The sequence below is a fragment of the Arvicanthis niloticus genome, chromosome 11 (assembly GCF_011762505.2).
Source record: "Arvicanthis niloticus isolate mArvNil1 chromosome 11, mArvNil1.pat.X, whole genome shotgun sequence".
NCBI classification, from domain to species: domain Eukaryota; kingdom Metazoa; phylum Chordata; class Mammalia; order Rodentia; family Muridae; genus Arvicanthis; species Arvicanthis niloticus.
Genome location: NC_047668.1, coordinates 28,093,794 through 28,237,972, shown reverse-complemented (window position 1 = coordinate 28,237,972; position 144,179 = coordinate 28,093,794). Strand labels below are relative to the sequence as shown.

The 144,179-nt window shown below is 37.7% G+C and overlaps 1 protein-coding gene and 2 pseudogenes across 5 annotated transcripts; 2 read left to right on the top strand and 1 right to left on the bottom strand.

The window, feature by feature from the left end:
- Positions 1–10,618: 10,618 nt before the first annotated feature.
- On the bottom strand, positions 10,619–11,194 carry LOC117717361 (phosphatidylethanolamine-binding protein 1 pseudogene; annotated as a pseudogene).
- A 36,480-nt stretch (positions 11,195–47,674) lies between these two features.
- Positions 47,675–134,792, top strand: Etv1 (ETS variant transcription factor 1). Of its 5 annotated transcripts, none has more exons than XM_076941957.1 (13): positions 47,675–47,809; positions 49,204–49,335; positions 50,132–50,219; positions 51,565–51,612; positions 61,467–61,520; positions 95,424–95,553; positions 98,153–98,341; positions 102,150–102,397; positions 118,847–118,915; positions 120,746–120,814; positions 123,680–123,849; positions 128,083–128,184; positions 132,147–134,792. In XM_076941957.1, the coding sequence occupies exons 2-13, from the start codon at positions 49,291–49,293 to the stop codon at positions 132,366–132,368; spliced, it is 1,434 nt and encodes a 477-aa protein (XP_076798072.1). In that variant the 5' UTR covers positions 47,675–47,809; positions 49,204–49,290; the 3' UTR covers positions 132,369–134,792. The 5 variants fall into 5 exon arrangements, with proteins under 5 accessions (XP_076798072.1, XP_034370406.1, XP_076798073.1 ...); XM_034514515.2 differs by lacking the exon at positions 47,675–47,809 and adding an exon at positions 48,337–48,782; XM_076941958.1 differs by lacking the exon at positions 47,675–47,809 and adding an exon at positions 49,058–49,076.
- Positions 134,793–141,634: 6,842 nt separating this feature from the next.
- LOC117717360 (large ribosomal subunit protein uL10 pseudogene) lies at positions 141,635–142,805 on the top strand (annotated as a pseudogene).
- Positions 142,806–144,179: the final 1,374 nt, after the last annotated feature.

The window sequence follows — 144,179 nt, the reverse complement described above, 5'->3', positions numbered from 1 at the left end:
TAGAAAAAATGGTTTGCCAGCTGAGCAAACCATGGGGAGAGAGCCATTCACAACAAGCCAATAAGCCAGATTTCTACACAGTCTTTGTTTCTGTTCCTGCTTCTGGGAGCCTTACGTTTCTACCCTCACCTTTCCCAATCAGGGATTGTGACCTGGGACTCATGAAATCAAATAAACCCTTTATTTTCTCTGGTTAATTACAGTTATTATTTTATAAGAGCATCTGAAAGCAAAGTAGAACAATACTCCTGTGAAAAAGCAATTCTTACATAGTGAAGTTTAATAGAAGTTTTAGATTCTGGCCATGGAGAGACTGAAGTTTACAACAACAACCTCAAATGTCCTGAAAATGAGAATGCACTTAGTGCATGAGGAAGTATCAAGATCATGTCTCTTGAGCTACATAAAAGAACATGAAATAGAACATGAGGTCAAGAATCGATGCTTTTGCTAAGATGTTAAGTTTTATAAACGTGTGTCCAACACTCTTCGAGTCTGTTAAGCTTGAATTTATTGATCCTATTCCATAGATACATAGTTGTGTGCTACAGAACACTCAAGAACATATTTTTATGAAAAAAATAAATATATTTGTCTCCTGTATACAGATCTCAGTCCATGGTTGACTAATTGCATTATTCTGGAGTCTTCTGGAGTCTGCACATCAAGGCTGAAATGGCAAAGCAAAGATTTTATAGTTTGGTTTAGGAAAGTCTCAGACATTACAAACTTGGTTGCCAGCCTATAGCAATACTGGGAGGTGGTGATTCCTTTAAGAGGCCATGACTTATGGAAGGGGTTCTGTTATTAGAGTGTGAGAGATATTGGGACCAGGTTCTTTCTTTTCATTTACTCCCTGACATTCATGATGTAAGTCTCTTCCTCTACCAACTCACCCACCCTGGGCCCAGAAGTCACGGAGCCAGATGATCATGGTCACAAACCTCTGAAGCCATCATCCAAAATAAGCCTCTCCTCTTTATAAATTTATTTATTTCAGACATTTATGACATGGATACATTGTTTCAAACATAAGAGCTGTTCCTGACAGGTCAGTAAGTGTAAAAGAGAGACAAAGGAGGAAACTCGGATCCCAATTCCCCCCTTAAACATGTATGCCTAGTATCCAGAAGGTATCTCCCTAGGATCCTCTTCTTAATGTTTCAGCCACTTCCTAATAATGAGATAGACTAGACATCAAGCCTTTAATACAATATAGGGTAATGTCTAATAAAAGTAGAGGATAAACTGGAACTATATATGGCTTGGAGGCTAAAAGCCCTGCCTGATCTTGCATAGGACCAGAAATCAGTTCTCAGCACCCACATGGCAGCTCACAAATGTATGTGACTCAGTTTCAGGGAATCTGAATCTTTACCGAGACACCATGTATATTGCACATAAGATGGTAACTCACTCTGTTACTTCAAAAGCCCCAGCTCCAAATACAGCTTCATTGTGATTTATTGAAAATAAGCTCTTCTACACAGGAACCCTGAAGGGACCAAGATTAGTTCCCTATAATGGGAAAAGCCAAGCACCACCAACTGCTTGCCTGAGGAGATCCACTGTTCCTCCTATTTCCCTTCAGAAAAAGGCAGGCATCCCAGGGATATCAACTGAACACAGCATAACAAGATGCAATAAGATTAGACACATAGTCTCATATCAAGGCTTGATAAGGCAATGCAGTAGGAAGAAAGAATCTCAAGAGTAGGCAAAATAATCAAGTACAGCTCCTACTTCCATTGTTAGGAGTCCCACAAGAACACCAAGCTACATACACAACCATAGCATATATGCAAAGGGCCTAGCACAGACCCATAGAGGCTACCTGATTTTTGGTTCAGTCTCTGTGAGCCCATGTGAGCTCAGGTTAGTTGATTCTATAGGTTTTCTTGTAGTGTCTTCAGCCTTTCTGGCTCCTACAATTTTTCCTCCCCTTCTACTGGAGGATTCCCCAAGCTGCACCTAATCCTAATGTTTGGCTGTGTCTCTATTTCCATATGAAGCCTCTATGATGCTTGGGCTAGGCTCCAGTACATGAGTATATCAGAATATCATTAGGAGTTATTTCATTGACTTGTTTTTCCTGTCAGTCATGTTTGGTTGTACTCTAGGTCTCTGGGCCACCCAGCTTCTGGTTCCTCTCTGTACAAATGGTTTCAGGCATAGACTTCCTATCATGGCATAAATCACAAGTTGGACCAGTCATTGATGAAGCCAGTGAAATGCCACTTGGTATCAAGTCTAACAACCTGTGTTAGAGCCCTGTTACCTACAGCATGGAAAAGCAAAATGAAGTTCTCCAATATTTTCACAGAAAATGGGGCAGAAAGAATGACAGGTCAAGATAAGTAAGAAAATATGTCTGCAGGGCACGACATGGCTGTTGTACTCATGAATTCATGGTAGCTCTTGTTACCCATAAAAGGCTGCATTTCATAATGGATGTGCAAGAGGAACCTGTGACCCCTATGGGTTTATTGGAAGTTAAAGAATGTTGGGGGTTGGTGGTCATTTTCTTCAGTGGTGTAGCCACCAGTATGTTTCCCATAATCCAGAAAATAATCATCAACCCACTCTTAGAAAAACAACTCTTCTTAAACTGAGTGAGTCTTCTTGCTTATCTGTCTGTTTCTCTTTGTGCCTCTCTCTGTGTTTCTGTGTTTCTGTGTTTCTGTGTTTCTCTCTCTCTCTCTCTCTCTCTCTCTCTCTCTCTCTCTCTCTCTCTCTCTCTCTGGCTTTCTCTGTCTGTCTGTCTCTTTCTCTCTCTCTCTCTTTCTCTCTCTCTCTCTCTCACACACACAAACACACACATACACAGACAGACAGACAGACAGAGACAGACAAACAGAATCAGACACAGAGAGATTGACAGTTATACAAAAACAAAGATCAAATATAAATCCTATCACACATTGAATCATAGACTTTGAAGAGCTTACAGAAGCTGTTGAGTGCTTACAAATATTCTTAATGGTCTCAATTTATTGGTAAAGATACAGATGACTATGGAGGAAAATTGATGAAACTTTTTTTCTACAGAAAACACCAAAAGCTTCAAGACTATATTTTCTTCATATTGTAGAGAAAAATATTTTACAAAAAAGTTCATTTTAGTTTACCCATTTTCCCTGGAAAGTTGTGTAGTTTGGAAAACATGGAAATTAAGTTACCTTTCAGTTAGAAAAATTAAAATTAATTCAGGTCAGTGGCATTTATAAAACTGTCTCATACCCTCAGAACCAAATTTTTAATACAACACATTTCAATTGAATACTTTTAATAGCATATTTATGCTTTCTATACATATATAGTATTTATCAGTACATTTAAAATCTCATCTCAAAATATAACTATATACTGTGAGGGAAAAAAACAGATTACAGTGCTCGGAGAGTGGATAAAAGTTTATAGGTGGCTACATCTGGCTGATTCTTTATAGAACACAAAGGTGGAAGAGGGACACGTTCACTTACTTGCTGGTGGTGATGTATGCTCAGATCAATAATATAACGCAAGAATATTAAGCAATTTTACTTCATAATAGGTTGTGGAAAGTGACCACACTTTGCATTTCCTGACTTTGTGGTGCTTTGGGGCTTTCAGTGGTTCCATCAACATAAAGAAAATGAGAGTCTGGTGATCTTTACTTTTGCATCACTGTAAAAATACTTGGAAAATCTGACGACCAGGAGGAAGCAGACAGATCTATAGAGCAGTTCAACTTTCAACCCAATCTCCATCTCCACATATACTTTCGTGCTATTTCAAAGTTCTAAACAGTTCAAGCCAAACTATTAGCACTCAAATGCATTCTCTCTCTAAAAATTAAACATGTGATACTGTCTCTGTGCAGAGGGAACATTCTTTGGAACTCAGTTTGTTAAGCTAAGTTCACTAAAGCTCCTTGTTTTACTGATAATCATCTGCTATCATTAAGCTTGCCTTATTTATTCATTTATTTATTAAGTGAAATTTAGTTCAGAATTAAGACTCTTATGGTTGATATAGTCAGAATACAACAGATTGTTTAGTATGTTAAGAATCTAACATTCTGACAAACCAAAAGAGCTGCCAAGACATGATATCATGATAGAATATATACTGTATTCAAGACTATCCTGGTCTGAGTACCAAATACCAGACCAGTCATGGATACACATAAGGCCTTGTCTCAAAAAATATAAATAAATATATATTATATATTTAGCATGTAAAGTTGGCCAATTAAGATATTAGTAAACAAATGAAACATATAGCATTTAATGTTAGGACTGTTAATATGCTGACTTATTACAAGACAAAGTAAGAAAACTAAGACTTATCTCCATCTTACTGACAATATCACTGACAAAAGGAACCCTGGGATCCACTAGAAGAAGAATCTAAGTGAGTGGAGTGTGTGTGTACAGGGCTTGGAACAAAGGGACAGAAACTAGGACCACATCAAACCTCTTCTGATGATTTTGTTGAAGAATTCTGAGTCTGAGAACATATTTGAGTCCTAGCTTTCAAAGCCTAATCAAATAAATAATTATTTTTTTATTTTCTGGTTATTTTATTTGTTTGTTTGATTAGCTGGTTAGTTAATTTGATGGCTAGCCTAGAGACTCTCTAGCAATGATTGCTAGAAATCTACCAAGATTTTGATGTAAGAGCAGATAATAAGCCCAGTGAAAATCACAGGTTGTCCTTCATCTAAATTAGCTTGGGGCAAATGTCTCAAGGGATACATAACCAAGGTAACATATAGCTCTTTATTTCCTAGTGCTGCATGTTATGGTGGTGTTATAAATGTTCAGATATGCATTCCACAAGCAAACATTGTAATCTATTGAAATTTAATATGGTCCTTGCTGAACTCTATACAAGACTTTTGTTCAATACAGAACATAAGCAATGAAAGAAGACTATTTACATCTGTTTTAACTTTATTTCATGATTTCATTTTAGAAGGTTTAAAAGATAGTTAAATGAGTGATGTACAAAGCCCTGCATTATTTTAATTAACATGTTGACAATTTTACAAAAATGTTTGATTTTAATTACCAAAAAGAACGAATTCATATTAAAAAAATAAATAGTTAGCCGGGCAGTGGTGGTGCACGCCTTTAATCCCAGCACTTGGGAGGCAGAGGCAGGTGGATTTCTGAGTTCGAGGCCAGCCTGGTCTACAGAGTGAGTCCAGGACAGCCAGGACTACACAGAGAAACCCTGTCCTAGAAAAAAATTAAATAGTTGCATTTAAAAAGAAAGAAATAAGGAAGGAAAGGAGGAAGGAAGGAAGGAAGGAAGGAAGGAAGGAAGGAAGGAAGGAAGGAAGGAAGGAAAAAAATGAGAGGCTTTGGCTGCTTATGAAGGTGGAGTTAGCCATAAAAACATTGCTGGCTACTCTACAGCAACAGAAAGATTTATCTAAGCTATAATATTAAAAAAAATCCATTTGGGCTGTCAACAACTATGTCAACTATCAACTCGATATGATTTAAAGATTCAAAGCCATAAAAGAGAAATATTTATCAGATTCCCGTAGAATCTACAAAGTTTCAAAGAAGTGCAGAGAGTGACAAGCTGGGACTAGGGTTAATGAAGATGGGGAGCTGCTGGGCTAAGAGAGTTGAGGGCTCAGCCAGTGTTCACAGTGTTCATGTCTGCCTGCTTTCCAGCCCAGTCCCAGTGTGACTCTACTTCCCCAGTTCTCAGGCATACATTTCTCCTCAGGTGCTGCCAGCTCACCTTTGCAATTACAGGTTTACTGGTCCCATTTCAAGTGTATTTTGCATTACAATTCCATTCTCTCACACACCCATCCATCCACACACACACGCATACACACACATACACACACACACACACACACATACACACACACACACACACACACACACACACACACACCAGGGCCGTTTTACATCCAATGAATGGGCATTGATCATTTCTCACACTTTTTTAAGGATGAAAAGTGACAATAACTTCATTTTGTCCTTGGGAAGCTCATAACATAGCAACCATCAGGTAAAATCATTGAGGGGAAACTAGACTATGACTAAACTCTCATGATGCCCTAGTTTTCAATTTTATTTTACTCCTAAACTCTAAATACTTAATCTTCATAGTCTTCCTTTTATAGGTCAAAATAATTAGTATCATAAACACATAGCAACATAATATGTCCTGGTTTTCAACCTACTATTATATCCCCTAAATAAGTAGCTATAGTATAATATTTGTGAATAGATTTTCTAAGGAATGACATTCTTTAACTTTTGAAAGAACCTAATGGTTCACTTTTTGTCTTTGAAACTGCATTCCAATGTCTTTTTAAGAGACACACTTATATTATGGTGACTTCAAGAACAAATCAGACCAACAGAATTTATTAATAACACTAAGAAAAGAAATATTTGGGCAGATAATTTATTAAAACAACCAATAAACTGTTGTTACCCCAGAATAAACTGAGACCTCAAGAAACTCAGTAGCAAAATAAATATCTCAGTGAAATTAGGTCAGTGACCTTAAAAACATGTGGGAAATAAAGTCATACAAATGGGTAGATAGCATTCATCTGAAAAAGTCTCAACATCAGTAATCATCAGGAAAATGCAAATCAAATCTACAATGTGCTCCTATCTCATTGGTGCCTCATAGGTGTTTCATTAGCTAAATTCAAAAAGAGAACAGGTTATAAATGTTGGCCTATCTGTGGCAAAGGAAACCTTTGCATATTGTTGCTTAGAACACAAAACAGTATGGGGGTTCTTCTAAAATGCATATAATAACCATATGATTGAGCTATGTGGTAGATACAGCCGAAGAACGTAACATCAGTGTGTTAGGAGACACCTACAAGCCAATGTTTGTTTCACCACTATTCACACTAGACAAGACACAAAAATCTCCACAGGGACAAAGGTGAAAGTAGAAAATGTGGTATGTACGTGTAGTAAAATGCTGTTCATTCTTAAGGAAGAAAGAAATGCTGCCTTTTCTATAGCATGCATGAAGCGAGAGAACACACTGCAAAGTGAAGGCAACCAGGCACTGAACTTCAAATGCCACAAGACTCCATTCACGTGTAGAACTTAAGAAAGTTAAACTCTGAAACAAAGAATACAGTGGCTAACAAGAAGTAAAGAGATGAGTGGGGAACAGTGGAGAGACTAACCAAAGGGCCACACGTATCAGTTAGACCAAAGAATGAGTGTTTAAAACCCATGGGGCAGCATGGTGACTATGCTTAGTAAGATGTATTTTTCTTAAAATACTAAGACAGGAGTTGGGGTGTGATTCAGTGACAGTAAAACACTTGCCTGGTTGAGAGTGTAGCTCAGAATAAAAAACAAACTTACATGTATGAGTCCAAGGATCAGTCATCAGTGACAGAGGAGGTGGAGAAAGAAGACAGACAGAATACTAATCATATGACTTCCCCCCCATCCTCGGAGAGTTAAAAAAGCAAGGAAGATTCAATATTGCATTTAATTTTCTGGATGTGAATAAGATTCAGGGTGTAAGCAACTAAGGATAAAAATCAAGGCCTAGCAAAGCTAGAAGGGAAACTCAGTAACAACTCTGGAAAAAGATGTGATTTTCCAAAACCTCCTAAGGCAAAAAAAAAAAAAAAAAAAGGAAAAGTTAGTTTTTTTTTCATCCAAATGTTGTCATCATAAAATTCTAGAGTACTAGAGTAACATGGAAATAGGAATATGGATTCTTTACAAACCCTAGACAGAATAGGTAAATACTACTAGGAATGTGGGAATTCCAGATTCATCATATTCCTTGGTGTTTGAATCTGAACTGTCCCCCACAGGCCGGTGATCTACGTGCTTATTTCTTCAGATGATAGTGTTTTGGGAGGCCATGACATTTGTAGAAGGTGCAGCCTAGGCAACTGAGATAGTTCACTCGGCTAAGCTGATAGAAGCAGATGCAGAGACCCACACCCAACCATTAGATGGAGAAAGGAGAACTCTGTGAAAGAAGGGTAAAATGGACTTTAGGAGCCAGACACTGTGCCCCACAGAATCAACTAAGCAGGACTTATAACAGCTCACAGAGCCTGAAACCGCAGTCACAGAGCCTGTGTGGATCTACATTAGGTGCTCTGTGTACATGTTGTGGTTGTTTAGCTTGGGTTGTTTGTGAGATTTCTAACAGAAAAAGTGAGGGTGTCTCTGATTTTGCCTGCTCTTAGGACATTTTTCCTCCTAATGGGTTGGTTGCCTCCTCCAGCCTGCATATGAGAGTTTGTGGCTAGTCTTTTTGTTTGTTTGTTTGTTTGTTTGTTTTTGTTTTAATTATTTTATTTATTTACATTCCAAATGTTGCCCTTTCTCGTTCCCCCTCCTAGAGTTCCTCACCCCATCTCCCCTTCTCTTTGCTTCTGAGAGGGTGCTCTCCCCTGCCCCTGCTTTGGACTGAGGTTGGGGACTCCTATGGCAGAGTTAGGAGGACTGAAGGAGCTGAAAGGGGATAGCAACCCCATAGGAAGAACAACTGTGTCAACAAACCTGGATCCCTGAAAGTGTCTAGAGACTAAGCCACCAAACCAAAAGCATACAGAGCTGGCCAGTGGCCCCAGGCACATATGTATCAGAGGACTGTCTTGTCTAGCCTCAGTGGAAGAGGATACACCTAATCTGGTAGACACTTGATGCCGCGCCATTTTTATTTAACTAATAGTTTTCAATTAAGGAACAAGATTTGCACAACAAAAGCTAAGAAATGTGAGAATTGGCTCAGAAGCCTAGACCTTCTGGAACAGAATTTAGCAGTACAATATATAGCAACAGACCAGACCTCAGCAGTCTAGACCATTCGGGAGGCCAGGTATTAAAGACAGGATTTATTTTCAGGCTGCTTGACCGTAGAATGATAGCCTTAGATACTATATTGTATTAAGAAGGGCATAAACAACAGTGAAATACCTGTTTTGCATTAGTGTTGTGTGAGCACCAGTACAGTCTGCTGCCTAGTCCATGTAAGCTTGGTATCACTAGGAGGCTTGCTTTTTGCAGAAGAAAAATGGAGAAGCAGTGGATCTGGAGGACAAGGGATGCAGGGGACTGGGAGGATTGGTGGGAGGAAAAATTGAAGTCAGGTAAATACAATTAAATTTCAAAATTCTGGTTCCCTTTGAAAAGTCAAGTCATTGTATTTAAGGTATGAGGTAAGAAAAAGAATATAGGGATTAACTGATATAGTTTCAATACATTGTTTTGACTGTAGATAGTTGGTCTGTACTAATACTACATAAAATAATAGAACAATGCAAATAACAATTTCTGATAAGTGAGAGTTGTTCTTGGCAAACGTTATGCAGTATTTAAAGCCTGGATTGCTCACATAACAGAAAAAGACTTACATACTGATATCTGAAAGTTGTACAAGTTAGGAAGTGTTCAAGTGTAATTATTTTACTTAACTTTGAATATTATATTCAATTTTCTGAGTGTAAATAAGATATTGGGATTCTGACAGTTAGTAACTAAAGATAATTACCAAGATTCAGGGAAACTAGACATGAAATTGAGTAATCATCCTGAAAGAGATGTTTGTGATTTTCCAAAACCTAGCATTTTTCCATCCACATATTGTCATCATAAAATTCTAAAGTAACTTGGAGATAAGAGTGTGAATTCCTTAGAAAGCCTAGCGAGAATGGAGAGATACTTCCAGGATTATCTGAGAGTAGACATCTCTACTAGCAAAAATTCCTCAAGAAAATCAAGCTAACTTTGAAATGCTAAGAATCTCCAGATAGAAAACAAACAAATAAACAAAAAAACAAAACAAAACAAAAAACCAGACAGACAGAACTGTCCATGGAGATTGTTGCATCATGGCTTAGTGGAGTCTGAGAAATGCCTGAGAGTCAACAAATCCATGTTCCCAAGAACCAACAATGGCTTCCTTGTTACCCCAACTGTCTCAATTCATGCTATATCCTATTCTATACTTTATTGCAGAAGAAATTCTTTATTTTTGTTCTAACCAAGTATCGTTTATTTTCATTTGACAATTAAACACACCCAACAACCGCAGTTACTTTTGCTCACTGAGAAACAATGGGCTTAGCAGGGTCTCTCTCCATGGCCACCCATCCACCCAGTAGCCCTGTTCTTTAGAGGTATAGGGCATTAACATCTGTGCAAGCACCTGACTGAGCCGGACTGTCAGGTCTTAGCTGAGCTGGAAGTCTTGAGATGTTTCAGTTGGAACACTGGAGGACAGGACCCTAAAATCACACCTCAAAAGATGCCACTGCACCTGGTTCTGGACCGAATCTCCTTGTTAAACAACTTACAGACAACACTAGCCCTGGCCCTCTCTCCTGTGGACTTGGTCCTGGCAAATGACTTCTTTTTCAAAGATGGTCTGTTTAAACCAACAATATAATGACTCCATCAGAATACCAGGCATTTCTTAAGATGGAGCCTCAATTCAATCAAACACAAACTGGGATGTGACAAGCTAGAATCCTAAGAATGGGCAGCAAGACACGCTAAACCTCTATCCTAGCACAGCTTGGGAATTCCTCTGAGGATTTAGGAAGAAGGGGAGAAATAGCATGCTTTAAACAATTTGATAATACTGTGGGAGATCCTCAGAACTGCTGGTTCCTACTTCCCAGACACATGCTCATAAGTTTGGGCCAGTCATCTCACTGTGTCTGCTAATACGTGCCTGTCTAGGACTCCTGGGTGACAACTTTTGGCTGAAGGCTAGCACCTTGAACTTGCTGCTGTGATCTCTAGACCTGTTGCTGAGGATGGGGTGGGTCATCACAGTTTAGTGGCTTGTCCTGCTCATACACTAGCCAGATGTAGTGGTGAAGGCCTGTACCACTGGGAGGCCCAGAGCCCACATAATCTGAGAGGAACGTGCCACTGTTATAATTGCCCTTCATGTTTACCACCAAAATATGGTACTACTCTCTGAATTTGGGGTCCTTCCTGCTAGGAACATCTGGGAGTGTAAGGAACAGGCTGTAGAGTTTCTCTGGATCAAGATCATCCAATGAAGTGTTCCTGGGCCTATTCTTAACCTGGAAGGGCAACAGTGCTTTGTCCAGCTTGTTCATTTTCATGCCATCATAGACGATCCACAGCACATGCTGGACCCATTACTCACCCTTTTACAGGCTCAGTGGCCAGGCCCATTGACAGATGTGGGTGGGCATCGTGATGACAGGAACAGGGACATGCACATATAGAGTCCTAGGTGCCAGAATAAAAAATTCTAGTGGGGACCTATTTGATCCCAAGTTCTCCTATTTGTACTGACTGAATTTATCTCTTTTGTTGAACCTGATTACCTGTGGTCTGTATGACTCCAATTGAAAATGCCATTAAAAATTAATCTTTAGTTTTCAGTTGGAATTTTTATTCTCTTTGTAGACTTCTATCTGCTAAACTTAGCATACAAAGTTCTTGTTTTTCTGACATCAGGGAAATATTCAGAGAAATGTACATGTCTCTTTATAAAGAACTTTTATCATCAGACTTGAGTTAGCCCCAGGTAAAAGCTAAGTAAAGAGGGGAAGAGGAGAAAGAGTCCCCTGAGAATGGTCTACCTTGGTTATTTGGCCTAGATTTTGTTTTTATCCTGCCACTAATGTGTTGTTGGATTAGGTAATGCAGCCTTCGCCTGATTGCTTAGTCATATTTCTCTCTGAAGTGCCTGAATATACAGTCAGTTAAAAATGCAGGAGGCTGGAAGTAACCGTAGATTTTAAACCCGCAGCTGTAGTAATTTATCCTCTCAGGAAAGATCTACTAGTTAGGATGCTATTATAGATGGAAAACTCAAAGGGGAGGGTGATGGATCCTGAATAACTCTGACCAAGTAATAACTTCACAAATAAGAATTGTAGGTGAAAACCATTTATGAATCAGAGAAGAGTGAGGTAAAATGGGTTTGCCGAATGTTGAACCACATTTTCCGTGTAGAAGAAAGTGCTGAGGAGATCCATGCTAAATCAGTGATGCTGGGTTTCTTTCCCTTGCTCTGGTGTTCCTCTGTTAGACTCTGCCTCTTGCTCCTTTTGTTGGGTCTCAGATCTCTGTCAGCTTCTCATCTTCCTGACTTTTATTCTGTTCTCATTATAATCTGACAGTTGAGGTGAGTCATTTACTCCCAGGCCATCCCAAACATGGTACTGGATCCTCGCCCCTGGCTTACACTCTCTAACAATTGTAAAGACACATGGAGATTCCAGATTGGAAGGCATAATATAACCCCTGCAGCCCAAACTCCTTCCGTATTTATATCCTTTCAAAATCCCCACAGCAAATGTGTTCCAACACATACCTAATGCCTCCTAGGACTGGAAATCTCACAAATTATTTTAAAGACTTCCTCCTTATGTTGGGTATAATTCAACTCTTTTAAACTCTTTAAAGTCTTCTTCATATATTTCATTTGTCTTAGAGGGTCCTGAAATTAGAAATGTAATGTCATTGCACGCTGTTATCAGTCCAAATGTTCAAAAAGAGTATCTATCATAGCTCCTTTGTCACAGTTTACAGATTAATCAAGCCTATTCTTTCCAATCAAACATTCTTCATGTGATACAGTTTGAGGGTACAGAAACAGTAGTCTGTAGTCACATTCTTTCATTCTTTGTGTATATGTATTTATGGCGTGTTCCAAGAACAGCGGGGATACAGTTCAATGATGTATGACAGTTTTGAATCTGGGTTGATGTTGTGACTTGTTTTGTCTAGGGGGTCCACTTCAGAGGTGATTTTTATAGGTGCTTTAAACATAAGCTTGGAATGATATTATCACTCTCTTAAAGCAGAAGAAACCTAAACTAGCCTCACCGTGGGGAACAAAACTCAGGTGACAGTCACCACTAGTCTTCAGACACTGAAAGGTGGCATCCAGCCCCAGACTGGCTAGCTGACTGCAGATGTTTGCATGAATCCAAATAAGACTAGGAAAACATCTCAGTTGACCAAAACCCAAACTGAGGGTCTCCAAAGATGATTATTGGGGAGAGCAAAGAGGGTAAAAGCACAGAGGGATGAATGTGTCCAGAATATATTATATACATGTACAAAATTACCAAATAATAAATTATAAAAATGGTTATGGTTCTGCATAAAAAAAAAGACCAACTTTCTACTATGGACATATGAGGTAGCAGCTACCCAGCATTAACTTACGAAATCACTTTCTCCCTGCCTTACAGGTTTGCTCTGAATTCTATCCTTAGCTCCTATCAACTTTCCAGCTTGTTAGTGGGTAGGATTGGTGAGCTAAGCATTGTCAATTATTGTAAGGCAGCAGTAACCTGTAAATATAAGCTGACTAGAACCTTGCACACTTTAAATGAAGGTTTCACTAGTTTTATAGCCAATATTCTAATAGGAGGGTGAGGCACAGAAAGACTTGATTACCTTGTTATTAGCTCATTCGTTGGGTTTCTGTTTAGTTGTTCTCCCCTATGTTGGAGGCATTTTTGCTTCCACCCCCCCCCGTGGGGTAGGGGCTGGCTTTTAGCCCACTGGGTTTAATCGGAGCCACTTGTGTGGGCATAGGGTGTGTGAAGCTACCGAAGACATATTTTTCATGGCTTTTCCTGTCATTTATTCAGATGTAGTTACAAGGTCCTACTGTTTATGGAGAGTCCGTTAAGATGTTGTTAGTGCTGAGGCAGTGCCAGTCTAATTGGAGGAAGAATGATAATATCCTTTATATGTGTATACACATATCCTTTATATGTGTACTTTAGGTGATTATCGTCCTTGCCCTTAAATATCTTTCGTCTTAACTTCTCTTTTTAACTGGTGCCTTTATGTTCTGAGTCTCTCCAGTTTTGTAGCCTGCAGTATGTGCTGGCCCTTTTCTATAGAGCTTCATGCTCAGCTTCCTGCAGTGATCTGAATTCTACTGGTGCCGCTGCCTGCCTTCCACAGATACAGAGAATCCTCTTATGTAGGTTTCTCTCTTTCTGATCTTGACTGCCTTGTGGCTCTACACCTATTTTATCGAGAATTTCAAGGGAAAAGGTTAAGCACGTTTGTACTGGCTGGTTTTGTGTGTCAACTTGACATTAGCTAGAGTCATCAGAAAGAAAGGAGCCTCCATAAGAAGTTTTCTCAATTAGTGATCAATGGGGGAACTCCCAGGCCATGGTGGGTGCCGACATCCCTGAGCTGATGATTCTCAGTTCTAGCAGAAATCAGACTGAGCAAGCCATTTGAAGCAAGCCACAAAGTAGCACCCTCTGGGGCCTCTGCATCAGCTCCTGTCTCTAGGTTCCTGCCCTGCTTAAGTTCCTGTCCTGACTTCCTTTAATGATGAACAGAGATGTGAAAGTAGAAGCAGAAGAAACCCTTTCCTCCCCAGCTTGCTTTTTGGTCATGTTCTTTTTTTGTATCAATAGAAAGCCTAAGACAACATCAAAGGTTTTTAAAGACTTCTGTATATTTAAAAAACAAAACAAAACAAAACAAAACATTTGATGTGCTATTTCAACCCCATGTTGCATAAATCTTTAGCTTTATCTCCTAAGAAAAATGTTGCCAATGATAATAGTGAAAATTTTTAAAAAATAAAAAGAAAAAAATAGAGGGAGAAAGAAAGAAGGAAAGAAAGAAAGAAGGAAAGAAGGAAAGAAGGAAAATATAAGACAAGATAAAGATAAGTTGCCAATTTGGAAAGTGTATAGACATCTTAAAACTGTGACTTCAGACACTGATGGTGATTTTATTTTAAAACTAGAGAACTGCTAAGCTAAAGTATCATCACATGCATCAAGATTCTAATTTCTCATTCTGTTGTCACTGTGCTTTAGGTCAAGGTCAGAGGCCCCACAAACCTACTCTCTGTTTTTATAAAGGAATTTACAGCCGCTTCCATGTTTTTTGCATGCTGTTACTGTAGCTGCTTTGATACTATAAACATATACCAACAACCACACCAGAAGTGAACAGTTTCAAAACTATTCATTATCTGATACTTTACAGAAAAAATTTTGTTGGTTCTGATTATGGTGACATTTTAGGAAATTAAATAAAATTTAACCTTGTTATTATACAGAAAACAACTTTAAAAAAAGTAGAGAATCAGAGGTAAAGAGAAAAGAGTGAGACATTCTAGTATCCTGAGCTAAGAAGGTTTATAGAATTATGTTATTCAAGTATAAAAGGTAAATGAGAACACCGTCTCTAGGATGATTTAAAATACATTAAACAACTCTTTTGCAACAAGACACTTTGTGCCATTTTTTAATTGCATTAAAAAAGCAAGGGATCTGGGAATTTGATATAATCTCTTCAAAACAACCTCGGTAGGCATAGCAGTGTATACGGAAAAGCAGACACTTGGGGCTGTTTCCATTCTTTATGGTTTACAAACACTGTACCCTCAGACTTATCCTAGACCTTCTAGATTGCATTTCCCTTATGCACAGAGACAGTGAATTAAAGTGCACAGTGTTGCACTGACTATGATTCTATAAGGTTGCAAAGCAGCAGGTACCAGCATCTTCCCTTATGTGTGAGGTGATCCGGTGTTCTACTCATTTTAATATGTAAAAAAAAAAAGCATCAAACTTAAACTGAGAAATACTGAAACTGTGGATGTGTGATGTGCTTATTCTTTATTTGGATTGCCTTAGAAAAATCATTTATGCAATTCCATGCTCCAGTTTCCTTTCTCCTAAAGCAGCAATAATAGTGTTTGTGTCTTTAGTGTATCAAGATATACTATTCTTTTGGCAATGCTATTTGGAATGATTTGACCCAAAAGAGATGTGTAAATACTAAATTCTTATTTCAAAATTAATTTTAGGTTATTACAGCAATTCTAAATTACTTAACCTTGCCCTTCAGAATTCTGTATAGAGAATGCAAATTAAATGCTAAGTTCTATACAATCCTTACTCATGTGTGAAAAAATTAGATATTCTGCATCGTAGACAACTCTTCTGAAATAATGTCACCATGTAATATCACTGTTAGCTTTCCCGGCTGAGAAATGCTGTTTCCATGAATAGTGATAAGAAAAGAATTTGAATGGAATTTTACATTCTCATGCCTTGTTACATAAAATTGTCAGCCAGGACTATAAATTTTATCCCTTTTATACCAAATATAAACTATCAATTTCAAATGTGTAGTACACATTTAAATGCATTTCTTTCCATTTAATTTTTAAATGTCATGTAAACACTGTTGAGTAAAAAGGACGCACAATATGATTAGCTAGCATTAGATACATTAAATAAAACCATGACCTCTACCTATTAATATATTAAAATCCGTGCTATTTGTGTAATGCATAGCAATTGGGACTGTTTGCCTTAATAATCCAACTTACAGTAACATTTTTAATAAGAAAAATTTAAAGGTCTGGACCTTTAAAAATGGGATAAAATTGCTTCTTTTTAAATATTCACCCTTAACATTTGATACTTATGCTGTTAATTAAAGTACTCAAAAATTATGTTGATATTTCATTAGAAAATGTGATTACCTATAATATGAGCCATGCCTGTTTTGTGAGAGATTGTAAATTAATTTTAAAAAGTACTTTAAATAAACATACTACTAAATCAATTTTTTTTAGGATGCATTTATCTGTACATAATGTCATGATCGGGAAAGTGTAGGGCTTTGCTTGAAGATCCTGTCATTGTTTGCTGAGTTGAAATTGATTATCTAATATTTATGAAGCATCTATGAAGTTCGCTGGAACCCATAAAGCCTGATCTTTGTCTAAAGAAGTGTGTGCTAACATAAGCAACCTTTAAAAGGGCTTGCTAATGAAACATCAGAGAGAACAAATATCTTATCAAAATAGAATTCTGACAACATTTTTTTCTTTTTAGACCTCAGCCTCTGTTGATATTCTATCAAAATAAACTATTGTTTACTGTTTTATTGTGACCATTTTGTCATATCTTTGATTTTGATTTTGCAATAATGGAGTATTTTACCTGCATCCTTTTAAATTAACTTGGGAATATCATTTGTAAAGTATGTGTGTATTTGTTTCTTTCTTTAATTATTTTTCTGAGACATAATCTCATGTTCCCCAAGCTAACTTCCAATTCACTGTATAGCTATGAATAGTGTTGAAATCCTAAATCTCATCCAAAATTCAGGGATTACAACCATGCATTACCACATGACAGCCATTTGTAAAGTATCACCAGGCTGTTTGCAATCCTGGCTCCAAATTTCTGCAAAGCTTAAGTTGGGTAACTTGTGCAGTCATTCTGTTTTCCTCCTTTAAAACAAAGGTTTAGCTATGTGTTTTATACATTCTATCTGAATCTGCCCTTCAATATCTATGCATTATTTCTTCTTTAATCAGTCTAGCACCGCAGCCTCCAGGACATTTTATCTTAAGCAATGAACATGTTCTTGGACAACTGGGATAGCTGTTGACCTGTTAAGACAATTATAACTTGACCAACACATTCGATACCTCAAATTAAGTAATCCTAATCATTCCTCGAGTCTTTGCCCTTGTGCACAACAGTGAAAACTCATAGTAATGTTGTTAAATAACAACTGACTCACAGTAACCCATCTTCACATACATTACTGACTTCAGGACAATGCATTGCTGTGCAGCTCGCAGGAAGCCACTACCATGTACTTACTTCAGAGAATTTGTTAGGATTTAGCTGTGACTTTCAAGTAATTTTACATGGTTAGCCCCAATATCAACAAAAGACATGACTTATCCATGGAAACACAAAAAAGCCAATGTAATGGAAGCCCAGTGATCAAGTCAAAAGTGACAAGGGATAAAGTTATATATGTAATGTGAAAAGAGAGGGATTTTGTGATAAGTACTTTTATTATGGCTCTAGAAGTTGCCCATCCCCTGGTCTTAATGTTTTAATTGAACACACGCTCTCGAGTGGTGTTGATGGTCTGGACTCAGGGAAATGCTCCAAGTAAAGGTCACTTCTCAAATAGTTGTTGGAAGTCTCTAGTTGCATCCCGGTTATTCAATGGAGGACCCAATTCATCTCATGGGTATCTGTGTAGATCCACTTACAATGTGGCAGACGGCATCTGCCATGAAGGTTCCACAAAAAAGAGACTTGCAACAACCACATTTGATGTATTGGAAAGGATCACCCACAACTTGATCCTTCCTATCAGACTGTGCCAGTTGACACCTTGCACAAAAACCTAAGTCAGAGAAGTGAGTTACTGTATACTAACCTAATCTAGAACAAAAGCTGCTACTCGAAGGTTTCTTGTCTGAAATTATGAGATTATCAGGTACCTTTCTAAGAAACATGTCGATGTATGTGTTCCCACACGTGACATCATACAGTCCTTTGGATTTTGTATTGTCCTGTGATGTTTTTCATTCGTTATGCTTGGTGAAATATAAAATCATTGGATGGTTTGGGGAACGAAAGTTAAGAGCATTTTAAACTGCTCAAGAGGCATGGTAGTACAGACTTGTTGCACAAGCGCTCAACATGCTGAGGTAAGAGAATCATGAGTTCAGATTTAACCTGAACCTCATAGACCCTGTATCAAAAAGAGGGAATTTCTGTTGTTCTCCTTCTTTCTCACTGGGCACAATTGCAGAGAAAGAAAAACAAAAAAGTATCGAGAAACATTAAGAAGCCATTGTCCTAGTTCAAGTGAGAAATGATTCAGGACTAAACTAGGCCAGAAGCTGTGGACAAGAGAAGCTGTCAGAATCTAATGCATTTGCAGAAAAAGCCAAGAACAGTTGGTAATGGAATATAGTTAGGCGTGAGAAAGAAGGATGAACTCCAAAGTGTTTACAAAATATCAAAAGCGACTGCAGTTTCAGAGAAGGTGAAAGCTATGCTAAAAGTGGGTTGGAGGTGAAAGATGTAAGGTAGCATGGTGTGAGCATTGTTCCATTTAATATCTACAGTGGCCTTTGTAAAGTTCCAAGTGGTTAATTCAGTGAATAAGTCATGTGCTCAGAAAAGAGGTCCCAGTTGTAAATATGACTTTAGAAATATTCAGAATATAGGCAGCACTTAGACTCTTGAGTCTGTGAGACCATTGAGGTCTGCCAATATAGGCAATACAATGCACCCAACCAACAGTCACCCTACAGCTTAGCATTTATAGCTATGCTTTAGTTGGGCACTGAGAACAAGCAGCTATAAATAAAGAAGAAGATAACGAAAGTACATATCCTAAAAATCAAGATTAAAAAATATTCAGTACACTATGTTGTTACCTGTGCTCAGCCCAATGCTGCTGACACATAATACAGAAGTAGGGCTGAAAATGGAGCATTTATTCATCAACATGGAAATTGCCTTTGGTCTAGAGAGAAGCATCCTGGTGGAGCAACAGAATTAAAGGAAGAATGGATAGAGAGGAAACATTTAAAGTAGATCTGACAAATATCCAATTGAGTTTTCCTGTAAAGAAGAGAAGGGGAAATAGCTTAAGAAATGCATGAGGTCAAGAAAGGCTTCTTACACTGGTAGTAAATAAATAAATAAATAAATACCAGGAGATTTGCATGCTGATAATTTATTTAGAGAATATAAATAGATGCCAGAAAATGAAGCAAAAGTTGGAAACAGAACATCATTTCAAGGAACCTACATATACAAACTTTGAGGAAGAAACTAATCTGTCATAATTATTTTTTAAGTTAAAGAAAAGAGCTTTAAAAAAAATTCTACCTGTAGTGCTAAGTAAAATTTTTTCAATGAGAAGTATAACTTAATAGGGAAAAAAGTAAACTAAGCCAGGCAGTGATAATACACAACTTTAAACCCAGTACTCAGGAGGCACAGGCAAATGGATCTCTGAGTTTGAGACCAACGTGCTCTACAGAGCTAGTTCCAGGACATCCAGGGCTACACAGAGAAATCCTATCTGAAAAGAATCATAAAGGAGAGAGGAAGGAAGGAAGGAAGGAAGGAAGGAAGGAAGGAAGGAAGGAAGGAAGGAAGGAAGGAAGGAAGGAAGGTAGGTCTTTATTTTTAACCCTCCACTGCCTCCCTCTCACCTTCTATTCTTCCTCCATCCTTCTCTCCTTCCCTCTATCATTTATTTTAAAACCTATTAATGAAATACTTTTATTTAATGGTTGGTTAATAAACAACATTGATCCTCATGATTCAGTTTGTACAAACAATGTTATTTTTTTATTTTTATACTCTTTTTCTTATTTCTGAGACACCACATAGTATTCTTTTCTCCTCTGTAGCAATGGAGATCTAGTTGGGGTAGTGGTGATCATAATAGCTGCTAGAAAGCTGTACATACTGACCTCTACATGTTCAGAAAGGGGTTTGGTAGACTTGGTATAGTTCCAAAGAATGTGCAAGTTTAACACAATGTCTAAGTGATTCTCATTACCAGCCATAGATGAGTTTGGTAGAAAATCTTGATGGAGTTTGACTCAGTGATGTAGGTCTTTAAGTGTTTGAGGCCATACTTATGCAGACTAAATGTAATGCTAGGATCTAGTTGGACTTCACTTTGTATCTTGAGCCTAAATAAATAGGAACTATCTTTACCAATGGGAGCTTAAAATACTTTGTGACACTATAAATGGAGGTTTACTAGTGTTAAGTAGCTAATTCTGGAATATTCAGAGCAACTCGAACTATTTGTAGATTATCCACATTATTTTAATCTTTTTCAATTAGTAACAATCAACCTACCATGAAGCCAAGATACAAAGAAAGTAAGCATAAAAAAAATTGCCCATGATTAATTTAGAATATTTTTTGCTTTACATTTTCATAATTACATAATACTAACAGCTGAAAACAGTTATCTTTGAAGAAATGAGACAGTCATTGGTGTTAACCAGCTGGAGTTATATGGGTTTAAAAGGTAGGGGCCTGCATTAGGTAGACATAAATGTCAGTGAATAATCTAAATATAAGGTTTATAAGACATAAATGCTAAGTGAATTTGCACATCAGAAGCAGGTATGAAGCAACAAAAACAACAACAGAAAAATGTCTTAATGTCCTTGAGAGATGTCATGCTAGAAACAGAATATTCAAGCACCTGTCTTCAAAAGACTTTATAGTTTCTGAAAACATTCCAGAAAGACTAATTGCAGCTGCTGTATGCTTTGCTAAGTACTGTACTGGAGCCACAGATGATAATTTGGGAAAATCTAGGGAGGAAACTGTCATAAGGTATAAATTGAGAAAGCCTCTTTATGATAATAGGAACTTGGTTCTATAAAATGTCCCTCACGAGATCAAGTACTTAAAACTTGGTGTCCATTAATGGTGCAAGTACTGAGATCTTTAGGAATAGAGCCTCACTGAAAGAAAGACATTACTAAGGGCCAACTTAGAAGGTTAATAGTCTCTCTTCACCTCTGCCTATCTATCTATCTATCTATCTATCTATCTATCTATCTATCTATCATCTCTATCTCTATTCCCCCCTTGTCTCTTCTCCTCTGTCTCTTCTCCAGTGTTTATCTATCCATCTATTTATCTTTCTATCATCTATCTGTCTGTCTATTTGTCTGTATCTATGTATCTATCATGTATCCATTTATGTATCTATGTACATATCATCCTTTATCATCTACTTTCTATTTGTTCATCTATCATTTATCTATCATCTATCTATCATCTATGTATTTATCTATCTATCTATAAATACATCTATCTATGTATTTATCTATCTATCTATAAATACATCTATCTATGTATTTATCACCTATCATCTACCCATCTATCTTCTACCTATCTATCATCTGTCTCTCTATGTATCTATATATCTATTATCTATGTATGTATATACATATATCACCTATCTATAACCTATCATCTATCAGTCTACTATCTATCTGTCATCTATCATCTATTGTCTATCATCTATCTATCTATCTATCTATCTATCTATCTATCTATCCATCTTTATCTCTCTCTCAGTTTCCTGCACCAGTAAACTGCCACCTTATTTCCCTACCATGCTAGACTCTTTCTTTGAGAATGTAAGCCAAAATAAAGTTTTTCTTTAAAATTATGAAAATTATTGAAGCTTCTTGGGGAAGTTGGTACTTGGGTTCTGTACAAAAAGAAGTATTCAAAAAGAGGGCAGAGTTGAGATGGAATTTAAATGGAAGGATATGGTTATCAAAAATACTTGGATACATGAGTGGCAAATGAAAAACTAAAAGATGCCTCTAAAGTTTGAATTAATAGAAGACCAAAGATGGGATCTGGTCAAAGACGAATTTATTATTTATTCAAACTTTGAATTTGTATTTATTCTCTCTCTCTTCTCTTCTCCTCTCTCTCTTCTCTCTCTCTCTCTTCTCTCTATCTCTCTCTCTCTCTCTCTCTCTCTCTCTCTCTCTCTCTCTGTGTGTGTGTAATTCGTGTAATATGTATGATGTGTGTGAGAGTGGATATACACACATGCTTTGCCACACATGTAAATACTGAAGATCACATTGGGGAGTTAATTTTCTCCTTCCTGTGTACTAAAGTGGAATTGTTCATGTCTCGGCCACAATGTATTCTCAAGGCTGTAGGCCTGACAGATTCCTGTGGATTCTCCAGTCTCTGCCTCCCGTTTTAATACAGGAGCATGAAAAATCAGATGCTCGCCACAACATTTAGCTGATTCACATGGGTTCCAGGGATCAAACTTGCATGGTCAGTCACGCAAACATTTGTTTGCAGATGAGTTTTGTTGCTGTTGTTTTGTTTCTAGTTTTGTTTTTCTGTTGTTGATTTATTATTGTTGTTTTATAAGAAACCAAAGAATTTGAAGTTTTGTGTTAGGGCCCCCTGAGGTCAGTATGAAGAGGATTTTGCAAAAACTAAGCTTAGATGTCTTCTTGTTTTACAATAATAGTATTAACAGGACTAAGCAGGCTCTAAGTTGGAGTTGTTTAAGGAGTTAGCTCCTTAAAGCTACAAAAGGGTGCATGCTGCAAAGAGTATACAGGTGGGAGGAAAAAGCAAATTAGTGGCCACAGCAGTGTTCTGCTTGTTGTTTAGCACAGTGTTGGGTCGTAGGTGATTCTGAGTAAAGTTTAAACAAAAAATCATCTACTATAGTCTGGGGAGAAACCAATAATTTGACAAACCATCATTTAGTCTGAAATTAAAAGAATGTTTCTCTAAGTAACTTCTCTAGCAGAAGAGAAGTGTTATTCCATGAAAGAAGACTGTTCATAGGAAAGCAAATCATGGCTTTTCAGTTGAAAGAAAAAGCAGACTGCCACCATGTTTTTCTCAGCCATCATCTTTAAGAACAAGCCCTATCATAATGGATACCTGTAGCTGGATATTCCTCCCCGGACCTTAAATTTTACAATAAAACTCGGTAATTTGGGAGGAGCTAATGTGGATGGAGCGAGGAGAAGGAAGAGGAAGAGCTAGCAGAGGAAGAGGACTGGAGGAGAAGATGGCGGAGGATGTCTGCGTGTCTCTATCAGTCTAAGGTAGTTGTAATATCTAGGTTAGGTATTGAGTAACACCTCTAAATGTGTGGGCATCTTGTTAATTGAGCATTACCAAATATATAAAGCCTTTGGATAATCTTTGAGCATTAGAGTCTCATTTCTACCGGTTACCCCGTGGATGGAGGATATTGTCTGGGGTTCAGCCAAGCTTTGTGGAGACTGCATGGTAAATTTGTAGAGCCATCTCCCACACTGGCAACTTGTGAGTGCCAGGGCCGGTGCTTCTGGCTGATTAGAGCTGAGCAGCAGAGAGAGCAACGCCTCTGCTCTTGGCCTCAGGTCTTGCCTAGTCGGGAACAGGGCGACCCCATAAGAACCTACTATATTTTTAAGGAAAAGGAAAGAAAGAAACTGTAACTAATGGCAGACATTAACTCCTAATCCCACACATGAAAATGCTTTATTTTATCTGAAGTTTTGTGGAGAAAATATCTATTAATATCTTCTCTGTCCCTTGAAACTCTAGCTCAAACTGTCCTTCAAATTGCTGGGCCAAGAATGACCTTGAGTGACCTTCTGTCTTTACTTAGGGACTCGTGGTGTAACAGCCATTATTCTTGGTTGATATGATGCAGGCTAGACCAGCACTCTACCAACTGAGCTCTGTCACCAACCTGATCGTTAAGCCAATGTCTCTGTATGCACAGAATTAGTATATATAGTAAGCTCACTGAACTTTGAATATAACCCATAACTTATGATTTCTCATTCGTTTTTATCAAGTGTAAGTTACCTCTGCTTCCAGTGTCATAGGAGATGGAGGATGGAGGTGTCTTGTCTATTGAGACAATACAGCAGTTTGGGTCAAGAGACAGTTGGAAAGAAGAAAGCTAAATCTGACTATGATTATGTTTTATTACAGACCATTCCTTTAGACAATTAGTGCTTAGGCTTCAAGATCATGAATTTATTTTGAGATGTCAATTTTCAGACAGAGTGGGAAAAAAAAGTGTTCAAGGCAATGATAATGTCCCACTTTAAAGTTCTTATGTTTTTGCTTAAATGGTTATAATAACACATGCTGTGGAAGTTTTCTATATTTATTTTGGAATTACTGCTATGTGCATATGTATTATTCTTGGTAGGATGGGCATCTTCATATCTAGGGCATCCCACTATGATGGCTGATTATGTTCCAGCTGGTCTTTCTCTACTTAGGAATGAAATTTTTTACTGGAGTAAATTTAATCAGGCAATCTTGTTAAATGTGGCACTGGTCCCAATCAGTTGAAACTTTTGAAAAGAGGAAGACAAGAGGAAAAGACAAAAGCTACAGCTTTTAATATCCTGGTTTTCTCCACGATATTCGGATGATTCTGAAGTCAGATCATCTTGGTTCATACCCTGACTGTGCCCTATACAAACACTGTAATGTTTAATCTCTCCACTTCTGGTTCTCTAGAAAATTGATACCAATCACTCATCTTAGGGTATTAGAGGAAGCAGATAATGAATGCATTCTTGTACAGTATCAAGTAAATGGGAAGTAGAGAGTCAATGTTTCCTTTTATTGTTACTGTTCTGATCCCCAATCAGGGTTAAACTCTGATCTATAACCACCAGCTTCCTTATTTCATAACATATGTACTAAACTATAGCTTCGTGGATGTTTTTGTAACAATTAGTCTTATAAATTCCCTAAAGTTGAATCCCAGAAAGCAGGAGTTTTCATAAGAACTCCAAGTGATTGTTATGCACATTAAAGTTTCATGGCCCAAATACACACATTGTACTCTCAAAATACTGTGTTATAATCTCACAGAACTAGGAAGCTTCATTTGTATTTCTTCATCATGTTCCATTATTGAAAATCTGCTTCCTAGGAAGAAATGGATCACATTGCTAGGGTTTGCTCCATCTGAGCTCAGGGTCTTGCAGAAAAGTTTTCATCCTGAAAGCTCCTAATTCTGAATGTCACTCCCTCCTTAAAGTGACCATTACCAGTGGGTCCTCTCTAAAGCATTCTTTAAGAACACTTCAGAATATTGCAGTCTTCTGGCATTAAAAAAAAAAAATCTGTGTCCCCTTTCAGCTTTCTCTCTATCCAGTCTCTGGATACAGAATATTCCACAGAAGTGGAAAATTTCCCTCCCACTTTAAATAAGTAGTTTTGTCCCACTTCCATGCCCTCCTGGCAGTCACCAAATGCTCAACAACAGAGAAACATTTAAGTGGTATGAGAGCTGTGTGGACTGAATTTTAAGATAATAATCTCCAAATGTGCACATCAGGAAATACTCTTGGGAGAAGGTAGCACTTGATACATATCTTAGTGGTCATGATTTCAATAGAAACACATTAAAGAACATCCCCAGCTCCTGAGTTTTGGGGACAGTCTCCATTTGTAGCCCAGACCAGCCTTTAATTGAGATCCTCCTGGATCAGCGTTCTCAAAACTGGCATATGAATCACCACACCGAGAGAGATTTAATTTGTGTGTGTGTTGTTGATCTGAGGACCAAACTAATCAGGTAGCAACTCCGCATGACTTGATTTTTATTTCTTGATGTGAAACAAACTGAAAACAAACAACAATAAATTAAATTCATATTGATATTTTGCCTGAATTTTGAGAATGTAAAGAGATAATTTGGTCAAGCCCATCATTTCTGTGTTTAGAATGAAATCCTAAGTCACATGGTAAGGTGTACTGAAGCACAAGAAGAGTCAGATAAAGATATCACAAGGGTTTCTGTAACTCCTCAATATTCCGCAGTCAATTATACTTGGTATATAAAACAAATATATCTCAAAATATTTATTTCTGAAGATGAAATACACACACACACACACACACACACACACACACACACACACACACAGGTGCACATTCCTTATAGTTTACATACAACCTGTAGAAAAATAAGCAAAATCAATCACATAGATATTTTTCTGCTGACCTACTAAGAAATAAAAACATACATTCAGTTCTAACTTCATACTTACAAAGCTGTCAGTGTTCCTACTTATACAGATCATATCTTATTTCTCAGTTCCATTAGTTCCTTCAGTCTATTAGTGTGAGAAATTCTAAGGATGTTATTCCTATAGTAATTCAATTGAATCAAACAGATATTTAAATATATCAATGTATTTTAGTTTTATTTTCTACTTGCACTAAACAGAAGAATAAAATGTGCATATTTAGTAGCTGGTGATGTGATTAGTTAAACTACCGTTTATCACTTGGATGCTTAATACTTACCTTGGTCGACTCTCATGTATGATATTTTTTTCACCATGATACCCAAGAAGACAGGTTTCTTAAACCAAACGTTAAATAAAGCATCATATGGTGTACATGTTTGTAGCAATATTTTGAAGCATGTCTAATACATTTAACGTGATCTCTATGTTAAAGTCATATCCATTTTACAAAATACCAGAATTTAATATTTTTACTAAAGTATGCCTCCCTAAAATGCTGCCTATGTTCTAAGCAAAACTATGTGGTGGTTTGAAAAGAAATGGTCCCCATAGCCTCATGTCTTTGAATGCTTGGTCCATAGAGAGTGACATATTAGGAGGAGTGGCCTTGCTGGAGTGGGTGTGGCCTTGTTGAAGAAAGTGTGTCACTGGGGAGGCTGGCTTTGAGGTCTCATATGCTTAAGCTAGGCCTACTGTGGTACACAAACACTTCTGCTGCCTGCAGATCCAGATGCAGAACTCCCAGGTCTTCTCCAGCATCATGTCTGCCTGCATGCTGCCATGCTTTCTGCCATGATGATAATGGACTAAATCTCTGAAACCTTGAGCCAGCATCAAACAAATGTTTTCCTTTACAAGAATTGGCAAGTCATGGTGTCTCTTCATAGCAATAAAACCCTAACTAAGATGTACATATTTTGCCAGAGCTTATGAGTAATATTGAAATAGCCAAATTCTTATGTTTCTTCCAAATTCCTTTTATAAAACATAAAATAATGTTCAAACCATTGAGTTACTGAAAACACTTAAACACTGTTTTCATTTTAACTGTTTTATTTTTTTAATCATGATTAATCATTATTATGTAACTGTTGCACTTAAGATCTTGAAGCTGAGACCTCTAGTTTAAGAATGATTTACAGTTTATTACTAGTGGGAACTGGCAAAGATGGTGGGTGGAGCATAGTGGAAACTCCCTTTAATCTCAGCACTCAGGAAGCTACAGGCAGGTGGATCTCTGTGAGCTGAAGTCAACCTGGCCTTCGTAGAAAACTTCAAGCCAGCCTGGGCTTACATAGTGAGAGCCTGTCTTTAAAATAAAATAAAATTTAATTTAATTTAAACTTAAAAGGTATTAATACAAGGGTTCAATTATAGTGGAGAACAGGAGTGAAAAGTTGAACAAATATGGGGAGGGGAAAATAACACTAAAGACCTTTTGAAAAAGTTATATGAATTCCTACCTTCTCCTATAGGAGCTTCCTAAAATATAATGTGTGCACATATATAGAAATATTATAAGACTATATGAACAACACAAGTTGGGATTTATGAGATTAAAACAGAGAAGGCATCAAGTTTGGTAGTTAGAGAAGAGAGGATATATATATATATATATATATATATATATATATATATATTTGCAGTATGTATGACATGAAAGAAAAAATAAGGAACAGGGCCAGCCTAAGAGGGGAGATTGGAAACAAAGTATAAGGCAGATGAATATGAGCAAAAGAAGATGTATGTATGAAATTGCCGTGATAAGACTCACTATTTTGTATGCTAAGTAACAATACTAATTAAAAATAGACTGTATTAGGGTAACAACATTTAAAGTTTAAATACTAAGCTCTCTCTAAATCTCACTTCATATGTTTGATTGCTATTAAAAACCTTAACCCAGTTTTATAATAAATGTCGTGACAAACAGGCTTAACACTTCTTTTCTCTTACCACAGTTTAACAACAGCTGGTTCTGCCTTTTCTCCAGACGTTGTGAAGGTGATTCGTAAAATTGCCAAGTAATAAATACTGGCTGGTGGGCAAGATTCTGGCCTGCTCTGCACCTGATGGGAAAGATGCTACTGTGCTCCGCACCTGAACCATGCTTCTCCCATTTGTTTGCTTACTTAGAGGTCATTTGTATGGTTTGAGACAGTCTCTCTTGATCCAAAACTGGCCTCAAATTCATGACAATCCTCTGCCTTTTAGACTCCTAAATACTGTTGCAGTTGTAGATATGAAGCAGAAACCCACCTCTCACTAATGCTGTATCATATCTAATGCTAGGTTTTTGCTTAAAATTTTCTCCAGCCTAATTTTAATAATGGTTCTTAAATGCTTTTACCTCCCGTCTAGCCCACTACCTGTCAGAGGTAGTAGAAAAGCAAAAAAAATTAGGATACGGGGGAAGGGGACCTGTTTAGAAATTGTTCGTTTTTGGAAATCCTATCTGCATTGTCAGGAAACCATCAGTGGTAGTTTGATCCATTCACAAACACTTCACTAATACACCAGCATTCAAGTTCTGTAGTGTAGGAATAGCATACACGAATCAGTAGCAGTGGTATGGTCCAACAGAAACACCCAGGCCACTCCTGAATCCACATGATTTCAGCAGGAGTGACCAGAGCCTACTGGAATGCTAGGAGATGTTCTCTGTGGTGCCTGAAGACATGAGACCAACAAAGTGTTGCAAAGCTAGCTATGCAAGCAAGCCTCCATAACTGTCCATTGAGTCCTATTTATACTCCCTCCAAAAATCACATGTCCTCCATGGGTCTTGCCTCACCATGTGTCTTTCTTCAGTACTCTGTCTTAGCAAAAACTCCACATGAGACTGTATCAGCTGACATCACTCTGCCAGTTGCCCGGAATCCATGGACGCAGCAAGAAACAGCCAGATCACCACTAGAAGTCTTTTGGTGAGTTTCTGTCTATAGAGTCACAACAAATAGAGCTCAGCTATACAATGTAAGGAGAACCAATACATGTTTGTCCATTAGTGAAGACTCCTTCATCAAGTGTCCTTTCATGAGCTTGTTTTAACAAATCATCCTTTCACTGTGTTTGCTTCAGGGAAACGTTGCTTCATGTGTTTGCCTGAGTAGAACACCATTCGACACAACTGACTTTCCAAAGAAACCATAAGTTTCCACATTGGCTATGTTACTAGCATGTTATTATGATAGTTTTGTGTGTGTGTGCATGAGAGAGAAAGAGAGAGGAGAGAGGAGAGAGGAGAGAGGAGAGAGGAGAGAGGGGAGAGGGGAGAGGGGAGAGGGGAGAGGGGAGAGGGGAGAGGGGAGAGGGGAGAGGGGAGAGGGGAGAGGGGAGAGGGGAGAGGGGAGAGGGGAGAGGGGAGAGGGGAGAGGGGAGAGAGAGAGAGAGAGAGAGAGAGAGAGAGAGAGAGAGAGAGAGAGAGAGAGAGAAAGAAAGTAGCTCAGGGTGACTTCAAACTTTGAAACATATACAAGGATAAACTTGAACTTATGACCCTCCTACTTTCTATTCTGAGTTAATTCTACCCATGATAACATCTGTGCCCCAATAGTTGATGAAATATAAGGGTGTGGAAGAACTTGAGGGAGTTAATTGGATGTACTGAACTTCTGGGTGGGGTGACTAATCTTGAAGATCTTGGCAGAGTTGTTTGAGTGGCTTTGTCTACCGTGAAGAGGAAGTGGGCTTAGCCATTGCGTAGCAAAGCTTTCTCCAGTTTCCTACAAGTTCCATTGTTCCTAGAGGCCCTTGGTCATCAGGACCTGGGTTTGAGTCTGACCACTCCCTTACTTGCACAGAAAGAAAAACAATATAAATATATAAAGTAGATCCATGTACAGCTTGGGCCAAAACTAGGAGAACCAGCCACTCAATCTGTCTCTGACTAATCAAAAGTGAGAAAACAATGAAGGAGAGTTAGCTGGGAATCTCAATGGATTAGGCTAGCAGAGAAGTCACAGAAGTCTTGAATTGGGCCCGTTGGGTTCTTACTGTCCTCACCAAGTGTGTACGTCAGGATGTCTGGGAAAAGTGCCTCCCCTCTCAAAATAGTTCCTAAAACAGAAAGGACAATTAAAAAAAAAAAAAAAAAAAAACAACAGCAACAAAACACAGTCTAGGTATCATGGCTCACAACTAGAATCTCAACATTTGAGAGACTGAGGCAAAAGAATTATCTAAAGTTTAAGACTTGTCTATACTACAGTGTGAGCTCTTGTCTCAAAAAGGCAATGGATAAATCCTAATTCTGAGGGAACTCAAGTTATACCATGAAACTTTTGAGAGTTTGTCTGCCCCTAGAAAGGAGATGGTTGTTGGCCAAATGACTGAGGCCAAGTGTCTCTTACTAGCCAATCAAGATAGAGTTCAGAGTCAGATCCATGTTGTTAATGACACGGCAATAAAATTATATTTCTACAAACTAAAAAAAAAATTAATGGTCTAAATTAATGAACAATATAAATGTCCATTGAGCATATAGTACAAATATAAATCTAAATAAATAAAATTAAAAATTCTTCTGTGTTACAAACAACAAAAAAACCATAGATTAAGCTTCATATAATCTATCAAATAAATGCATATATTCCAATAGAATGGGAAGAGGGCAGTGTGTTGTGAGAATAGATTGTATGTGGTTATTATGTAGGGACTGTAGTGTATTTGAAAATTAAACATTTTGTTCTAGTTACGTTTTTCCACCATGACCAAAATCACTTCAAGGAGAAACTTATTTAGGAATCAAATTATGGCTGCTTGCAGAAGCCTATGGTGAAAAGAGGCTGAAGCCATTCTTCATTTCTTGGAGAACAGAAATCTGAAAGAGGGGGTATAGGAAGAGACCAGGGTATAGTGTGGCCCCAGGAACACACACCCAGGGAGCTAACTCCTAACTACGGCCCACCTGTGTCTTTCACTCCTCCCCAATAATACTGTCCAATATAGGTCCACCAAGTAGTGATCTACCTGTTAGTTCAGAGCCCTCATGATGTCACTCTCTGAAAACTAGATGAAAACCAGACATTCTCAGAGATGTGGTTTAATAATCCCCTGGGCTTTCCCTTTCTGTCCTTTCCGTTTCCCAGCTATCCAATCATTGTAGCTTTGTGTGTTTGCCTTTAGAACTCTTATACCTTTAAAGGTTTATTTATTATGTGCATATGCCTGTGTCTATATGTGCCATGTGAGTGATGATCCCTCTATATTGTATCCCCTGGAATGGGAATTGCAGGTAGCTGTAAGCCACTCAACTTGGGTGCTAAGAACTGAACTTGGGTCTTCTGGAAGTAGCTTTGTTTTTCAGTATCTCAGTATAAAGTGTGCATGTATGCGTTGTATGTGTAAGCTCTTACATGTGTGTGGGGATAGAGCTGCAAATGTATGTATATCCATGTAGAGACCCATGGTTGATAGTGGGTGTTGCCATTGATTGCTGGTCAGTTTCCAGTATTGAAGCAAGAACTATTGCTAACCCTGGAACTTGTGTTTCCTGCTGGCCTGGATGACTGTCTTCTCCTAAGATTCCTGTCGCCTTCACCTGACCACTAGCAATAGGTAGTCCTTCCACTGTAAACTCATAATATCTGCATGTATTTTTCCACATGACTCTTTATCAAATGGGAAATTTTAATCATTGTTTATTGTATAAAATGAAGACACTCACCTGAACTACAAGTATTTGAGTTGGCCACATGTTCCCAGGATAGGAGAGAAAACAAATATGTCATTAAGTTGGTTTTATAGTTAAGGTAATTGAAGGATAGACATTGACTTCTGTTAGGTTGTGAAGTGGGCAATATTAAATTCAGAACCCAGAGAACCATATATCATTTCATTTCAAACCAATAGATATTATAAATACATTCAGATGGATTAACTTTTGCAGTACAACTTTCTGGCCACAGTACTTAGTAAAGGTCAAGAGTATTTCTAGGCAGGAGTGGTGGCACTAATCTCAGTACAAGGGAGAGAGAAGCAGGCAGATCTCTCATAATAAGCCAACCAGGACAATAAGGGCTATATAAACAAGCCCTGCCTCAAACAGACAGAAAAACAAACAAACAAGCAAACAAATAGACTATTTGGCCAACAATATAAGATTCCTTCCATAAAAACAATATTATGAATACCTAGTGGGTATAGTTTAGTGACATAGCCCTTGCCTAGTCATGGAAAAATATCTGAGTTTGGTCCCTAGCATTATTGAAGAAGATAAAGTTCATGTCAAGGTGGATGGAGGGCCGGAGAGACAGTATACTGCTCTTACAGAGAACCTGGGCTTGGTTCTCAGCACCTACGTCAGACAGCATATAACCACCTGTAATCCCAGCTCCAGGGTTTTCTGAAGCCTTTGGCCTATGTGAATACCTGCAGTCACATGCACATACCTCCACACAAATACACTCATTTCCCAAGAAGAAATATGTAGCATGTTACATGGAAACATCTAAGAAATGTTTATCTCTAACCAACAAAGAAATTGTATCTTTTGTTTCCTCTTGAACATAAGCCAGGTTGTCAAACTCTAATAAATTTTTATGTTTGCAAATGTGCCATGAATATATTTCTTCTCTTTATACTTGAAAGATATATGTGTGTGTGCATAAAAAAGTCTCAATTTTTCCTTTATAGACCCAGAAACTGAAGACTCACACTGACAACACTTATACATATATATGAATATTATGTATATAATATATATAACATGTATAATATATGTATATAATATGTGTATATGTATATTATTTAAATAAAAAGATATTTCATAAGAGTGTATTAAGCCATCTCCTGGTAATATTAGCAAATATTCCTTAAATCCTATAAACTGTATTTATTCTGCAAAACAGGAAATGTACATTATTCTTCCTTGTGATTCTCCCATGCCATATTTTTTAACTGGAGCCAGCTATCATGAGAGTGTGCCTACAAAACAGGGGCATACAGAATCCACCAAAAGTGTGGGAGTATAGACTCAAATAGGAGAGACATGTGATGCATTTAAGCAGTTTTGTCCATAGGTTCCAATCAGTAAGACCAAGTGCTTTCCCTAAGTCTACATGCAGCTCATAGAGAAACACAACCACAGTGTTTCTATGCCTTCTGATGTATTTATTTTCAGTAATGGAGGTGTTTTCTATTCGCGCAGACACTAGGTAAGTCGGCAGCTTGAAACACTATTGAATAAATTATAAAGGAGGGAGTAGTGGAGCCCACAGAGCTGTATGGGGTGACGGGGTGAGAGACACGGACCGAAAGAAGTACAACTTCTCTCTGAGAAAGCACAGGAGAGTGGAGCACCTGTGTAGAAGGAACACACCCCAGTTCCCTAGGAGAGAGTATCCTGACAGTATGGTTCTTTGTACCTGCTGGACTCCAGCCCTCCAGTCTCTGGCTGAGACTCTGGTAGATTTTAGACATCTAGGAATGCTGGAAGGGAAACTGGTGAGGAGGACGAGAAGCCTTGTTCCCACTGCTTGAGAAGCTGCAGGGAGAGATTTGCTCTCCTGGAAGAAGCGAACTCTGCTACCTACCAGCTTCTGCTCTGTGTGTGTGCTGCTGCCTCTGGTTCCTCTTGCTTTTGGTTCCAAGTCTGGCTTGGGACAAAAGCTTATTCTGTGCTGTTCATTTTAGATTAAATCACAGTTTGCTGTTATTGTTATGTAGAAATAGTTTCTGTGGCCTTCAGTTGCATGTTTGCCTCAAGATGGAGAGATACTAAGGATTGGCTTGCCTTAAATGTCATTTCAGCCATCTTTGACTTTTGTCACTCACGTGAAACTTCTTTAAAGCCAACAGTGTATATCCAGAAAACATAACTCAAAGTTAAGCCTAACATCTTTCTCACATCCTCATTTTTATACTTTTATTCCCATTTTTTGTAATGATGAAATTAATAATAATATGCATTCTTTGAATGTAACCAAGATTTCACTGGCTTTTGGTGAGCTGAACTTGGGGTGCTAGTTGGCTGCATATCAGTTAGGAAAGCCACCCCAAGCCAATGACTTCCTTGTTTGTTGTCTGACACCCAATAATAAGAAAGAAGGCTGCAGGGATGGCTCAAATTTAAGAACACTTGCTGTTCTTGCAGAGAACCTGCATAGGACAGCTCACCAACCTGTGACTTTAGTTCCAGGAGATCCAATACCCTCTGTAGCTTCTGTGGAAACTGGATACGCAGAGTGAGTATACAGACAAGCTGAATTGCAATTATACACAATGATCTATGCCCTTTGCTTGTTCCCTCTGACCAGTTAGAAAAGTAACCAAAATTAATTTTCCAATCATATGGGGGTCACATGCTATCAGACTAGCTGACAGTCTACCATGGTCTCACCCTTGTTGCCTTAGGAGATTTCTTTCTTGTTTCATGTTTAGGATTATAATTTACAGAAATAGAGGAGAAAACAAGGAATTTTTCTAATGATAAAAAGTTTTTGGGGAGCATAGTGATACATGCCCATAAACCCATCACTCAGGAGGCAAAAAAAAAATCAGAGGATATGTGAGTTTTAGGTATCCTGGTCTGTATTTTGAGTACTAGGGCATCCCAGTCTATACTGTGAATGTTAGACCATCCTGGCTATACTGTGAGCTCTGGGTCATGCTGGTCTACGTCGTGAGTGCTGGGCCATCCTGCTTTACACTGTAAGTTGTGGGTCATCCTGGTTTGCATAGTGAGTTCTAGGTCATCTAAGGTCTTCAGGAAAAAAAAAAATCTTGTCTCATGAAAGCTTCATTTGTATTTTAAAATTGCCTTTGTTTTCAAGTTTCCTAGTTCCTTATACACTTTGGAAGCTAGAACAGGTGACCTTTCAGACTTTGAGCCATGGTACTGAGAATGCAGCCTTGTTCTTAAGCCCTGTATCAGTCTCCTCCCTACAGAAGAAGTCCAAACTTTCTTAAACCAATTGTGTAAATAATTACCCTGATAAATTATCTGCCCATTGTTTGGCAACTTCCTCATCTGCCAATAATGATACTCCATCATCCATTCCTAAAGTATGATATATTTTTTAATTAGGCTTTACTATTATTTTAATTGCGCAATTACTGGGGATTATACCTAATCTACTTCTCTAATGCTAGACTGGCTTCTTCCCCAACTGTGCTCCCCAAATACTTGCTGTTTGCATCTGGATTATTTCTGCTCCAGCAGTCTGGCATCTTAGGGAGGCACTTCATGTTGGCTCATGCTGCTGGTCCATCATGACTAATGGAGACCTCTTCTTCTTGCTGCCTTCTGCTCAAGCTCCTTCTCTCTCTCTCTATTTTCCTTCTCCCTCTTGGTCCCTACCTACAACGCCCAGATTGGTAACTCCAACTCCACTTGTCTCTGTCCTCTCCAGTAATTAGTTGTAGGCATTTTGATTTAACCAGTGGTTTTAAATTGGGGAGTAAGGATTGCACAGCAAAGGCTGGTATCCATGGGAATTTGCTCCTCTTGTGGCAACCAGGTCTGTGGGTACAGAATTTAGCCTATAAATACAAGCAGCACCAAACCTACCCCCAACATTAGATGAGCAGAGAGATGTATCTATAAGCTTTAGTGCTGGCTGTCTTCAACCTCACCTTTACACTTATGCCCACCTCCTAGAGCTGCTGCTTTCTGTTGGCACTCCGTCAGCTACTTCTGAGATCAGAGTCACAGAACATTAGTTCTGATAATGCCAGAGGTCTTTTAGTTTTGTTTTAAATTCACGTGTATCCAATGCATCATTTCTTAAACCTTTGCCTTTCACCCCCCTTTTTAATAGATAACTTTCTAATCATTTCTTAACTCCAGTTCTAAGGATATCCTATGACTGACCTTCAACAGGACATGCACTCTCAGATCCAAACGCATGCATGTAATATAAAATAGTAAAGGAAGAATTTTTTTTAAAGAAAGAAAATGTGCTGGTCAGGTGTGGTTGTGCATTGCTTTAGTCTTAGCACCAGGGAGGCAAAAGCAGGCAGATCTTCAAGTTTGAGGCCAGCCTGGTCTACAAAACTTCCAGGACAGCCAGGGCTCCACAGAAAAACCCTTTCTTGACACCTCCCCTAACAACATCATCAACGATAAAAAAGAAAACAATTTTACATGAATATAATCACTGATGTTAAAAGAAATGTAGGTGCATAGGGAAAGGATATTAAACCGAATGTGATATAAACTACAGAAGCTGGTCATGCTGATATGTATTAGAGTGTGTGCTGTGTGTGTTTATATGTATGCATATGTATGCATATGTTTGTTTATATGTATGCATATGTATGCATACGATTTGGGTAGCTTCTGAAGTTACATGGTTCAAAGATTTGTTGATTCTTTTAAATGGAAAATGGGATGTGATGGTGGTGCCTGGGCCTCACTGGATGTGATTGCAAGGCTAATAAGGCTAAACTGTAGGTCATAAGTGTTGCATAAGAGAGTTAAGTACCATTTTACTGTGAACAAAGTTTATCGTTTTGTTTGTGAGATTCCCAGAAAACTTCAGGCTTACGTCTGAGAAAGGATAAGTCTGTTCTCAAAGATCATATATACTTAGGTATCAAAATTTGTTTTGTTTCTATTTTAACATTCTTATTTGAAATACCACTATGAAAATGGAGTGTTGCTTCTGTTTATGCAACTTCTAGAAAGTTTTAATTGTGCTTCTGTTGACATCAAACTTTCTATGTAGTTAAAGATGACTTTGAATTTCTGATGCTCCTGTTACCAGTCTTCCTTGTGCTGGGACTAAAATCATATATCACCTAGGGTGGTTTATGTAGTACTAGGGACCAACTCCAAGCCTTCACGAATGCCAGGCTGGCACTTTGCCAATAAAGCTACATCCCCAGTGTTGTGCGAAAATTCTCGACTCTCAGTGGACAAGAAACAGAAATTTGAGTCCAGAATGAGCCAGTTCCTTTCCTATGTTCCCCAAATTTTCTTTCTTTTCTTTTTTTCTTTTCTTTTCTTTTTTTTTTTTGTTTTTTTTTTTTTGTTTGTTTTGTTTTGTTTTTTTTCGAGACAGGGTTTCTCTGTGTAGTCCTGGCTGTCCTGGAACCCAAATTTTCTCTATTTTGTGTCAGTGCAACTCTTGCCTAGCCTACTCAAGGTATTAGATGCAATCCTTAGAACCTCAGAAACAACTACAAACATAAATAAAAGAGAGTAAGAACATAAAACAATACAACTAATGAAATGAAGGGGATTTGGCATAGAATAGCAATGATTAACGAACAGTTGAGAGGTAACCTAAACACATTAACTTTCCACTATATGTTATAACATTAATTAAATATTCATTTATTTTAAGTCTTTTACCTCTATTATTATTTTTCTACTCAAACACAGAATGTATAATCACTAGCTGACACTGAATTACTATAAATTCTATAAAACTCTCAATATGCTTAAAAGTCAATTATTTCTCAGTCCTATTCCTGCCCATAGCCTTATTTGTAACATGATCTATCATACAATTTTCTTCATGGTACATACACTCAGGCATATACATTAACCGGTTCATCAAATATCTTTTATTATTTCTAATTACTATACTTATCCTAACCACAGCCAATAATTTATTCCAACTATTCACTGGATGAGAAGGAGTAGGAATTACATTCTTTCTTCTTATCTTAAGGAAATACATAAATGAAACGGACCAGCATAGTCTGTCATAGATAGCAAGAAACATCTTGTGCATGTCTATATTGAGGATGCAAGAGGAGAGCTGTGGGACTTAGGCCTCAGACACTGCTGCTTACCTTATCATATATATAGGCTAGGGGGAGGGGGTGTCTCTTTCTGACCTGAAGGCCACTAGGCAGTTTAAGGTAGATTGTCCATGAGTTCCAAGAACCTTCCTGTCTCTCTCCAGCACTGCAATTACAAGTGTGCACTACCACATTTAGTATTGTTTAGCATGGGTTCTGGTCATTAAAGTTGGGTTCTTCTGTCTGCATAGCAAGTACTTAACTAACTGAGCCATCTCCCAAGCCCTGCATGTTGTTAATGAATGCTAAATAGTGAACTCAGTATGAGGAAGTATTTTTAAACCATAGCACATAAAATCTCTACTGCACACATTTTCATCCTGCAATGCCAAATGCATATGTGATACTATATCTTGAAGTTCTACACTTCCTTCACCTGGACAACTTTAAAAATTGTCTGCCATGGTACTGCATGCCTCCAATCCCAGGACACAGGAGATAAAGACAAAAGGGTTGGAGTTCAAGGCCAGCCTAGGCTACATAGCAAATATGAGAATAGTTTGAGCTTTATGAGCTCTTGTCTCCAAATATCAAAATGAATTTATTAACAACTGTAACAATCATTTAACATCTCTATTTGGATGTTGCTCTAGAATGATGGGATTATGATCTGAACCTGAGAAAATCTCTGACCTGGAAGCTTCTTTCTAATAGCAAGGAAAAAAAAAAATTAACCTAGAATGTATTGTATTTCACACACTGAAAAGAAAAAGGTTCTTTTGTCAGTTTGTGTTACAGGGAAAATCAGAGTCCCTTCTTAGGGTTCTTAGTCATGTTAATTTAAAAAAAAAAAAAATAGAGTCAGAAAAAACCTCCAGGTCAATTTTATTAGTGTTTGAAAGAAAAACTCTAAAGCAGGCAAGCTATAAATCTTGAGAGTTGCCTGAAGGAAGGAGACAGAGATGAGGGAAATGGAGGGAGAAAACCATGCTATTAAGAGGTAACTAAGCGATGAAGAGGCAGCTAGAGGCTGGAGACAAGGGTTTCAGAGAAAGTGACACTAACAATCTGTAAATGACCACTTGTGCTTTCAGCATCCTTAAACAACCCAATATTCTTAACAACTTAACTCGGTTTAAGAGAAGTAGGATTTAGAGAAACAGAAGGAACACATTCTAACTTGCCTTGAACGTGCTAAGGTGTAGAGATTGACTAGGCTAATATGTGAGAGAACATCTGAGTTACGAACATGTAATGGGCAAAATTTGACCAATTTAGGTATGAAACATTCAATTCACTTTTTATTTACTACTATGAAATGGGTGATATCCATTCCCCTAGGTGGAAAAGAACAACAGTGAGTTGAAACCCATGGACTACTTTTAGAAGCAGAAAAAAAAATTAGTAATAATAAATGTGGCACCACTGACAAACGATTGGTCACTTTGCCTCTTTTTTTTTCCTTGCTTTACTTCCGTTTGTTACTCTTTTTTATTATTTTCAATTAATTATTTTATTTATTTGCATCCCAAAGGTTGTTCCCCTCCTATTCTCCCCTTCCCAGAGTTCTTTATCACATCCCTCTCCATCCCCCATCTGCTTCCCCTCTGAGAGGGTGCTCTCCACCCCTGCAGCATTTTCCTTCCCTGGAACATCAAGTCTCTACAGGATTAAGCTTATCCTCTCCCACTGAGACCACACAAGGCAGTCCTCTGCTACATATGTGCCAGGGGCCTGGGACCATCCTTGAATGCTCTTCTGTTGGTGGCTTAGTCTCTGGGAACTCCAGTGGTTCAGGTTAGTTGATACTGTTGTTCTTCCTATGGGGTTTCCATCCCCTTCATCTCCTTCAATTCTTCCCTTAACTCTTCTATAGCGGTCCCCACCTTAGTCCAATAGTTGGCCATAAAGATTTGCATCTGTCTCAGTCAGCTGCTGGTAGATCCTCTTTGGAGGACACCCATGCTAAGTTCCTATCTGCAAGCATAACATAGCATTGGTAATAGTATCAAGGTTTGATGCTTCCCCCAACCCATGGGATGGATTCCCAGTTGGGCCAGTCACTGGACCACCTTTCCTTAAGTCTCTGCTCCATTTTTGTCCCTGCAGTTCTTTTAGACAGGAACAATTCTGGGTCAAAAAATTTGACTGTGGGTAAGTGACCCCATCCTTCCACTGGGGGCCCTATCTGTCTACTAGAGGTGGTCACTTCAGATTCCATCTCCCCACTGTTGGGCATTTCAGCTAAGGTCACCCCCATTGAGTCCTCGGAACCTTCCATTGTCACTTTTCTTATGAGAACAATAAAGACTCATGCTGTAGTGGTGATCTTTTCCTAGTAAGCTTACAAACAACTTGGGCTTCGGGGAAAAGATGTGGGGTTTCATCATAAGTGACCCTATTGCCTTTTAGGTCTGTTGTCTGTTCGTCAACTGGGAAACATAACTGAGACCCTGGAAGCTCCCCTGAGAGGCCCTTTTCTGTTTTTATGTCTCTTTTCTTACTTTAGGATCTGATTTAGTGACATAGACCACAGTAAGTAATGTAGACCCCACAAGGTGCTTCTGGATTCTTGAGTCAAAGTAATGTGGTAATAATAACTGTAGATTGCTTTAAGTGTGTACAGTTCACACTAGCTTAGAACTCAAGAGTAGATAATACATGCTTTTCAAGTGCAGACAATTTAAGAATTAATAACAGAGTACTTTTGACCGGACTTTTGGTTCAAATGGACAGGCTATTACTAACTGAAGATCAATGTGTTAAAGACACAGTATTTATTGCATTCATAATGCTGATAAAATACAAGGTGAGTGAATAATACTTCTTCTGACATATAAGAAATATCCCATATTATATAAGGAAAGAACCATATAACAAGAGCTATGTATAGCTGTTTGATAAATGTTATGGCCTTTACCTCCAATTTAACTGATAACACTATTAGTTTAACAGTCACACAGGGTATGGTGGTGTATGACTCTAATCTCAGCACTCAAGAGGTGGAGGCGGAAGGATCACAAGTTCAAAGCCAGCTTCGACTACATAAAGTGTTCAGTATCAGCTTGGGCTAAATCATGAAAGACCTTTTCACAAAATAAAATGAATAAAAGAAAGAGGGTAAAAGAGAAAGACAGAGACAGGATTGGAGGAGGGAGAGGGGAACGGGGAGGCAAGGAAGGGGAGGGAGAGGAAAGATATGACTAGATGTCAATAAGAATGGCTTGACTCTGCATGCATGCTCAGAAAATAATACCTATGTTTTAACTTGAAATGCAAATACCTGAAGCAATGGGATTCTTGCTTGAAGCCCTTTCTGATAATATTGCCTCCCTTTATTAGTGCAAAAGGTGTCACAAGTGTCACATGTAAATTTTGTCTAAGAAAGATAAGAATCCATTCATAAGCAACCATTGTCTGGGTAAACGATGTTGCTTCCAATTATATATGGTACACCAATGAACACTGATATTTGATATCATCATAGCAAGGAGAACAAAACCCTGAGTTTTATTTAGAGTATGTCACACAGATACAAGGAAGATTTGTAGCTTTCTTTGATGTGCTCACATGAAATGCCTGTAGTCAAACGGCTATTTTTAAGCTTGAGAAGAAACTCAGGACAAAAGGAACATTTTAAATATAAAAGGGAATTCAGGAAGATCACATAGAAGTAAAATCACTATTACAAAGTTCAAAGCCACATTGTTCTTCAAATATCAAGACGCTGACTTAAATATCATTGGTGACCCTTATTCAAGGGAGACTTTCTAGGTTTTAAGGAAGTGATGGACACATGGCCACTCTTTGGCCCCTTTTAGAAACTGCTTGGTTTTGGAACACTATTATGCTTTACTTTCTTGCAACCAAGTCTCCTGTTGTGTCAGACTTTTGAACTCAGAAAGGAGATCTTAACTGCAAGATAATGGGTAGGCTGTGACAGGCATCAAGTCAGCTGACTACCAAAGACAGGGAGAGGACTCTGAAGTGTCAGTCGTCTGTCTGAGCAGCAGACAATCCCTTGTCAGCTTTAGAGACCAAGGCTTGGCCCCTGTATGGATGGGAGCCAGAACTTTGCTTTAATTATGAGAGGAAGTCAGGGTGCTTCTTGTGTCAAGGATAGTCCTGCAAACTCTCTGTGAGGTTGTATGGAGATCTTAATGAAGACTGGCCCTAAGGGATCTGTATTATACAGTTTAGAAAACCCTCTAAATGTACAATGGATGACTATGTGTGTGGCTGTCCTGTTCTGCTAAGCAAATCAGTTTGTTGGTTTATTTCCTCCACCTGAAATTTCAGAAAATAGTATTTATAAACAGTGTGAAAATGTGGAAACTGACACTCAGAAGCAATCTGACCTATGTTGGGATGCTGGGCTACACTTCCTTCCAATCAGTGCTTTCTGAATTCTGTGCTTTTAGTACTCTGGTGTGTGTGTGTGTGTGTGTGTGTGTGTGTGTGTGTGTGTGTGTGATTCTTCCCCCCTCCCCCCCGCCCCAACTGATGTGCTCAGCAAAGTCACTTATTAGAAATATAATAATCATAGGACTGCTTTTCTGGGGTTTCAAGAACATCTATCAGAAGCCTTCTATTTAATAAATAAGAAATTTAAAAAGACACTCGTTCAACTGGGATTCCTAGTCATCTTCAGACACTTCGTTGTTACAGACATCAATATCACAGATCTAGAAGTCACAGAGAATGTATGTTTCTGGGCCAAAGAAAGAAGATCAACTGGTACATTTGAAAAATAGTTTGACTTTTATGTCACTTTTAAATCAGCATAGAAAATTATTAGAGCAAAATTTTATTTCCCAGCTTTATTGAAGCAAGATTTAAAAATACAAAAAAGATGCATTTAAAGTGCATAATGAATTTTACTTTCAATGTTACAGTTGAAACCTGAAATTTCATATAGATCACCCATATTCCCAGCCACTACCTTCTTCCTCCTTTTCCTCCTCCTCCTCCTTCTTCCTCTTCACTTTTCATTTTGTTATTATTATTTTTTCTGTGTAGTCCTGATTATCATGGAATGTCTTCTCATTCCCGTTTTGAGCTCCTGCCCTGACTTCCTTTATGGTGAACTGTGATCTGTGGTAGGAATACGGAAGGCAAATAAATCCTTTCTCCCTCAGGTTGCTTTTACAAAGTTTGCTTGCTTGAACTTATTTACCTTTATCAGTGTTTTGTCTGCAAGCTAGTACTCCATGTTTAGTGACCCCAAAGCATTGGATTTCCAAATGGAGTCACAGACAGTTGTGAGCTGCCAAGTGGGTTAGAGGAGGAACCAGTTTATTAGCCCTCAGCAAAAGCAACAATGAGCTATCCCTCCAGCCCCTACCCCTACCTCCCAAAGCACACCAAGTTGCTTTAGGGCCTGATCTTTATCCCAACAATAGAGAACAAACTAGTAGAGAGTGGTATCAAAACTGTTCATAATTTAGAGAAGCCATTCAGAAATATCGCACCAATTTATCAAGTCACTCACTTGACAGTATTCACAAAACTGTATTATGTCTGTCACTAAGAACATTAAAACTCTCAAGAGTTTATCAGTGGGTAGATGGTGACCAACGCTAACACAGAAACAGAGCTTAGAGAAATACCCCTTAGAAAGCCAACAGTGTGGATCTCTCTAGTGTTCCCGTGGTGTTCAGAACTAGATCTAGAAAAAAAAATCTGAGAAAATGTGTACTGTACATAGATACATCTGTCTTTACTCACACTCTCTTCGTTGTCAAAAACAAAATGTATAGTACCATAGACTGCGTTTCTTGGTTTGTTTTCTTGGCTACTTCTTTTAGAAGTCAGTCACAAAGATGGGACCAAATACAGACATGTACAGACAGAGAGAAATTCATGGGTGGCACATCAGAGTCAGTATGGAAGTCCTGGAGACAATGGAAACAAGAGAAATAGAAATTGAAAAAAATGCACAAGAGCAAAACTGAGAGCCCATGTCCATTCACAAGGAAAGTAAGCCCCTTTCAACAACACTTCATGCTGGCAATTTCCTTCATCAAGTAGGTCTTTTTTGTTGGAAGACAATTGAATTTGCCATACTGGATTTCCGGCCCAGAGTTACTAGACTCTTAGATTTTTGCAGGCATACAGGTATGGGTTATTGAGCATAATTTGAATTTTAAATGCTTTCTGCGAATACCCCGTGAAAGTCGATGTGTAGGCCAAACAAATGTACCTGACTAGGACTCTGAGAACTTCCCCTTACTCTCTTTGAAGAAATTAGCCCAGGGTTCAGATCCCTGCAACATAGCTCAAGTCCACAGGGCCCAAGACTGTGGACACATCTAGGAACCTAAATTTTGAATGACTTTATTATGTAACCTCACTTGAGAACTAGGAAAATCACATACTGGGGGAGAGAGAAGGTGCATAATCGCATTTGAATTTCAAAGCATTATACTTCATTAGATCTACCGCTTTATGGATGGGATTATATTACATCCAGAGTTTTTCTTCTAACATGTACTACTGTGGCTTTTGTGGAATTTTTCAAGTCAGGATTATTGGCTCCAACTTTACGGTTTAATAGATAGTTCATAGTTTAAGGACCAGGGGATAATGAGCACTTACCTTTAAAACTTTCCACAAAGTACCAGTTTAAGCTGCAGTATATGTGACTTCCTTCACTCTATCGTCCGATTTCTAGACATTAGAAATTATTTTCTGACTTCTTGGTTGGCAGACTTTCAGTAGGTGACAGTAGCAGTGGATGCAGAAGGAGGATGTCTTCTCCTGTATCATTCTCTGATAGTCTTAATCCTTACCCCACATTCCCATGTCCCTGTCAGGACATCCTCCTGAGGTTATCAGTTATCTTTCGGTATGCTGAGGAGGAGACACAATGTTTTTCCTTCTGTTATTTTCACATTGCCTATTGTCCAATATAATGGTTTATCTTACCCTGATCTATTTCATGTAGTCCCATGTAAAAACTAGGTCATCAATAATTCACTTATACAGTCTTTTGGTAAAATGAATTACAAAAACTGCTAGTTTTCTTAATAAATAATAATAATAATAATAATAATAATAATAAAAAAATTTTGAAAAAGTTTCTTTAGACTTTATTCATATTTGTAATTTTATTTTACTTTTTTCTACCTCAGTGTTACTCTGTGTTTGTGTGTGTGTGTGTGTGTGTGTATTTCTGTATACTTGACTGGAACTTGCTGCATAGACTAGGCTAGCCTCAGACTTACAACTATTCTCCTGTCTCTGCCTCCTAAGTTCTGAAATTAAGGCATAAGCATCTTGCCTATTTTCTTTCTTTATTTTTATTTTTTATACTTTAATTCACCTGAAATTTTATAAAATAAAAATAATTTTTAATTATTTTATTTACATTCCAAATGTTCCCTGCCTTCCTTGTCCCCCCTTCCAGAGTTCTTCACCTCATATACCTCTCCCCTTCACCTCTGAGAGGGTGCTCCCCCTTCCTCTACCACTTTCTTTCCCTGGGGCGTCAAGTTTTGCCTGCTATATTAACCATTTTTAAAAAGTAGGACCTTGATAGTTTGTATTTTTTTCTCAAATCACTTTTAGAAATCCAATTACTTAACATGCATTTTCAATGCTGTAAGTCAACTGCAGACAAACCACTAATGTACATTATTTTACTGCATAAAATAGCAGCAAAGGAACTATAAAGCTTTAAATAGTTTTATATGCAAGTTAAAAAACTTTCCAAACTTTAAAAACAAAAAAAGGGACTGATGTGTGTGTGTGTGGGGGGGTGTTTTTTCAAGACTCAAGGATCTTATTTCAAAACCCAGATGGGATTTCAAAACACAAGTAAATAAATGTCAAAGCCTCCTGGCCTCTGCGCTGCCATTCTATGTCTGAAATCTTGCCAAAATGAAATTTTCCATTCGAGAAGGACTGGAATGTACTAAACTGATTTTAAAAAGTCATTCTCAAAAAATGGTGGAAACTTGGCGCAACTTTTGAGCACCTCTTCTTGTGCATACAGCTGCATCAGTGACCATTCCTTGGACTGTAACACAATTAGAAATTAAAATTTTCAATCCTTTCCTTCCCTTCTGCTACTGAATTTATTGTTCTTTTCCTCAGTGTCAAGGTGTAGACCATAACTAGACTCAACATTTTAGACTACTCAGAAGAGTTGTAAAGAAAGGCTGCTTAATCACATAAGAATTTAACTTTTAATTATTGTGGGAGTCAAATAGTTAAAAAGTGAGAGTCCGTCTAAAGAACAGAGAGGGAGAAATGTGGATAGTTTGCAGTATGATAGAACATCCTAAAAGAAGAGGCCTGTCTAAGGATGATGGCCTTCTGGACTTAGAAACTGGCAATCTGTGAGAATGTGCAGTAAAAGAAGCTGGGGAGACAATGACACTGGGATCAATCAAAAGTAGAAATGAGAGCTACAGAACGTTAGAGGAGAACGCTGAATAGTTTCTACACATCGAGACAGCTTGCACATTTAAACAAGCACGTACTGAAGAGCAAGGAAAAGTTACTAGTTCTTTCTAAACTTTCTTTCCACGCTCGGTTCGGTTCCCTCCTTTTCAGGATTTTCTTTTAGTCAGGGCACCCCGGAATTACACAACGTGAGCGTTCTTTTAGCCTAGAGTTACTTTCTCACTCTAACTCTCTCTACTGCTCTTCAACAGAAGGTGCCTTCCCTCTTCTACCGTCTATAATTGGTACCAAATGTCCATGGGGGAGGAAGCGGCGAAAGGAACTCACACAGACACGCGCGAACGCCCGCAAAACAACAACAACAACAACAACAACAACAACAACAACAACAACAACAACCAACAACAAAACTTTTGTGATTTGGGGAACTTGGGCCTTTGTTGTATCTTTTTTTCCTTGTCCCGCCACGCCCCCAACCACGTGACCCAGAGAGATTGTGATTTTTTGTGAATGGAGCTGAAAGGTGGCTGGGGGGCGGCATGGGCAACGCCCCCTGCTCGAAAAGAGCCAATCCGCTGGCGGAGCGCTGCGGGGTCAGCAATAAACAACAATGGACTGGAAATCCACGGTTCCTCATTGGCTTCAGGAAAGGCTCCCCGGGCCTTTCGAGAAGCTCCGCCCTTTCCCGGTTGCTCTGGATACCTGTCCGGCTCTGGCCTCAGAGAAAGGCTTTGGAAACTGTTGCCGCCTTGTCCGGGTTTGCACACTGGCAGGTTACCCACGTTGTTGTCCCCTGTTCCGGTTGCACCCTCACAAAGTCTTGTAGCGCCGGAACGCACCCCTCGCCCGGCTCTCTCAAAGTGGACGCGCGCGGTGCACTGACTAACCTTTGGACAAGCAATGTGTGCCCTGGAAGACTACACTTTTCCCATGATGGAGCGCAGACTCGGCGAGTCTGGAGTGCCAGGAGCGCACGCTCCCATTTTGATGTTTCCACCATGTTCCATTTAAGGAAAGAAACTTTCAAATAAAAATTGGGAACTGCAGCCCGTTGCTCAAAGGGGCTAAACAGCTGCAGGAATAGTCCTTTAGTCCCCAGCCCTTGTCCCCGCCAGGATTTCAAGTGACTTTTAGCACGGTGAAGCCCCCCGCCCCGCTCCTCATGGCCCCAAACCCTTGGAAGGGCAGCGGCTGCAAAGGAGACACATCAGAAATAAGCCCTGTGGGCAGCTTTAGAGACAACGTCGGATCATTGTCCTTGTAACCCGAGCCCTCTCGGCTCTCCCCCTACTTCTTGGTGGAGGAAGTGAAATCCTCAAGTACAGTAAGTGACACCCTCCGCCTCTCTGTATACATAACAAAAGCTCCGGAAACGGCGGGGACGGCGCGGGCGGGGGGGGGGGGATGGTGGAGGGGGGCATCAGAACTATCAAGTCCTCCCCCACCCCTCTGTGGCCCACAGTAGGTTTATTTCCTCTCAGCACTTTCCGGGTGAATCTGATTTTTATACTTTCTTCGCCCACACGGCTACGTACTCCTCCGGATCCTCTCTTCCAGCGCCACCTCTCCTGTGAAGTAGCTTCTCTCGTTTGCTTTCCTTACAATATTTTCATGTCCAACGACGAAAGGAAAGGAGATCGTTTTTGTTGAGGATGTATTAAAAAATGTATAAGCCCTATTACAGTGGTGATTAGTGTTGAAAAAGATGAAAAAAAAAATAGTTTGGACCGAAAACGGCTGGGGAGTGAGGATGGAGCGTGTGGTGGGTGGACTCCAGGGCAGAAGTAGAGAAAAGGGATTGTGGACACTCAGTATGTACCCGAACCTCTACGACAGTGCTTTAAGGACATCGGCCTAATAATGGACCAAACAAGGCTAGGAATGAGAACTGGTTGAGTCTGTACACTAGGATTCAGTATTTCCTCCGGTCTTAACAAAAACAGCGAGTTAGGAAGGAAGTAGGTTTCCTTGGTGGCTTTTCCTGGGTGCGGACCCTGCGACTTCTCCCAGAGTGGTCGCATAGGCATTGGGGCACAGGAGACCCAAGGGAAGGGGCCGAAAGCTGCCTGATTGACAGCCCGAAATCTGATCTTGTGAAAGAAACGTGGAGCCAATGGGAGGCAGCGATCCATCAGTTTGGATTGGAGGCCCCTGGAGGAGAAGTAGAGGAAAAACCACTGAATTCAGCTCTGTCAGAGGCGCTTTCGGCTTCCAAGGGGAAGTGCTGGGCAATAATTAATGTTTTTATTAAATTTGGAGGGAATTTTTTGCAGCCGTTCGCCTAGCGTGGCCTTCAGGTGGGTATTTCCAACAACTTTTTATGTCTCTCCAGATAATTGCATGGTTGTGGGTTGCAAAAACTATTCTTATGAAAGAGGTATCTCCGTCTCTTTAGTCCCGTTAGGTGAAAAGCAAGTCTCGTTGATCGCCATTGCTAGTTTTGCACACGTTTGCGAATCAGAGCTGCCTGGGGTACACTGACCGAGCAGGGAACATCCAGGGTGTAAATAAATACATTGTCTCGTGTTAGGATTTTTGATACGACCTAAAGTATGTAAATTGTGAACTCTCTTGGCTCTCTTTGGATCCAGGTGAAGAAGGCGGCGTAGGGGAGGGTTATTTTTTGTGAATGGGCTGTGGAGGGTAATTAGCTATGCAAATGCAAGAGCTTCATTCATGATTTTTTTAAAGCCTAAAAGCCATCTTGTTCCCCTCTAGGTTGATAGAAGTCCAGATCCCGAGGAAATCTCCAGCTAAATGCTCAAAATATAAAACACTGAGCTAATATTTGCGAAGAGGAGCAGAATGGATGGATTTTATGACCAGCAAGTGCCTTACGTGGTCACCAACGTGAGTGATCAGTTCGAAAGTTGCTGTTTATAAACTTGACTCGGACGGGGGTGGGGAGAGCGAGAGATGCGAAGGGAGGGGGCAGGGGGTTGGGACTGCAGACACTTTATCTGCTTTGTTGCCACTGTAGGGCGACTCTGTTTCTAGAAGCCCCGTCTACAAAAATGAGCTTACCTTTGAGTGATTCGGATAAGGCATAGTTTTGTTTTAAGACCCCTTCTTCTGCTTAATGTGTCCACGATGAGTGCACGAGGAGACGGAGGGCAGCAGCAGCTGCACTCAAAGTTTGTGGCTGGGTTTATCTGCCACATTGAAAAGAACGAAGTTGAGACAAATGCTGACAATTTTGTGTTTACATGGGGTGTCTTAGGGGTTTTCTTCCCCCCCCTCATTTCTCACTTTTCCCAGTTTTTCTTTGGGTTCTCTTACCGCGGGTGGGGGTTCTGTCTGAGAGAATGGAATTCACTGTTTTAATCTGGAGTTGATTCAGAAAAAAAAACATTAAGTGGTTTAGCTAAATGTTTTGATGCTGAGATTATGAGTAACTAGGACAAGGATAAACAGGAGTGTTAGGACATGCTCTGGGAAGCAACTCTCTCTCGCTGTTGAACTCTCAGCCTGAGCTTTCACTGTCCAAGTCAGACAATACATATTGGAGTTCTCCTATGAGCTTTTTTTTTTTTTTTTTTTCCTACTCAGAGGATCCAGTAGGCTTAAGTTATGTATGCATGTTTTTTTTTATGTGTGACATCTGAGATTTATATTCTTTTAAAGGATTTTATCTTTGCCTTTGTAGAGTCAGCGTGGGAGAAACTGTACCGAGAAACCAACAAATGTCAGGAAAAGAAAATTCATTAACAGAGATCTGGCTCATGATTCAGAAGGTGAGGTTTGATCCTGAGCTGAACGCCTCTGTTTTACTAATACTCTCTACCCTCCAGAGGGGCCCATCTCAATCTCATAGCATAAAAATAGTAGACATTGAAACATGGACTGTCCATGCAATCACTCACACAGTGAGTTTCCCTTGGAGACTATTTTACCGTCTTGTCACAAAAGTAATGAGAGAAAAATAAACATACAACGCTGACCTTCTTATTTTAAACAATATTTTGTGTTCCTTTTTGTCCATTTGGCAGATAATTCTTATATTATTATTCTTATAGTATTTCAAACTGTAACAACCTGGGATAAAGTAAGCAGCTATGCCTACTGCTTACATTTTTCTTTCAACTTTATTACAAGTTAAACAATATAAGTGAAGCCATATACCATTGTTGAAATTTTATGAGTGAATTTGATGACTGTATTTGAAGTCATAACATTTGTCGATAGGCCTTAATATGTTCACTAGATCAAACTTAAGGCTTATTGAATACTTATTATATTATTGAGTAAATTAGGCTGTAGATTCTTCCTATAAACTGTTGGTAGGAGGTCAATATATTATGAATTATTTCAGCCCTGTGGGGCCACTCATTATGGATTGAAGAAACTTAGACTTAATTACTAAAGTTCACATTGAATTTAAATTAAGTGGACTGAATTCGAAAACTTCATCAAATTTTCATTCTCATTAGAATACTTTTCTTCCAATGGCAGAATATAATTTGGACTTGATAATAAACCAGAGCAGGGCATGAATATTTTTTGACTTTTATAGATTGGCTAAAGTAGAATTTTTTTTTTCTTGAAATATTCGTACTTGAGGTTGCACCCTGTGTTCCTGTTGAGCTACTTGGCTGGAAAATGTAACTTGGGAGTTAACTCAGGTTCTGTTGGTATTTTGTACACAAAATTAAAAATGTGAACATTGGTGTCTTTCTAATATTTACCCCACTTCTATTTTAGCAAGAGTTAAATGTGCTTAGGAAAGGTTTCTGTACATAGATCATCTTAGTGAATTTCAGTGTGTGTGTGTGTGTGTGTGTGTGTGTGTGTGTGTGTGTGTTTCTTTTCCTGAGCTTACTTCTTAATTATTTTGAAAAAAGAGAAAAAAAGATAAATGAAGGTAATTTGACTTAGTTGTCTAAAGAAATCTGTTAAAGTGTCCGTTACTTGGTGTCATAAATAAGCAGGATTGCTGAGATTCTTGAGATATGAATCCTATGTTCAGTTGACGCTCCCTAAGTGAAAATCATTGAATGGCAGCGTCATGACAAACATTTTCACTTAATAAAGCCTGCAGACTCTCCAGTCTCATGTTTGTGTGTTTGACTTGCTTTTTAGAACTCTTTCAAGATCTGAGTCAGTTACAAGAAACATGGCTTGCTGAAGGTAAGAGGCAAGACTGTCTTTAAGGGGGAAAAGCAGCTCTAGAAGGGGGAGGAGGGTGTCCTGAACTGGCTGTCTTAAATGTTCAACCCAATTAATTGAGCTCTAAAGGAGCCACCTCATGTGTCATGCATACATTAGAGCCTCTGATGAGTTTGTCTTTGGGGACTCTGGGGCTGCACTACCCAGTGTCATCACAAATTACCAGGAGAAATTGCTTCCAGCTCACAATCACATCTGCTTTTGGCAAGAACTAATGCACCAAGACTTCAGGTTCTAAGCCTCTGTTCAGATTTTAATTGCAATTGATCAGGTTTATATTCTTGTACCTCGAGAGACCTCAAGCCAGAACCGGCTGGCTTGCTGTTTCCCTTAGAGCAGCGCATGTGATTGTTTGGTGCTCTGCTGAAGGACTTTTCTGATGGCAGAAATTAGTTTCTCTGGGCTCATCAGGACGGGATGCTTCAAGATTTAAGTGCAGGTGTCTTCTTTCCTCCGTGTTCACAACACAGAACATTAGGTGTGTATGTCTCAGCTAAGAAGTCTGTGGGTTTAAAATAAGTCTTTTAAGGGGATTTGAAGATTTTTAAAAATGTTTCATGTGTTATGATGCATGTAATGTTTGTTGAAGTTTGACTTTTGATGTCTTGTGACTTCTATTAGGACTTAATATGGAGACATTTAATAGCATTTTGGATTTTTAAAAATTTTATGCTTCAACCTATTATATCTTTTATTGTGTGCAACTTTGTTTATAGGAACAATGAGATGAGGCTTTAGTACAGCTTGACACATGTTCAGATATGCTTAAGGTGGAAGGTGTTTATTGGTTATTTACTACATTAAAAATTTCCTTTTGGATATTTGTGAAATATTATTTTATAATCTGGCTCTGTGTGTGTGTGTGTGTGTGTGTGTGAGTGAGTGTGTGTGTAGGGGGAAATGAGAAAGTTGCTGATATTTAAACATTTAGTATGTTTTGTTATTTTCATACCTACTTTCTGTGGGGACTCTAATTCTAGTAATAGATTTTCAAGATGGTTCAAAGTAAAGGGAGGGTCTTCAACTGGAACCCTGTGCTTCTCTCTCTGCTTTGAGGTAGACTGAGGAGTTTTTAGTCAGGATCTTGTACTCAGTTGGTCTAGTTGCTGTTAGCATGTAAACAAGTTTCTTTGTCTTGCTGATAATTCTAGTTCTTCAAAAGGCTTTTTACAATCTTAAAGGATTCAAAATCATTTAAGTTAAATAGCTCTTAATTATCCTTTGAAAGGGGTATTGCATTTATATGTTAATGAATGGTAAGTGTCAGAGAAAGTTTTATTTAAATTTAAGGTCATTTTTGCTTGTCTCTAAATGAAACTTACTGCAATAGATGACTTAGTATTGTAAAATAAGCTACATATTCAGATACCTTTCTCATAAAAATTTGCAGAGGCTCTTATGTTAACTTTTGTCTATCGTTTTTTGCCAAGTTGAAGGTTATGTGGCATTTTGTTTATTCAAGAATTTTCTTGTTTATCCAAAATAAGTTACTATACTTACTACCTAAATGTTGCAGAAGGTTTATTGGTTCTTAAAGATGTTTAAATTTGAAAACTGAATTCAAGTAAGTGCACTGGTTGGAAGATTTCGGATGTGCATAACAGCTGTTTCTGGAATTTTAAAATGTGGATCTGTAGCAGACTTTTATCATTTTTTTTATCACATTTTCTTTCTCTTATTTTTTACTTTGCACTTGATTTATTTGTGTCTTATGGCTCAGATAGGAGAGTTGAATAATTTATCTGAGTTTGAATTTATCATTTAAAACAGTATGGAATATTCTTATCTCTTCATTACCTGCAAATCTATGCTGAAGGCTTATCTTTATATAAAGTAAACCCAGATAAGAACTAATGTATTTGAAGAAACATGCTTTTACTTTGAAAAGAATTCATAAGCTTAATTAAATACAGGAATTAATCTTGAGAGTTTTTCTTTATTGAATACCAGGTGTACTATTTATAAACTGCATTTTAGAATAATATAAGCATTTTCAAAATAGTTACATGAATTTATATAGTTATGATGTAAGCAAAATTTATTAATGCAATTTTTAAAATCTAATAGTAAGAAGAGTTTTTTTTTTAATGTTTGTGGGCTAGACATTTAGTTTTGGTCCTTAGCAATTAAAATATAATTAATATGCACATATATTCTAATTTGGCTTGTCCTCTGACTTGACCAATATTAGCTAAGAGATTGCAAAAATTAACTGGTTAATTTGTCACTAGTTTTGTTCATTTGTGTTCTTCTGAACAGGCAGAAATTAATGGATTACTAAACCAGTAAAGTGTAAACTGTTACATATTTCTTTTCTTAATGCTCCATAGCCAAGAAACTAATTGTGGAATTTTAAGGCATTTTGATCTTTTAAAAAGGAGATCACTGACAATTAACCAAGTTTCTCCCCTGAATTAAAATTTCTCTAGGGAGCCAACAGGTCCAAAAGTCTTTTTAGACTTAAGAATCAAGTTTGCTACAGTGTGTCATATGATAATCACATTGAAAACATTTCCCAGAGTCCCTAAATGGAAATGATGCTTCTTAGAATTTTTAATATCTTTTTTGCTTGCAAGAATTTTTATACCAAGTACAACACATTGATTACTTATAAGTAAATGATTGTGTATTCTGAAATGTGTTTTATTTCCAAATTGCCCTTAAGGTAGAACAGGCAGGAAGGACTGTTGGAGGGTAAGGATAGAGTTCATATAGCCTCCTCTAAAAATACAATTGCATTTTCCCCTGAAACTTTATCTCCATACAGAGATCTAAAACATGTTTATAAAAAGTAACTTCACATTAGAAGCACTTTCCACGTAATAATGCTGCAGTTTTCAGGCTTGTAACAAATATACCACAACTTGAAATAATCACATCCTGAAGGAAATCATAAAGCTAGTATTTTCAATGACCACAATAGCAGATAAAAGAAATAGAGACTATGCTTATTTTAAAGGTTACCATAGCTACTTTATACTGAACTTCACTATGGACAATTCTTTATCGATTCTCAGACACACACACACACACACACACACACACACACACACACACACACATATATATATATCATGTGAAACACAACTACTTTTGTCTTATTTTGTTGTGGACTGGATGTCTTGAGGTCCTCTGTTATGAATGAGATTGAGAAGAAAGTCCCCAGTGGTGATTCACCACCACCAGGGTAAAAGGCTTTCAGTGACACCGTGAAGCCAAGTTGCAGGGTGTAGCCATAGCTATACCTCTGGTGCGTTAACATCAAGAACAAGGTTTTGCACCAAACGTCACTATTATCTCATACAAAAGAGATTGCCTTTGGTTTTATGATATCTTCACATAATACTCATGTTGGTCTAGAAATAGAAACATTAGTAGGTTTTCCTCAGTTCCCTTCTGATACACCATTTACACCCAAATTATGTTTTGGTAATAGTTACTGGGAAGGTGAGCTGCTGTTATTCTTTATGTGTGGTCTCCACTACAACAGTGTGCATGAGGCTCGTCCCTATTTTAAAAGGAAAATAGATCACAGCAATGGCCTTAGATTTGCTCTTCTTTCTTTTACTTATTTGGCTCAGTATTGAAAACGATAGTACTTTGTGTGGTTCTATGAAACAGGATTTGATAAGTGAGCACTAAGGATGAACATATAGTCCCTTGGAATTGGGTGGTAGATGATTCTTGATGTATGTGTGTGCATGTGCACAGGTATGTGCAGGTGTGTGCTGTAAGGAGTTGTAGCTGCTACCATCCCTTTTTTTTTTTTTTTTTTTTTTTTTTTTTTTTTTTTTTTTTTTTTTTTTTTTCACCAGAGAGCTCTGTAAGATGTGTAATGGTAAAAGACTGAACAAATGGAACAAATGTGTTTTATGGCTAAATATCTGTTGGAAGAATGTAAATGTGGCTCACCTATGATCTACTTACGAAAGAAAAAAAATATTTTTCAATAGAAAAAATTGGATTGAGTGGGGCGTAGTGTCATTTTTTTTTTCTTTTAAGAAAGTGTTGACCTGTGTCGGTGAAGGGTTGCTGAACTTCCAGTTGATTACAAAGACTGTGTAGTATCTTGCATGTTACATGCAACTTTATTTCTTTGATTTATGTACAACTTTGTAATTAAAAATAATAGAAATAATGATAGAGTCAGAGCTTTATAGCACCAAGAGAAAGAAGAATCTGGCTGCAAACTGCGGCTGCTTGGCTTTCTGGGCTTTCTTTTTAAGATTTAAGTCACCGCAGGTCAGTCTAGTTCGAAACTGAACCATTTTGAGACCTTCCCGTGTTTTCTGCTTTGAGTACACATGCAAAGAGTGTGTCAAACATTAAAGGCCTCTCTGTTCAGGGAAGTCCCCCTTCCCTTTTTGCTTAAATATGTTTATATTTCTGCACTAATTAATGCTTTTACTTTGCAACCATTTTAATGTGAAAACCGGATGTGGTCTATAAAATCCAGGCTTAGTGAACTCATGATTATTTTGTTCCGTGGTCTGAAGCCTCCTCATTTTAGGATTAGAAGGGGTACCATAGTGCAAATGTCGATTTGCTTCTTATTTTACTTAAAATAAAGTACATTTCTTCAGGTAAGTTTGTTTCTAAACTTTGGTCCAAATTACTAACCTCAACAATGATCTCTTACATTCTTATGGCTCAAAATTTGAATGACAGGCAAGGGGGAGGGGAGAAAGGCCATTTATTTATATTATTATTCGTATTTATTTTTCCCCATGGAATCAAACTTCGGGCTCCCACATGAAGGGCTCTGTCACTATGGGACACCCTAGACTCATTTAGTGGTCCTTTCTTCTTCCCCCCTCCTTTCCTTTTTCCTCCTCCTTGCTCTTCTTTCTCCCTTCTTTCCATCCATCTTTCTTTATTTTCCACATTCTTTCCTAAGTTTTGTACATCCATGTTTTTGGAAGAGGGTGCCCTGTGAAATATGATGGATTTAATATGTCTGTACACATCTCCTTCCTTCTCTCCCTCCCACACCCCTCTCTTTTATGCATAGCGTGTGTCATTTATTTTAACGTGTTTCTCAGTGGATCTGTTTGAGAAAGAGCGGTAAACTTGGCGTGTTTGCCCTGCAAGTTCAGGTTCCTTGCTTTAGTTCTCTGGAAGGGTGTGACATGAAAAGATTGCGGTTGGGCCACATGGTTCATGCTGGACTGTGTTTTTGTGAATGGAGGCAGAAATCCAGTTCTGCCTGCTTGTCTTGAGGAAGTGCTGAGGAGATCAGCTGTCTCATTCACGGGCAGAAAGTATGAGTCATACATCTTCCGCCTTGTTTGGCTCCAGGTCATTGTTACAGTGGATAGAACTGGTTTTAATTAAATATTAACCCCTTTAATACTTGACATTTGTTTAATTTGTAATTTTCCCACTCCTCCCCCGCTTGGCTTTAAAAGAAAACTCAACAGACAGCTAGCTTGTAAGAAGAAGAGGATTTTTATTTGCCTGCAGCTAAATTGGAAAAAAAAAATTAACGTTCACCATTTCTTAAGTGGCGAATATTATTTTATTTAAACGTTGAAAATCGGCACAAAGCAGAAGCAAGCTGTATGTAAAACTGCTCTTCCCCAAGGCTCTGGTGCTTAAGAGCACACATTAAAGTTGAAAAATGGGGCATCGATTCTGTGACATTTTGGTTGCGATTAATACTTTTATGAATTTCTTTCCCAGAGTGCTGTTAAGTCACATCAGACAAAGTATTAGAGAGCAGATTTGGAGAGGAAACTAGATAAAGCCAATAGCCTAGAGTGGGTACAGTGTCCTTTTAAAGCAAGGCTTTGGAGACACGATGGCAACTGGTCTATTAATGTGCAGTGAGCTGATAGAGTTGCTTCAGCTATTACCAATAAAATCGACATGCTCACTCTTCATGAAAGTCTTTTATTGGTCTTTGGTACATATTTTCTCCCCTTCTCCATTCTTCCTCTTCTTCCCCTTTCATTACATTGTCTACAGAAACATTTTCATTCCCCAGAGATGACCACTTTGAGCATAGTTTAGAGTAGACAGCAATGCAATAAAAACATTTATGAATTTTTAGGTCAGCTTCTATTACTAATTTTTAACTTTGGGCTTGGTATGGCTTGCAACAGTATTTCAGGCCGCTGTAGTTTACTTCTTCATAGAATTCTAGTAAATTAAAGAAAAAAAAATGTAGGCTACAAGTGTGAGGATCTGTGTCATATTTTCCTTGCCCAAATCCAACATGCGTTTTGAGTTAAATGCTTTCCTTCTCCTCCGACTTCAAGTTCGAGGTAGACTTGAGCCTTTGTCTATTTAAATGGAGTGCTGCTTCGCTCAGTCTATTCAGTTTCTTAAGATTAGCTTCTGTGAAAATGTGAGTCATATGTTTTTTTTTTTTTTTTGTTAAAATTCTGTAATATGTTCAAGCATAAGTGTGAAGTACTTATTCAGTATGTTAAGGAGTTAGGACAGAAATAGCATCCTTCATCCTTACTCTTTTTACAAATTGTTAGTATGGAGCTATTTTCTCCGTGCTGATGAGGTATACCTTCTAGATTCCTCTGCCCCTTAAATATTTTCCCTCACCCCACACATATGCCAACACCCAGCACATGCTGCACACCCACTGGGGCCTTCCTTGCTGTTACTCATGTGGTGATGTGTTCTATGGAGCTGCAACTCTGGCTTATAAAGCCACGGAAAAGTCTTGCTGAGAGCATATCTGTACCAGTATATTAAGTTGTAAATAACTCACTACCTATTTTTAACCGTTTGTATAAACAAGCATTATATTATCATTAGATTATTTAAATGATGCTTTAATATGCTATTGCATTTGTCTGCTTCGTGCTACTACGCTGGAATGAAGGTTCATTTTAAATATAAAATTATCTTATTACTTTGTATGTATAGGTACTTAGGCTGAATATTTATCTGTGTACCATGGGTAAGCCTAAATCCCTCAAATATCGTATCCCCTGCAACTGCAGTCAGAGGTGATGTAAGCCAGCCTGTGGGGTGCTAGGGAGTTGAACCTGGGACCTCTGTAAGAACAGCTTGTGATCTTCATCACGGAGCCATTTCTCCAGCCCCAAATGTCCACTTTTTAAAAACATATCTTGCACCTCAATGGTTATATCTGTTTCGCTCTTTTGTTTTTGTTTTGTTGTTGTTGCTCGTGTAGATCAGATGTCCTGGAACTCACTCTGTAAACAAAGATGGCCCCAGGCTCAGAAATTGACTCTGCCTCGCAAGTGCTGGAGTAAAAGTGTGTGTGCCATCAAGCCAGCATTGTATCTCTTCAGATTTTACTTTAGAAGAAAAACTACAAGATGGATATATGTTTTTAAAGTTCAAGGTTTAATTATTTACCTGCTATTATTAAATATGTATTAAACACCTAATTATTATAGGTGGAGAAGCGTATTGTAAAGTACATTTTTTTTTCTACGTGTAACTCATTCTGAGCAGAAAGTCAAGCCTACCCCAATGTCAAAATTATGCTATCAGTATCAAAAATACAATGTAAACAACTAAGAGGATGCTAGTTCGCCCGCCTTTTTTGACTCTAGCCATGTGACTGTTTGTTTGCTGGCTTGTTTTTGAGACAAGGTTTCTCTGTGTAGCCTTGGCTGTCCTGGAACTGGCTTTGTAGACCAGGCTGGCCCCAAACTCAGAGATCCACCTGTTTCTGTCCCCGGACTTCTAGGGTTAAAGGTGTATACCACTACTGCCTGCTTCACCCAGTCATATTTGTTAGAAGTGAAAACAAACAAACAAACAAACAAATCCCCAAATAACAAAATCAAAAGGCTGGCCGCAATAATATTTGAAGGGCATTTGCAAACATGACTTTTCAGGAAACGGGTGTGGTGGAGGATTGGAAAGAAGAAAGGATCTAAGATCTATGTATCTGGATTATGCTTAAAGTACTCTATTTATTGGTTTTAAAAATCCCTTACTGCATTAAGGTGAGTGGAGGGTGGTAAGTGGCGTTTAAAGAAATTAAAGTATTTACCTAAAGGTTAAGTCATGAGTCTTTAAGGTGAAATTTATCCAACTTGAAAGTTATTGAACATAGTATCAAATATTGGTTGAATAAAAAGAAAAACTTGCTTCTTATATAGGCTGATCAAGAAGGTACCAGTTATGAGGGGAAGTTATTGTTGGTTAATTTTTATTTGGTGGTAGGGAATGGTGTGTCTTCAATAAAGCTAAGAACTGGTATGAGGTAAAACTGTTAAAGAGAAACTGTGTGATATGTACAATTTAATGCTAAGCATGGCTATCCTGGGATAGTTATATTCTTGTCTAAGGTAACATATACGTTACTCATCAAAATATTTGCATTTGCAAAGAATACTATTAGATAAACATAGGGAAAACTATTGAAATCATCTATCTTTTTCCTTCATATGACATAGAATTACTGTTTTTGTGTGCATTTTTTTCTTAACTCACTTATCAGCCTGAGAGTGGTCATTGTTTTTGTTGTCTCTGCTTGTTATGTCTCTGTTGTTATGTTGATATGTGATTTTAGACAGAGTTTCAAGTTGTAGCCTAGGCTGGCTTGGACCTCACAGTGTATCTCATGTTAGCCTCAGAATATTGGTGAGCTTCAGCCTTCCAAATGGTAGAATTCCAAGCTTGGCTAAGGCCAATTATTTAAATTAACATTTCCCACACAGAATAAGTTCATTCAAAAAAAAAAAAAAAAAAAAAAAAAACCAACTTATTGTCATCTGTTTTTATCTGACTTGATGGGATCAAAATTTACAGTAGGTATACATGGTAGTAAACTAATACTAGCTAATGAGGTCACATTGCAAGTAAATAATGATGATCGTTCATCACATGTTCAGCAAGTTACACGTAACCTGATTTCTGTTTTGTATAGTTTGTTTATACAAAAGATATGCATATTTTTGTGTTTGAAGACTCAATAATAACCTACGAGATAGGTTAGTTCAATGTCCACAGCAAAGTTAATAAATATTTCAAGGTGCAGGAATGGACTTGTGCTTTAATTGCCCAGAATGTAGTAAATCCTTCCAACCAGTACTTTTTTCTTTAGTAAAGCAGGAAATCATTTCACCTTAGGGCTGACGAAAACGGTGAGATTCTTTCTCTTAGCACTGACTAGAAGCCAGGAAAATAATTTGCCTGAAAGAATGACATTTGTTTAACTGTTTGTTATTTTTAATATTATGAAGACAATTGTGAAAATATATGGCTTTGTTGCATGTGTCCCCAGTCAATGGCGGTCCTTGCATTCTCGAATTTTTAAACTTTATATCTTGCTTCCAACAAGTGTAGGCCAAGTGCTTTTAATGATGATCATCTGATTTTCAGGAGCTAGAACATACCAAGAGAAATCATTTCTAAAAGTGAGGAGGAAATTGTGTGACTTCAAGTGAGGCAGCACATCACTTATAAAAATCCTTATAGGTCACTGAGATGGTCTACTTAAGCACCAGCAGTGGGTAGATTGAAATGCCCTTAGCACAACTCCTGCAAAATCCATCTGTGCATGATGTAAAAATGCTGTACCTCGTATTTTCCATCTCTTCAGTTTCCTTCTGGCAGGTGAAATTCAGAGGAACCACACCTGCTGCCGTGATATTTCGGACACACTCAAGTTTTCCAGTTCTATTAATAGGCCTTTCTGTTTCCTCTCCTATGTCTTGATCTTTTACATAGAAGGTTATATTGGCAAATAATTGTAGGTCTGAGCTCTATCTAAACAGGCCTTGCTTGACACATCTGATTCGATTCCTTATGTCTTGTCTTGGCAGTTCCCCTCTTAATTTTGTTTTTTAAATTTTCTTTTTCTTCTTCAGCTCAGGTACCTGACAATGATGAACAGTTTGTGCCAGACTATCAGGCTGAAAGTTGTAAGTACAGCATGACTCATGTCTTGTGTTTCCTTTGTCTGTCTTTTTTTATCGTTCTTTCCCCCTCGGTTGGTTTCCACTTCTAGTGTCTATCTTTGCACTGTCCTAGTGTTGTTTTGGGATGGCAATCATGAGGTGTTTTCATTTATCAGATTGTGACGACCGCAGGATCCCTGCCTGAGGTGGGCAAAGTTTCCAGTGGTGGGCAAGGAAAGCAGAATTGTTAAGACACTGGCTCTGTTCTCCATAGTTAGTGCATTTCCTTGGAGAGGAAGCAGGGTGTGCTGTAATTGTTTATTTCAGTTTTGCCAGTGCGTTCACAAGGAAGTCTGGGTGCTGATGGGAGGCCCAGTCACGGAAAATTAGTTATCCTATAAGTTGTAAAAAGATGTTGGCTCAGACATTCGCTGGCTAATTGCATTACTCTATATTCACAAACTGTCACCTGCTTTGATTTAATATTTAGCCTGATGTTTTCAGCTTCTAGGTTGCAGGAACATATCTAGAAGTAGCCTTTGGCTTCTTACAGCATCCCTTTTGTGTTCTTCTCCCCGAGCCTTGCTCCAGGGCCTGTCAGAATGCAGGAAGAGTGATTCATAGATACTTGCCCTCCCTTAATTGCAGAGTGAGCATTTTGCCTGCACAAACATAGTTGCCCCAGGGTTTACTGCTGATATTTATACTTTGCAATTCTAGCATTAACCGAGGCTACTGACCCATGAAGTAAATCCAAAGGAGGAGCATAGTTACTCCTTTTCTCCTAGGGACCTGTTCCCATACAGCTTTTGGATTCACATCTCCATGGACAGTCTTGGATCTTGTATTCTAGAGGCTCTTTTCTCATTGTCCATACATTTCTATGATAAAGCTTAATTTATAAATTAGTAAGAAACTCAGAGTGATAACAATGAACTAGGACAATCATAGCAAAAATGTATCATTAAAGCTACTTAAAATTATAAATCATTTCTAAAATTTTCCTTTTTCATATTGGGCCTGTGTCTGATTGCAGAACACGAAGCTTGGAGAAAGTGAAACTATCTATGGATAGAGAACACTAGGCCAGGTCATGAGAGTTGTCTGATGTATGATTTACCTTCAGTGCCATTTAAAATGTTAACCTGTTTTGTGTGTACATACTGTTGGCAGTATCAGGTGAGTCCATGTCAGCAGCTACAAGAGATTCTTGCTCGCCTACACCTCATGAAAGTCATGCTGTAGACCTTAATCTCTCGAGCTCTTATCGTAATACCATCAAGTAACAGCTATTTGCTTCCAATGTCCGTTATCTTGAGCTTCCCAGGCATAGAGGGTCCTTAGAGCTTTCTTAAGAATAAAAGCTAGTTAAGAGGTCAAAAAAAAAAGAAAAGGTATAAAAATGTGACTTCCAGGTAGTTTGCTTTGTCCTGACAGCTGGTTTGATGCTGGAGTTCTCCCCAGTTTCTCCAGATGTGAAGTGACTCCGTGAAGCTTAGTTCATCCAGCAGATGACAGGTTTCACTTATAGAAAAAAAAATAATTAAGTTCCTCGTATTATAGCTTGCTTTTTAAACACATTGGAGTAAAATGTAGACAAAACCAACTCTGTCATTTTAACCAGCTTAAGTGTAGAGTGCTAAGACATTAAGTACATTCTGATTGCTGACTGTCACCAAGACAGTTCAGAATTTTCAATCAGCTCCAAAACCCTATACCCATAATACAACAACTTCTAACTCCCCAAGCCCTACAAACATTGTTCTGTCTCCTTTTTATTTGTACTGAGAAGAGAATTTGATGTACTGTTTGATATCTAGGTACATGTATTTTATATATTTCTCATGAAACATATTTCTGAGATTTCATCCTCAAAAACTATGGAGTCCCTGCCCTCTTCTCGTCCCTCAATCTTTCTCCCAACTCATCCACATGACTCCTTGAGCTTCATCTAATATTTAGGTGTGAGTCTCTGCATCTCTTTCTATTGGCTGCTTGGTGGAGCCTCTAAGGGAACAGCTATGCTTCCTGTCTTGCAAGCATAATAGAGTATCATTAATAGTGTCAGGGACTGGTCCTTGCCCCTCTAACCTGGACCCTTGGAAATTCCCAGAGACTGAATCAGCAACCAAAGAGCAAGCACAGGCTAGACCCAGGACTACACATATGTGGCAGATGAGCAGCTTGGTCTTCATGTGGGTTCCCCAAACAACTGGAGCAGGGCTATCCCTGAGCTTGTTGCCTACCTGTCTGATGGTGGATTCCGGGCCCCTAAAGGGACAACCTTATCTAGCCTCAGTGGAAGAGGATGTGCCTAGTCCCACAATGACTTGATATATGTGTGGGGGGAGATAGGGGATTTAACAGCCAGAGGGAAGCTTTCAATTCTCAAATGAGAAGATAAATGTGGGATGGGAGAGGACTTGCATGAGGGGGTACTGGGAAGAGAGGAAAGGCTGATATTGGGTTGTAAAGAGAATAATTAAATAAATTTAATTGAAAACAAAGGAACAAAAGAGAGAGAACTAGAGACCACCAAAACTCTCATAAGAACAAAAGCTAAGAATATCTATGCAAGGCCCACATTTACTGATTGAATTGTAGGAAAAGAGAGGTCCTCTTTCTACCACTTTCTTTCCTGAATTTTTTTTTTCTGCAAGTTCAATTTGTCCTCTGAGTGAATGAATGATGTCTCTTTGAGTCATTTTATATCTATATAATTGGTGAGGATTCCCGTAGTGCAGCTGCCAGGATAGAAAACAATACCTGAAAGTGAATTTTACTGTTTTTCTTACTTGACATCTTTATCAGCTTTTATTCTCAAGTGCTTCATCCTTCAAATCCTCTGCCACAGCAGTGTTGTCTTCTCCCTTCCTTCTTTTTACTCCTTTGATTCCTCTTCACGATCCACTCACTATCTGTCTACTAAGCAGATGACATGTTGTTGGGGGACCACAGAAATGAATTTTTACTTTTAGTTAAATTGGATTATTTTTATTGGAGACTCATGTTGGTTACTGTACTGATCATGAAGCTCTGACAAGCCACACCCACCAGGCTATCATCAACCCGTATCTTCTCTTTGCTTCTGCCTCCTCAACCTGTCCTGATACCCCATGAGAGTCCCTACGTAATCGGCAAGAGGTAGCACCTTTGGAGTCACCCAACACTTTTTGCTGTGTGTAGGTGTAAAACACTATTTAGACCAACTGAACCTCTAAAGGCAGTTCATACTAGAAAGACCAAAGTTTTTTTTCCATATTGATAGTTGTTTTTTTTTTTTTTTTATTTATATTTTCGCGATGGGTCTTAGAAGTTTCTAAGTTGGCCTCAAACTCAGTGTCATTGATTATCATGGGTGGTTATGGATGATTGTGGGTGATTATGAATGATCATGGATGATCTCGAAGTTCTGATTTTTTCTCCCCCTCTTCCCAAATGCTGGGATTACCAGCATGTGCCACCATACCTGGATGCAAACAAATGTTTTTTTTTTTTTTGGTTCTACTGTCCTTCTAAAGAAAGCCATTACTATCCAAGCTAAATAAAATTCCCGACTTAAACTGTACCTTCAATTATCTGCAAAAATCTGCAGCTACTGTATTGTTCAACTTCTTCTCAGAAACATCTCAGGTTTCTGAGCTCCTTTTCTTTCCTGTTCCCCTGTGTTCCTGTCCCTCAGTCTGTGGCCGCACAGCTTCCAAATAGGTTTTGGGGTTGGTTTTCATGTCTGTGATCTTTTCTCCTTCCAGCCTGCCCTTTGCATCCACACACAGGTTTCTGGCCTTGTTAATTTTCTCCTTGTATTTCTTGCTGGACAAAGTCCTTATGCTTGAGCAGAACATTGTTCTATATCCTAGGCCTTGGCCTTCTTTTCAACTCAGTTTTGACTCTGGTGCCTCCAGTACTCCTTCCCGACAGATGTCTTTATACCTTAGTCCTTTTCACTTCTCAATACTCCAAATATGATACGCTTTTTATTTTTTTAATGCCTCATGTTGCTTTAAATGATTTCAGTTTTACGTGCCTTGGATGGTCTTAGTTCATATTCAGTTTAGACTACATCTTGTTTACCCTTCTTGTCTTGCTCTTGCTGCCTTTGTCTTACAGAGTTAGTCTATACCATCATATGTCTCCTGTCTATTGTATTAGAGATTTATAATTTTGTTTGTTTTGTTTCACTTTGCTTTTAAAGAGACCTGATCTCACTATGCACATTCGGGCTGGCCAGGAACTCAGAATGTCGACCTGGCTATCCTTAAACTTAGAGAGCTATCTGTCTATCTCTGCATTGCTCATGCTGACAATAAAGGTGTGAACCACCTTTAATGAGCACCTAGTCTTGAGATTGTGACCATCTTAAGAGTCAGGAGCATATCATATTTAACATGCCTGCCATGATACAGATGAACCTCAAATAGGAAAGTTAACACAATCATCTCCATTTTACTTTAACCAGCAAATATTGACAGGTTAGTGAGACCTTAAAACTTATAAATGGAACATCTTTATAAAAGAAACCTATAAACAATGGGTGACTACAAATCTAAAATGGTCTAGTAAAACTCAAAGTAAGGCATAGTTTATTTCCAATTTTAACTGACAACACAAACTTTCGTTCAGCTGATGCTGTCCAGCTAATTTTGCTTGGTACTAAGGAGAGAATAAAAGAATGATTTGAAGAGAGGAGTAGAGTGTTTGGTCTTAGAGTGAAGAGAAGACCTCTTGACTTCTTCATAAAGAAGCTGTCAGATAGCAGAATGGAGAGGTTGGACAGTCTCTGAAGTGCTTTTATAGATGCTTGATTCTTTTCTGTCTGGGGTTGCTTAGTGGGGCAGAAGGACTAGAAGGAGACTGGTTACTCCTCCAAGTGGCCTATCATTTCTACATTTACCCAGGATGAACATAGATAATTGGATTTTCTTACATTCCTCCATGAAACAAGATGTTTCTGAATTTGTCTTCATTGCTTCAGTCCTTTGATAAAGCAAGGTTCACCAAATTAAAAACAAAATTTGATTCAAAACTTTAGTCACACTCTAGAACACCCATGGGACTATGCTGTATTTAAATACAAATAGAAGGTGACAGAAGAGAAATTTCAAAAATTTTGACCAGTGATAAAATGATAACATTTAGAACTTTCTAAAATATTTTCTGAGCATTTCTTATTAGAAATCTGGAGCCCAATGTTACACTATTCCTGGCTAAATTTTGAAAAATTCTAAATTTTGAAGCACAGGCATTAAAACAAGTAAAAAGCAAATAAATTAATTTATTCCAAGAAACAAATGGTTGGAACACATTATTTGTTTTGTACCAATACATTTTTCATAACTTAGAATTGTTTTGAAACTATATAATCCTTTAGGATATGCTTTAACTTTAGTCAGAAATTAAGTCTTGAGAAAAGGGACTTAAAGGGGCATCTTAAAACATAAATGCATGACTAGCAAGATGTCTTGTTTGATGAAGATACTTGCTGCCAGGTTTTATCACCTAGAATTCCCCAGATATACATGGTGGAAGGAGAGAGCTGACTCCCAAAAGACCTCCAAATATACTGTGCATGAGGGTACACACACACACACACACACACACACACACACACACACACACACACAGAGAGAGAGAGAGAGAGAGAGAGAGACAGAGAGAGACAGAGAGAGAGAAAGATTGAGAGAGATTCAATTGAAAAATTACTCATCTTTCCGAAGTATACATAGATTTGCATATCAACTGAACTTTTTATTAAATATACGTGTGGAATTAAATCAATTACCTGTTAACTCATATTTTCAGCAAGTCATATCATAACAGTCTTTTAAAATCTACCCTTTCTTTCTATAGCCAGGTTTTTCTCTAGGTTACACTCATCACTGCAGTCTTTTCTCTGTAGAATTCACAGGATGGTCAGTGTTCATGGTTACATCTCACATTCTCCTAGGATGGTCCCAGGACTCTGCTGCAGTCCCAGCATTACAGACCTTGAAGCTCTACTCTGCCCTTTTACTCTCAAAGAGACGGTAGAATGGGAGGCAATTAGAAGGGTGGCATTGGAGGAATAATCTTGGCTCTAGTATGTTTATGAGAGTAATTATTTTCAACACTTCACTTTATCTGATACACATAATAGAGTACTCGGGGACCATCTAAAAACAGTCAAAACCTACCCTGGTGTGGAGATTCGGCTATTTAAAAGTAATCACTGCATAGCGATGCCTTCCAGTAAATAAAAGCCACAACAATGGGATTTTCTCAGAGTTTTTCAAAATGCAGAACAACACTCACCTTGAATTTTTTTTGGCAGCAGAAAGGGACACTCTATAAATTACTGGTAGAAATCTGTTTCTTTTTCTGTCTCTCGTGGACTAATTTATTCTGTGTTAATAGGATTGGAACATTCCACTTATGATTTGTGTTTCTTAGCTTTTTGCCTTTCTACTAATCTACACTTTCCTAGCACACAGTGAGACCTTTGTAAAAAAAAAAAATCTTAATTCTTAGTATTAGTCTTGATATCTTCCTCCTCTGACTGAATTTGGGGGTGTGATTGGTCAAGAGGATTGGGGGGGTGGTCTCCTTTCACTGCCTTTGGTTGTAGAGAGTGGAGCTTCCTGGGCAGTTCTGTTGCTACAGTTCTAGACCTTGTGTTTGTTAGTATGCCATTAGCTCTTTCTTCATCACTTTCATTCTCCCTTCTCTATGTCTTTGTTTTGCTGCTGTTACTTGATTTGCTATTGTCATTGCTGGATTGTTTTTCTTTTCTTTTTTTATAATTCAATTGTTTTATGAAGGCAACGTAGATACTATATCGAAGGTGTTGGGGATACACAAAATCATTCTCTGTGCCTACAATTCTCTATCTCACAGCCCCTTTCTAGAGATAAACATGCTTTTCTTTCCTCCTTTTAAAAATTTTATGTGTCTAGGTCTTTTACCGTCATGTCTGTCTGTGCATCATGTGCTCCCAGAGGTTAGAAGAGGGCACTGCATTTCTTGAGATTTGAGTTACAGAAGTTTGTGAGCAGTCAGTCTGGTGTGTGGAATTAAACCTGGGTCTTTTGGAAGACCAGGCATTGCTCCTAACTGTGTAGCCATTTCCTCCTTTTGCCTCCATTTTCTTATTTTCTCTTTTGCTGGGAAGGGTGTCGTATGCTGGTTTATGGTTTGAGATGGCATAGTCTGTTATGGTTAACGTATGATGGAAGAAGCTTAGAGCTGCTTGAAGAGCTTTGAGCATATCAAGAACCAGAGAGATGAATGCCTTCTCTTGTCTATCATGTTTTTCTTTCCTTTTTTCTTTTCGCATTTTTTTTCTGTTTTTTTTTTTTTTCTCCCCTGGAAGGGTTTGGGACAGGATCTTACATAGCGTATGCTGGACTTGAACTTGCTATTTAGTCAAAGATGACCTTAAAATCATAAACCTTCTGTCTCTACTTCCCAACTGCTAGGATCAGAGACATTAACTACTATGTCCAATTCTAGATTGTATTTATTACTTGTTAAGGTAGACACATAGAAATAAGTTTTGAATTTTAGTTGTTTTATCTTGTAACAGATAGGAAATTCTAGAATGGGGCCTCAGAATCTCTAAGGAGTTGTTATGTGCTTCCCATGTAGGCCTAGCATGGAGTGTAAGGTTAGAACTTTTGCCTACCCTGTCACTTGCTTACTCAGAGTAAAGACAGGAGCCTCAGTCTTTTTGCAGTGAACTAATGGTCCCCTCTACAAGATTATGTGTGCATCTGGAAGTTATACACCCAACACAGACAGTTCCTAACAATATTATCTTTTCTTATTACACAGACTAGAGAATTAAAAAATAAAGTCTGTATAAGATATTTTTAAATGTTTCTCTTTTGAAATCTTTGCTTTACTAAAAATATATTTTCTAATCCCAAAGCATGTCTTTTCTTTATTTATCTATGATTTTCCATCTTGAGGGTCATTGATGACTCCAGCGTAGAACCATAGACTCCAGCACAGAGTGGCCAAACAGTGAACGAATGCTCCGTGTTACTTAGAGAGAAGCAAAGCATTGCTGGCCCCACCCTAGTTTGAGGTTTTCTAGCCAGGATTCTGGTTTCTAAAAGTGCTATCTGCCATCAGTGCAGGTGTGTCCTGTGTAGAGAGCCTACCCAACACACTTGGAAGAAAGGCTGAAATCTTATTTTGGTCCTTGGTGGTTTTTACAAGAAGTGTATTTTCTAAACAAGGTAGAAAACCTAATGATGTGTCTCTAGGCACAGCATCCTGATTGTTCCAGATCTCCTCCATTCTATGAGGCTAAACTAGGCTGGATGAATAGTTCTCAGATGAGAAATCCAACCACAAATACTGCCTTTCAAGAATTTTTTTCTTTTAAGTGATACTGAGACCCATTGAGTCCGAGAGGTTTACTTGTGGCATGAAGCAGAGCTCACTGGATTCTTAGGCACAGGCCACATTTCTATCCTATGACAGTTTTTCACACTACAGGACAAAGGAAAGCATAACATCTAAATGTAGAAAAATGCATGGCTGAATTTGAAAGAGGACCTAAAGCAGGGAATGACTTTGAGAAAGAACTAAACTGGACGTATTGGTGTGTGCCTTTATTCCCAGACCTAGTGTTTGGGAGATGAAGGTAGCAAGACCAGAATTCCAAGGTCATCTTTAGCTGTATAGCAAATTTGAAGCTATACTGGCTACATCATTCATTACTGTAAAGTAAAGAAATTACTAGAAACACTTTTTTTAAGTCTTGGTTTTAATATATTCTCTAGAATATAACAAATACTGATTTTATCAGTTTCTCGTTACTAAGGTAGATAAGTCAGAGGGAATCCCAAGATAAAAACCAAACTGAAAATCAAGACAAGGGCCCTAACAGCTCAGAGGTTTGCTTTCCATTATAGCTAAAAGTTGAAAGTGTTTATTAGGTTTGTCTTTCCTATCCCACTTTTCCTTTAGTTTGCCCTTGATGCAACAGCAGGTCCTGGAAACTGACTTCTCAGACCTGTTCAAAGGAAGTATGGCCGCAAGTCCTTTCTACTCTTTCTGTCTATAATTAGCATCAAATTAGTTTAAGAAAAGCAATCAGTGCCATCTTTGGTTGAAGTTCACTCAATATTAAATAAACATGTTCGCATTCAGCAAGCGGACTTCTCAGGGAGAAACAATCTAGTTGGAGGAGGATGGTGGAAATCTCTTTGCAGAACCAAATGTTGCAGTCTTTGCTCCAGAGAGCAAAATTATGAACATATAGTATCTGATCTAGAGTTATTCACAGTTGTATGTCATATATGATGTTTGAAAATAATTTTACAAAATTTATAAAAGTATGAAATCAGATATAAGTTGTATGCAAACTAGACTGATGAGTATATAATTTTGTGTGTTGTGTTTGCTGTTTCTTAGAAAATTTTATTTGTTTTTTTGTTTGTTTGTTTGTTTGGGGTTTTTAAAAAATTTTTGTTGTTGTTTTCACCTCTATTACATTTCCTATTAGAAACACCTACTTAGACTCACGGCACATATTTGCTTTGGTCAGTTATTGACTTTTTTACTCAGATTTGGTGCTGTGTCTCACTAAGCAACTAATGTGGGCTTGATGTTGTTGCTTTTTAAATCTAAGGACTTATACTCCAGCAAGTGCTATTTGCACTTGACAATAGCCGGGTATATTACTAGTTATTGACTTAGTTACTCATAAAATATTGTGAATGGCTACAGGAAAATTCCTGTTTATAGAACATCTGGTGAATTTTTAAACAGAAACAAATACTTCAGTGAAATGTTTTTGTATGCAAGTTTTCAAATATTATTTTATTTTATTGAGACTGAATCTCATTGTGTAGTTCTGGCTGGGCCTGATACTTGTTATGTGGACCAGGTGTCTTGGAAGGCAGAGATCCACCTATCTCTGTCTCCCTGATGGGATTAAAGATGTTAATAAAAGCTGGGATGAAGGGATTAATGCCACTGTGCCTTGCTCAAATATCATTCAAAAATGGAATTTAACAAAGAATCCATTATACTGTAGATGACTTACTGGGTCCTTTAAACAAAATGTGGTCCATACCTGCCTGTAGTTATACTTTTCAATAATGTTCCAAATGATATTTGATCCTGTAGAATGTTTTGAATTGTGATGAATTCTTCCTGATCTCTTACATTACAGGGGACATTTTGTATTTATATTTTGTTGTTGTTACCTTACTGAGGATTGAGTTTAGGGTCTTGTGCACGCTAGACAAATGGTTACCCATGGAGATACATACCAGTATCTAGCCTATATTGAGATGATTACATTCTTACAAATGTAGTCCATATTTATAGTAGGCCATTCTGTTACTTTAAAATATAAATAATACACTTTAATATTGAAATGATTTTTATGTTCCTTGTTAGACAGAGTCTGATGTAGCCTGTATGGCTTTGAATTTGTTATATTCAAATATATATGTGAAGATGACCTTGGAATTCTGGTCTTGCTACCATCATCTCCCAAATGCTAGGTCTGGGAATAAAGGCACACACCAATATGTCCAGTTTAGTTCTTTCTGCAGGAGTCGGGATTGCTTTGGTACATTTGACAAGTATTCTACCATCTGAGTTCCTGCCTCTTGTAGAATTTAGTGTTACTTGTATTACATACATTTACTTGTATCGAGTACATGTTTGTAGAATTGTAATCAGTACAGATGTACAGGAGTATGATAAGATTACAAGTTTATTTGTTTGGGAAATATGATTTGAGGTCCTGTTCTGTGCCTGGCATGTAATAGACAACCAGACAAAAGATCTCTGCTATCAGAAGATAAACTTAGATTCACCCCTACCCATTAATGTTATATCACATGATGGGTACTGCCTGGGCAAAGTGACTATTATGTATTTACATTTAGATCTATTACTATATGCAGAAAAAAATGGCTGTCTTGTTTTCAATTTTACCTTTATTTCCACTAAGTCCACATTGCACACAGGTGTAGTCACAAGGTCTTTCAGCCAACAGCTCGGTGTTTGTGATTGTAACTCTTTGTCGTACACCAACAACTACCTTGTGGATTTTAAAAGATTACATACTGCAATTTGAAGTTACTGTTTTTTTTTTTTTTTTAATTTTGGTGGGTTGTTTTGTTTTGTTCTTCAGCATTGGGGATCAAACTGGGGTCTTATGCATGCAACATGATTGGCAAATATGTTACCACTAAACTACACCCCACCTCTGGTTTAATGTTAATTATTGCTATGTACAGAATTCTGTTGTTCATACTTTAAGGCCATGGTGATTATTTTAAATCCATTTCTGAAAACACTTATTCTTTAATGTCAAACTTAGTAGCTTCTATGTGTCATTGCGTGGTTATATACATCCTGATTTGACTCCTATTTTGATTGGCTTCTAGTGGATGGATCACATCCTGTTCATCTTTGTCTGACTCATATTGTCATAGGTCTTCACTGCATTTTGAATTGAATTGAATGACTAACTGCTTGGGTAGTTAGAGTTATTATTTTTTATACATTCAAGTACAGGTGGCTTTAATTGTCTGACATCTAATGCAAATAACTGCTGTATGTTTCTGTTTCATTTTCCTCTGAGGGATTATGAAGGCAGGACATTTGCAACATTAAAACTAGACTCTAGTTATTACATTAGAGCCCTCTAATAAATAATAATTGATACTCCTATCTGAAAATACATTTCTCAGCAATCCTATTCAGTATGATTACTGAGAAATTACTTGGCATCGTTCTTATTTTATTTAAAGAGACATTCAGAGAGCATAGCATAATCAAATGAGTAAAGCATGTGGTAAATGACGTCATGCAACTCAGCACCCAGTTGCTTAGGTTATGGTAATCTTCCTTCTTAGACCACCAGCCCTTAGACCACCTACAAATATCAGAATTATTTGGACCTTGAGAAGAAATCAAACCAAAGCATATATGGCTACAGCTATGAAAATTTCTTAATGGTAGAGTAACACGCATGAGACCTTGAGTTTGATTCCTGGCAAAATACACACACACACACACACACACACACACACACACACACACACACACACAAGTTATGCTTTAAAAAGATTGTTCATACAAGACATACAAGACATTGATACTTTTGAAAAAATCTTATTAAGGTCTGAAGAATTAAAAGAGACTTAGGGAAGACAAAAGGAATCTTCTAGCAGGTGATAGTTCTTGGAAAAATACCCTAGGAACTCATTGGCTTAACTTTGTAAACAACATGGGAAGCTTGGTGCTTCAAAAAGGCAGTTGTCATCTGGGAAGGGTATGCTTAGGTTTTACTGTCTCAGAGATTCTTCTCTTGTTTATTCAAAATCTGGAGGTTGTACATGAAGGCACCGTGTGTTTGCATGCTACTATTGCAGAGGTGTTGGTTTCTGAAGTTTAGGAGATCTGTGTGGGCCATGGAAATAGGACCCAGAGCAGCAGAGGCACTAGGGAGAATGCTAAATGGCACGGCCTTGAGAGCCCAGCCATGTGAATGCCGAGTCTGGAGGGCCACAAGTTCAAAACTAGTCTGGGTTTTATAACAAGTCTGGGTTTTATAGCAATTAGAAGCAAGCAAGGAACAGAATCAATATCAGGAACTTAGAGGGAAAGGAGGAAGGTAGGCAGGAGTCAGCAATCCTGTTGGCATTCACAAAATCCAGATATCTAGTGAGTCAGTTTTCACTAGAACTCAGAGCTTCAGTTTGAGATGATATTACAAGTTAATGACACCAATATTTTACACTTAAAAATGAAATATGAAGTATGAAGTCCGTAAGAGTTCTTGGGGGCTTCTCTGATTTTAAAAGAAGATTGTATGTTCTTAGTTATGTGCTGGGGAAATAGAAAATAAAAACTGTGAACCAACACACATTTTCTCTTTCAAAACTGTTTGTAAAATTGGAATATGATAGTGCACATTTACTTGTTTAAAAAGTTACTTTTATATTCTGCTGTCTTATAAGCACAGGAGAGTCCAGCTCTTTTTTTAAAAGATCTACTTCAGTTATATTATATACATAAGATAATTCTTAGTTTACTGTTGTTTCGATTGTTCACATTAGCTGTGATCAAGATCTATAAGCCCATGTAAGGTTCTGGAAAAATCTGGACTGGAGGCATGCATCCCCTGTCTTCCCTTTCCACACTGAACTTTTCAATAGTGACATTTAGTGCTGAGGTATAAGAGGCTGTTTTCAGAGTGTCCTCTAGCTGCAGACTTGCCAGCAAAAGTTCTGTCAAACATTTTCAAGACCTCAGGACTCACTTAAAATGACCCCTTTCTGGAAGAAAGTATAGATAACGACGAAGTCAACCCTTAGCACTGTCCCTTCCGCTTTGAAACTGTGGTCATGCTGTGAAGTGAACTTTTATCACTGTTTGAGGTTGTTTTCCCTCTGTCCTCATGGACACAGCAGCCTTGCTATGTTGATTTGCTATGACTTTCCAGTCCTTGGCACGGGGCCAGGCTGTCAGGTGATGCAGTTGTCTCACGTCTCAATTCACAGGCCTGCAGTGAAACCGAAGTGCCCGAAGGACATGGTTCTGTTTTGCTGGATGTTTCTGCCTGCCTTCAACTCCTCCTGTCGTCTGTCTTTTCTTCCAGGATAATCAAACCCTGTTTTCCTTTCTGAAAACTCTACTTTCTTTCCTTTACGGTTTTCTTGCAGATTAAAGGCTGGTACATTAGAAGGTTATCAGTTAATCAATAAGCTTCAGTCATGCCGTCCTGTGATGAAGATCTCCATTGATCAAAGTGGAAATTTAGGCCCTGAGCTTATAAATGGCAATTTCTGAAAGTTAAAAGAGTGTTCTTGTGGAATGTACAGGCCTGTCCCAGTATTTATATTTAAATGGTAGGCATGAATTTATGCATATGTATAACATACACAAACCCACATATAAATGTCACTAGCTGCATATTACATAAAATTTCCTTCACATCCTTTTCGTTAAAACCTAATCAGCAACTCTTTCCACATTGTGTGTGTGTGTGTATATAGAGCAAAAGGAGGAGGAAGAGGAAGGGTCGGGGGAGAGAGTGAGGCCTTCACTTACACAGAGAAAGACTAATTAGTGTTGTAATATTGTCTAAGCCCCTTGTGATTACAAAACTGGAAAATATGCTTTTATTCATATGATTTATATAGTTAAATGAACATGAATCACCATAAGAGTCATCATCTTTATTTTTAACCAAATTCAGAATGTCCTTTTAATTACATTCATACTGTGGCTTTTGTGTAGAGAAACAACTTAAGCCAATACCCCTTTACAGTGCCGGGCATCAAGCACGAGGTTCTAGGAATACTGTACTGGCATTTAACACTGATCTTTGGCATCTCCTAAGCACCTGAGACTTCATGGACCATTTTTACATTGCATATCTGTTTACTCTGCCAAGTGACCTTGGTAGTTATGCATACTTGTCTTGACTCAAACTACTGCAGTGTCTGTCAGTCTCATGGGTATATATTCATGACAGCATCAAGACTCACCCTACACTATTTTCTTTTCTGTCCCTTTCAGCAGATTGCTAGATTGACATTCACTGAGTTGTTATTAATGTTTGTTTAAGTGAGTGGGATATATGAAAGTCTTTTGGATACATGCATATATGCATGTATACACTTAAATGCCCATATACTACAGTCAAGGGAGTAGAAAACAAAAATGCATTTTCTTATTTATAGGATTCTTCACAAAAGAACAAACTAATGCATACCCAGAAACCAAGAGTGGAGCAGACAGCATCCTAAGTTCCTTATTAACCTATGAAAATCTCTACCCTTGTGCTTTGAATTGGAGAAATGTGGTTAAGTCCTGTGTATACATAACTTCAGCTTCAGGACTCCTGAATGTTTGCTTAACAAAATAATGATGCTCCCAAAAGGGAATTTTAAAATTTTAGTTTGGACACTTTATCTTTGGGCAATGTATAAAATTATGCCAAAACATTTGCTAATATTTGCTGAAATTAATTGAATGCCACCTTTGTTATCATATTTTACCCGAAACTGCTTTTAAAACTTTCTTTTCTGCTACAAATAGTATTGATGCTGTAGACACTAGAGCCATAGTTGCCATGGTTTTCACCCAGGGATCTGAATACAGTATCCTGACCCTGTACCTCTGTGTTCAAATCTCTGTTGTTGGCTAGATATGTGGCTTGGTACAAGGAACTTAATATCATTGTGGGTCAGCTCTCTCCTGCATGAAAAGCGCTTAAGTGTTAGCATTGGTAGGTGACTCAGGTGTAAAGTGAGAATACATCTAAGTCTTCTTCTATAGCATTGTTTGTATAAAAATCTATACATGTTTGGTGCATAGACGACACCAATCTTTAATTCTGTATAAAAATATAGTGCTTGAACTATATTTTCATATTGAATGCTTTTCAGATTCAGTGAGCTCACTGTGATCGGCTTACCAGTTTGTATTATATGTTTTGTTTGTTTGTTTTTTTTGCCATGCTCGGGATTTGTATGTACAACTCCTAGCCCTGGGGGCACACGGGCAAATTCTGCAAAATGGTTGCCAGCAATGTGATCCTATCTGTTGATCACACGAAGTAGCTCAATACATAGTCACTGTGACACTGAGAAGAAATTCAGAAGTATAGCCTCAAACCTTCAACACGCTGATCACAGACACTCATAAATAGAATGCCCAGCTAGAACCATTCTGACATTTGGAATTCAGATCGAAATGTTAGGATCTGCTAGCATCTTATGTTTCAGATTATGAATTCTGGTTGGTCAAGGACACACTAATTTATGGGTCTAGTAAAGTTGCTTACGTCTTCAGTGTTTTTGCTGATTTTGAAGTCGATATACTCATTGAAGGAAAAAAAAGTGTTGATTTTTCAATTAAGATGCAACCTTTATAATGTAATGCATACTAATTATAGTGTTCACAAAGTCTGAAGAAAAAATTTTACCAGTTAAATAGTAATAATCAAGATGAAAACTGCATTAGAAGGGTGTTAATTTTATGATCATCTCAATTTAAATAATAAAAAATCCACAGGACTTTTGCTGTGATACTATTCCACCGAGACTGTACTCAGTTTTGCATGCAGCCTCCTTGAAGCCTATTTAACAATAATTGGCTGCTGAAATGGATGGCCAAAGATCACCCTTGTAAAATAGGTACTTCCCCAGCTGTTAGAGTCACTGTGCTTCAACAGGACCAGATGTGTTTGACCAAAAGTATCAGTGTGATGGTTCTTAACACAGTCTTAGGGAAGATCAAGAATCACAGAAAAAAAAAAATGTAGAACTAAAGTTTCCATAGTTGCAGTCTGCATGGTGAATATATTTAAGAGTAGATGGTAGTTTTTCTGCCAGCCACAGAGAACATCTAGCATTCCGAACTATTAAGCATTGACAAAGGATCTTGAAACAGCTATGCACTTAGACTGCAACAGATGTGGCAGTAGATAGTGATACATAGTCAACCTCAACTCTGGACCACTGCTGCTTCAGTTTTCTAAGTGAAAGGCCAATAAAATCAGCTGAGTGGATATGAGGAGTGAAGGGGCTATATTTTGGCAAGGTTTTAGCACATAGTCTGGAAAAACTCGGGAGCCCTGTGGAAGCATGACATATCAGCATCTATTCAACATGGATTATTTTGAAGGGCAGAAAATTTTATAAAATACATTCACAATAGTGAAGATTTAGATAGTTGTAATACCAATACTGCAGTTGTAAAGAACGTGAGGTGATTGTGTCTAACAGATGCAGCAATCACAGACTTTGTGATGTCATTCCAGATACACATGTGAGTAACATATCTTCCCTAGGCTGGTGTAGTTCTCATTAAAGAGCAGCTGCACTTCTCCTGAAAGAGAACAGGATGTGACAGCAAGTACACTCCAAAGTTATGGAAGACCCTGCCTGTTTGGCTTGTGTGGCAATGTTGTCTGCACAGGGTGTTCCAAGTGTTCTCTGCATTATATTCATGATTGCCAGTTGAGTAACAACAACTACAACAATAACCACAACAACAACGTGGTTTTCTCAAGCACTCAGCATTTTTAAGCCAGTGTTAAGTCATTGCATTTTAGAAGTTATTTGGTTTTATTTGCATGGTTAGAATCCAGAGATAAATGGCTGTTTATTTATATGAGAAATTATTTTTATATATGTATATACGTATACATAGATGAGAGAGAGAGAGAGAGAGAGAGAGAGAGAGAGAGAGAGAGAGAGAGAGAGAGAGAGAGAGAGAGAGAGAATCTTGATTCTTGTCCTCAGAAGGCATTTTGGGAAGCTTGAAGGAAGCAGGAATACATGTTGGGAATATTTTTAAAAAATTGAAGGTAAGATACATTCAATGATTGATGAAATTCTGCGAGTCAGGCTCAGTGCCCCTTAGCTTTCTTTTTATTTGGTGGGTTTGTGTGTATGTCCATGTGTGAATGTGCCATGGCTCACAGGTGTGTGCAGTACATGGGTAGGTGTGTCAGGGCTCACACATGTTCAGAGGGAGTTGTGGGAGTCAATTCTCTGTTTCTACTATCTTGGTTCTAGAGACTGAACTCATTTTTTCAGACTTGGGAGCAAACTGAGCCACCATGCCAGCCTCCCCTCTACTGCTGCAACCTTGGCAAGTCACTCAGTGTTCTTTTGATTGCACTTCCGCATCTTCCAAAGGGCCTGAGAATAGTGAGTGTAGAACAGGGATGCATTTGTCCAGAGCATCCATTATTAGTACAATTACTACGATATTCACAATAAAACTCAAGCAGAGATTTATGGTGTAGACCTTGAGATCTCTACTTTGTTGGATTTTTGTTGTTGTTGTTTTTTCCTGTTCGAGATACCAGTATAAATTGGATCAGTTGAGAAAGGCCTCACAGAGAAACTAAATCATGCTCTTGAACTCCATTGCAGGCTTACAGAAGATTAGAAATGACAGGAACCTGGAGATTGCCTACCCATTATGTCTGTGATTGCTGGACACTGATAGCTCTTGCCTAGGACTCACTGGGTGCTGTATGTTTGTATTTTAAGACATCTGATTTTTCACAATAACCTAATTTTTAGTGGAAACTGTCATGTTCTTTTTAAAATTTTTATTTAATTTTTGAGACAAGGTTTCTCTGCATAACTCTAACTCTCCTAGACCCTCAAGTTCTGTAGCCCCTAGAACTCAAGATATCCACCTGCCTCTGCCTCTTGAGTGCTGGGATTAAAGGTGTATGTCACCATTGTCAGGCCCTTTTAATATTTTTGAGGAAGAAAGTTATGTTGCAGAGAAGTTAAGTTTTTGGTTCACTCTCTCCAGCTATAGTCTTTCCTCAAGAATATAGTCTTTTTTTTTTTTTTAAACTTTTTTTCCTAATCTGCTTTAATACCATTTTAATTACATGCAAGTATTAAGGTCAATTCTAGTTTGAAGAACTAGCAATATAATAGATGCAAATAGTCAAGGAACAAGCAAGACAATAAACACAAATAGTCAAAGAACAAGCAAGGCAATAAACAAAATTTCGTGAAGACTCCAGTGATCACTGTTTCTAAGGGCTTATCAGGATGACCAAAATATCTGAGCCAACTTTCCTATCCTAGCCCAAAGTCATTTTCATGTCTGAAGCCTACTTCCTTGTTGTAGCCTAAAATTTAGATTCCTGTCTGAAGTTACTTCTTTGTTCTAGCCTAATGTCAGATACTTTTAAGCAGAGCAAGACTGTTAAAACTGAGGCTTTAAAAACAAAGGAGTTTGGTCAAGGCAATAACTAGTGCTGACTTGTGGTAGAATTAGAAATTAGCTTGGTCTTGGTAGAGAATTTTCAAAATATTTGTGTTTGCCACTAATTTTGTTAATGAAGCAAAGGTCTTTGGGGTGGCTGAAGACCAGGTGTCGATGTGGCTGAAAGACTGTTTTCTGTCTTTCAGCGACAATAGACACAGTGTCTGAGTACACAGCAGAGCACTAGACAGTGGGGGAGAGGCAGATGGAGATTTGTCGTTCGGAATAAATGAAATTCTATGAAATAGTAAAAGTATATCAGATGTAGTTGGAATTTATATGGTAAACAAATGAACCTGCAACTATCTCAGGACAAAGTTAGCTGTCGCGTACTGAGGAGGAGAAAGAGCAGAGATAAAACCCGAGAGTTTCTTTCAAGTGTGCGTTAGCATATCAACACACCTATACTCAATTAACCACCTTTACAAAAAATATACATTAAACAATTAATACACTTTGGGTATTTTCTAAATTTGCTTTGAATCTGGTGTGATAATCTGAAGAAGTATGCACTGGCTAAAATCCATGCTTGTATTGTAAGGGAAGAGGAGAAGCAGACTTTATCTGACCTTTCATCCCCTGCACACCCTCAATTTACAAAGCTCTTCAAAGGGGCCAGGAGGAGAATGCAAAACAGCCTATTATGCTTGTGATTCTACGGCTGTTTTGCAGCTGGTATCCAAGAGCTTTTTTTTTCTAAGCTTATCTTTTCCATCCTTTTTTATTTGCACACTTGGAAAGAGAGCAGAGTGCTTTTTCGTTTTCATCTTTTTTGAGTTTCTTGAAACCATCAATTATAACACGGACTGAATAAACAATCCCCCCACCCTGCACATCATCTTTACATGCTGATATAAGATGCTGGATCAGTCACCTGCCTCCAACATTTTTAATGTATCTAATGGCCCACTTACACCTGGAGTGACATCAAATGATTCTCTGAAGAATGAGATTGTGATTCTAAGAAAAAAAAAAACAAAAAGCAGAATTTGGGGGTGGGGATTCATTCTATCTACAATCTCCTCCATCATACTGTGTTAGCAAACAAGAAGGTTACTTGTCATTGGTATTCTCTTTGGTCACTAAGTTATAGGAAAATAATATGCCTGTAGTCGTGATCTGTAATAGTCATCATGGTGTTTTATTTAGTACTTAAGAGTCCCAAGTGGTTAACTTTTAGTTTAAGTAGGTCAACATAGCAATAAATACATAATTTTGACAGTTTTAAAGGAGGCAGCTAACCATTAGAATACATTTTTGTTTAGATAGGCCACTTAGACTTTATTTAATAACAATTGCATCTTAGCATTTAAAAATTCATAAGCTATTAGTAACTAATATTTAATTGAGAGAAATTTTGGAGAAATAAAATCAAACATAGAAGCTGTTTGCCAGTTAGTGCCTCTGTACACTGAATAAGAGAAAATCTTGCCTTGTGAAAGGATTACTATTATATGTGCTTTGATGTTACCAAAAATGGGCCACTCAAGAGAGAAGTAAGAATACCTGTACGATTCAAATACCTTTGTGTCTGTGGTAAGATTTTCCATTTTTGATAATTCCTGGAATGTTGGCCACCTTGCTATGCTCTATATTCTAAAGTCTGTGTTCATAGTTAACAAATCAAAGTTACATATATATATATATGTGTGTGTGTGTGTGTGTGTGTGTGTGTGTGTGTGCGCGCGCGCGCACACACACACACACACATTGGACTGCTGCCATGACACTTTTGCTGTGGAGTTAAATTGTGTGGCAGGTGAGATGCTTCTGTTCCTCTCAGATCTGGCTCAGTTCCTGAAGGCTAGTATTATGTGGAGTTGTCCTGTTCTGCAGCCTCAAGAAACTCATGGGTACTGTATCAGGAAGGCTCCAAAGTAGAACACAGCAGAGCAAAAATCCCTCGAACTAACTTCTTAGAAGTTACATTAATAAAGTGTAATAAAAATTGTAAAAGTCAGTTTCTGTACATCTGATGGAAGCATCTCTGATTCTATAAATAGAACAAGAATTGCGAATATCTCTTAGGTTGTAAGTACATGGAATCAATGATTATTTGGGTAATACTTGGTTATGTACTCTAGGTATTCCAACAATTATACAAGATCATATCAGCTAAGTCAAATATCTTAACTTTGTATATGTATGTCTCATTATTAATCACTGTAAGGTACTGAAATTAGAATTAATGAACTAAATATCCATGACTAGAGGGCTTCTCAGTCACTGTTCATTCTCAATTGTGAAGATGGATGGAGTCCTCTCTTAACCCACTCCTGAAATACTGTAATGTGACCTGGTTCATTTGCAATTGTAGCTCTCTGTTGGGTTCCACTTTAAAATGAGAGATACTGTATTCCAGTATCAGTTTTCTTAGAGTCTAATATGTCCTTTAGCGATGGCAATGGGATTTGTGTATTTACTGATTGTTTACTCTCTGTTCTTATAAAGTTTGCAAAGTCAGATTCTTATGTAAGTGTCTTACCATAGTGTTTGCTTGCTGCTCATCTCTCTGTTCTGGTCAAGCTCATCCAAGTCTCCTGTTTGGTTTCCTTCGTCAGTGCGTTTGACTGTTTGCTTCCTGTTTTATTTCTATAGGCTGGAGTTGTCAGTAGAGACAAACTGATTCTGATGTCCCTTGTGCAGTAGTTACTGTTTATCATTTAAAAAAAATGATAAAATGGGGGAGGGTTCTGATTGGCTGAAGAATGGATGTGCCCCTTCTAATCCTATTCTCTTCTTATGTGTCTCATATTTCTCCTTTGTTGTGAGGCCATTATTTAGTTTGTGGGTTTGGGACATGCTCATGCTGTATAGGCATGCTAACCTCAGATATGCAAAGTTCTGCTTCGGCTTCCTGAAGGAGTGTGTGTGTGTGTGTCTGTTTGTGTGTGTAACAGAAAACGATGATACATAGATAGACAGATAGATAGATAGATAGATAGATAGATAGATAGATAGATAGATAGATAGAGATTGTAGCAGTGCATGCCACTTGCCCAAAGCTAGGAAGACTCTTGGTTTTTGTTGTTATTGTTTTATTTTGTTTCTTTGTTCTGTCTTGTTTTCTTTTTTGTAAAAATTTATTTAATTTTATTTTATGTGTATGAATATTTTGCCTATATGTATGTCTGTGTTCTACACGCAAGCTTGTTATATGGAAAGACGAAAGAAGGTGTCAGCGCCCCTGATATTCGAGTTACTGATGGTTGTGAGCACCATGTGGGTGATAGGAATGAAACCCAGATACTTTCCAAGGGCAGCCAGTACTTTTAACTGCTAAGCCATCTCTGTAGTCCTGTTGGTCAGTTCTCAGAGTAGTAAAGTTACATGAAGCATATTTCAAGGTGGTACATACTTCATGTTAAAGCAGTTCTATAGGGGTGGCAAAAACTCATGTAGCAGTGACGAAAACATGAGAGAGCATTTTATTTCATTCATTTCTTATAAAATAAAAAAAAGGAGCCAGTTTTCTCCTTTCCCTATATGAGTCTTCCATAGAATTGAAACCATCAGATTTGGTGGAAGGCATCACCAAGATATTCTGAAGGGCTGTCCTTCAAATTTATTTTAGGATATAAAATATACATGAGTTGTATTAAATTAGTAGTTTATTTTAAAAAAAAATAAAAATTAAATGCACACAGAATATTTACCTGAGCCAGTAGTAAAAAGTGGAACATGGCCCAGTGACAGGGCATTTCTGAAGAAGGTGTTACTGTCAAGAAAATTGCCACTTTTTCTTTGTAATCTCTGTTTCTTTGTTATTTTGGCAACTTGTAAAGCTTTATTGGTATTTACTGAAAGGTGCTTTGGTGCTTTTTTTTTTTTTTTTTTTTTTTTTTTTTATAGCCAGCTGGCTTTCTTTTTTTCTCCAGGCAAACTTTCCTAGCTCTGGTATTGAGAACATGTTTTCAGCATTGATTGTCTACTGTTGGAGTCTTTTTGTACGAGGAGCCAACTGACTAATAATGTTTGAATTGATGTCAATCATGTCCTTTGTAGGGTCACACAGAAATGCGGCAGGTGTGCCATAACCCTCTGAGTCCTGCTCCATACTTACCCTACATATTATTTTGGTGCTAAAATGGTCAATTTAAGACTACACAAATTGCAGGCTTTTTCCCCCATACAGATGAAAAGAAAAATATGTGAAATTACTAATCAAACACAAGGATTCCGTAGGTTACAAGGAAGTGGAATTGTGTATGTAGAAATGTGTCACAAAGTAACTAAAGGAGCATTTGGGGGAGGTACATATAAAAAAGTCAATGCAAAATATCTAAAGTAACAGAATAATAAAAAAAATTTTAGACTTGGGTATATTGTATATTATAGATGATTGTAATGTCATTATGTCATTGTTTCTCTCTCTCTCTCTCTCTCTCTCTCTCTCTCTCTCTGCCATATACCCTGTCTCTTGGGTTTATTTGAAGCCTTATTCAAATCATGCTGATATATGTGAGGTGACTTCTAAACTTAGTCATATTGCACTAGTTCTGAAGACTTCAGTTAGTGAATTCACTTACACAAGTATTTGTTTCACTATTTACTTCATTTCATTTAAAATTGGAAAATAGGTTATTTTCCTTCTTAAAAATATTGGCTACTTGTTAATCCTTTTTTTGACATGTGTTCACTCATTTTGTATATGTGTGTGGAGGTACCCATGTCACTGCATGGGTGTGGATGTCAGAGGACAGACAACATCACTTCTCTCCTTCTCTCTGTGAGTCTCAGGGATTGAACTCGGATCTTCAGCTTTGGTGCTAAACACCACAACCATCATTCTTAGGCTGACTGCTTGTTTTTTGCTTTGTTTTGTTTTGTTTTGTGTGTTTTGTTTTTGGTGAGTAAAACTTACAAGTTGAAGAAGTGGTTGGTTAGTACTTAATGCCACAGGAACAGGCCTGTTAGTATTTGGCAGACTTTTGGAACAATGCAATATTATCTCAATTTTGTTTTGTATATTACTATGGCCCATAGTTAACTTAATTACTATGAAATTTTAGGTTAGATTTTTCTGTAATAGCAAGTGAATTAAGAAGGAAAATTGACGTCCCATCTGTCACTTATCATGTCTGAGCGGTACCATTCCAATGCTCTCATCTGTATTTCCTCTTTTTTATGTATGTTATATTGTTTTTCTTTTCTTTCCTTTTTTTTTCTTTTTTAAATTTTTACAGCAGTAAATTATGAAGAACAAATTAATCACACATTTCTAAGGTATCTGTTAGAGGTCTGCTGGGCTATCTACTGAGGAGAGCACCCTAAGATTTGTTCTAGATGTTGAAAGAGGTTGGGGTGCGTGATTCCCTCTGTGACAAGGTGGCCTTCATGTTTGCATAGTGGCCAGGTCAGAGCATCCTTGATGTCTAGATTTACAGGTCTATGTGTTACAAGATTCCTCAGAACTTCTTCATGCAGAAGCAAGAGATACCAGGAAGTGTTAGAATTTTCCAGGCTATGCCCAGATAGGAATAATAACTTTTTCCCTAGTCATTCCCAAATACCTGTTACCTATTATTTGAAAGAAACCACAGATTTCGGTTGCAGAGAAGTAATCATTCTTTGGGGGATTTTGCAGGTCTTAAAGACTATATTAAAGCACAGCAGGGCAAATTCAATAGAAGAAGGTTTCCGGGTTCAGAAAGGTCACAGTTAGGACTTCATTTAGTAGGGCATCTTCAGGGAGTTTGGGATTCAGATAAATTTCCTCTTTGGAGGACTTCATTTCAATTGATTAGATCTGTTTCTCAAATAGCTGCAGCTTGTTCTGTTTTGTTCTTGGCAGTTGGATGTGGAGTGTTGTATGTTTGGGCTCATGGCACAGAATTTGTTTCCAAAAAAAAGTGTCATGCTGCTTTCCATCTACTGGACCAGTAGGGGTAGGAAGATCTGACTTGAAGCCAATGTGATGTGCAAAAGTGATTAGATTTGGATTGTTCCTACATTAGACCTTCAGTTCCCTACTCCTACCCTTTTCCAGATAGAAGGACCAGTTTCCTCCCAGGATGCTTTTGCTGCCAATTAGACTGGGAAGGTGAGGATCATTTAGCACCACTAAGCTGAAAAGCCATTATATGAAGTTTGGGCTTGAAATTTAAAAGAGTGAATCAACACATTGTACATTCAGCCTCTTAATGATGCTTTTAAAATTAGAAGTATAACTTTCTGGTTCTGATATCACTTTTTTGTTTTATTATTATAATGATATCTTTCTTTCCCATATCAACTAGATAGTAGGTGGGCCATGTAATCAAATTTAAATGAGATTTGAAACACTCTTTAAAACAGCGAGTGCTTTAAAATGTCAACCATATTGACTGCACAGCTTTCTAATGTACATTATGAATCCTCCTTGCTTAAATAAAGTACTTATACCTGATTTTATTTTATTTTTTTGTAATGATTAAGGGTCACTGTGAATGTGAATTACTATTATTTCCACAGTGCAAACATGCCTGGAGCAGAGTTCAGTGCCCATTTTCACAATATGGCCCCAGAAAAAAACCATAAGCCCCAAAGTCTTATATCAGATTTTCATAATTTTTTCTTACATCTATTCATCAATAGCTCTGCTACTTGTCATTACTGGCTGAGGGAGTCCTTGAGGATATAAACCATTAACATAACATTTATGATTAGAACTGCTGAGAGAGGAGGGAAGAGAGCGATCGATGATAGATGGGTAGATAGATGATAGATGGATGGATAGATGGATAGATAGATAGATAGATAGATAGACAGACAGAAAGCAAGATAGAAAATGTGAGCATGTGCACACGTGTCTACATTATGACTATATGTTAAATAAAGGAAAAGGCAATCATGTTTAAAAGATAAACAGGTGAAGTGAGCTCAACACAGATACTGCTGGAGATCGGCATGGGAGCAAAGATCATATAGCAAAAATGAAAACCCAGGTTTTCACAAGTACCTAAGTATATTTGAACCCAGCTGAAATGTTGGCAGCCTTTGATAGAGATCATCAGACCCTGTGGGAAAAATCATTTTTTCCCACAGAGAAGTCCACACTGCATTCCCACCAATCACTGAGCAGAGGAATGACGCATTTAAACCCAAAATAAAGATCCATAACATTCTGCTAAGTTGTCATCATGGTGCTTTGCAATGTACAGAAAGTTGGATTTGTAAACCTACTTTTGAGGAATGGTTGTCCCATGAGATCACATCTTCATCAGGAGATCCATTCTGCCATCTGTGAGGATTCTGGCCTTTTATTTCTGCTTTGCCTTCAGGTCCCAAGTGTGTGGACATGTGATTCTGGACAGAGGTGTGAGTTCCAGGGTCACCTCCCGGACCTTCTCCACTGTCACTTCTTCTTTGTTTAGCAGTGCCTCTAACAGAATTATTCAGAAATCACTGACATAGAAAGCACACTCAGTGTTTCAGAGAGGAGTCACTGGAGGGTCAGGTTTCCTCTTAAGAAATGCATGACTTCACTAAGATGTCCTGTTGACAGAAGGTATCAGATGGGCCCCAAGCTGACCTGTTTACTCTCTGGCCTTCATCATATTATTTCTGTAATCAAAGGGTTCTGATGATTAAGCCATCATTGTCTTAGTCTCAGAACATAACATCTTGACCTAAAAAAAATGCTGAGATTTGAAACAATGGTTGTTTCTCATGATTACTAAATAGCTTGTAAGTTGTGAAAGTATCAAGTGGATCTCTGAACCAGCAATATCTCCTTAAATTTTCTCGCTCTTCTTTCTTAGAACTGTTTAAAGAATCTTATTTAAGAAAGAAATGGGCATCATGTTTCTGTGCTATGGTCTGAATTTCTGCCTCAGCGATATTATAGGTGAATATATTTGCAGAGCCTGCAAACAATGGAAAATCATGAAAACTCGAATCAGGGTCCCTGCCCTTAAATGTGTTTCAGTTTGCATTTTGATAGCGGTTTAGAAATGTTATCGCTGGTTTTGTCACAGACATAATTCACATCTTTCTTCAGGCACTGTAAACAAGAGAAATGGTTTAATGGCCCCATAAAGGCACTCTGCTGATAGCTGAGATTAGGCTATTTAGTAATGGATGTCAGTGTGTGTGTGTGTGTGTGTGTGTGTGTGTGTGTGTGTGTACACAGTGAGAGTAGGGAGAGTTTGAAAAGGCAAATGTACTGAGAAAGAATCTCTGGAGAGGCTTACATGCAGCTTGAGGACCCCCGAGCTTCTCTACCTTGTGAGGTGTATTTACAGAACTCCTGACATTATTGTTCTTATTTGTACATGAGCCTTCCCCTCTGCTTCTGAGATTTAGCTGAGGATTAATTGAGGTCATTACCATGCATTTGTCACCTGAACTTGAAGTGATACTAACTTAAAGGGAGTGTTTCATTTACTGAGTGTATTCCTAACAACATTTATTTGTATAAAAGACTGCATGCATTTTTCATGGCATGCTTGTATCTGCTTTTAAATAATCTAATTTATGTATACCATTTATTTTTTCACCTTTTACAGAGTTTTTTTTTTTTTTTTAACCTCCTCCAAAGCACTCCCATAGCAAAGTTTATTTATTTTTTTTTCATAAGCACTTTGATGTCTATAACATGATTTGTTTTTGTTTGGACTTTTTTCGGTTATATTTTCTTGACAGGTATAAAAAAAAATTCTGGGAGTTATATATTATCCTGGTCTAAGTAAATGCTTTGAAATTCCTCACGCCTCATAAATCTGTAGTGTTGTAGACTCTCAATTTTGTGCCATTTTTCACCAGCTTGTTTGTGAATTGATTACCCTAGGCCACATGAAGTGTTATCAGACCACAACAAAGTGACCTTTTTTGACTAGGTTAACCGTGCACGTGAGCACACACCCCTCGGCCAGCTTCTTTCGTGTTTGCTTTTTCCCTTATCACTCTAGAAAGCGATCTGAAATAGGAATCAGCAAGCTGTTCTCTGGAAAGAATCAGATGGTAAATGTTCAGGTTTTGCGGGTCCTCAGTCTCCATCATGACTACTCAAGTCTGATACTGTCACTGGAACTAAACCCAGCCAATCCTCCATTTATAAATTTTACATTTATAAAAACAAGTAGTAAGTTGTAGGTGGCCACAGCCTGTCTTTTTAAGACCTTCTCAAGTACCATTATCATGGGTTACCCTAAACTTCATGTTTTGTTTTGGTTTTATTTTATAATTGTTCAGTTGTCTCTGTGTCAGCTGGAGGGGGCTGCACCCTTGGCTTGGTTCCCTTTAGAAATTGTAGATTTGTTTCAAAGACCTGTTTCTCTTTTGACAAGAACTAAAAATAAATGTTTCTTCTCTTAGGGTAAATACTTTGTATTCCTAAAAATTATTATTCTGTTTCACTCTTAGAAGAATTAAAAAGTAAAAAAGAGGAAAAGCCCGGAGCCCAGCCCACTTCCTGCATCTTTACATTCTCTAGAGAGATCTAGAAGAAGACTTGTATGTCACTTAGGACATTGTTCGTAATCCCAGGGTAGGGCCAGCTCTCAGTGTGGGAGCTCACCATCTTTGCTTCAGTGTAATATGAGTCGTGTGAAACTTTAAATGTCTTGGTCACAGTAATAAATTGAAAGAAGGCAGAATGCCTAAAAGCAAACACAAATGCTCTGAGAAGTTTTTGCATTTAGATACAAGTGCCAAGAATATATTAGTAAGGTCATGCTTACAGCTGTGTGTATCACACACACATGAATTAATCAAACATAAGGAATATAGAACAGGCTAAGATCTTTGCTAGGGGGAAATATTTTTTAGAAATCTAAATAAAACTATGATTGGACCTATATTTGCACTTGATGGTATGAAGTCATCTTGTTCAACACCTGTGCTCCTTAGCTCTGTGCTGCCTTCTAGCACTCAGTTCCAAGGTACCATTTAAGGCTTAGTAGGTACAAATAGGGAAGGGACGAAGGGTTCAAAAACACTGGATGTGATTTTATATAACGTTATAGTGTGTCCTTTAACAAGAAACATTTCAACTGCAAGTGTAAACAGATTTTAATTTTATTGCAACCAAACTCCGGAGATTCATTTTAAAATATTATATTTGTTACTATTTTTAAAGCAGGGTGTCTTGTAGACCAGGCTGGCTTTGAGGACCTAGAACGTCGGATCCATTTGCTTCCATTTCCCGTTGCTGGGATTATAAGCATGTAATGATACTCAAGTTTTAAATTAGATACATTGTACTTTATATGTGGATGTTTTGCCTCTGTGTGTGTCTGTCAACATATATGCTTGATGCCTATGAAGGTCAGAAGAGGACATTGACTCCACTGGAACTGGAGCTATAAATAGTCATAAATCACTGTGGTAGATGCTGGGAATCGAACCCAGGTCCTCTGCAAGAACAAAAAATGCTCTTAACCACTGAGACATCTCTTCAGCCCAAGGCTTTAATTCTTAACCTGTCATCATGTTGTCTTAGATCTTTACCCAGGCATTCTGTTTAGCTTCTTTATATTAGCTTTTCATGTCTGTGACTGAATAACCAATAAATGAACTTAAAAAGTAGAAAGATTAGTTTGGCTTCAGATATTTTTGGTGGAAGGCTATACTTTTTTTTTTATCTGTAGTGCACAATATAATATAATAGTAGAAGTTTCTTATAGCTGGGAAGAAAAAGAGGCATCAGGGCCTTGAAGTCTTCCTCCAACAACCCAGCTTCCTCCCACTGTGGCTTACTGCATAGATTCCCTCTCCTTGCAACCATGTCTCACACTGGGGGCCAAGACTAACATCTAAGCGTTTGAGCAAGTCACATCCAACTTTGAAGATAACAAAATACTATCTTAAGTCTGAGTTATTTTCAAACATGGTTGCATTTTCTTATTTGGATTGTAAACTCAGCCTCATACCCAAAACTCCATCTATTTGTGAATGTATGTTTAGTGGACAGCTGTCACAACACTGTCTGTTCTTAGTGGAAGGTTAAAGATAAGGCCTTGTCATGACTAAGGAAGTATTCTCCTGAGAGAATTTAATTCCTTCTACCTACAAGTTGTTTTATGTTGTGTTTTTTGTTCAATCAAAAGTTCATTTTTAAATTAGGACCCTTGCTTGTGGAACCCTAAAGGTGTCTCAGTGCTTCTGTGACTGAATTGTTTCTCTTCTGATGTGTAGGTAGAAGACGAAAAGGCCCTGATGCCTCTTTTTCTTCCCAGCTATAAGAAGCTTCTACTGATATATTATATTGTGCCATATCTCACAGTTCCCAGCTCTTCAATGGAAACAATTACTGAATTTGTTAGCACTTAACAATGAATACCGTAACCACTTCTTGTAAACTCTCGGATTAAGAAGTGGTTAAATTTACTTTGAAAGTGCATATTTTTAAGTCCTGATATTTTGGAGCTCTTCAATTTAACCATTAGACAAACTCAGTCATCATTAGTCAGCTTTAAGATGTGGTTTTAAAGGTCAAACTTCCATCAAGGCAAAGAATGCAAGGCCCATCTGTTGAGTGTTCTATCTGCCTCTCCCTAGAAGAGCTGATAGCTGTGTGATTGTAAAGTTTGCAGGGGAACCCTCAGAGCCTGTTTGAGGAATGCATGAGATGAACTCTCTTTCATATTTAGTTAAATGATCCAAACTCTATGAAGTCAGGAATAAAGTATCATTTGGAAACATCATTTCTTTGTCAATGAAATGAAGAGGCTAACTCGCCTGATTTAATTCACTTGAAAAAAGGAAAGATTCACTTTAATTAAACTACAAACAATGCCGATGCCTGCAGGTCTGTGTTCCAGACCCAGAGAGGACCGAACTGTAAGCGGAATGCTAGCAGCCTCGGCAGCAGGCTGGAGCCGTGTTCAGTGAAAGTAATTTAATTAGTGTTGATCATGACTCCAGATGATGGTGATTTGATAAGGAATAATTTAGTACTTAACAGCCTTTTACATGCACCAGCTCCATGTGGGAAGGTACAGCAAATTGCACGAAATGAATGTGCTGCTTTTTCTTGTGCCGGTGCCAATGATCTGGAAAAACCTCCTATTAGCAGACGCTAAGCCTCGAGTCCTGAGATGAAATATACCTAGGCAGCCTCCAGCTCAGCCTTTTCTGGTGGGAGTCTCCGCATCTTTCATGCAAAGGTAAATAAGAGAAGTTGTCTACATGAAGTCATAGGTATGATTCCCAGGAGGCGGGCACGCTTAAGTGAGGATCATAAAAAATAAATCCCGTGATCTTGTGCAGAAAAATCGAAGGCTTCAGTTTGGCTTTAAGTTTTATACTTCACCTACAGATATGAAAAATAAAAATAAATGCTGGGTATCTTAGATCGTCTTGTTAGTCTTTGGCTTGGAACTAGTAAAGACAAATCAATTCTTGGTCCATAATGATTCACAACCCCGCAAGCATAGAATGAGGCTCTAAAGAGAGTGCAAACCATCCACTGCTAGAGCTGGGGACCCTACAAGATGGTGAGCAGTCAAGTGTTGGCATCTAAATAGATTTTTTTCCAAGTGCTGGGTCTATTTGAATGCAATGTGCACTGGTGCTGCCAAGCCTCCTTGGACTCAGCATTTGTCCGGTTATGATAATCACCTTAGAAATTTTTGTAACCTAAAATCATTACTCAGTCAACTTGGTGACAACATTTACTGGGAATGGAGCATTTGGTCAAGGTGCAATAACAAGGTGCCATGTACTGGGTGGCTTAAAAAGAAGATGCGGCGTGTCTTCGTCTTCAATGGCTACTGAGCCGATGAAGATGTAAGGAAGGTTCTGTGGAGGAGAAGGAGGAGGAGGAGGAAGAGGAGGAGGAGAAAGATGAGGAAGAAGAAGAAGAGGAGGAGGAGGAGGAGGAGGAGGAGGAGGAGGAGGAGGAGGAGGGAGGAGAGAGAGAGGGAGAGAGAGAGAGAGAGAGAGAGAGAGAGAGAGAGAGAGAGAGAGAGAGAGAGAGAATCGGCTCCACAATTCTCTCCAGTCTTTTCCACTTTCCAATCCATCTTTGACATCTCTAGGTTTGTAGAATCTTCAACTTGATCTCTGCTTAGCTTCACACTATGATCTCTGGAGCTAACATCTTTTATTCACATCTCCCCTTGGTTTGAAGAACTCTAGCCATGGAGTTACTGCTCACCTCAACAACTTAATTTAACTGAGCCCGCCAAACAAAATCACAGGCTAAATGCAGAAGGAAAGCTTTGCACTCTCAGCTAGCTTTGTTTTGGAAATTTACAGGGCTTAACTATGTAGCTGTGAGAGCATCTGTGTTTTTGAATGCATTGGAAGGTGCTTTTATTCCTTGTTATTTCTAAATATTCATTGCATGCAGATGCCATACTTATTTATCTCCACCAATGAATATTTAAGACATTTTTAGCTTTCTTTACATGAATAAAACTTCCACAAACATTCCTACATATGTCTTTTGGAGGAACATATGAACTCCTCATATATATACACACACATACATATAGGAAAATATGTGTTAGTGTAATTACTAGATCATGATATATTCATGTTGAAGCTTGCAGGTAGTCATACCCTTTTCTGAGATGCTGTACCAACTTCCATTATTTTGTTCAATCAATATCAGTATTGTCAACCTTTTATTATAGATTGGTATTTCTAATGAGCATTTGGTGATAATCTTCTTGTCTTACTCGCAAATTTTCTGATGAGCAAAAATTTTCATTATGCTTTCACTCATTTTGCTGCCTTCTGTTCCATCTTGCTATTTAGATATTTTCTTTTGTCAACCAATTGTCTAAATCTTTTGGCCTTATCTTTCATTCTTCTAATGGTGCCATTAAAGAGGTAATGTTAATTTTAGTAAAGCTTAATTTGTTAAGTTCCTTTTTTAGGTTAAATTTATTTTACAAACTGTTTACTAATCTTTTTTATACCTTTGGTCAAAAAGTCCTAACTATCAAAATATAGCATCTTAGATCTTAACAAATTTTTATTTGTGTAAATTAAATCTGAATTCTCAGTTTTTTTATGTCACTTCTTTGAGGGAAAAATGGGTTTCTTTGTAAGTTGCTACAACTTTTTGTTAGGAAAATATAAAATTTAGGTTTTAATTCAAAGTTCTAGAAATTGAGTACATACATTTTGCTGTCTATATTCAAAGAGCTTAAAAATAATTAAAAGGTTTTGCAATAAGTATCAATAAATATGTTGTAACATACATGTTTTTATTCTAAGAGTTAGTGAAACTGTATGCACACACATGTATCATACATGTGTATAGGAGGAGTTTTCTCAGTAAATGTGGTGAATGCTTTTGTGGTTTTCTTTTCCACGTATCAAAACTTTTATTATAGACATTTCATTTTTAAAGAAATCTAAAGAGAATATAGTGAACAATTGTGGGATCATCAGACTTTTAAAAATACAGTGAAATTTATTCATTGATTTTATAGTCCTAAAATAAGCACATTTATGTCAATGTGTGTGTGTGAGTGTGTGTGTTTCTTGCAGTGTACATTTTATGACATAACTGACTTTAAGCACAATGAATGCACATAAACAGTAACTATGTTTTAAAAATAGTTACATATTAAATTATATGAAAAAAAGAGAAAACACTGTTTGGTACAGGATAATATTTATTGAGGATTACGTGTGGTGAAAACTTTCCTGTATCACATTTTATCTTTATAGTTTAGCTAAACAGATAAGCAGGGATTCTGGTTTCTGTGTAAAAATAACCACCAACCTTAAAGATGTTGATTTCCATAGCCCCCATACTTTTACTGCTTGCCTTTAGACTTACACCTGGATTTTCTTTGTCCTGCATCATGAGATCACTGCTACTGAAGCAGTACTACTGAATAATGCTTAAAGCCTTACTCCAGTCTTGGCTAAACAGATGTAATCTTTTGCCTCTGTTGTAGTCAGTGAAAATACTTACAACAGGTTTTCGAAACTTCTTTTCTGAAAACTGAGCTCCTAGCATTGTTATGATCACCAAAACAAAAAATTCAGACTTACATTTTGTTACACAGTCCAAGCAGGAAAGGGGGCTGGCTGCAGAGCACAGGAAATTTCCAGAATCCTTTCAGCCTCATAGACCATCAAATGCTATTTTTCCTATAAGTTTAAGTTTCTGTGAAGTGTTAATGATAATTTAAATAAGAGAAGTAAAACAGACTAATAGACTTAAGTCTTAATTGGATTAAAACTTTATGGGTATGTTTGTTCTGTTTTTAGTGGCTTTTCATGGCCTACCACTGAAAATCAAGAAAGAACCCCACAGCCCATGTTCAGAACTCGGGTCTGCTTGCAGTCAAGAGCAGCCCTTTAAATTCAGCTATGGAGAAAAGTGCCTGTACAATGTCAGGTAAGAAGCCTTGTGTTCACAGAGAGCAGCATCCCCTTTGGAAAGAGAAAGTATAGAATGATATTAAAATCTCAAGTCAATTTTATGGGTTACATCTTCATGACATAATAAGCTAATTAGGTAATGTATTCAGCAAAACTCTAAAGGCCCATCTGCCATACAATCACACACTTTCGAATCATTTTAAAGTAATAATTCTCATCTCAGTCATTAGTTGCTTTTCTACAGTGGTGATGCATCTTGGGTTTGAAAAAAGGGTCTTATTTGGCACAAGCAGCTTTTGAAGGTTCCCATCACAATGAATGCATTATGTACTTTAGATAGTTTGTAGGAAAAAAAAAAAAACATATAACATTTGGCAAGCAAAAGCAGTACATTAGTTATCTGACAGGCTTTACAGATGATCTATAAGATGCATTCATGGACAATTGCAATAAAACTATAATTTTATAAGGCCTAGCCAAGGCTATTATCTATTAAAAAGCCAGTTGTTCTTGAGATGATAATGAAGGGTGGTGCATTCAAAGTGCATTGTTCATTTGCTAGAAAATTTGATAACACATATGTTCATTAAAAACTCTTTGTAGTGAATTGCATGCTTTTACGTTTCATCTTGGCCTCTAATTGCATTAAAAACAGTTGGCTATAGCAGCTGACTATTACTCTTGATTACAGTAGAGACTTAGTTCTTAAAGGGCGGTGGCTTGAGACCTTAGAAAAATGATTCCAAATATTTGCACTGTTTTATAAGGTGTATCAATTCAAGCTCAGTGCAGTAGGACCCAGAAGAATCTTGTGTTACTGCAAATACATCTGCCATCTTTCACATCTGTTAGATGGAAGAGTCAAGAATATTAGATTGTGCCATCTGACCAATGCTGAGATCCTTTCTTCCTGTTTGTTCTTGACATTTATTGTTTTATATGTGACTTTCTAAGAAGCTCACTAAAGCCTGCAATTGTGAGGCAGCTCATTTGAAACTACATTGTTTTTATAAAACATACCTATTCTAAAAGCGAATGACAGCATACTGAGCTCACATAAGATATTAATATGTATTTTGGTTATTTAGTTAGTTTGTGGTTTGCATTTTCTTCTTAAGATGTGTATAACAACACAATTATCTTAACAGTGCACAATTTCTAGTCATTGAACCAGTTAGATATAGGATACTCTTTGCAATTCAACATTGATTATTATGGTGGCCATAAAAATACTGTTTTATACAATGTATTTGAGACCCATAAACTAACAGTTGAGGACTTGGTGAACAATTTGGAGGATTCTGTAAAACCCACCATCTCTCTCAGCATGTACAGTGTATACAATACATTCTGGATAGGAAAAGAAAGTAATGTTTTAGGGTAATTAGGCAAGCCACTTCATAAAAATAGTACATTTTTTTTGTTCAGAAACATAAGTAAAGAACATAGGTAAAACCAAACACAAGACTTTTTTGTTTTCAGCTTGAGAATTTTATACATATGTATGGTGCATTTTGATTAAATCTATTCTCATGTTGCTCCATTCTTCTAGTTCCTCTTTTTTTTTTTTCACCAATTTTCCTTCCTGGTGTTCTTCATATGAGTAGAGGAACTGTAAGTATTATACATTAATCTGAAAAGAAAATATTTTCTTTAAAAGTCTATTACTATGTATGTATGTATATAAATACATACATACATACATACACTTTTTTTTGAGACCGATCTGATTGGTCAGTACAAGCTGGGGCATAGAACTCAGTCTATAGCCAAGGTTGACTCACAGGGATTTGCCTGCCTCTGTTGCAATTAAAGTCTTGCAACATGTTAACCAGCTCTTATAAATATTTTTATTTGAAGAGCGTATCTAGATACTAAACACAGAAATATACCTTTTTGTTGTTCAGAAAATAAAATCTGATTTTAGTAAGATATTTTCCTTGACTGAAGACATTAGTTCAATCATATTTTAGTAAGCCACACATTGGAAACCAATTGAAAGCTGTAATATAAAACAACCAGCTTACTCTTTTTGCATTTGTAATTGAGAGTAGAAGTTAGTCTATGATAATAGGATTTTATTCTCAATATTATTTTGTACTTACAATCAAAGAAAGCTTAAATATATCAGAGACATTTTATGTCGCCTCATTAATCTTTATTATCAAGAAATTCAAGGCCAAACATAATTTAATCGAAAACATCTAGAAAGTTAAGAGTACTGCCTCGAATTCCACCACAAATAAAGGCACATCAACTATGATCTCTCTTAGGAAGCTGATATTAGGTCTTGTTTTGGAATATACTAGAGAGGAAGAATGATGATCAGGTATTTAATAATTTAGGAAGTAAAGCAGAGTGATGGTGATCCCTCAATATATACAGCTTCCTTAGCTAAGTTGTGTGTCTACTGAATATGTATGTTGCAAACAGTCAAGTTATTACCCAATTTCATATGATATTTTCTATGTAAGAGCATGGGGGCTGTGGAGTTTAGAGATTCTAGAATTAAAATTCAAACCCAAAGGCGTTTAGCTCCTCCATCACTTATGTCTATGATAATTTTTTGTAAATTACTCCAATGTAACCTATGTTCTCTTTTGTTCTCTGGGTAGTGCCTATGATCAGAAGCCACAAGTGGGAATGAGGCCCTCCAATCCCCCGACACCATCCAGCACTCCTGTGTCCCCTCTACACCATGCATCTCCAAACACAGCGCATACTCCGAAACCTGACCGGGCCTTCCCAGCTCACCTCCCTCCTTCTCAGTCCATACCAGACAGCACCTACCCCATGGACCACAGGTAAGCTGCAGACACCATTTCAGACGAAAAAGCAAAAACCTCCACCAGTTTTCAGCTTTCATGGAGGACATTACCCATAGCTGTTCTAAAGATCTCTAGTGTTTTAAGGTAAGCATATTAATTCGGCACATTTGTACAAAATATTTTCAGTAAAAGGTTGCTCTATCAATAATAAAAAGAATTTATGGAGAAGATAATTTTCAAACAGTTCCTTTATAAGCATTTAAACTGTTTGCTAAAGTGAAATTAATCTGAACATTTCTTCTGCACTTCTCATAAATTGCTTCACTAGAACCTTACAACAAACCATCCATGCATCTGTGTACACTAGTTTTGCAAAGTTAGTAGACTCATTTTACTAGGTGACTTTTAAGTTACAGGTTCATTTCCTTATATCAAATGGCTTGCTTCTACATATTCTTATAGAGTATAACTTATTTGATTAATCTATTTGCTTTACTTTTCAATGACTATTTAATGTCCAGAGACTGATGACTATGGACACTAAGAAAGTGCTTCAGAGAGACAGCTGCCAAATGAGGGAGGCCTGTAATTGGAGACTTGTCTCTGAGAGATGAAGAAATCCAAGTTTCAGTGCAATCCTAGAAGTAGCACTTCTTTAATCCATGAATTAGAACACAGGCTTACTCTATCCCGCTAAGTTCATCTCTTCTATTTTGTTTCCCATTACCAGTGCTGTCAAGGAAACTTTTTAACAATTGTCTCCATGGGAGAAAAAGACTTTATCTGAAGTGTGGACTGAGTTGATGACAAAATACTGCTTCATGTGGAACTATCTCTGTGTTAGCCCTGAATACTAACTGGAAAGAAATGTGCATCACAGACCACTGTGTTGTATCTGTAGCCCGCATTAGATGCTTCCAAAAGCAGAAGTAACAAGGAAATCATTAGGAAATTCAGACCTTAGAGTTTCTATTGTCCTTCTGCTTAAAGGCAGCCTTTTATTTGAAAAAGTATACAATTAGACTCAATATAAAATTATGTTAACAAATGCAGCCCCAAATTTTTAAAAGTTTATTCATGAACCACAACCATAACTGGCTGAGATACATCGCTGTAAAAAATAGCTGATTGAAAGGACTCCTCCCAAGCATCAGAGGAAGCAGGTGTACCGCAGGCAAATCGGGATATATAAAGAAACACTTTATACCTCAGTCTCAAATTGAGTTACTCCTTGCTGTAAAAGAATAGGATGAAATCTAATTTTCCCATGTGAAACAAAGCCATGTCCTCTTCCTTTGGCTGCCATGACCCAGTTCTGAGCTTTAGCTCCTAAACGTCTCCTATTGTCTTTCCTTTCTGATTCCACAGACTTAGATGTATTTAGAGTGAAATGCTGTGTGCATCTGTCTGCACAGTTTTGTAAATCCAGATGAAAGAATGCCTGTTGCAGGGTAGGCCATTCGATAGGAAGGAGCACATTGTGCAAGACCAGAGAAAAAGCAGGGATGACGATCCACTATCGTTGCTTTTGTCTACTTCCGAAGACTCACCCGAATTTATCGTCATCAAGTGCCCTGCAATTTGAATGAGCACTGAATTATAGGTTATGTCGTCTGCCTTCTGTGCAGGCTGGCTATCTCTAAGGCAGAGTGACTGCTGAGTAGGTAGTGCGCTTGTTTTTAGATGACCTAACTGGAGGTGCTTTGGCCAGATCCATTTTTGTCTCTCAACTTGAAGTCAAACAGTTGAGACTAAGAACAGCCGGCCCGGAACTACAAGGGGGGGAAGCTCAGGGTCTTTTCCCACTGCCCCCCAACTGAGTTTTGAGCACGGTACCAGCTGGCCAATCCCAGGAAAATCTCTGAAGCCTTATGTTTCTCATGAGGATTTCTTAGAGGGCTCTGGCCAACAAATGGCAGTCCCTTGGTTATAAATGGCAAATTTGCTCTGGGAACAGATCCCTTCCCCAGATAGCTCCCTCCAGCTCAAGGCACCCCACCTCACTCTGGGAACAGTTTACAGCCAGCTGGCCTGCATTCTGCTTCCTCTCCTCAGCCTCAGTGCATACCTCAGGCCAGCCCTTTGGCTCGTCTTCCTGAACCTACTGTGCAAGAAACTGGTCTATTTTCTTCAGCCATCCTCCCAACGCATATACCGACTCGCCTTACCCACTAGTCCATTTTCCTACCGTCTATAGTCATCAAACTTTTCTCTCAGTTTCTCCTTCCCATTGGTCAGTGGCTTACCAGAATGACACCCAAGTCATACTTTCTCCCGTGAAAACGTGCCCCTGCAACATACATGGCCTCCCCCAAGAACAAGCACAAATCACGTTGACTTGTGAAAAAGCGAATAGCTTTACTTCCTCACAATGCTTTCAGTGCGAGCGATATTAGCTTCCTTTTAAGGCTTCAGAAGGGAGCCGGCTTCTTATTTTATCTCCAAGTTACCATTTTCTGATTCACTCCTTGACAGTTCTTAATGATAATTTCTGTTTCCTTTTTTGGCTAATGAAATAAGCAAGAGAAGGGAAATGCATGCAGTGCCAGCCAGCCTCGCTGTTGGTTTCACAATATCTGGGTTTCTAAGTTTATTTGTGCAGGTGTAAGTGGAATTTCCATGCTTCTCATGCAAGCCGGGATACCGAGAGTCAAGCCCTGGCAGGGAGTACACTTCTGAACGCTAAAGCAATTGCACTGCCATTCTTTCGCTTTTGCCTTATTTTCATTGAACATTACTGAAATTAAATGTTAACTTTCAAAATTAAAGTCTCGGGGATGCTTTTAGTGTGTGTGTGTGTGTGTGGGGGGGGTTAATAGGCTAATATTTGTTCATGGATATGTTTTAGAGGTTATTTTTTAAGCACTCCTGGGGCATTTTTAGAGTACTTTTAAATCTTTAATTAGTCCACATCTTTGTGGTGGGTCAATGATATTATGGATGCGATGTACAGAACAGAACAATTATGTGTTCAGCCAATCTTTATCAAGAAGGAAGGAGCATGGGACTCAATTTCAGTTCTCTGCCTAGGCCTTAGAACTTCCTCATGCCCTCAACAGCCTGGCTTACCCCAAACCTGTGGATCGTAGGTGGCCAGCTGTGAATGTATGCTTATTTTTTAATCAACCCAACAGAGTGGACATCACAGGATCCAGGAGGTCCTGTAATGTTTAACAGGACAGAGAGTCTTTTGAAAAGAGAACCCCCCTGTAATGCCAAGATTTATTTCTTACAAGAACACATTGTTAATTTAGACATTGTTGAAGAATTTAAAGGCCTGCTGATTTGCGAAGAGATTTGGGCTCCCTTGTGTTTCCTGAATTTCTGAGGGTTATGGAAGGCAAGCCAGCAAGTAGGTCTTTGTTTGGCAGCTCTTCCGTTTGGCTGTTGATTGGTTTGGTGACAGAATTTAAAGAGAGAGAATGCCATTGGAGATCGCATTCTGCTTTCCATGTTTTTTCTTACTTTTGAAAATTATTTGAGAACCCTTTCTTCCAGGAGTCATGTAAATGTTCCAATTACCTGACAATTGGTCATTTTATCTGTTAGGATTCATATTAATTCAAAACAGTTCGTTGTTCTGCAACTACTGGCAGGACACCTTTAATTACATGATACACTGAGTTGTTTGCAATGGATTGGTTTAAAGGGGAGCACACGTCATCATGTGATTTAAAACAAATCATAGCACAACTGTTCTAAGAAAGAGAAATCTGAGACTCGTTAAAGCTGTTCACATCGCGCCGTCTGGTTTAAAGTGTTCACTAGCAGCTAGGAATTATATCGGTCCTTTAAAGACAACTTCTGTGTTATCATTTCATCTGAAACACACTCTCTTTTCCAGATTTCGCCGCCAGCTTTCTGAACCCTGTAATTCTTTTCCTCCTTTGCCGACCATGCCAAGGGAAGGGCGTCCTATGTACCAACGCCAGATGTCTGAGCCAAACATCCCCTTCCCACCACAAGGCTTTAAGCAGGAGTACCACGACCCAGTCTATGAACATACCACCATGGTTGGCGGTGCAGCCAGCCAAACCTTCCCCCCTCCTTTGATGATCAAACAGGAACCCAGAGATTTTGCATATGATTCAGGTATGCCCATCTTCTTATGGAATTACATGTAAATCATCTTTTCGCCCCCCCCTTGTTGATTTGCTTAAGGTTGTCAGACTGGGAGCCTTCTGACTATTAATTTGTAAGTGGGTATTCTGATTTTATCCTATATTTGGTACTTTCTATGATTGAGGACATGGGTTAGTAGAAGACTTTGCCATGAGATAATGATCAAAAAATTGTGTCTGAAAAATGAAACCAGTTCAAAGACAGTACAATTTATAGAATTGCACTTACTCAACTAAGAGCAGAAACGTATAATTTTTCTCCTGGATCCAGTTCTTTCTCCTTTTGTATTCTGCTATGGTAATCTTATTTAGAAGCAATGCTTGCTAGATTCTTTTCTGGTGGGTATTTACATTTGGTAACTTAAAACAATCATTGGTGGCAAAAGTTCCAGTGGTCCTAAGTAGAAATTTTTACATATTAGAAAGGGAACAGAAAAAATATGCAGATTTAAGCTTCCTTCACTGAGTCTACCTTTGTCTCTGAGAGCTGGAAAATCTACTACATATCATCTGTCAGAGGAAAAAGATCTTCCTGAAGGTTAAAAAAAAGCTTAAAATTGATTCCAAATGTTACTACCAGCTTTTGCCAACATTTAATTTTGAAACTCAAAAAACTTACCTACCTTGTCTCTATTGAGTTTTTCTGTGAAATTTGGACATAAGCTTTTGACACTTTAGGTATTCTGAAAGCTGTGTGAAGTAAAGGGTAGTTTTTGTAAGTTGGGCACTACACACCTGTACATTTTTATCACTATCACTGTAGCTAGGTCCATAGCAGGTTAAGATGCGGAGATACTTCAGTGGAGTCCAATTTCCTCCCATCTGGATACAAGTGAATGAACATCCTTTATGAAAGAACTATTGTAATAACTGCTGAGTTCGGCTTAGGGGACAGAAAGCTGCTTCCAGGTTTTATTGAATAAAACAATCTGCTTTATTGTGAAGGTCTCTTAGAGTTCAGCACAGGGGTCCATGTAACTTAAAGGCTCTCCCTCAGTCTCCATCTTCACAGAATAGAAAGGGGGAAGGACTAAAGGCATTGGCTACTCTAAAGCATGCCTCAAAAATCATGAAAATATATTAACTCTCAACAGCCCTGAATTTTCTGTCCAACTGACCCTCCTAGGACCTGGGTAGATTCTGCTCAGGTGTGGTTACTTGAGGGCATAACATCTGTTTGTGCCTCCAGCCAGGTCTAGAGGTAAAAGACAGAAGCAGCAATCCGTAAGTTTGTATGTTAGCCCTCCCTAGGTCTGGGGCAACATTGGGCCAATGGCTAGGAAAACAGGTAAGCTGGTCTCTGCAAAAACATGGTTCTAACCTATTCTAGGATTAATTTTAAGAGGTTTCTTTAAAAGCTAAATTTGAACTAGACTTCTGTGTCATTTTAAATATGTTCTCAAAGAAGCAAAAAAAAAAAGCAAATATTTATTTCGTAGATGATTTTCAGTTTAGAAAAATAAAACTAAGTCTATTGAATGAGCTTGTGCATCTTGGGAACTTCCTTGAAATTCTTCCTAGTGATGTGAGTTTAGAGCCTCTTCATAGCTGCCCTTGGATTTCCATAATTAAATACCTTGAAAGCAGATGTTTGGTTCTACTGTAGGTAGAAATCATATTTCAGTGTGAATTTCTAATTCTGTTAACTGCTGTTGTGCTTGTCTCTAGCTATTGTTAGTTTGCTGCAGTAAAGTTTAATTAATCGATGATTTAAAGAAACCACAGATGGAAATTTTATGAGTATAAATAGTCAATCAGTGGGACTTGTATAATATGTTGATTTTTTTTCTGTTTTGCTGTTGTTAAATGTATAATACTAACAGAGTTAACATCGAACCTTTTTGTGATTCTCTAATTTGTTCCACATGTATCTTCTCATGTTTATATTGCAAACACATGTATGTATAGCATGGAATTAAGCATTTATACTTTGTGAACCAAGCAGGAAGAGATTTCAGGATCCTAGTGAGGCAAACATTTAAGGGGTGGATTTGTAGGAGTTAACTGCATTTCCTATGGGTCAAATATTGTGTGAATATTAGAGTCAGCCACCGTGTGTGCCTCAAAAGTTCACCTTTTGCCACTAAAGTTTAAGGTACTTATTCAGCATCCTATCTTAAAAGTGTAGGTGTGTTGTGTCTTCTAAATGTACCATGTATCTCCAACTGGCTTGTAAAATCCTACTTAACATTTGAGAGATATTAATTTTATGCTATGCTATGCCCTCCCTAATTATATTTGAAAATGACACAGTTAATACAACACTTCTTAATTCTGATCTCAGTTTTTTTTTCTGTAGGATTCAGCTGTATTTGAATAGTTAAACTGTAAAGATTGAACTTGTGGGTGTGATTTAAACGGAAGAGCTTTGGGATATGATTTAGACGAGAATCATTCATTAATCTGTTGGAGTCAAAATACATTTGCTGCTCTGCAGTTGATCCTTTGTACGTATCACATATTGCAACCAACAAGGATGATCTCTGGATATTTTGTTTGTCATTAGCTCATTCATCTTTCCCGAGAGCGCATTAAACAACCTTTTAGGAACTCTAATGTATTTATCATTGAATCTCCACTCTCTCTTTTTCTTATTGGTGCTGAACCAGTAGCACATTAGGAAGTACTTTATGTACAGTTTTTAAACAACATAAAAAAAGGTGTTTTCTACACGAATTGATCTAGAATCTGTGACTTAAAGTTATCACTTCAGAAGCATTCTGGGATACTTTATTGCTTAATTCAATGTACTATAAATGTTGTGACAATAAACGATGTCTTCAAAGAGAAAAGACAGCATGATTGTGCTCTAATAAAACCTGACATTAATTATGACATGGGAAATGGTAGGTCTATTAGTTATAATTATAATTACAGGAATGCAATTTAACTGCCGAATATTTAAGATAAAAAATTCAAAATATTATGTTATTAGAGTAGAAATCTTTATTCAAGGAAGAAAAGTGGGGGTGAAAGTTGGATCAGACAGAGAAGAGAAAAGAACTAGATACTCAAGGAGTCAGTTTTTTTAGGTCATACAGTGATACATACAGGTCAAACATGATGTGGCAAAGTCACATCATGGCACTATGTTGGAAAGGTAATGCAGTATTCCTTCTCTGTTGATTTGTTTCTCTTCATTAGCCAGATAGCGCTGTGTAAAGCACCACACCAGTTTTTGTTTGTTTGTTAGTTGCCTTCTAAAATTAAATGTATATCCAGCACTCACTGGACAAGAAACTATATAGAGTCTGGATGTGTGGAATGCGTCATTTGGAATGTATAAAAGAGTATCTCTATGCAGCCTCCCACCTTCATAAATGTGTCCATTTTTGTAACTATGCCATGTTAGACTGCCAAGGAGACAGGTACATTATTATTTATATCTTTTCACTTTTGAGACTATCTTGCTATGTAACCACAGTTGGCCTGGGTCTTACAGTATTGACCAAGTTAGCCTTGAACTTGTCACAAGCCATCCTTCTCAGCCTCTGTAGCATATATATATATATATATATATATATATATATATATATATATATTAAGCTGATTGTTCAGTTCATGGTTTTTCACTGTATTTGTTCAGAATAAAGGTGAGTCTGTGACAGAATTTTGTATTTTAAAGGAGGTAAATATTTACCATAATCTGGATGAAGAACTTGTACATGGTTGAAGGCTCTCCCTAAGATCTAGGGTTTAGAAAAGCATCATGTGTTTTCAGATTGTGGAGCTACGCTTCCCCAATTTAGGAAATCACATGGGCCAGTGATCAAATTTTACTTGAAATTTAGGTGTTCACTGCTTGGAGGTAGCAAGTTATAAGACCTCAAATCCTACAAAAGATTAAGGTTTAACGTTAAGTTTTATTATCTTTTTTTTTTTTTCTCTTTTTTTTTCCCTAACAAATTTATCTCAAACGTTCTTTTTTTCTTTTGAGACAGGGCCTCACTATGCAGCCCTACATACATGGTTTGGAATTCACTATGTGAATTCGATGAATTTTCGGATATCTGCCTCCCAAACACTGGGATTAAAGGCATGTGTCACCTTGCCTAGCTCCTCAAACATTTTTAGGAATTGAGTTCATCAGGGCTAGAAAGGTGGCTCAGGTGTTGAGACTGCTCACTGATCCTGCAGAGGATGTGGGGTTGGTTCCCAGCCCCTACATTGCAGTACACAATTGCCTATAACTCCAGTTCTAGGGGATCCAAAGTTGTTTTCTGACCTCCGTTGACATCAGATACACAGATGGTGAACGGGTAGGCAAATCCTCATACACATAAAATAAAAACAAATCTTGAAAGAAATATGAGTTTATCAAAGTTTACCACCCCTTTGTAAAGTGCTTCTGGCAAAGGCTCGATAATAATTAGAAGAAAGACAAGCAGATGAATAACCCACTAGCTACAAGTCCTTTGTATGCAACTTGATTTTGCCTGAGCCCTCTTACCAAACTTTAGTCTTTCATTTTAATACCCTTGTCTACGGTGCATAGGGTGGAACAGGAGACTTGAGACTTCTGTCAGCTGTGTTCATTTTTACACGAGCAAACTTGTGGGGTCCTGCAGTATCTGAAACAGATGTCAGGAAACCCTTGGAGGAATAGCACATCCCTCGTTTGATTCACTGCAAGCCCTTCCGTTCTTCACCTCAGCACCCCCTCTCTCATGTTCCCCAAACATGTCTTTATCACCTAAGAAACTTGGAAAGACTTTGTTTTCTGTCATTAGGTAGTAAAAATATGACTTGTAGGCAGAGAAGTGGGAAAATAACTGACATACATGTTTAGTATTTCCGTCGGCCTCGGCTGACATTTTAACAAAGAGCCTGAATCCTCGTCAAGTTCAGAAACAGGGCTAGCCGAGGCTGCTTAACTCCGGAGTACTGTTCTGTGTTTTGTTGTGTTGGTGGCTCACCATCCTAAGCATTTAGACGGACAGCAGTGAAGTGGGATTTAACTCTGTGAGCATAGCTTGGGGGTCTACCTGCAGAGTTTAGAACATGGTTTTTAAATGGAAGCATCACATGGTCACAAAGTCATTGGCTAAGGCAGTAAGAACAACGGCTATTTGAGTCTTAATAGACGTACAGAGGCCTTTATGTATTTGGAGATAATTTGTCAACAACTTAATCCATTGACTAAACTTGTAAAATGCTAAAGAAAAAAAATAATAAAATCAAGAAGCTTAGATCTGCTCACAGTGTGTCTTCAGAGTATGAATACCCTCATTGTTACCCTTTCACAATATCCCAGAAGTCTGTCATCAGTGACAGCAAGCCTAACACAAACAACTGGAGAGGAGGAAGGATTTGTTTTGAATTGAGTTTTCAGAGCTGTCAGTCCACAGTCTTTGGCAGTGTTGATTCTTGGTGTAGGGTGAAACAAGACATCACTGGAGTGGGGATGTGTGGAGAGGCTGGGCTGATCATGGCCTACAACCACCACAAAGAGATGGCAAGAGGGTGGCTGGAGACCAGATATAACCTTCAAAGTTTCTCCCTGGGAGACTGAGAGGTAACTGAGACTTCCTCTAATTCCTAATTTCTACCACCTCCCAAATAACACAGCAGGAGACCGAGTCTTCAATACTGGAGCCCATAGGACAACATGCGTGTTCCAATCATAACATATACACACACTTACTTTGAAAGAACTTATTATTTGCTTACAGAAAGAGACATATATACTCATGCCATTGGCAATTCAGTGATTTCTTACTGAGGAAACCATGTTTAGTCACTTTGAAAAATCAAGTCAGAATTGGGATTCTATTTCGAGAGTTCAGTGTGCAACGAGGTGGGATGTGATTTTGTGCCATGAGAGTCAATGCATCCTTCCTAATGTACACTTTCTCTGACCAGCTACACAATTATCTCCATTTACTTCCTTGTTGGTACAGTGGAACACCTAAAAGAGAAAAAGGCACACATATCTAGAACTTTCTCTTTAAAGAATTAGGGAGGTTTCTTCATGAATGATGAAATTACACTTCTCAGCACATTTAGAAAGAAAATATAAGTAAACCATGCTTAATATGTTTAACTTTTATAGCAGTATACCTTAATAGTAATACAGAGTTATAGTGTGCATATCTCTGTGTGCATGTGATTGACAAGGAATCGAAGTTCACAGCCACTGCCCAGAATCACAGGAAAGAGTCCAACCCTGACCGTGACTACAATTCAAAATTAATTGAATTATAGCTCCTACTGAGTGCATATTGCTCTGGTGCCATCATGAAGTTAAAGTTAAGTAGGAGATTGTTCTTATTTCAGTGTAAATAGCAACTTGTGTATATTTAGATACCCATGTCCAAATAGTTTTTAGGCTATATTTCATAAACTGTTTTAATTAAGTTTTAAGTGTATTAACTCATAGAGTTTATGCAGCACATTAAATTCTTAAAAATATGAAATAATGTTGGGTCTGGTGACACATTACCTTGAGTTCCAGTACCTAAAGGCAAAGGCAAACTGAACAAACTTCTAGGCCAGCCAGGTCTATAAAGCAAGCCTCAGGCCATCAGGGTTATAGAGTAAGACCATGTCTTTAAAACGAAACACAAAAATATTTTATAAAAGACTTAAAATGGTTATTAATGGTTAATCATTAATAGTGTTCCACACTGTGGGTTAATTTCTTCCCATCTACTTTCTTCAATTATTTAAATCTTGAGCCTCTAAAACAAGACCAAATTGTTGTTTTCTAGCATTTGGTTTGCCTGCTATCACAGGCTGCTGTTATTTAAATCCTGAACTGTCATAATGCCATAGTAAAATCAGATTTAAAACAGACCGTCCTGCTTCTGACTGCCATGGCCCTCTCCAGGCAAGGCGGTGCTTTCCTTGTGAGTTCCTCAGGTGTGAACACGGGGCCTGTTGATTGCAAATATATTCCTATGTGGGTTCAAGTAACCAGAAGACAGACCTGCTTTCTTCCCTCATCCAGAAGGCTGGTAATACACGTCACGCTGCTTAGGTTAGAACTGGGTCTTTCCAATTCACCCTCCTGATTGCTTGGATTAGATCGTTTTGAACGTTTTTATTTTTGGTCATTTCCAGTGCAACTCTGATTATGGGTCTATGAACTCTGGCTTTTTATACCTGAGATGTGACACTCCCAAAGGCTCAGCTCTGTTCTCTATGAAGCATCGTTACTTAAGGCCACATTCCTTTCATGAAATGCTTGCTGCAGCTTCCTTCCTTCCTCTTCTAACTTTTCATGTTGTTGCTTAAAGCAATGTGAGACGAGAAGCACTTAGGAATGTTCAAGAAGGAGCTATCGATTATTTGGAAGATGTTAACTTTCTATCTGTGGCTCTAGTATCCAGGACCGCTTTCTTTCACTCAACCAGGCGGTTTGTGGACAAGTGCGTTGATGTTTTAGGTGCTTCAGTTGTGAAAAGTGACAGTGATATTTACTTAATTGAGCTCATTATTATAATAGTTGTCATGGATCAGGCTCACAAGTTGACTTTGCTTTTAATTGCCTAACATGTGTTATGTGGGTTTTTGTCATTTGATTCTGGTTAAAGTAGCAACTCTCCCAAACCACGATACTGGCCTATGCTATCAGTTTTTCTAAGAAATGCTTCAATATACTCTAAATCTACAGTTACTGTAAGTGGCCTTGGCGAGTGATTTGATTTGAGAATTGAGACTACAGTCTGGATTTACTCTTCATGCATTAACACAGGTCAAATGGACAGGGACTGCATTTTAAGTCAGTAATGGAAGGCTGAAGGCTGTCTTAAACCAATCATATCAGTTTTACCCATGACTGATTGATCCCTAGGGGCAGAGCCTTGTAAGCATTTCTTTTCCATGAATGGACTCCATAGAGCCTGGAGTTTCATTCATAAAATGGAGACTGAAAGGAAACACACACACACACACACACACACACACACACACACACACAGACACAAGCACACACAGAGCCTTGCTCTCTGGAATGTCATTTATAAAGAGCTGGCGGGTGTAGTGTTCCATCAGCTGCTGCTTTTGCCAGTTGACTGGAAGTAATGATTAATGTTCATTGGTCCTGCGTGTGTGTAACCTGACACCGTTTACGGCTTTCCAGAGTTCCTAATGTATGGTGAATGAGAAGACAACATTCTCAAATCAGAAACATAAACAGGAACTGGTGGGTCTGAATTCCATTCAAATATGTCATCTCAGCCCCACTTTGTTTGTCTAACTTGGATTTTACAGGCAGGAAAGGGGGAAGGGAGGGGTAACACACTCCTTAGCTAAACTAGTTTGGAAAGGGGTGGAGTACACTTTTATAGTGTATAATTTATGGTTTCATTTCAAACAAAACACCCAGGACACTTAGGCTTTACGTTGCTTACCACCAGTGGCTGAAATGAACGGATAACTCTTTTTATAAAAGTTGAGCTGAGATTTGAAATTAAATGAAACAGTTTAAAAACCATTGGCTATCTCTCTTTCTGTGTTTAGTGAATGTGAACAAAAGATGCAAAAGATTGCTTACTTTTCTTTTTTTTTGCCTTCTTTTCAAAACAGTGTGTGTGTGTGTGTGTGTGTGTGTGTGTGATGTGTGTACTCCTATATCTGTGTATGCTCATTGAAGTGTATGTTTTTGGATTTTAAATATTCTTAAAAAATGTTTTTGGAGCTCAAATATTTCTATACTCATATGAGTTAGCTCGGTAAGAGGACGAATGGGTTTCATAACTTGAAATAATTTTTTTAATTGTGTTGGGCTGGGCAGTGGTGGCGCACGCCTTTAAACCCAGCACATGGGAAGCAGAGGCAGGCAGATTTCTGAGTTCGAGGCCAGCCTGGTCTACAGAGTAAGTTCCAGGACAGCCAGGGATACACAGAGAAACCCTGTCTCAAAAAGAAAAAAGAAAAAGAAAAAAAGAAAAGAAAAGAAAAAAGTTGTGTTGGGTTAAATAGATACTTATTTTCATTGTGTGTGTGTGTGTGTGTGTGTGTGTGTGTGTGTTTCTATTTAATTGCTTTTAATAGTGATTTGTACCTTAAGGACAGGTACTTCAAATGAATAAGAAAATACTCAAAAAGTAAAATAAAGCTGCAAAAATCAGCAATCCTATGGTTGTGATTATTTAATAGGCCTCTAACTTTGATTTTGACTCCTCTTTGTGTGTGAGCCCTAAGAACTTATTGCATTATTTGCATGATCTGCTTTTTATTTATGGTCAGCATTAAATAGTAAAATCACCCAGTTGGTGTGACATTTGAAAAATACCAACTCCTGGGCCTGGTATCTGTTTACCTTTCTATCATTTAAAGTAAGCTTTGCAAATTCTTTTGCTCCCAACTTATTTATTTGCAAAGGGGGCCTAGTGTTTTTGTAAAGATGAAATAGGTTCATGCTTAAGCAGTGCCTAACACAGTGTCCAGTATATACTGACAGACTTGACACTGATGCAGGATATTCACCGGCATTTTTTTTTATCATGATTTCTTCAAAGACTATGAGTTCTTCAACAAGGTGCCATAAACTCATCCTCAGGCTAGTAGATAACATGAAGGATATGAGATATTCTACCAAAGTCATCATATATGAATCCAGTATGCTGCGTCTGACATAGTTCAAGCTAATCTCTGTTACTTGATCCATTTTTATTGGAAGCAAGCAGAACAAATTATCTGAATATGGTAGGAATCCCAGGAAAGATGAAATCGAGAGGGAAAACTCTACCTTCAATACTCTTAAATCATTCAGCTTCCAATGGGAAACAAATCAGGACAGACTGGGTAGTCAGTATCAAATTCTTCACTGCAGGCTATTGCTGTGAATCATTGGGTCAGTCAATGGCATTGGTTCTCACATTTACTTCTAACTGTCAGGCTATGTGTTAACTGCCAGACTATGGCATTATCAAGTAAATACCCAAAGTCACAATAATGCTTGTGTCTTCTGCCACTTTCACTTTATTTTTTATCAGCTTAATAAAATCACAACCCTATAAAACTTACAAAATCCTGGGTTTAGAATGTTCATAAGCTGTTTAGACCTGCTTACATTTTGTGTGTGATACTGTCCAAAAATAGCTCAGAAGCTTATGAGAAATATTTGCAGTTTCAGAAGGAAAGTCATATGCTATTGTGGGCCACTACCCTGCCATCGTGTTTCAGAAACACTGAGTTCTCTTCACTGCAATATCCCTTCTTCGTTCCTTGGTTTTGCCAACAGTATGATGCTTAGGAATGTTTGTAGTCCCCTGCCTCTTTTTAGAGAAGAGTCTGTCAGTGTAGGGTTAGTTTATTTGCCTTCATAGTTTGCTGAAATAGAAATATCTCAAAGTGTGGATGAAACAGTACTGAATTTATTACTTCCTTCTTAACACTCAAGCCATGGGCAAATCCAGTATTTTCTTTTTTATGATACATTTATTTTATTCTATGTTTATGAGTGTTTTACTTTCACAAATGCCTGTGTACCAAGAGTGTGCCTCATCCTCAGGGAGGTCAAAAGAGGGTGTTGGATATACTGAAGTTGAAATTATGGATAGTTGTGAGCTACCAAGTGCATGCTAAGAATCGGACCTATGTTCTCTATATGAACAAAAAATTGGCTAAACCACTGCCTTTGAGACACCTCTCCAGCCCTTTTGCCACCTCTTTAGACTGTTCCGTTCAGACCTTTGTGACTGAGAACCAGGAGGTCCATAAAAATCCCCTGTTTCAACTCCTTGTTTGTTTTCTTTCTCATGTGAGTCTAGCCATACTACTGCTAGAACTTATTCTAGACTTGATAACTTGCAGGTTTCTTCAATATAGAATAGATTATTGGTACAAAAGCATCTTTTTCATGACTATGACTTTTTGGAAACTATAAAATGTCATTTTCTTGATTAACTGTATCAAGTTCATTCATGCAGCGAATGGAATGTAAAAGCGGAGTCAAGGGTAACGTGGGCATTTTTCTGTTTGCATTTACACCTGTCTTTACGATGCATGTGTTGTGTATGCCCTGGACACCCTTTGGGTCTTTTAACATCCCATGTACTATTAGCAGAAAGTGGGAAGAAGCAAGCCCAAACCAGGACAGTCACAGTTAAGGAGCTGAAGGGGATGAAAACACTGGAAGAATAAAGTACTAATTGGTGTCATAAGTTGTTAATACAGCTCATGTCATGATATTTTTCCTGAACCAAGAACTTCCCACATGCACCCTACCATCATGTATATCTTCATATATATATATATATATATATATATTCATGTATATCCTCAGCTACCCCAGGATTTAATACACATATTTTCAGAAATTTGTTGATTAATAATACTAACCAAAAAAATGGTTAAATCTTCCAAGTTTGCATTGAAGAGGACACACGCACACATCTTACAAAGTGTACAATTCTTTCAAATGCATGGAATACACCATTTTGGCTCTATATTTATCATTTTAAAATCTCTCCCATTCTTCATGCGTGTGACACCAGTACTGGGCAGGGTGAGTTAACAGGACAGGATGAGCCCCTATTTTAAAAGTGAATGAATGAAAGTTCTATGCTGGCTTCACTTAGTCATTTTACCCCTACAAGGAGTTAAAATGTAGAGTCAGGCAATTTTTTGCATTCTAGTTTAAATGAAAGCAAAGGCACAGTCTTGAGCTACCCCTACTTTACAGGGATTTGTCTTTTACCTTAAGACATTTGAAAGCTTAATTAAGTTGTGCATTGATTATGACTGCAGGAGTCTAAGCAGGAGCATCCAGTGAAGGAGACGGCTTTTCCTACCTCCTTGTTCAGTTTGCTATGTGAGGTAATCCCCCTTTTACACACTATTTGATAACAAAGCACTTTCAGCCACCACTAAAAATGCCCTAGACAGTCGTGACAAATCTTTCCTGTCTGAACCTGGTGTACCTTTTGGAGGCTTAGACAAATGATAGCCAAAGGGGAATTTTCATTTTGTAGAACTGAGCAGCAAATATGCAAATTAAAAGAGTGTCTGACATATGACATGTGCAAATTCAGAACTGTACTTTGTGGTCAAACCTTTGCTAAAGCTGCCCAGATCCAAAATTCTGTTTTTCCAGTACAGCTTCACATTGTTAGGCAAAGAGGGAAAAGCAGCTCTGTTCAAAGTTTCTTGCACATGTATCCTGAGATGGTATCACTTCAAGTATGATACCTTTAGGAGTGATAGTACATGAAGCCTAACCCAAGAGGGCAGTTTGGAGAGTTAGCATTCTTTGTTCTTGACTCCACCCATACATGCCCAAGCCTTGAGTTGCCAGTGACATTGCACTGCTTTGAATTTTTACAGCATATTAGATCAGCTTTCATCACCACAAGAGCTCATCTGTAACAAATTACAGGCACTGTGATTTCTGTGAGCTGATTTGGTCAACACTAATATCGTGTTTTAGAATGCTTTGATCCACAAGTTTCTATAGCAATAAAAACCCTTTGTCCTAAATTCAATTTATGTAATCCAATTTATAGACTGACTTTTAAACTTCATAGGCCAGTGTTATTTGAGAACAAACCACAAGGGTTAATATTGGGGGAAAATGAATTTCAAAGAGAGATCCTTGAGTATTTAAAATGTCTGATAGGAACTCTGGGTTAATTGTGAATACATGACGACTGTTCAATCAATATATTTTAGATACCATAGATTAAAAGATGAATTTACAGAGACTATTCCAGAGTAACTTCACTAGTAACCAGAAAATCAACTAGTTCATGAGACTTAAGAATAGTAAATTAAGATACTGAATATGGATTTATATTCTAAATTCTTACTGTCTGTATATGCTGAGATGAAGTATCACTTCATATCAAGATACATTTACAAAAAACTAAAAAGAGCTGCTTTCTCCCTCTTTGCCTTACAATATAAAGCTCTGCTGGAAAACATTACTGATCTGGACAGCTTTACTAAAGGGTCACTATTGCATACAACTTACTTTATATGTTCCTCTTAACAACTCTTAAAATTGTCAGCTGCATTCCCATTTTACAGATGAAAAGGTTGAGGAAAGAGCTATTAACCAACTTACACAAAGCTATACTCCCATGAAATGAGAGAGCTCAGACTTGAATTTGCAACTTGTAGATGACAACGTGGTCATTGGCAAGCACCGTACTGTGCTGGTCATCCTAAAATTATAACCAGAGGATGCCAGATAAGGTAGTATAAATGTCCTGCCATCCTAGCGTGTTTCCACAGGTCAGGCTACAGTTGACGGTTGCTCATGCATTTGACTTTTTTCCACAAGTAAAGTGGAAGGCTCTACACAGCGACACCTCCATCCCTGCCACCCAACATCTACCTTTGAAGTCACCACTTAGCCAGTTTGGTTCTTAGTTGAGCGTTTAGCAAAAGTTCAAATGTAATGCCAAATCGCACCAGTTGTACTTTTTTTTTTTTTTTATTAGATAAGGTAGAAATGAAAGCAGCAGGCAATTTAATTAGCAGTAATTTTTCTGGGCAAGTCATTACTTTGATGAACTTCAGAGCAATGTTTACGGCCCCTAATTAACCATGTTAGTCATTTGATTGAATAATCACTTTGGAAATGTTTCTACAATCTGATTAGAGTCTGACCCACTCTGATAGTCATAAATTAACTGTTATCACTTTAGAATAACATGACTTTAGTTATTCTATGTGAATAAACCTCCTAGCCTTGTCCTTTATTTTAAAAAAATAACTATATGGACTATATAAATGGCATTCATTTTAAGGGCAGAATAGATTTTAAAATGCTAGCCAAGGTCTTGCCTTTTAAAAATTAGTTGTTAATTTTATTTGCTCTCATGTAGTAATTGGTAAAAATTGGAAAAAGCACAATTTTCTCCATAAATTGCCACTCATGCCCTCGTAAAAATGTAAATCATGCTTTGTTCTTTGGAGAACTGTAATGAAGATTCTGGCCTCAGCCTTATTATGTGTCACTGATTTTTAAATACATTTAAATGTTATTTAACTAGATTTTTAGAAATGTCTATTTCAAATAGGTAGATGAAGAGCTACAATTCTTGAAGAACATTACAGTGTAAGAGAAGCAACAGAGACAGCAGCTTCTTTCTACATGCACAAGGATTAGACTGACTGTAGATAAAGTATCACTGACATTTGGGTCTGGTTTTCCAGCATTACGCTAATTTTACACTATGTTAGAACATTCTCTGAGTATCCTTCAGCCTTGAATTCTGGTTTCTCAGAAATGTTTGAGTGTCTTCCTGGCCCTCCTTTTCCTCATGCTCTGGGATAGAAAGTGTATCTTTACACTTTATGGAATAGACTTCAGCCTCTGTCTTTTCCTCTAGTTGTCTCCAGAGCTTCCAGCTGTTTTTACAGCCGTACCCCAGGTGTGTAGCAGTCAGAGTATTTTCGTGGCACGGTGACATCAGTACAGCAAAAGGCTCGCCTCCAAGCAGCTGTTGCATTGCCTGCAATCATTAACACCGTCCCTTCCAGGCCCAGCTGTTTTGAGGGACCTTTTGCCTGGCAATAGATCAGAATAACATTAAAAATTCATGTGAAGCTTGGTCATTAGTTTGAAGTTGGGATAAAGTGGCTTGCTAACTATTCAGCCAATTATCAATACTGTCAGGAAGAGAGGCACTTTACCTTCCTAGATTCAGAATTATGTACTACGTAATAAATTATATGAACCAGATTATAGAAAAAGTGTGTGTGTTTTATACTATCTTTATCATGTAAGCTGCGATTTATTATGTACTTTCATTTTATGTAGGTATTTAATTTTACATTTTTTTGATGCTGGAGATTGTACCTAGGGACTTGTACATGCTGTGCAGAGGGTTCTACTACTGAGCTACTTGGCCAGCCTCTTACCTCTTTGGCTCTAATTGGTTTTCTTGCTTTTGTTTCTGAGAAAGAGTCTCTGTATAACTCAGACTGGTCTCAACTTCACAATCTTTCTTCCTCAGCTTCTTGAATACTAGGATTATAGGTGGGTACCACCAAATCCATACCTTTTAAAATGTTAGAATTAGATTCCAATTCTATTAGATTCCAATAGATCTTTTAGATTAAAACCATATGGGTGAAGCTATTTTTATGGTAAAAATTGCTCATATTTTTGTTGACATTAGACCAAAAAATTATCATTTGTCATCAGACCTCTGCCTAAAAAAATACTGACTTTGAAAGTGGAAAATTTCAGACCAAGGAAAAAAACCAAGCCAAATAAAAGGTATTGATTGCCCATTGTTACAAGGAGTGTGTAGATAAATATGTCTGAAGAGACAAGGCCTTTAAAATTCATTCCTTAAGATTGGTATATTTTAATGACAGGCAGTGGTAAAGTGGGAATATTTTTTATTAAATAGTACATTTGTGGCACACATTTAGGGTTTTTTTTTATGTTGCTAAAAAACTACTAAAACATACAGACGATCTAATTGGCGTGATCTCAAATATTAATACATTCAAGGATAGGGCTCAGTTGGGGGACCTGAAACTTTCTGTTTTAAAGAATTAGTTTTAAGGAAAGTGTTTTAAAATGAAATGCAAAAATAGGGACTGGGGCTCAGAAGAGACTCCTAAAGTGTGAAGGCCTATATATTGGCAGCTGCTGTACATCTGTCTCTGGTTTCAGAATGAATCCATCCTCTTCCCCGAGGGAACTGGGAGCTGTGGTAGATGTCAGGGACCACCTCCCAACCCTTTATTTTGTAGCAATACAGGTAAAGAAAGGTTTGTGCAAGTTTATGTAGCTTATATAATAGTAAGGACTTGGTGTTTAATCCTTTGTCTCCTGCTTCATGTTTATTTCACTTTTCATGTCAAAAGCGTTGAATATGTTCAGTTCTGAGTCAACACCTGTGCCAGGTCCACAGTGAGCCGCTTTGCTTTCTCTTCCAGAATCCCTGGCCTCATAGGGGAGACCTTTTCTTGGCACAGGCATTGTAAAACTGCTTATTACGTACCGTCCCTTCGTTCACTTTGAACATGATCTATATTCTTAATAAAAATCAAAAGCCAGGCATGCTATTATCTGAGAAAAAAACAGTCCAAAATTATCAAGATAATTTATGAGATTTAATTACTCTATCTTTTCTTAGTAACTTCTGTCTAGCATTCGTGAAGTCACCCATGACAGAACCATTTAGCACTGTGCATAGAGAGAATGCTGTGTGATATCTAAATTCATCCCACTTGCCCTTCAGCTTACTGCTGTGGCATCCATAGGATGTTGATGAACTTCAGCAAAGTTGAGTTGGTAAAACTCTGTTGACCTGCTTACTGAAGAGAGTCAGCCTCTACTGTGATCCATTCGGCTTTAAGTTCTTGGAGGCCCCACTGAAAATGTTCTTCTCATTCTGACACACTTGATCATTGATGCTCTTGAAGTTTCTGCTCTGTTCTATGTACCTTTGGCCTGCGCTTCCCTTCTAACCGGTCTTTCTATGACACATTTTGTTTCTTCTTTCAGAAGTGCCTAGCTGCCACTCCATTTATATGAGGCAAGAAGGCTTCCTGGCTCATCCGAGTAGAACAGAAGTTAAGTTCTCCATTTTGTACAATTGTTTATAAATAAAATTAAAAGTAATCAGACATTCCAAATACAGGTCCACCTTACTCACTCATTGTGTGCTTTGGGGAAATGCACTTATGTTTCTAAAACAGTACATATATATACTGTTTGAGGTGATGGAAGATGAGCAACGGCAGAGTACTTGGCCAATGTCCCCAAGGCTTTGGGCTCAGTCCCCAGCGAGGCGACATAAGCACACACCCCACTCTATTGCGTAAAGAATAAAAGACAGTGTTTCCCATCTTAGTAGCTTGTGCTTGGTTGTGAGCATGAGCCTTGTCCACACCGCTAGCTGTGTTCTGCCACCATCTTGCAGTCTTTCAACTAGAAAGAGCTCCTTACAGATGGCCCACCTTACTGCACTCTACTGACATGCATCTTAGAAAACACTCCGCTATGAACTTATAAGCCTAAGCAAAACGCGGCAGTGTGACTTTGCCTTTCAGTGTCCTGGATTTTGTGCCTTTTGGAAAAGTGATTAATAAGAATGAGTTCACATAAACTGCATAGAGACAGAGTTTTTATTTCAGGTAACCACAGTAGAATACTCTGCTCTAATAGACTCTGACATCTGCAAAGTGAGAGACAATGATTATCTGGAAATTATCTCCACTGAAGGATTCCTATGTACATGTTTCTTCAGTAAAATTGCCATAGATACTACCTTTTTAGTTAGAATTAGTATTCATGATTTTATGTGAATGATATTAATAGACATTTAACTGATAGCAGAAGACAGTACATCTAAAATAATGGAGAGAAAAAGCTTTGCACCAAAGCAGTGGAGTTATTCTTGCTAATGTTATTAATATTATAAACCTGCCATAGAGATTCTTGTATTTGAGAAATAAGCTATGGTTAAATTGTATAAAATTTCTTCCTATAAGTAAAGGTGACAATTAGGTAAATCAAGTATATATGAAAGAGAAAAGAATTATGAGAAGATATAATTTATTATTATTATTATTATTATTATTATTATTATTATTTACTTTTAGTATGAGGTGAGTTAGTTTACAACTCAAAAACAAAACTCAAAACTCTCTTGCCTATTAATGATGAGACGAACTTGGGGAGATGACCCCATGGGTGGATGACACCAAGCCTTGCATGTTTAATTCAATCCACAAATTCACATGGTGGAAAGAGAGAGCCACTGCCACAAGTTACTCTCCAACCTTCATGGCCATGCTATGATTGACGTGAACACAACACACACGCACACATGTGCACACACATGCACATATGCACACACACACACACACACACATGCACACACGAATGGGCATGCTCGTGTAAGTGTGTGGACAGTATAATAAAAAATATTTTTAAAGTGATAATGTTAGCTTTCTAAGGTATTTCTACAATAAAGTAAATGATAAACAAACTGTGTTTCAGAGTGTCAGGAAAAGACTAGAAATTGGGCTTTGCTGTCCTCTTGAATAATGAAACAAAGAAGAAGCCAGAAAATAAAACGATGCATTATTAAGCATAGGTTTGCCAGTATTTTTGTGAGGTCTCTGCTTAGGTCAGCAGTTATAAATCTCTGATGTTTATATATCACTGTGCTATGGTGCTCCTCTAAATTGGAGTGCATGAAAATCATTCAGTCCTCAAACCAGCGCTACTACTCTCATCCCCACTTGATAGATGAGAAAATTGAGGCAAAAAGCCAAACTAATGTGTCAAGACTTTTGTGTATGTATGTCTGTGTGTGTGTGTGTGTGTGGCTAAAGAACTTTTGAGAATAATTTCATATTCTACCATTAATAAGCATATTCTGTTTTCCTCTCACAGGCTGCATGTTTGAGAAGGGTCCCAGGCAGTTCTATGATGATACCTGTGTCGTCCCGGAGAAATTCGATGGTGGGTTTCTCTTGGTTTACAGTTTGATTTTACAAGCGAACACCACTGTTTCTTTTTCTGAAAGCAGTTAAAATTTGTACTTAGGGGCTTCTCTACACACCATATGTCACGCACTAAGTGTTCGTGCAGTTACTGGACATTCCCGTTCTTCCTCCCTTTGCAGCCCTCTTAGGTTCCACGAGAGTCCTTTTTTGGAGATGGGAGAGAAGGCCAGCATTGTTGCTGTGCTCCGTGTAGAGCAGGGCATCTTTCCATTGCCCTGCGGAGCACATGCAGCTTGTTATTTGAGATTTACTGAAAGCTGATCCTGTAATTAACAAAGCAGAACGGAAAGCATGCTACTGTGAATGCACCGATGACTAATGCAGGCCCTTTCTTTTTATTGTTCATGAAAAGATGCATTATGGAGCACAGGAACAACATAACTGCCCATTGAGTCTACTGATTGCTTGCCCCCACACCCCACCGAGGAAGATGTACATTACTAATGTAGCATTATGTTGTAATTGCTTAAAAGGAACTTAGGAACGCATTACCTTTTAAATATATCTCGCTAGTGCAATGAAAAGATCCCCGATATTAAAAATGAGCGTCCAACTAGATAGAATCCTCTTTTCTTGACAAGCGTGGTGGCAAAAGGCGACATTTACAAGAAAGCTTTGGGAAAGAGTGAACGGTTAATTCATTTAGTGGTTCTTCAGAGTGGTCTCCATAGTTCCTGCTTTGATTGTCAAACAGGAAATGAGCAGGGGCCCTCTGATTAGTTGATTGCAAAAACTTTGGGGATCTAGGCTGTAATGACTTGGGCGCTCTCAGAGTTTTTAATTGTCATTATTTAAACAGCAAAGTGCATGCTCACATTTCTGTTCAATCTCATAATTAGTTCTTGAGGGCTTAGCTTCTAAGCTTCTTGCTGCTTTTGGAGCTTTTGGGAAGGATTGTGAGTTTTGGAAAATCTATTTCCTTAGCCTTCCTGAAGATGGCTCAATTTATTAAAGGTCATGGAGTTGAAACCCCAAAGGGGATCACAATTTTTGGTTTTCTTCTACAATATTTACACTTCTGTTTCAGAAGTCTGAGTTGTGTTAACTGCCCCTCACAGCACACCATCACAATTCTTAAAATGTGGCTTTTTCTTTGGGCATGGAGCTTATAACTTGCTTTCAGGAATGCCCTTTCTTCTTTTCATTTATTGTGAGTTTTTCACATTTTAATTAGTTTTCAACTTAGTAAGGGCATACAAGGAGGGAAATTATCTTAAAACTATATCAAAATAGAATGCTGGTATTTAGGAAGCTGGCTGTTCTCATTCCCTGTCTTTGACTATATTTAATTATATATATGATATTATATGCCTTCGCATTGTTTAATTATTAGAGAGCAGAAAGAAAAGCAACGCTTCTTTTTCACATGTTGCTAATGGAATAACTCACTTTTCTGTGCAGCAACACTCTAGAAACTACATTTAACAAGGTTTCACTCTGTCAGCATGATTATCCACTTGCTTTCATGAAAAAAAATTAAGTACTAGAAGAAAAAGTCTGAGGTAAATAAAAGTGACTTTAAATCAACATGAAGATACACTCCTAAATTACCTTGTTAAGAACAAAAGGACTTCACAATTTGTCAGTGGCTATTGGCTGAATGTTTTTTTGTGCGTTTGTGTGCTTTTGAATTATTTTTTTCCTGGTCACGTGACAAGGTGTATTTCTAATTAACAACTACTAGAAATTTTTAGAACGCTTGTGATTTACATTTATTTATTTATTTTAAGCAAGTTATAAGCTCCATGTTCACACTTAGGGTGAATACAGGTAAATGAATACATTCTTCCCGAACTGTTTCTTCAACCAGGAAGAGAAATTCACACACTGACCATGAGCTATCTGTAGGCATTAGCTGAGCACTGCAGGCAGGACCATCCAGTTCTGAGAAGCATGTCTGGAGCTGGAAGGAAATGAGCAGAGGTCGTGTTTTGTTTTGTAGAGCTAAGAGAGTTGTAAAGGAAAAGCAGTGTTAACTAGTACTTGTGTTAGATGCCTTTCTATGCCATACTAGGTAAATGCAGCACCTTTTTTGTTTGCTTAAAAAAAAAAACCCTATTTTACAGAATGTGCTGTTATAAACCATCTTAAGTTGACCTTTTAAAAAAGGCTCCAGAAACAAAATTAAATGAACAACAACAACAACAAAGCAATGTTGTTTTATTTATTGCCAAGGGACCAAGTAATAGCTTCTGAAGAAAGGTTCAGTAGGTGAGACGCTACTGCTGCTGCTACTGCTGCTACTGCTGCTGACTCCCACAAAGGAGAACTTCCTAATTCATATAAAGCACAGGCCACACAGACCTTATGTTATTACTAAATTTACCTTGAAATATGTTCACTGAGATTTTCAGTAGTCCGTCATGCGCAGGTCAATAAAGTATTCACAAATTATAGTTTGTAGAAATTAATTGATACAAATAAAATGCCCAGAGCTTGGAGCCAATTACTTCCCTCTTAGTGTTAGTCAGAGCCAGAGAAACAGCACTAACAACACAAGCATGATCAGATATGATGGGTTGTAAAGGCATGGATGAAGGAGAGACAGTTGGACTAGGTTGTTAAAAGTAAATGATGGTTATGAATTTACTCCTTACTGGTGTGTACATTTGCATGAGTGAGAATATTGTTATGTCATATGTAAGTTGGTGTAGATTGTTGGTTGTCTTTTAGTCATTTGATTATTTTAAATCTGTATTTAGTGGTGCTGTTTACAACCACCATGATGTGATTGTGTTTAGCCGTTTTCACGATTGATTAGGTGTCAATTTTATGCAAATGGCGTACTATTGCTGATAATCGTTTATTTTTTTAAATCTAGGGGACATTAAGCAAGAGCCAGGAATGTACCGGGAAGGACCCACATATCAGAGGAGAGGGTCCCTTCAGCTCTGGCAGTTTTTGGTAGCTCTTCTGGATGACCCTTCAAACTCTCACTTCATTGCCTGGACTGGACGAGGCATGGAATTTAAACTGATTGAGCCTGAAGAGGTCAGTCTAAGGAGATTTTGAGTAGGGAACCAAGATTTTCTACAATATAAGCAGATTTGACTAATAAATTACAAAGGTGGTTAAAACATTTCAAAACTGCGTAGACATATTTTAAATTTGAAAGTAGGTCAAAACAATGTAAAATAATTTCTTTCTTGGTCTTTCTCACTAAACGCAATAGTTTCTCCCCATTTGCAACAGTATACATCTGTTCAGGGACCTCGTTTTGCAGTAGAGCACTGGCCTCACACCAAATACACACTAAGCACCCAGGAGCAGGAAAACCATTGCTAATTGTTAGCGTGTTTAAATGTTCTAGTATATTTAGAGCTCCATGGGACTATAAAGAAACTGATTCTCTGTAGATGCACTTAAATAATGTAAGTGAAGAACCACCATATTATGGTGCAGGCAACATAGACTAACGATGCCTAACGGAATAATTGCGGAGCCCTTTACTGTGACAGGAATGCAAGACTTTAGTAATCCGAGCAAGACTTGGACTGAAGAAGTTCAACATGGCTTTATGTCAGTTAAACAGGCATTTCCCTCCACCTGTGATGAAAATAAACTGAGCAGAAACAGAACACTTTATATTTGTCATATTTGTTAGGACAGGAGACATTACTGAATGATGTCAGTAACATTCGAGCCACTCAGGAGAGGCAATATTCTGCTAGTGACTACGTCTATTTAGAAACCCCATGGTGTTTATGTGTTTGAGTTTGAATAAAAGAATGGAAGATCTGACTAGCTAGTGCCAACATTCTGAGTTTTCTTATTATTTAAATATGAGAAAGATATACAATCACATGTTTCATAAAACTGATAGTTCACCAACTTTGCTTCATAGATACATAAAGTCAAAAACAAGACCCAGTAGTTCAGTCAGTTGACTAACTTTAAACAATAGCAAACTCACTAGAAGTTGTGCAATAGGTACTACATGTCTCCTATGCTTTTGCTCTACATCCACCCCTAGGATCTTGAGAAGATAGCTCTGTAAGTAATGTCCTTCTGCACAAGTATGAAGACTTCAATTCTGTCCCCTACAGCCATGCAAAAAGCCAAGTATAGCACCATATACCTTTATTTAATCCAAGCCCATTAGACGCAGACACAGAAAGACCCTGGAGACACACGGGCCATCTAGTCTAGCTCAATCAGCATGTTCCAGGTTTAGTGAAAGGTCCTGTCTCAAAAGACAAGGTCCAGATTGATGAGACTTAATCATCAACCTTTGGCATACACAAAAACAAACGCACACACCACAGACCCCCACCCCCCTAAAAAAAACCCATTCAAATGTTAAATATCCTATTTCTTATTGGTTCCTACTTTATTCTTAACAATCATATACATCAGACAGTGGCCATGTTGTTTCTCCTGATTTCTTCTTTGGAAAAAAATGTGTGAATTATTTTAGTCTGTGTGGCACACAGTTCCTCTCTACTCTCCACTATATAATAGATCTTTCAGAGGTGACTGCCACAATCCATGAGTGATGTCTTGGAAGCCACCATACTGTGCTACTCACTGGTTTTATTTTTTCATGTTTTACCTTTCAGTTTAAAATTATAATGATTGAAATCCAGAATCAGCCATGCTTATCTGCTCGCTGTGCTTGGATACCAATAGCAAACACAGCTCTCTCTTTCAGGTATCTGAGATAATGGTATATTATTTCCAAATTAATCAATCATCTTAGGCAATTGTACCCAGAAACATTCTTTAACACAGCAAAACACCTTCTGGATTCAACTGCAGTCTTTTGATGATACTCAAACTAGTTGAACATCAGGGAAATCAGATTGCCAGATCCCAGGTTCACTATCCCATAACTAAGTATGACTTTCCAAAAATAATTTGGTGGGCTGTAAGATGTAGGTTACTGGTGTAGTGCTAGCCTTGAGTTCAAACACTAACACCAAAAAATGTATTTATTAATATAACAAAACTAATAGAGTTATACTTAAACAATTAAACTGACTCAATTAATGTCATTGGCAGTGAGGGTGCATGCCAACTCACTCTACCCTGTGTGATCTTTCCTAACAGTGTAAGCTCTCATTTGAAAGTATGACATGAGAATGTCACTGGAAGTATTGTTTTCATCTTGAGACTCCATGTTAAAAACTGCCTTAACTTTGAGTGATTGTGTGTGACTTAGTATTTGAATTGCCTGGAAGTGATTTAGGTTTCCTGTTAATGTTAGACCTTTTTGTCTACATTATATACACATATTGTTGTCTATTGTTACCTTGACTTTGTGCCAGTTCTGACACAAAATACGTCTAAGAATAGACTTTTTTTTACATATAGACTAATAATCTATAGTGCTGAGAATAAGTTGGCATTATAAGAAGCAAATTCTCAGAGTCTTCTTTTAAAGTATTCACAACAGTTACGTCACTCTCTCCAGATGTTTTCCAGCTGCCTTAAAAGTTCATTGCTTTTTAATTTTGAAGAGGACTCTGGTAAGATTCTAAGAAAGATTCACTTGTAAGTGAATGTTTTCAGGAATTGTGGCTTAACAGAACTTTTCACACTTGCATGCTGCATAGTTGTGTCTCTATTTAGCCACTGATATTCTTCATAACACTTTTGAAAGATTTTACTTAAAAACAAACAAAAAAAAAAAACCCAAAAAACAAAAACAAACAAACAAAAAAACAAACTAAAAGCCCGAAAACCAAAACTCCCTTTCCTTCCTTCCTTCCTTCCTTCCTTCCTTCCTTCCTTCCTTCCTTCCTTCCTCCTTCCTTCCTTCTTCCTTCCTCCTTCCTTCCTCCTTCCTTCCTTCCTTCCTTCCTTCCTTCCTTCTTCCTTCCTTCTTCCTTCCTTCCTTCTTTCCTTCCTTTGTTTTTTGGAATTTCAATCATCATTTTAAACTGAAAGGTGAGACATAAGCATTTACTGTAAAGATAGTGGAAAATTAAGATGTATCCGCCACTGTGACTGCTGGCTTGAACAGCTAGTCTTGTCTCTGCTCAATCACTCCTCACAAAACAGTATACCTTTTCATGTGATCCAACACCATTTTCTGTTCATTTCAAGAACACAAATTACTTAAAGGTGGGGGTGTGTGCAACAAAAAAGTTTCTGCAAATGCAAGGAAGGCAGGAGCAGAGAGATGATTTTGAGGACTGTTTTTTGCGGATGGAACACAACTTGGAATTTCATGGAAACGAAGGCTAATGCTCTGTTAGAGAATGCACTTATGGCCTTGCTGAGGCTGTGCATGGCTTCTCCTCAGACTACCAAAGAGTAGGACTGAATGAGATCTAGATTTGCATTGGAGTGACAGAAACAGGCTCCTGTCTGATTGGCACCACGGGCCCACCGTGTGATTGCGAAGTGGAGTGGTCGCATTGGGAAGGAGAAGTGTTTTCAAAGCTCTGCCGAAGAGCTCTGCCTTAGCCACATCCAACGCTCTACGACAGCCACATTTGCAACACTTCTGAGACTTTTACTAAGCCACACCGTGGACATTCTGCTTTGAAAGAAAAAAGACTCATGTACATGGTTACATGGCGACTTTTCCACTTCCGCCTTATTTTTAGCATCCGATTAATGTTTCCTAAATGAACTTAATTTTCCAGTTTGGGGTTGGCTATAGTTTTCTTAGATGCTGCTTTAGGCAACAACAATTATTTGTAGTTGAGCTTATTAATCGGCATACTGTTTCCTCTGCTGACACACTGCCAGCTGCTCATTCTTTTGTACAATTTGAGCAAAGTATTTTTTCTTTTTAACGAATTCAATAAAACACCTTTACAAAGGGATTATTAAGCAGTTCCTAATCTGGGATTTTTTTTTTTTTTTTTGGTCTGAAAGTTCAGGAAGGAATAGACAGTGTATAGCAGAAGGGAAAATCTGCCTCATTTTGGTGAATTGCAGTCTGTTCTTTCGTGATGCAAACACATTCCCTTATTTCCATTTAATTTCTATCCAAAACAATGATGACAAAGGATTCTATTGTGATGTTGAGGAGAGAGAACTGTAAGCCTGGTTTAAACCAGGACATGGGAAATTCACAGCACTAAGGCTGTTGCTATTTCCTTAGGCTTTAGATTTGAAGGTGTTTTTATGTGTTTAGAAGTCATATGTTTATGAATTCTGTGTGTGTAAGTATGTATATGTGTGTGTGTGTGTGTGTGTGTGTGTGTGTGTGTGTGTGTGTAACCCAGTTTAAGACTAAGCACTAACAATATGATTCTGTTTTGGTGGCAGGTGGCCCGGCGTTGGGGCATTCAGAAGAACAGGCCAGCTATGAACTATGACAAACTTAGTCGTTCTCTCCGCTATTATTATGAGAAGGGAATCATGCAAAAGGTGAGGTGATAGTACATTAAAACGCACTGTGATGATGCCCACTGGTTTCCAAGTCATAGTTTAGAGAGCACATTATCACTGTTTTGCTATAGTCAGGCTTTTCCCCATGCTAACAAATTCTCGGCTCCTGCTTTGAGTATCATGAGTCTATTTATAACTTCATGGACATTGGAGATAAATGTATCCTGGTATCTACCAAGTGACAATCTTTCTGGAAGCTTCCACTTTGTTACACATGGTAAACAGGTTATTTCAGTATTGTTGCTGGATCTACTTGTGTCTAGAAGCTGTAATTTTATTGCACCTCGAGTTATACAGTTTTGAAATGCTTGTATTTTTTTTTTCTTGTCCTGATTCTTAAAACACTCAGGCATCATCATGTTCTTACTAGAGAAAAAAACATTTTTTTCTTCTTTGATATCTTGCCTGATTCCATCAAATGACAGTTTAATATCCCAAATCACTTACTTGCAATAAATGTTTCATCTTATTTGGTAGGTAGAACAAAGTTCAATATATTTTAATTCACATGAGCTTCTTTTAATATTTAAAAGTTGTTTTGTATAAAAGACAAAAACATGGAAAAAGATAAAATGTACTTAAAATATAACATTTACAAAGGAGGCCATGAATAAATGAATATATAAAGATAAAACATTTGGATATTTGTTATCATTTCCTTCAGCCTTGTGTGGTTTATGGCTTGTATAGCACAACAGTTAGATATGAATGTTGCATCAAACAGACTTTTCAGATGCCACTGGTTGGTTGAAGGAAGGAAGGTTGTTTATCACACCAGCATGCAAAATTTGGAGTCTTCATGTGGCTAGTAATCAATCAGGGCCCCTTAGAATGTTAACAAGTTTTTTAACCTCCATATAAACACAGCCTGCTATTTTAAGACACACTCATCACTTCTATGAGACTTCTTTCTAGAATATTCTGTCTTTTTCTTCATGTCTCTTACTATATGGACCTTCCTCATGGCTAAGTAAATGGTAGCATAGTTTAATTAGAGGAACTCTGTGCCTCCCCCTTTTATTATAAATATATATATATATATATATATATATATATATATATATATGAAATTACATTCCAAGTCTGTATGACCTTATTTGCTCATTGGCTTAAAACCTTAATTAGGCATTTGTGCTGAGTGTAAAGAGCAACTGAATTAAAAGCCTGAAGAATAAAATAAAAATAGCCAAATGGGTTAAAGCAAGTGAAACATTTTAAATGGTTATTAATTTCAGTAACTCTGAAATAGAAATAAATGCTAGAAAAAATGCTTATTGTACTTTGTAGATAAAATGTGCACACATCTAGTTGAACATGTTGCAAAACTTAGAATACTTAAACGATACATAAATTATATACTAGTAGAGTAATGTTTGTATGCTGCATAATATGATTATGTTTAATTGTTTCCTTTGCCTTATCATTTATATTTGAGATTTTATTTATTTAATTTAATATTCATACACAAACATAAGTTATTTGGGTCAAGTATACCCCAATTCCTTCTCCTTTAAATTTTGAGAAAAAATTATTTATCTATCTATTTTTTTATTTAGTGTGTGTGTCTATGTGTGTGTAAATGTGTGTATATACCACCAATATATTCGTGCAAGTCAGATGACACCCTTCAGTAATCAGGCTTGACTTTCCACTCTGTGGGTCTTTGGGATTGAACTCAGGTTGCCAGCCTCGGTGGCAAGTGCCTTTACTTGCTGAGCCATCTTCAAATTTTAAAAGTTGAAATGTAATTTAAATATCTGTCTGGGCTTTGACAACGCATCCACCTCCCTGTTTAGTTCTGATGTGCTCCTCCACAAAATTCCTGTGTTTTCCATCTCACTGTTACCTTTAGTTATATCTAATCTACAGTGCTTCTTACACTGTGATTGTATCACTAACAAAGGAGGGCATCATTTACTCTGTTTGTATGTCAGCTCTAACAGGGTGGATAATACAGTACTAGCAGGAAAGTGTTCATTCACAGAAAACTAGAAGGAAGCAGAAGGCAGAAGTCCCTAGGATATTTTATGATTTCTGTTGCATATTGTACATTTAAATTCCTCATGATGAAATAGTTTTCATGTATTTCATTGCTTCTAAGTAAAGACAACCTCAACATGTCAAACGTGTCAGACAAAACAGGTGCAGTACCTAAAGCAAACAATTCTTTTTCTGTAGCCCCAAACTAAACAGAGTAGGCTACAAAAGACTCAAAGGCATCTTGAATACAGCATTTATTTTACCTTCATTTCCTGAAACTACTTTGAAAAGTAAAGAAGAAAGGAAACAAAACTAAAATTTACTATGTATCTCTCAGCTTTTGTCTGAAATTGCCTGGTGTTTACTTTTGCAGTCACTTCATTACTTCAATCTGTGTGTGTGTGTGTGTGTGTGTGTGTGTGTGTGTGTGTGTGTGTGTAAAATGAGGTTTAAAAGAGGAGAGTTAACTAGATGTTTCCATTTGCTTTGAACTGTGCTAGAGTTTTCTATGCATCACAGCTGGCCTTCCAAGGAGCCCTTCCTGTTTCACTTTCATAAGACAAGGCACTGAAGAGTAGTTTAAGAAACATGTCCAGATTCATAAACATCTCTCGTGGTTGGCTCTTTCAAAGCTCTAGATCTCCAGATTACTTGGACTCTAATGTGGTTCCTTTTAAATTTAGGGCAACAAATATTCTAACTCTGAGTCCAGAGCAGCAGAGTCCTTGGCAGTCATTCCTTTTCTCCCAAACATGCACAGAGAGTTTATAAACTGTGAGCACACTGCTTCCCTGTGTCACAAATCAACTAGCAAGACCTTTTGACATAGAAACAGGAGATGGTGGATTGGTTTTAGCTCTCTGAAGTAGTGAGTTAAACACACACACACATGCACACACACCACACACACACACAAACACACACACACACACACACGGGGGAGGAGAGAGAGAGAGAGAGAGAGAGAGAGAGAGAGAGAGAGAGAGAGAGAGAGAGACAGACACATCCACACAGGGAACTGCCTTTGTTCCCCACAGATCCCCTGGGTCTTGAGTTCCTTAGCATTGTGTATTAATGACAGGTACAACTGTCTCCTTGCATTGTTTATCAGTTTCTACAGAAGCATTGATCTTCAAAACTTAAGTTTGGGGCATGTCTTTCTCTACAAATTGTGCTATGTCTCCTTTATTTCAGGCGCTTGACACATTTCCTTTTCTCATTTCCTCCCTTCCCAGTGTGTATTTTAGATTCCTTTCACTTTTTTTTTTTTTACGCCTCTTACTTCAATTTGACACTTTACACACATCCTTAAGCTTCATCTAATGTATCTTGCCTTCATTTTAAAAAGTGATGTGCTCAGGATAATGTCCTCCTGCTCCATCCTTCATTTAAATAAGGCTATGTATCTTTGGGGCTTTCTTAGATGGAGAATACACAGTGCGGGGGTGGGAGGGAGAGAAAAAGAAGCGGTGCATCTTGGGAATCAGTGATCACTACTCAACTCTTAGGAATAAAACACATCGTTTGTCTTTTAAATTTTGCAAGTTGCAGAAATATAATAACAAGGGGAAGATAAACCTTTAAGATAGAGTTCTGAAAGCATAGATGTTACCTTTAAAACAAAAACTTCAATATGAATTGGTTCCATTACATCATTGATTTTTTTCTCCCCCCAATGACAGTGTAAATACACCTTTATGTTAAAAAGGCAAAAGCAAACTGCTGATTTTCTTAGCTTTTGCAGAATTAATTATACTCTAGCTCAACATTTTGTATTTTGCTTGATTGAAGTATGGCTTATTTCGCAAGGTAAGGACGTTTCCCACAGGAAGATGTATCTATTACTTAGTTGCATAGTCTCTTTTGACCTCCATCTCTGCTGATCTGTTAATTCATGTTTGTTTCTCTCTCCCTTACTCCTGTGGTGACGGTGACGCTGGGCTTTTCTGTGATATTCTCAGGTGGCTGGAGAAAGATACGTCTACAAATTTGTGTGTGACCCGGAAGCCCTTTTCTCCATGGCCTTCCCGGATAATCAGCGCCCACTGCTGAAGACGGACATGGAACGTCACATCAATGAAGAGGACACCGTGCCTCTGTCTCACTTTGATGAGAGCATGACCTACATGCCAGAAGGGGGCTGCTGCAACCCACACCCCTATAACGAAGGATACGTGTACTAACATGAGCAACAGTCAAGCAAGGCACCCCGTGCTTCGCCCCTTTTTTCAAGATACAGAGAATCACCGAATTCTCTTCAATGTTTGTTTGATTTCTGTTGTTTGTATTTTATTTTTTAAATAATAATACGAAAGGGGGCTTTTCCTGTTGCATTATTCTATGGTCTGCCATGGACTGCGCACTTTATTTGAGGGTGGGTGGGAGTAATCTGGACATTCATTCTTTGTAACAGGAAGATGACCAGTGAATGGGCAGAGGGGGCTGAGGGATTCCTTTTTACTTAGGCTTGGGATGGGGTCCTACAGGTTTTCTGTATGATGAAGCTATATCATGTTTGTTCGATTTCACAATAACGTAAGATAATTTTCCCTGGGTATCTGCGGTACATTTGATTTCACGTTGTGTAAATATCTTCTTGGAGACCATTTGCCTTGGGCATTTCTCCATCATTACTGAGTCTCTGCAGGTGTACAAAAATCTACTGTAAATGGCAGTTTAATGTTAGAAATGACTGTTTTGCACCTCTTGTAAAAAAAAAAGAATATTTAGCAATTGCATTTGTTGTTCCTTCTGTTTCATATTGCTTTACAGATGACTTGTAGAGAAAAACCCTAAATGTGGGCAATTCTCTCTGAAGTTGAGTAATCACCATGACTGTAAATGAGGGCCACAGTTTTGGACTCTGGCTCCAACTGAGTCATAGGCCAGTAGCATTACATGTATCTGGTGCCATCTTGCTGTTTGGTATTACAAATACTGTCTTTTAAATATGTTGATGCCCATTTCACTTAAATAATGACATGTCATGATCCTTTGGAATCTTCATATATGTGTTAAAGCTGGGATCGCAATGAAGCAAAAAAAGAAAAAAAAATTACCTGTCTCCTTTCACTATCTTCAGTACATAAATACATTATTTAATCAATAAGGATTAACTGTACTAAATCACATATTATGCTGTTCTACTTACAGCAAGCACTCTTTAAGACAAATATCCACTACACTAAATAGGTACTATAGTAATTTTTAGACATGGTACCCATTGATATGCATTTAAATGTTTCACTGCTGTGTTCTGTTGATAACATATATAAATATTAGATAATGCTAATGCTTCTGCTGCTGTCTTTTCTGTAATATTCTCTTTCATGCCGAATTTACTATGACCATTTATAAGCAACGCAGTTAACTACAGATAGCATTTCAGGACAAAATAGATGACTCAAACCATTTATTGCTTAAAAAATAGCTTACACCATGCCATGCTATAAGCAGCTTTTATGCACATTGACAAATGAAGAGTGAGCCTCAGCTTGCTAAAGGAAACTGTGGAAACTTTTGTAACTTTTGGTGAAATGGAACATTGTTTATGAACTGTTAAAGAATGAGGAAGTAACTGTGTGACGTAGTGCTGGCACTGACGCTGTCCTTCATCTCCTTTGGACATGCCTGTAAATGTGATCGGATTGTACGAAAGAAGATTCAAAGATCTGAAATTTCAAAGTTTCTGCCTTGTTTTCATTTTGTTTGTTGTTTCTTTGTTCGTTTTATTGTACATTCAAAAACAACAGCATTGAACGGGTGCCACGTTGTTTCATTCACTCTGAAAACTACAAGGAAACGGTGTCTTAATACCCCCTGAGTAGCTGCTTACCAGATCCAAGCAAAGAAAATGAATTATCTTCAGGTTACTATCCTGGAAGAACAACTTCATAAAGAATCTATAGTGACATGTTATTTTTTAGAAAACCCTTAAAGCCCAAATAAACTTAGGGAAGCATTTCACCAGCACAAGAAAGAACTTGTGAAGAGGAACCCTCAGGATCCTTTTCCCATGCTCCGTACATCACAGTCGCTTCCATAACATAAAAATTTAGCTCTTCAGATGCACAAATGGGCACTATCCACATCTTCTGGAAATATTCTGGTTCCTGCAGATGTCTATAAATGATTTCATTGACTGTGCTGCGTGTATTTCCCTTGGCCCTTCATGGGCTGATAAGTATGCCTTAAAAATCAGGACAGCCACCTTGACCGTGTGGCTATTTACAGCACTTGGACTTTCTAAGTAACCAGTGAAATATTTATTGGATAGACACCCGAGATATATGATGGAGCTCTTGGTAAAACAGAAAAGTTCTAAGTGTGTCTTTAAATGTAAATCATATTGAGGAGTCTTTTCTTTGTCCATAGTTCTTCCCCTTACCCTTTTAATATTCTTGTTCTAGTCAGTCAGAGAGGAAGATTTGGACTCTGAGTTGTTCTATAGGATCAAAAAAAAAAAAAAGAAAGGTATTAATTTTGGTGTATAAGGACAACTATGTTTTGTTGCAATACGTAGTGTTTAAATGGACTATGTAAGTCATCAAGTAATCCTAATATGAAAAATGTCAAAATATAGCATCATAAACTTTAGAAAAACAGAAGATTTTATGTTCTGATTTGTTTTCTTTTTTCTTTCTTTCTTTTTCTTCAGATTGACTTAAAGAATCTAGTTGCTTATGTTTGCAAGAGTCTTGCATTTTGTATTTCAACAGCATTGGCTACCAAGCATAGGAAGTCGTGAAGTAAACTTTTTCTTCAACTTGATAAAAGAAATGAAAAGCTATATCCACTAGAGTTTGATGTCTCTAGTTGAAGATGTGCATATATCCAACAATTTCTTAAAACAAAGAATGTTACCTTCCAAATATGTTGTGAGAAATTATTTTCTTAGGGGGTGCTCCAAAATCAAAATCCACAAAACTGAGTGTATTGTATTTCTTCAAACCACAGAAGCCTTGCTTCCTGTAGATGCTATAAAAAATTGCTCAGACTTGAATAACGATACAAATTTACCTTCTTACAATCCTGGAGGTCAGAATTTCAAAGTCAGCTTTAAAGGGCTAGAATCAAGATGTTAGGAATACCACCTCCTTTTGAAAGCTCCAGAGAGGCCTTGTTTTTTCCATTTTCTGGGGATGTCAGTATTTCTTGACTTCTAGTAACAACTTTTCGATTTTGCCTCCCTGTTTATGTCCCTTTCTCTCTGCAGTCACAGATCCTTCTGTTTCTTGCAAGGACACTTGTGATTATATTTAGGGTTTACATAGAAAACCCAGGTTGATCTTCCTCTCTTGGCCTCCTCATTCATGCCATTTGTCCCTTTTAACAGATAAACAATCCATAGGTTCCTGGGATTATGATGTGGTTATGGGGAAGATCTGGCAAAGGCTATTTATTCAGCTTTATTCAGTTTCTCACACAGCCAAAGACCCCAGAGAGCAAAATGCTAATTGATTTATTCATGGAAAAATGTTCTAAGATTAGTACTTACTAAGGAGTATTGTCATTTACCATTCAGATTTCTCCCCTTACTTTGCATAAATACTTTGTAAAAAGTCGATATGAAAATTCTCCTATTCTAATAAATCATCTGGATTATCATATCAGGCCTTTATATGATTTAAATATCCTTCCTTTTCTAGTTAAACACATTATGATAGGAAAAATAACTAGCCTGTGATAACAGCTATAGCACCGTTAAATCTGATGCTCATGCCACATTATGTTTTCAAAAAGAATTTCTTTAACATCAGTGAGTTCATTCTCTATGATTGTCAGGTTTGCAAATCATAACTACTTATTCAGTAAGAATAATAAGCAGAATATGCTCTTGTTAATTAAAGGACCAATTCTAGAACCCGACTCAACTTCTTTTTATATTGCAGTGAAAAGTAATTCTTGACTGATATCAGTTTTTGAACCAGATTTTAGAGTTCTAAATTGAATCACGTTTTCGATCATTCAGCCTTTCCAGATTATATAATGATGAAACACATTGGAAAAAAAACCAGTTATATGCCTAGTTGAGTCCTGAATGTTTTAAAATCTGAAACAAGATATTTTCCAGGTACAGTTTGGCATGGAGAAGAGACATTAAAAGTAGGCAAAAAATTGAAAGACTCAGTTTAAAGAAGGCAGTTTTGTATGTTAGACAATAGCAACAAGAATTTTGCAGAAGGCAAGTTCCATAAAGGTGTTTATGCTGCATTTAACACTATGGAGATAGATAGGTGGTGTCTAGGAGGATGGAGAGATAGTGGCCACTTTTGAGTTCTTCTGGAACCTGACCAAATTTAGAGAGAACCAACTACCATTTTTAGGACTTTATTTTATCTTATTTTCTAAAGTGAGACTAACTTAGACACTTTAAAAAATTATGGAAAAGTATAGTTTAAGAAGAAAAATATGGTTAGACTAGTGTGTGCCTTTATAGAAATATTGATAGTTTCAGAATGGTCAAAGAAAGTGTAAATATAATAGCTGTGGTTTAAGAATCCATACATAAGGTAGGTTTTCTTTCTGCATATAAACTCCAATGTCCTTACTTAGTTCCATTGGAAAATCATGTTACTATGGGGAAGACTTTTTAAGTTTGCTTCGTTGTATTACAATTATAATTACAGTTTGAGAAAACATTATGAAATTCATGTGGTGATAGCAAATTAAATATGCTCAAATTTTAAGTCTAAAATAAATTCCCAGAAATTGAAAATATTGAGTTGTCGTGATCACTCAGAATGGTGGCCCATTCAGACCCTGTGAATGCCATCTCAATGTTGACTGCCTCTTAATTAGCTACAGTCTGAATAATTTATGACAGGACTGTAATAATTATGCACTATGGTCCTTTCTCCTTTCATTTTCTGAAGGATTTAGATATCATGACATGTAATACATTTTTTCAGTTGTGTTCCAATTTATTTAGATATATTTTATTAAATCTCAAGAAAAGTGTTGAGGAGCAAAAAAAAAAAAAAAAAAAAAACCAGAATTTGGGAAACTCAACAAGGGCATGTGACTTGTCTATATTGCTTCTGCTGTGACTTGATTTGTCTAATGAGCTGACAAACTAGCAAATGTCGTTGTGTTGAGATGTCAGAATATCACGAGTAAATTCATAACTTGGACATAGCTGTGTTCTTGATTAAGCTTCTCATAATAAGAATTCCCATTACAATTATGTTTTGCTGAACCAGTGTTTTGGTTGACTACTCAGTCTTACCTTTAGAACACTCTGTGTAGAAAAGCTAAGAAGTGAATAAAGCACCATGAAAAACAACAGCAAAGACAAATGGAAATGAGTAAAGTTCCTTTTGATTCCTTTTCACTGGAGAGAATTCCAGACTATTGTTCACAAAAGAAATCCATGCATAGTCTCTACTCCCCAGTAAGCTGAGCACATTGCATAGTTAGTTGAAAGGAAAACGGGAGTCTTCAGAAAACCTCTGAAGCAAAACAGGGTCAGTCACATGATTTAAAAAACACAAAAGTGGCTTAAGAGCAAAGTTGAACAAAACCAGGAAGTGTTAGATAAGCAGATCTTAATTATTATGTCCTATTTCTGCTAAAGGACTAATAAAGGTATCATGTACAGGTTAATATTCCAAATCACTAGTAAAACCATCTCATAGAAATTTGCAAAGGTGGTGAAAATAAGAAAAAGATAATGTGTGTGACTGGACTATTCAATCTGAAAAATGCCATATATTTTATTTAAGAATCAAGCCTTGGCGTGGCACTTGCAAGGCAAGGCTTTGTTTAGTGTTACTACTGAGCTACACTTTCTCCCAACACTGCTATTCTATTTGTAATGTGCCACAGAAATGTTTTCTCTGTTTTTAAAAATAGTTTTCAAACTTAAATTTAAGCAAAAGTTTTCATACATTGTGAAAAACTGGTAGACTGCATTCATGGCTAAATCGACTTGCTTGATAACATCCTAACATCCACTGTCAAAAATATTCAGAGTAGTGTATAACCACTCATTTTCAAAATGTTTTCACTTTTCTTAGTCATTGTTTTAGTGAGGGCTTTACTGTTGTGAACAGACACCATGCCCAAGGCTTCTCTTATAAGGAAAACATTTAATTGGAACTGGCTTCCAGGTTCAGAGGTTCAGTCCATCATCATCATGGTGGAACTATGGCAGCATCCAGAAAGGCATTGTGCAGGAGCTGAGAGTTCTACATCTTCACCTGGAGGCTGCTAGGAGAAATCTGACTTCCAGGAAGCTAAGAAAGGGGTATTAAAGGCCAAGTCCACAGTGACACACCTACTCTCACAAGGCCACACCTCCAAATAGTGCCAATCCTGGAGCCAAGCATATACAAACCATCACAGTCATGATATTTATAATATTCCAGGTGATACTTGCTTTTGAATTAGGATCTAAAATATAAAAGCATTGCAACTTTATGCTGTATTTTAAAATTTGATTGTGGTTAATTTACTAATAGGTTGGCTTAAACTTTATATGATAATTTTATGTCTTTATTAAAAAATAAAAATATCTATATAATCCCATAATCATATCAAGGAAAACAAAGTATATTTAAATAGTCAGCTAATTGAGTATTTTTAAACAACTCAGCCTTTTAAATACACACTAACAAATACAAACAGTTCCTTCAAACAAACCACATTAGGGCTAGCGAGGTGACTTAGCAGATACAGTCCCCTGCTACCAAGCCAGATGACCTCAACTCAAACCCCAGAATTTACAGGGTTGAAGGAAAGACCTGACTCCTTCAAGGTGTACAATAACCTCCATATATATGCTATGGGATGCATGCACCTCTGCCGCTCCAAATGGATGGATGAATGGATAGATAGATAGATAGATAGATAGATACATAGATACATAGATAGATGGATAGATAGATAGATAGATAGAATTAAATAAAAGTAATTTATAGTTTGAAAGGCCACATCAAATAATAAAATGACCTTTTGCTTTCATCTTTCTTTAGTCTGAATTGAAATATTGTTATTAAAAAACAAATTCTAGAGTATAGATAAGCTCTCTAAGATACTGGTACTGTAAATAACATTTTAAAAGAAACAATTTCAAAGTACACATTTTTGGGCTAATATGTAATTAATCTGAAATTTGGCTACTGAGATAAAAGTGGGCAAGCTTTCACTAGACTTTAGGTTTTTCTTTAGACACTAAGGACTTTTAAACAAAAGAATTGATGAATGTTTTACTTCCCCCAACTTTTCAATTGTCTTCTTTAATTCTTTCTAAATCTGTTAGCAAGAAAAGAAACCAATTTAAGAACAATATAGTGTGGTTTTGGTTCATTAGTGAAAAGGAAGTTTCTAAAAACATCATATTCCTATATCTTATTTTCTTTCACCTTAAATAACTTTTAAACTCTTTTACTTGTGTTTATTCTTTGAGAATTTTATGCATTATATTTTACTTAAATTCTTCCTATCACCTAACTTCATATTCTTTCTCTTTTAAAGACAAAAACAAAAGGCCACTAAAATGACATGGAGTCATTTGTGTTGAGCATACGACAGAGCATGGGTTAATATACCCAGTGAAACTCCACTGAAGTAAACCGATGTTCCATCTCCTTATCGATTGCAAATATCGTCCTGGCTGGGGTGGGACTATGTGCCCACTTTCCCTTTTTCATGCTGAAATTTTTATCTGTCTTAAGTCTTTCTCATCTTGTGTATGCTGTCACAATCTCTGTGAGTTCATTTGTGCGTTTGCCCTGTCGTGTCTGGATAATGTTTTCTTGAAGTCAGCCATCACCCTTGGCTCTTACAGTCTTTCTGTGTGACCCTGGACTCTACCCTTCTGCCTAGATCTTTGAGCCCAGAAAGGAAGTGTCTCTGACTCTGAACATCATCTAGTTATGAGTGGGTCTCATGCATATCTTTATTTGCAGCTAAGAAAGCTATCAGTACAAATGACCAAAACATTCATTCAAATGAATTTGCATGCTTACCTCTGAAATTCACTATCAAGAATACCATGAAAAACAGTCAAATTATAAAAAGACTTCTCCTGAACTTCTGTAGTTCAATACTTTAGTCCTTTACTTCAGTCATACTAGGATGGACTTTAGATCACTTGTTTCAATTTGTTCTGTGTTGTGAAATCCCTGTATTCAAACCTTCATTTTCCCCACATATGAGTCTTCTAAGAATTAACATTGAACATTCACATAAAATCAATTGCATGAATATTTAGTCCAAATTAAGTGCCTCCCATGTAAGGTAGATTTATAGAAATTTATTCATTTCCTCAAACTAAATAAAATTAAACAATATAGATCTATCACAGAGATGAGTATAAATTGGAACACATCATATAGTACTGACTGTATTTGAGACACTACAAAAGAAGTAATTTAGTGGTATTTAGTAATAGAAGAACAGGATAATTTTATTCAAATAAATTCATAAGTTTAATAATGTCTATTTCATGATATAATGCAGTTAGTTAATCACTAACTATAAATGCACATGGTGTATAATGTACCGGATATGACGATTTAAGAATCAAAACAATGCAGGCTTACTCATTAACTCTGGACTACATTGACTAAAAGCATTTGCCAAGTGCCCACTCTGAGCATGTGCACACACTGGAATTCCTTACTGTGCGGTGAGAGGGTTGTTGTGTTATTCCATGTTACTAGCTCTAAGCAACAGTAACCAACTGGTGTAGAGCTTGTCAAAGCCCTGGCTCTCTTTTGTAGAGTGGGTGGCTATTTTTGGTTTATCACCTAACAACTGGCCTCTTACCCTGAGCCTAACACTGATGCCCACAAAGAGTCATAGAGATGAGTCACAAGATCCTACCAACAGTGATGGATTTCAGACCTTGATCTCTTTGTCCAGTGACTTGACTGATAGCGGGAAACTCAGGTTGGTATCTGCTTGTGTCCCTACCTTGTGTGAGATACAATTCTTCTGCCTAAGGACATCTCAGCTTATACTATTGCCCCTGTAAAACATTAATTATGTCCAGTTTTACTCTCAACATTTGGAAAATTTAACTCTTTGCCTATATCCTGAGTCACAAGGCCTATCAAAAATGATCCATTTGAGTTTGCCTTGAGGGAAAATTTTTACACTACTGTTCCAGGACAAGCAACCCTGAAAAGATAATTTTCTAACTCTGAAGAAAATTAACCAGTTTCTCCTTTCTATATATGATAACCCATAACAATTACCATAGATTTAATTTTTCTTATCATCCAGGATATTATACTATCAGAAAAGGAGTAGTAAAAGGTAGGGATTAGAGGCATAAACATTTTAAAATGAAGACAGGTCAAGGTGCTTAATCATTCACTTCTGGGCTATTTAATCCTGGTTGCCTTGATGAAGACCATTTATCAGCTTTTGTCCTCATAAGAGTGACATTATCTTTAAATACTGCTTGGCAATCCCTGATGCACCGCCATTATGCCCAGAGATGACAAAGAAGTTTAGATGTCCGACTAATTCCTTCAGATTACCCAACATTTTGAGGTCTGTGGTGCTTCTAGGCCAGAAAATCATGATGTGCAAAGCCATCCTGAGTATTTGGCAAACAATTAAGCTCTGGAGCAACTGTCGCCCCATATACAGGGGGCTTTGTATTCACCAAGGAGAACCTCCCCAAGATTAGCAATATGCTAATGGCCAATAAGGTGCCAGTTGATACCTGTGCTGATGCCATGGCACTGTATGCAGTTACTGTGCCATGAAAACTTCTTTCTTCCAAGCTTTAGTCGTCACTAGTAAAATCTCCAGGGACACCACTGAAATTCGGAGTGATATGCAGCTGATAAAACCTGGAGACAACGTGGACGCCAGTGAAAACACACTGCTGAATATATTGAATATCTTCCTCTTCTTTGGGCTGATAATCTAGCAGGTGTTTGACAATGGCAGCATTTGCAACCCAGAAGTGCTCGAAGTCATCTCACAAAATAGGCTGCACTTTCACTTTCTAGAGTGTGTCTGCAACTTTGGCAGTGTTTGTGGATTAGTTTGCAACTGCTGCCTGAATACCACACTCTATCACCAATAGATGCAAGCATGTCCTGGCTCTGTCTATGGAGACTAAGTATACTTTCCTACTTGCTGGAAAGGTTAAGGCCTTCTTGGTTGATGCATCTGCATTTGTGGCCACTGCCCTGTGGCTGCCTTCACTGCAGCCTCAGCCCATACTGAAGCCAAAGAATAGTCAGAGGAGTCAGATAAGGAAATTCTTGACGAATTTCCTCAAAGCAGGCAGAAGAGTCAGCTTAATTTGAGAAACCTGAAAACAAAGACTTACTTCTCTTGGATAAGGATAAGGGAAAGAGAAAGAGGAGAAAGAGGAGAAAGATGGAGGAGGAGGAAGAAGAGGAGGAAGAAGAAGAAAAGGAGGAGGAAAAGGAGGAAGAGGAAGAGGAAGAGGAGGAGGAGGAGGAAGAGGAGGAGGAGGAGGAGGAGGAGGAGGAGGAGGAGGAGGAGGAGGAGGAGGACTTAGCACACAGTAAACTGAATACAAGTTAAGATATATGGACTCTGGATATATCCTCCTTAAAAATGAGGACAGTTTTTTTTTTTTTTTTTTCTGTTTTACTTTTTTAGGTAGAAAAAAAGTAGTTGACTAGAACAATAGCAATTAGAGGACATGACTTTCAAAAGTTATAATAATTTAGATTTAAAAACCCTGACTTCAAGAATTATTAGAGTCTTCTTAGTTTCCTACTGCTGACATCAGTGAGCCTCAACTGTCTTTGTACTCCTTAATCACTTGGATCACGATCTGGAACTTAGAAAAGGAACACCAGAGTTTTTTCTTGATTTGTGCCAACACTTCTTGCCTGCTAAGAAACATGTTTATAGTGCCAGCAATTCTTTGCCACACTTTCCAAGGTAAATGGCATTTTAAGAACTATATGTTGAATGGTTCTTCTTTCTCAAGTCACTAAAAATAATACTATATTCTAGCTTCAGACCAGGAAAACTGGTCAGTATGGAATGACCTTTATGTCTCTCCATTTTCTTTAAGTGTTTTGATTCCTATGAGATATTGAAGCAGACTAGCATGACACTACTTCATAAATGCTATGCTTAGCAAGAACCGGAGTCATTTATCTCAATGTATAAGCATCTAGAGAAAGAGGAAGAATGTCAAAACTATGTACATACAATTTGTGCGTTAGTTTTTCTGGGCTGCAATAATGAAGCACAAATGGGGGCTTAGGCAATAGAAATGAATTCTTTCACAGGTCTAGAGACCAGATGTCCCAGATCAAGGTGTTGGCAGGGTTGGTGCCCACTGAGTACTTTATCCTTTCAGGCTCTTTCCTTGACCTCTGGAGGTCATTGTCTCCCTGCATGCATTAACATGTTCTTCTATGTATTTCTATCTCTGTCCAATGTCCCCATGTTAAGACAATACTAGTTATATTGAAATCTGGTCCATTCCCATGACCTAAATTTAACTTCCCTGTGTAAAGAACCAACCTCCAAATAAGGTTACTCTGTGAGGTATGGTAATTAGGACTCTAGCATATTTATTTTTAACTACGATAGACTGAAACCTATAATAAGTACTTAAATTGTTCAAGTGAAAGTGAAGAAACCCCTAAGCATGATTAAGGCTTAAATCACAGTACTTTCTTGTGTGATGAGTGTAGAGAAAGAAGCTGTTTAATATTATGAAGATATTCCCTTTATTCTTAAGGAGATGCTTGACTTAAAATTCATTTTCATACTCTTTGTATCTTTTTACAAATCAACGCCTTTTTTTCTGAGATTATGTTTCAAAGAAATTAACATAAAGGGTTAATACACTGAATAACGTCTAATAAGAAAATGATATAGAGATTAAAATGTAGACAATGGAATGATATAAGAATAAAACAAACAAAGAAATAAAAGAAAAAAAAACAGTATTGAAAAAAAGAAATTGTTCTCTACATTTAGGACCTAGAAGCTAACTATAAAACATGAACAAAAGCATGTTTCCTGAACTCAAA

Excerpts from the sequence above, each read along its gene's own strand:
- Etv1 (XM_034514514.2), top strand. The coding sequence starts at position 49,576 with ATGAGTGCACGAGGAGACGGAGGGCAGCAGCAGCTGCACTCAAAGTTT. Across the intron at positions 49,660-50,131 it reads GCCACATTGAAAAGAACGAA|AGTCAGCGTGGGAGAAACTG; the intron begins GTTGAGACAAAT and ends TTGCCTTTGTAG. Across the intron at positions 102,398-118,846 it reads AGATTTTGCATATGATTCAG|AAGTGCCTAGCTGCCACTCC; the intron begins GTATGCCCATCT and ends TTCTTCTTTCAG.